The sequence below is a fragment of the Saccopteryx leptura genome, chromosome 3, assembly GCF_036850995.1.
Source record: "Saccopteryx leptura isolate mSacLep1 chromosome 3, mSacLep1_pri_phased_curated, whole genome shotgun sequence".
NCBI lineage: Eukaryota > Metazoa > Chordata > Mammalia > Chiroptera > Emballonuridae > Saccopteryx > Saccopteryx leptura.
This window is the reverse complement of record NC_089505.1, coordinates 303757714-303901892: the sequence shown is the minus strand read 5'-3', so window position 1 is coordinate 303901892 and position 144179 is coordinate 303757714. Positions and strand designations below refer to the sequence as shown.

At 41.1% G+C, this 144179-nt stretch overlaps 1 protein-coding gene across 1 annotated transcript; it reads right to left on the bottom strand.

Annotated features, from left to right (window-relative positions):
* Positions 1-55210: 55210 nt before the first annotated feature.
* TRPA1 (transient receptor potential cation channel subfamily A member 1) lies at positions 55211-119311 on the bottom strand. The gene is made up of 29 exons (XM_066372438.1): positions 119205-119311; positions 110766-110886; positions 107258-107415; positions 97816-97975; positions 94602-94777; positions 90591-90698; positions 87662-87770; positions 87331-87476; positions 85480-85616; positions 82239-82287; positions 81110-81209; positions 80365-80465; positions 79091-79260; positions 78837-79001; positions 77186-77303; positions 76110-76276; positions 74496-74589; positions 70103-70162; positions 69267-69362; positions 68549-68619; positions 67694-67856; positions 66825-66914; positions 65028-65197; positions 63364-63493; positions 62772-62954; positions 58806-58874; positions 58235-58348; positions 56646-56743; positions 55211-56063 (listed from the first exon to the last, which is right to left on the bottom strand). The coding sequence occupies exons 2-29, from the start codon at positions 110785-110787 to the stop codon at positions 55859-55861; spliced, it is 3429 nt and encodes a 1142-aa protein (XP_066228535.1). The 5' UTR covers positions 110788-110886; positions 119205-119311; the 3' UTR covers positions 55211-55858.
* Between the last annotated feature and the right edge of the window lie 24868 nt (positions 119312-144179).

Below are 144179 nucleotides of genomic sequence, written 5' to 3'. Positions count from 1 at the left end.
ATGGCTTTCTGACTGCACATGGCAAGTGTCCGTCTCCTGGACTCCCCACCCTCCATCTCTTTCCATCCCCTCTGCAAACCCCAGTAAGGACTTTGCTGGTTTTATGGGCTACTTTCCAACAAGAGACAACCTCCAACCAGGCATTCTTCAGTCTTGTAGGAAGAGGCTGCAGGAGGCTGAGTCATTTCAGGAGAGACAGTTGATGTTCCACACATCCTAGGTTCCTAATAAGGCCTCCTTCCCTCATCTGAGTCTTCCTCTTATAAGCAGTGTGTGTGGAGAAAGGGTGCTTGTCCTAATTACCCTAAAGCGGTGCCTTGGAGTTCTCTACACCCTGAATGGGAGGCCCTGAGCTGTGTCCTCATTAGTGGGCTGTAGTAGTTTTTCCAGGAAAACAAGCACTTCCTCCATACCTCACACCAGCCTGTTGGAAATATGTAACTCACGCGGGTGTAGCTCACCCACACTGCCTCGTATTTGACCAACCAGACACACAGTTGACCCACCGCCTTGGGCTTTTATTCCTACTGCTGTGGCCACTAATGATAATGTTGTTTATAAAATACCACCAGAGTGCCTCCTCTGTACCATACGCTTTACCTGCTTGTTGTTGTGTAAGTCTCACTACAACACACAGTTATTGTTCATTTGACAGATGAGGAATCTCTGGCTTTGAGCATCTCTCTCCCGTCCAAGGTCAGAGTTCTGATGTTCTGTTCTGACCTTGTGCCCCTCAGAGCCACACCCTGCCCAGGAACCCAGGGCCACCACGGTCATTAGCTGCCTCACTTGCCAGAGAAACGACAGACAGGAAGCGATTTTCCAGAACCAGTTAAACAAAACAGTTCACAACCATGATACCCGGATATATTGTTGACAACAGCTTGCCGACTAGATCTTCAGTGTTGAAGATAAGATTGATTCCCTGCGGTGTGGGCAGGAGGCCTTCCATTCTGGTGCTTTTCACCGCCTGCCTCTTAACCTAGCACCCCTCCGATGAGACCCCTCCTCCGCAGCTTTCTCTGTGCACCTCACTCCCCTCCGGCGGCTCACCTTCCTGGTTGGTCCCCACTTCAGGTGACAATCCGAGAGGCCTTGGAATTGCTAGACAAGATGATATGAAGTAGCCACATTTAGGGGTCAGAAGTCAAATATCAGCTTATTTGTAAGTTTCCACCTAGCACCTCGTACTCAGCAAACCCAAAACCGGTGCAGTGGGGTTTTATGTGGGCAACATACATTTAACCAGAACTGTGTTGGAAGAGTTAATGTTTGAATAAATCTAATGAAAAATTGATTTGTAACTTCAAGTTTCCTTTTATAATACAAGTATGTAGCTGTGGCCCATCCTTGTTTGGCACACTGGGTTCTTTGGAGGGTTTTGTTGTTGTGTTTTTGCTAAAGTCAAGCAGAGCAGTGCCTGTTTCCTAGAGTTAACTCGAAACTCATACAGCACATGAAATACAATTGCCTGTCAAGTTGAAACATCAGTAAAAGAAACAATATTACACTGTCTTAAATAAATGCTAAACTCAAGAAACAAGCCAGGAAAGTACTTGAAGACTTACTCACTTGAAAAAACACTTAAAGCCCTTGTTCAAAAAGAGATACTTTAATTTATTTCAGGTGTCCTCAGTTCTCAGCAATTAATGTTCTAAAGGAGAAAGAATGGAGGTTTGCTTTTTAGGAAAAGTCAGTTTCCTGGAATAGGACAGTTCTTTTTAAAGGTCACTTGGCTTCAGGCTCCAATGCTGCTCGCCTCCCTCCAGTTCTGACCTGAAACATTTAGAAAGGTCCTTTTCCTTGTTGTTCAAGTCACACATCCTAAAATCCTGCAGCTGTTCCCCAAGATTGCCAGCAAGATAACAGCTATAAAACTCAAACCGCAAGATGCAAATTTTTGCACATTTTCTCGGTTCCAGTCTAGCAAAAATATCCTGCCTTCTCCCCTGCTTCCTAAGAGCCGTTGCTCTGTGGGGTTCCATGCCTGTTCACAGGCAGGGAGAAGATTCTGCAGACCACTGGGCTTACCTCGGGCCTCAGTGTCTTTAGGACCTACAGTTTGCCCAAGAGAGCCTTAGTTTAGAAATGCTTTGTTTGTTTCAAAGGACAGCAAGTGCAGGAAGCGCCATCTTTGAAGGGAGTGGACACAGACCACCCTTTTGCTTTTGCCAGTGAACAAAAGGACAAGCTTTCTAGTTCTAACGGTTTGGGCTAATACAGTGTGAAAAACTAAATATAGAATACTTTTGTTAAAATCAGATTAGACTAATTCTATATGAAGTGCTTTAATGAAAAATGTTTAATGGTTGAAATACTATACCTCTGGAGTTAAAATGCAGGTGCAAGAATGATATTCTACACTCCCTGGAGAGCACACTAGAACACACTGTGAAATATCAATTAAAGTTTATAGTTGCCTGCATTGGCTAAATGTCTTTTTCATGGGAAATTTTCATTGTCTTATGCAATGATCATTTTGGGTTAAAATATGTGCTGAATTATGTGGGCATTCCAAGTTATGAAGAAATAGATTTATTTTACAAGCAAGCTGTAAGCATTCTTTGCTGTTTTTATGAGGTCATCGACATGACTTTTAAATGGGGCTCTAGGCCAACTCTGATTCTCACATCAGTTCATTAATTCACACAGCTGTCTCTGAAAACTACAAGCATAATATATACTGCAGACAGGGCCAGGGTGGGGGTGGGGGGTGAGATTTCAAGGCCGTATTTCAGTCCGGAGATCCTGCTGACATCATAAACTATGAGAAGACAGCTTAAGCTGTTTGGGGAACTGCAGTAACCCCCCTGATGGAAATATGGCTGGTTTAATTGATTCTTTTTCATTTCAGAATATACATAGTGGGGACACCCAGTCGTTTCTATCCTGAGCGACGTCAGAACATGAAAGGCAGGCACTGCGGGAATGCATTAGCCGGGAAACCCAAGCAGCAGCCTAAGGTGTGGGGATGGATTTGATTGTGCTCATGATATATGAGCAGCCGCACTGACATGTGAGGGGCACCGGCAGGGTTTACGGCACCGTGGTCTTGTTTTATAGGCGGTTGTGAACTCACCAACTCAATGAAGAGTTTTTCCAAATGAGATGTGACAAGGATGGTATGACTGTGGTGTGAGTGAAGGCCTGGGAGAACGTGGAGGAGGGTTCCTTGCCCACCCTCCACTTCCTGGGTTGTGGCAAACAGTGCATGTGAACGGCTGGAAGCTGTGCTGGAACTCCTGACAGCTCCCCCACTTGACCGGGAAGAGTCATTGCTAATGTCTGGATTAAACCCTTGATTCTGGTACGAGCCCACGTGCAAGAGGGTGCAGGAGGGTACAATACCAAACTAAATGTGGGCAGTGTCAGCAAAATGAATGTTTATGAGAGTGTCCTGGCTTCTGGTGCCTCCTTCAGAATTAACATGATATTTTTGAAAAGGATATCTGCTGTTTTATATCCTTTAAATTCCGAATTTGTTTTGGTTGCCATGGGAAGGTGAGCTAAGCCTCTCTGAGAGTATTTCAGTTTTACGTATAAATCCAGCCAAATTTTTATGTCTGTGGATGGAGGAAAGTTTTGTGAAATGTGACATTTTAAGTGTGCTCTTCAATAACTCTCCATTAAAACATTGACACCTGTGTACATGTGGGTATTGAAATTTGGTTGCCCTTATCTCATTTGTATACACAGATATCTTCTTATACATGTGACCTGAAGCTTTGCATGAGAAACAGATGTATCCTTAAAGAGTGTAAGACGGCTAATGCATAAGAAAGAGAGGAAAAGCTCAAATTTGCTTGAGCTCAGGATTGAGTCTCCTCTGGGCTTTCCCTATGTGCTTTTTACCTCCTATCTATATTTAATTATTCTGTGGATAAATGCTATGGATTGCTCTCTTAGAATCATGAAAATGTGTAAAAGCTTAGCATGTCGAACAGAATTGTCTTAGTCTGTTCAGGCTGCTTATCACAAAATCCCATAGACTGGGCAGCTCATAAACAACAGACATTCATTTCTCACTGCTCTGAGGGCTGGCAAGTCCAAGGTCATGACTCCCACAGATTGTGTGCTTGCTGACAGACCACTTCCCCATCTAAGGCCTTCTTGCCATAACCTCACAAAGGAAGAGAGGCATCTCTCTGGGTCCCTTTTAAAAGGGCACTAATTGTATCCATGAAAGCTCCACCCTCATGACCTAATTACCCTCTAAAGTTCCCTTCCTGATACCATCACCTTGAAGATTAGGATTTCAACAAATGAATTTAAGGGGGACACAAACATTCAATCTATAGATGGAGCCTTGATAAACAGGCAGCAGTCCCCAAGCATTGCCTGAGAGACTTTCAAGCTGGTGGCCACAGCTCTGTACCCACAACCTGGCATCACACCACTCTGGTCTCTGCCACACATTGGGGCAATGACAAGATGTTGGAGCATTTCCTCATCAAAGAAAAGATGGAGATTCCTTATGGAAAATGTGTGAAATCTGAAGAAGACAGGTCCACCCCTTGGTAGACATGTGCTAAGAAACCCAAGTAAATTTAAATGTGTTGTAATTTGTTTCAAAAACATTTTTTGTGTTACATTTGTGTACATAAGGGAAGTGAGAGTATAGCCTATGATGGATTTTCATTTGCTAAAAGAGAATGATGTTCCATTTTGCATGCTAGAGTTGGCAGAAGGATGGAATAAATGATAGGTCTTGTGGATGAAGAAACAATCATTAAGCCAAATCAGACAGTTTTAATTAAGAAGTAATCTTGTGCCTGAGCAGGCAGTGGCACAGTGGATAGAGTGTCAGACTGGGATGTGGAGGACCCAGGTTCGAGACCCTGAGGTTGTCAGCTTGAGCGTGGGCTCATCGGGTTTGAGGAAAGCTCAACAGCTTGAGACCAAGGCTGGCTCAAGCAAGGGGTCACTCGGTCTGCTGTAGCCCCTCCTCCCCCCCATCAAGGCACAAATGAGAAATCAATCAATGAACAACTAAGGAACCACAACAAAGAATTGATGTTTCTCATCTCTCTCCCTTCCTGTCTGTCCCTATCTGTCCCTCTCTCTGACTCTCTCTGTCTCTGCCACAAAAATAATAATAAAATAAAAAAGGACATTTATAAAAAAAAGTAATCTTGTAAATCAGATAAAAGAGCAGGAACTTAGAAAATTTAGTTTGAGTAAAAACTTTTAACTGTTCAGAAACCAACGCTCAGAGAGTTGGTTGAAATCAGTAACTAATCTTGCTAGTTTTTGGAGGGGTATAACTTCTAGAGTTAATAGTTGATAGGTGTTATGGAGTAACTTTGCGTCTTCACAGAATTCATATGTTGAAGCCCCAACACTCAATATGATAGTATTTGGAGTTGAGGCCTTTGGAAGATGATTAGATTTAAATGAAGTAAGATAGGGGAAGGAGAGATACCAAAATGGGATTAGAGAACTTATAAGAAGAGGGAGGAACCCCAGAGCTTTCTCCCTCTATGTCATGTGAGCACACAACAAGAAGGCAGCCATGATCTTGGACTTCCCAGAACTATGAGAGAGAAAAAAATGTCTGTTCTTGAGGCCAGCCAGTCTATGATATTTTGTTATAGGATCCAAACTGATTTGTTCTGGTAAATGAGTCCTTTTATACATAGTTTCTGAATTTTTATTTTAAAAATTTGTTTCTTTTATTTATAGGCTATAGGTAGCCAGGCTATTTTTTTTCATTGCAGCTGAATCTTCTAGGTTACATATTTTCGGTCATTGTTTGTATTGTATTGTTTACACCTGACCAGCAACTCAGAGCAGTGAAACTGGAATGCCTAGGTGACGAAACCATTCATAGAATTCTTATAAAATAGGGGATATTTTAGGACTGTGGATCTTTAATATTTTCACCTAATAAATATAGCTTTTTCCTTGGTGAATAAAAGTTGAAGGTATTAAAAATGTTATTTTCTTGTGAGTACGTAATACTGATTCAATGATGATTGAAGCCTGTTTTTGCCCCTTGGGTATTGATTCTTGTCCTCAAATAAAAAACTGACCTGGAAGAAAAACTGTAAATAGTTCTTTTCTTTCTTTTATATCTTCTGTGTGTGTGTGTGTGTGTGTGTGTGTGTGTGTGTGTGTGTGACAGACAGAGAGAGAGAGAGAAAGGAAAAGATAAGGACAGACAGACAGGAAGGGAGAGAGATGAGAAGCATCAATTTTTGTTGTGGCACCTTAGTTGTTCATTGATTACTTTCTCATATGTGCCTTGACCAGGGGGCTTTAGCAGACCGAGTGACCCCTTGCTCAAGCCAGCGACCTTGGGCTCAAGCTGGTGAGCCTTGCTCAAACCAGATGATCCCACGCTCAGGCCAGCAACCTAGTTTCAAACCTAGGTCCTCTGTGTCCCAGTCCCATGCTCTATTCACTGCACCACTGCCTGATCAGTAGACTAAAAATATTTCCTTTAAAATATTTTTTTACTTGACCTGGGCAGTTGGCTCAGTGCTAGAGCATTGGCCTGGTGTGTAGGAATCCCAGGTTAGATTCCCGGTCAGGGCACACAGGAGAAGTGCCCATCTGCTTCTCCACCCCTCCCCCTCTCCTTCCTCTCTGTCTCTCTCTTCCCCTCCCACAGCCAAGGCTCCACTGGAGCAAAGTTGGCCCGGGCGCTGAGGATGGCTTCATGCCCTCTGCCTCAGGTGCTAGAATGGTTCTGGTTGCAGCAGAGCGGCGCCCCAGATGGGCAGAGCATCGCCCCCTGGTGGGCATGCTGGGTGGATCCCAGTCGGGCGCATGCAGGAGTCTGTCTGATTGCCTCCCCGTTTCTAGCTTTGGAAAAATGCAAGAAAAAAAAAATTTTTTTACTTGATTTTAGAAAGAGAAAGAGAAATATTGATTTGTTTTTCCTACTTTTTTTATGCATTCATTGGTTGATTCTTGTATGTGCCCTGATCAGGAATCAAACCCACAACCATGGTGTTTTGAGATGACACTAACCAACTGAGCTACCCAGCCAGCCATGGCTTCTAAATATTGAATAGATTCATACTGTGAACATTTTCTATTTCATCTATTTCAACTAAAGCAAATCAGTCTAAGTCTGATTTAAACTTTTGCTTGTAAGCCAAAGTCTAAAAACCTCTTTGAGACTAATAATATGTCCTAGTGGCTAGATAGTTCTTATGAGATTAGATTGCATTTCTTCAGTAATACATCCCTCCTCTACTTTCTTAAGAAGAAGACAGGCCACTTTAGATAATCCCATTACTTTTCAAAGGATTTTTATTACTGATTTTATTTATCCCTGGAAGCACCTGGAAACTCTTTAATCATTGAAGGTGGACTGTGCTGGTCTGCTATCTGGACTTGTGGTTCTGTGGCTGGGCCAACAATCCAACCATTGAGAATGACTGGACTTCAGTCTTCTCTCTCTACACAGGTCCCTGCATTCCCTTAGTCATCTGGTGTTCTCATGGCTTCCCCTCACTGTTTCCTGAGCCATGGGAGGAGTGTAGAGTAGTGATTGAAAGTATGGCCTCTGGATTTAGACAGACCTCAGTTTGATTCTTGATTTTAATCTTGCTATTTAAATATCCTATGACATTGGAACAACTCTCTTTCTTCATCTATAAAATGAGTACCCAAATGGGCATATGTCACTTGAAATGGTGTTGAGGATTAACATGAGACAATGCATGTGAAATATCGGGAGTGCCCACACATGATGGGAACTCAGTATAGGTCAGCTCCCTTCTTTTCCATAGCTGGGTTCATTTCTTCTGTTTGCTGTTCCCCAAGTTTTAATCTGAAGCTGACATCAAGTCACTGTCTCATTTGAACAAATATAATATGTATTAATACACAGATATCAATAACTGATAAACCTGAGTTTGAGGGAAATTATGCAACTTTCCTAAGATGGTAGAGTAAATGGCAAAGCAAGATCAAACTCAGAGTGGTCTGATATGAACATCCATGCCCTTGACTGTTGTACCAGACAGCTTCCCAGGAGCTGCTGCCAAGCCTACACACCACGGGCAAATTCATCCCAGGAGACAGAGATGGCAAAAGAGCAGAGTGGACACTGAGCAGCCAAAAATAAGCAAACAACCTCTTTCAAAAGATTTAGAGAATCCTCTCTTCAGAACAGGGAGTGAGCACACCCATTTTTTTTGACACACTAGCTGAATATTATTGATCTTTGTTATTTTTGACTTTCTGATGAATAAAAACTATCACTTTGCTGGCTCTTTGTATTTCTTCTTCAGTAGAATGTTAGATTTGAGTTTGACTGATTTCTATTGTCCATTCATTCAAAGGAATTTTCCAAAGAAGAAGGTTATCTTTTAAGGGAAATGAGAAAACAACTAACTGGGCAGTGTTATTTAGATAGCTTAATAACAGAATTTTGATATACCTATTATTTTTCAGAAGGTAGTGAGCAGCTGTTTTCTAATGAAGTTAAAGTGACAGAATTATATTTAATATGCTTATTGCATGGTCTTTTAATAATATAAAAAATAGAGATATAGCCTGGCCAGGTGGTGGTGTAGTAGATAGAGTGTCATACTGGGATGCAGAGAACCCAGGTTCAAAACCTGAGGTGGCTGGCTTGAGTGTGGGTTCATCTGGCCTAGGTGCGGGCTCACCAGTTTGAGCCCAAAGGTCACTGGCTTGAAGCCCAAGGTCACTAGTTTGAACCCAAGGTCACTGGCTTAAGCAAGGGGTCACCCACTCTGCTGTAGCCCCTAAGTCAAAGCACATATGAGAAAGTAATCAATGAACAACTAAGGTGTCACAATGAAGAACTGATGCACACACACACACAAAATAAACATATAAAGAATCTCTAAACCTTGAAGTACATTCCACCAGATCTCCACTGAATCTTAGATCTCTTGTCACTGTTTGGGGCAGTATTTGTGTCAGTCATACTCCTCTTTTAGGTAACTGTGTTTTCTTCAAGTTATACCATTTTCTACATGCATTACACTCTCCTCATTGAGACCTTAGCATCTAGATAAAAATATATATTTAAGGAATTTTTTTTTCAACAATTGGTGTTTATGGAGCTTGGAGATGACAAATGATGCCCAAGGTTTGAGATCTCATAAAGCCATATGAAAATGTTTTACACACTTATATTAATTTGTATGTATCCGTGTAGATCTCTATTATTAGAATGTCCTCCTGAAACAAAGATAACATTTACAGAAGTACTTCACATAGTAAAGCATAAAGTAAATTTCAAAAAATATCAAAGAATTTTTGTTCATGGAGACAGACTGTATTCTCTGAGTAGAGTGCAATTAAATGAGGATAACTAATTAAAAGATGTTCTCCAAATACTTTGAGACTATTAAAATTATATCTAAGTAATTCATTATCAGTGAAAAGTTTGTAATTGAAGTCTTACTTTGGAATATAAAAGAAATCCCAAATAAAATACTGGCATATTGAATCCACTCTTATGCTAGAAAACTATATCAGATCCAGTTATTGCTTATCATAGGAATGTAAGAATGAATTAGCATTATAAACTCTGTGTAAGTGAATTAGCACATTAACAATTAGTTGGGATATTGCATTATGAAGTGAGAAAAATTGGTGGCCTATTAAGTTAAAATTTGGAGGGAAATTGGTTATGACATGGAAAGAAATTAAGTCCCAGATTCACATGTACATAAAAATAAACTCCAAATTTTCAACATGAAAAGTAAGGTTAAGTTCTTCAAAGAAAATGCAGTTAAATTTATTAATGACATCAGGATAAAGAAAGATATCTTGAACACAAGAAATGAACAAAACATAGATTAATGAAATTTATAAATGAGTATTAAAAAACACATGAAATAAAAATATCCCACTATAAACAAACAAACATAATTTACACATGGTGATAGGAAAGGCAATATATATAATTAGCAAAGAGGAATTTATATAAGAAAAATATTTTGAAAGTCCACAACCTGGCTAGACATCAGGGAAATGGAGCCATGAGGGGTGCTCCCGATATTTCCCCTTGGAATTTCAACAATTTCAACAACTAAAGACAGAGAAAAAAAATCTCAGGAGCACCTAAAATATACACACACCAGAGAAAGGTATAATTGGGCAAAAAGGTGGCTGAATATGTAATCCACTCTGAAGGAAATAAGATGGAGAATGGGGTATTTTGCTTTCCTCACTGATCTGAGTAAGGGGCACTTTCATCTGGAGCTGAGCAAAGCAGAGTGTCTGAGTCAGAGGGAAGAAGCTGAGTTAGTGTGAATGATCAAGCAGAAGAAAGACCACATTAGCTCTGCCTAAGATCATGGATGCGGGGCAAGCATGAGCAGCAGGCGCCAACAAAGTTTACTGGTGCAGGGTGCCCACAAAAGCTGGTGCCAGCACCGGCAGCTTTGTGCACTCCCAGATCCATGATCATGGGCAGTGTGCGAGTGGCTCCACCTGGCTCTTCTGGTGTGGGCCTGCTCATTCGCAGGCTGGAGGGCTTAGCCCGAGATTGTCAGTGATAGACATCTGTGTGAGCTGTTGCCAGCAACTTTGTGCATTCTCACCTCCACAACCACCAGCATGGGAAGTGCGCAAGGGCCAGGATACCTAAACCTGGAACTGCCTGGGCAGAGTGCCTCTGCAGGGCAAATACAGGCTTCAAAGCACATTCCTGCATTCCCAGCTATGACTGAGATCACAGGTGCTTTGTGCCTAAGTGGGCAGGTGCAAGCTTCTGTGTGCACTGCTGAAGTCATGGGGGCTGAGCTTGCACATGGCTTGCTTCAGGCTACCAAATAGTGCACAAGGGAGAAGCCTGTGTAGATCAGACCTGTGGAGCACTGAGGCATGCTAGACATGCCTAGGGGCCCTTAGAAAGGCGCTTGATCTGCAATCAGCTTCTAGCCATGGCATACTGAGACATGCTAGACCTGTCCATCGTCCCATAGAAAGGCATTAGATTTGCAATCAACTCCCAGCCATGCTTGCTCTTGCTGGTGGCTCTGGGTAGCACAGTCTTACCCAGAACTGTGCTTTGAATGGTACTGGAGGAAGGACCTGGCTACTCTTAGAGCGCCTTGCTCTGTAAGCAGTGACTGGGGTAACCTCACAGCTAAGTCCTCAGGCTGCTAGCTCAGGTGGGAGAGGCACCTGGAAAATTGAGACTCCCATTGTCAGAGCCTCTAAGCCCTAACAAGCCTGCCTACCAATGGGACTGAGGCCCAGCCTACATCATTGCCACAGTGACACACAGCAAACCTCTGCTCAAAAGTCCCACAGGGGCAAAACTTGTAGTAAAACTTGTAGCATCACCTACACCCCAAAAAGAAAGAAGCTACCTCTCAAAACCAGAAAAAATATTTTTCTTTGTGGCATTTTGTATATTTATTACTTCATTTTTTTATCTCTTTTGTCATCTTCCCTCAGTTCTTGCTCCTTTTTCAGCAATTTTTGTTCCACTTATCATTATAAAATTTTTATTTTTTCACTGAAACTTTTCAATTTATTTTATTTTTTAAACTATCTCTTATTAGTGTTATTAACAATACCAGTCTCAAATGCAATTAAGGAAAAAGAAATCAAATATCATGGATACAAAAAACAGAGATGTAGCTCAGATAGATGATGAAAAATCTCTAGCAAAAAATTTCAGTTGCTTAGAAACCTTGGAGTTAAATGACAGAGAATTAAAAAAATAAAGTCCTGCCTGACCTGTGGTGGTGCAGTGGATAAAGCGTCGACCTGGAATGCTGAGGTTGCCGGTTCAAAACCGTGGCCTGCCCAGTCAAGGCACATATGGGAGTTGAAGCTTCCTGCTCCTTCCCCCCTTCTCTCTCTCTCTCTTTATCTCCCCCCTCTAAAATGAATAAATAAATAAAATTAATTTTTTTAAAAAAATGAAGTCCTAAAAATACTCAAGGAAATATAAGAAAGCATGGAAAGGCAATTTAGAGAGCTCAAAAAACAATTCAAAGAACAAAAAGAATACATCACCAAAGAAATTGAAACTATAAAAAGGAACCAAACAGAGTTGAAAAACTCAATACATGAACTGAAAAGCAAGGTAACAAGCTTAACTAATAGAATACACCAGATAGAGGAGAGAATTAGTGACATAGAAGACAGATAACTAGAGATACTACAGAGAGAAGAGGAGAGAGACTCATGAATAAAAAAATAAAAAAGCCCTACAGGAATTGTCTGACTCCATCAGAAAGAGCAACATAAGAATAATGGGTGTATCAGAAGGAGAAGAGAGAGAAAATGGAATGGAGAACATATTCAAACAAATAATCGATGAGAACTTCCCAAGCAAGAATTAGAGCCTCGAATCCAAGAAGCAAACAGAACACCAAGTTACCTTAATCCAAACAGACCTACTCCATGGCTATCATAATGAAATTATCATAAACCAATGAGAAAGAAAAAAATCTTCAAGGCAGACAGGGAAAAGAAAAATAGAATATATACATATAAAGGAAGATCCATTAGACTATCATCAGATTTCTCAGTAGAAACTCTACAAGCCAGAAGAGAGTGGACCCCAATATTTAAAATACTGAAAGAAAGGAACTTCCAGCCAAGAATACTATATCTATCAGAGCTATCTTTCAAATATTAAGGGAAAATAAAAACATTCACAGATATAGACAAGATGAGGAAATTTATCACCAGAAAACCCCCACTTCAGTAAATACTAAAGGGGATTATCTGACCAGAGACAAAGAAGAAAACAAAACAAAATCACAAGTAAAAGCTCCAACAAGATCTCAATAAAAACAAGATTAATCTTTGACAACAAAGTAAAAAAGGGGAGAGGACAAAGATTAACAGTAGCAAAGGAGGATGGAGTGCAGAAGCACTCATGAGATAATGTACTACAATGAATATGATATATATCCTTTTTATTACCTAATGGTAACCACCCCTGGAAAAAACCACTACAGAAACACATGGCTTAAAAAAAGAAGAAACAGAGGAAAGAAGTATGGAATACAACCAAACAAAAACAAATGACAAAAGAAAAGAACCAAACAAGATACAGAGCTATCAGAAAGCAATATATAAAATGACAATAGGAAACATCTCTGTCAATAATTACATTAAATGTAAATGGATTGAGCTCACCAATAATAAGACACAGAGTAGCAGAGTGGATCAAAAAAGAAAATCCAACTGTATGCTGCCTTCAAGAACACATTAAGCTACAAGGATAAAAACAAATTCAAAGTGAAAGGTTGGAAAACGATTCTCCAAGTAAATAACATCCAAAGAATAAGAGGTGTAGCCAAACTCATATCTAACAATGCTGACTACAAGACAGCAAAGATAATCAGAGACATAGATGGTCATTTCCTAATGGTAAAAAGTACATGAATCAAGAAGACATAACACTTTCTTAATATACATGCACCAAACTAAGGAGCACCAAAGTATATAGGAGATCTACTAACTGATCTAAAAATAAAAACCAACAAAAATACAGTCATACTTGGAGACCTCAATATACCGTTGATGGCTCTAGATCATTCATCCAAACAGAAAATCAATAAAAAATATTGGCCTTAAAGAAAACACTAGAAAATTGGATATAATAGACATCAATAGGACATTTCATCCCAAAACACTAGAGTATACATTTTTCTCCAGTGTACATGGAGCATTCTCAAGAATTGACTATATGTTAGGACACAAAACTACCATCAACAAACTCAGAAAGATTAAAATTATTACAAGCACATTTTCTGACCATAAAGCTTTGAAACTAGAATTCAACTGCAAAAAAGAAGTACATAAACCCACAAAAATGTGGAAATTTAACAGCATACTTCTAAAAAAATGAGTGGGTCAAAGAAGAAATAAAAGCAAAGATTGAAAGATATATACAGACAAACAAAAATGGCAACATGATATATCAGAATCTATGGAATGCAGCAAAAGCAGTAATTCGAGGGAAGTTCATATCAATATAGGCTTATATGAACAAACAAGAGAGAGCCTAAGTAAACAACTTATCATATCTTAAGGAACTAGAAAAAGAAGGTCAAAGGCAACCCAAAATCAGCCAGAAATAAATGAAATAGAGAACAGAGAAACTATAGGGAAAAAATCAATAAAACAAGGAGATGGTTCTTTGAAAAGATCAACAAAATTGACAAACCCGCCCTGGCCAGTTGGCTCAGTGGTAGAGCGTCGGCCTGGCGTGCAAAAGTCCAGGGTTTGATTCCCAGTCAGGGCACACAGGAGAAGCGCCCATCTGCTTCTCCACCCCTCCCCCTCTCCTTCCTCTCTGTCTCTCTCTTCCCTTCTCGCAGCCGAGGCTCCACTGGAGCAAAGATGGCCCGGGTGCTGGGGATGGCTCCTTGGCCTCTGCCCCAGGTGCTAGAGTGGCTCTGGTCACAACAGACCGATGCCCCGGAGGGACAGAGCATCGCCCCCTGGTGGGCAGAGCGTCGCCCCTGGTGGGCGTGCTGGGTGGATCCCGGTCGGGCGCATGCGGGAGTCTGTCTGACTGTCTCTCCCTGTTTCCAGCTTCAGAAAAATACACACACACAAAAAAATTGACAAACCCTTGGCAAGACTCATGAAGGAAAAAAGAGGACTCATAAACAAAATCCAAAATGAAAGAGGAGAAATCACCACAGATATCATAGATATACAAAGAATTATCATAGAATACTTTGGAAAACTATATACCACCAAATTTAACAATCTAGAAGAAATGCATAAATTCCTAGAACAATACAATCTTCCTAGACTGAGTCATGAACAAGTAGATAGGCTAAATGGACCCATAAGCAGGGAGGAAATAGAAACAACTATCAAAAACCTCCCAAGAAATTAATGTCCAGGGCCAGTTGGCTATACTAGTGAATTCTATCAGACATTCAAAGATTTGGTTCCTATTCTACTCAAGTCTTCCAAAACAAATTGAAGAATAAGCAAGACTTCCAAACACATTTTATGAAGCCAACATAACCCTCATACCAAAACCTGGCAAGGACAACACAAAAAAAGAAAACTACAGACCAATAACTCTAATGAATACAGATGCAAAATCCTGTACAAAATACTAGCAAATTGAATACAACAACACATTAAAAATATAATTCATCATGATCAAGTGGGATTCATCCTGAAATCACAAAAATGGTTCAACATACGTAAAACAGTTAACATAATTAAAGATGATGGAGGACAATTTTACTTTGGGTGATGGGTATACAACAATCGAATATCAAAATGATCTGGAGATGTTTTCTCTGAATTTATGTACTCTAATTGAACAATGTCTCCCCATTAAAATTAATTGTCTAAATAAATTTAAATTAAAAAAAACAAAATAATAAAATTTTAAAAAATTAAAAATAAATTTAAAAAATTAAAATAAAAATAATAAAATAAATATAGTTAAAATGACCATATTACCCAAAGCAATATACAAATTTAATGCAATTCTCATCACAATTCCAATGTCATTTTTTAATGAAATGGAACAAAAAATCATCAGGTTTATATGAAAGTATAAAAAATCCCGAATAGCCAAAGTAATCCTAAGGAAAAAGAACAAAGCTGGAGGCATTACAATACCTGACTTCAAATTATATTATAGAGCCACAATAATCAAACAGCATTGGCAGAAAAATATACACTCAGAACAAATAAATAAAAAGTTTAAAAAAAATTTAAAACAATTAAAAACAAAGAAATTAAAAATATATAAATAAATAAAATAAAAATAAACAAAAGATTTTAAAATAAATAAATAAACAAAAACTAAAAATAAAAACTGACAAAAAATAAATAAAATTAAAAAAAAAGAAAGTCCACAACCCAGTTGGAAAATAGGCAAAGGATCTTAATTTAATGACTAGTAAACATATTAAAATATGCTTATCTTCACTAGTGATAAGAAACATGTAAATTAGAATAGCAATGTCAGAAAGTTTTATACCAACCAGCTTGACAGAAATCTGAAAATAGTAAGTGTTGGTAAAAAGTGGAAATGTTAACTCATATACTGCTAGTAGGAATATAAATTGGTACAATCACTTTGGAGGGCAGTTTAGGGATATTCACTAAAATTGAAGAAGTACATACCTGGGAGACCAGGGTCAGGTATCTTTGTAATAAATCTTGTAGGACTATTTTATTCTCAAAACCACAAAAAAATGCATCTTAATAAAAGTTTAAATTTTAATGAAAAATAAATAGAAAAATAAGGAAAGATGCCTGGAAATGTTGGCTAAAAGCAAACTTAAAAAAAAAAATTTAGTGCCAAATTTGAAACTCCTGAATATCAAACTACACTCTATTTGTAATCGACTCAAGTGTTAATATTAAGTTACTGAATGGTTTTGAAAAATGAAGGCATGAGACCAAAGACTATCTTACTTAGATAAGGAAGATGGTTTTAGAGGCATCAATGACCAATACAGAAGCACTGCTTGCATTATTCCAGGAATAGACTGTAAGAAGCTCAACTGGAAGGTAGGTGCCAGGAATTGAGAAGATAGATATAGATTCTAAAATATCTGTTGAGCCAAACTTCCTGCCTGCTGTTCTGTACTATTGTTAATATCATGCCAGTCCAATAACTCTGCCCCACTAAAGACACCCTCACTCTACTTGCCCTATTATCCCCTCAGCCCCTAGGGCCTTCAGGCCATTTAGGACAAGGTGGCCTTTAAGACCATTGCCTGACTCTGAACCATATCCTCCTGCTTTTCTGAGGTAAGCCTCCATGTCCAATGAGTATCAATTATCTCAAAGAAAATTGGCCTTCAATTTTCTACTTATTTTGATTGTAGGAGCACTCTTTGTGATTTTTGTTCAGAATTCCAACACTTCCATAAGTTAAGCACAATCTCAATAATTGAAAACCATCAGTTTTGCAAGAAGTAGTATCTTATGAACTAGCAAATCTACTTCTAGATATGAGTTTGGAAGTATTCCGTCCTCTTCAATTTTTTTGGAAGATTCTGTGAAAGATTGGCATTCATTCTTTAAATGTTTAGCAAACCTTATTTTTAAAGATATTATCTCCACTTTGCAGCTATTCTATTGAGAAAGTAATAGGAGCTATCTCATAGCTGTTATTATGAGGAAATATATCTAAAGTCTTATCGTGGGATCTTGTATATAAAACAAGTTCAATTGGAAGTAATTTTTCTTCCCCTGTATCTCAGTAGGCATGGAAGAAAAACTTGATAAATGTTCACTAGACATACAGAAGTTATTTATATGTTACTCTAATAATAAAACCTTTTTCATTGGTATCTGAAAGTAAGTAGCACCTGATATAAGCTTACAACATTTTATACAAAAACAATATATTTAGTTCTTATTATATAAAAAAATAACACCAAAACATTTGATTAGTGATTTGTTATAATATTTAAAAAATTAAATTAAGATAAGTTTTTACTTTTTTATTAGTACATTAACATATTTTCCGGGTTAACCTTAAAACCTTTAATAATGTGATTTTGTGAAAGCTTATTGTTGGAAATCCTTCAATAAATTCAGGAAATATCTATTTAAGCATTACAGTCTAAACTGTTACAAAAACTTGTGAAAGCTATTTTTCTGGAAGGCTTCAAATCAAGATGATTCAGATTCCTTCCTAATATATTTTTCTGGAATTATTTATTCTGTCTACTTTTACCTAAATTCTATGAGTAAAATTTTAAAACTTCTGATGGATATATGGAAAGTTTTCATTTTATTTGCATTTTATGCTGGTCACTCAATTCTTCTTCCTTTTCCTTTGTAAGGAAGTAAATTAAGTAGAGTCTGTAGTAATAAAATTTAACTTTTATTCAGACATGACAATTTCCTAAAAGCCAAAGTTGAGTTTCTAATGTTTCTCATCATGTTAGGTTGGAACTTTGTTGGTGTGGTACTTTCCTTTTCAATATATTATACATACGAAAGGACATATTCCATTTCTAAATGTCCGAATGTTCTGACTTTAACTTAGCAGGTTATAATTAAATATTGACCTTATTCTTAAAATTTAGGAACCACCTAACATTACTTTTTATTAATGACTACATAAAATACAGTATAATGAAATGCTTTAATTTACCATTTCTTTCACAATAGAAGAGATTTCGCTATCTCATTATTATAAGGAATTTTAAAATTTTTTAAATTTTTCATAATATTCAAGTTGACATTTTAAATGACAATGTAAAAAAATAGTTTTACTTGTTTTTTTTCACAACTAGAATTTTTTTCTAAATTATATTACCTTTCAATGGGATTAGTTATAGCATAACTCATACAAATAAATATGTTTAGGTTAAATTAGTTTATATAAACACTAATTAAGGTAGTTTTGGTTCATTTATGGTTCTATGTCGTGCTATTACTTTTCTCCTCACTTTTAAAATGAGATGCTTACAATAGAAATGTTACTAAGAGATAACAAAACAGAATCCAATGAAAGTCACTTTATATGAAATTTGCCCCTTGCCTTATAAAATTAGTGACTATAAAGTTTATGATTCTGACGGTATATGAGGTGTTGGCTGTGGAAATGGCTGGGTGGTTTTCACAGGTAGATGAATGCACACATAGAATGGGCGTAACTTGAGCTGGATGGAATTTCACACTTAAAGAAGTAATTTATTGCATATTTGACCTACTAGTTCTGATAAAAAGTATTTCAGAAAAAAAAGTGGTCCCCCCTGTAAAGAATTTCTTGCATGAATGCTCTGTGCTATTGGACTTTGAATGAATTACTTTTTTCTTAGGTCTTGTCAAATAAAATAATTCTCCATCAGACTAAAATGAAATGGCATATTTTCAAGTTTAATCAAGGATGAACTTAGTTCAGGTCAAGCATTGAAGCTTAGTTTGGAAATTTAAATGCAAATTAAATAATCAAATATGAAAAATCATGTATAACTATCTAAAAATTCCCTTTCAAAATTAAGTCAGCTTGTGAAATTAGATACAGATCCTTCTCCATATTGTCGGATTGACCTCTTGAATTGGCACAGTTGTCATTAACTTGAAAGGAGATTTTAAATGGTCTCAGGGAAAACTTTCTGCACCTAATCTGGCTCCCATATAAGCTGCTGCAGCTATTGGTATCTGTCATTATAAATCTTTCCTGTCACTTTAAGCAATGACTTAAGCTGGGCAACTTCCTGCCTAGCCTCCTTGGCTAGAAATTTGTGCATCCGCAGCTCCTCTCTCTCTCACACACACTCTTCACACTCAACTGATCACAAGTACCTCCCAAGTCTATTCTTCTATACTCTTCTAGCCATGTTCTGGAGCCTCTGAGAATCATGTCTACTCAGCTGGTTCAGGTCTGCTCCTAAGCTCTTTCTCCCTCATCTCCTCAGTCACTGATCACATCTTTTGCTTCAGGCACACAAAATTTGTACTTTTCCTGGAACATTTCTGGCCCTTTTACAACTCCATGACTCCCTCTTCCTGGCTGTGCTTTTATTCTGCTTAGCCTAGGAAAAAACAAGACACAAGAGTACTCATTCACCAGTCAATGCTCATCTCAAATGTCACCACCTCTGTGAAGCCTTCCCAGCTGACTCCTCTGTGTTCCTGAAGCACATTTTTTACAGCATGGAACATGTCGGTAATATAATGTCTTTTTAGCTTCCCTCTTCCCCCACTAGACCACAGATGACTGAGAAACAGATGACTTTTTAGCTCATCTGGGTCACTGACACAGCTGCATTATGCATCCCTGTGCCGTAGCACACAGGGTACCTGGCATACAGTAGGTGCTCAAAATACATTCACTGAATAAATGGTAGAACCGAATTACAACATTTGGGAGCAAAGTATCAAGCCATTACCTCCAAATACTGTCTTTTTAAGGTCCATTGCTCTAGCATTGTACAATAGGTACTGTATAGAGACTGGACCTGGAGAGGGTGGGGACACTGAAGGAGCAGAGAGGATAGCAGGGGAGCCACACCTCCCCTCGCTCATAGGGGGCCAGCACCAGGAGGCTTCAAAAGAGCAAAACATGAAACATGTCTGAAAAGAAGGAGGAAGAGAGAGGGGAGGGAGGGAAGAATAGGATATTGCTGGGTACTCTGATCACTTTGATGATTGTGCTGTGGATAAATATGCTTTAAAACAATAAACTATTGAGGTAAAATTCACGTAACATAAAGTAACCATTTTAAAGTGAAAAACTGATAGCATATAGTACATTCACAATGTTGTGCAGCCAGGAGTGATGGAAATGTTTTGGAACTAAATAAATCCACAATTTTCATCCCTCCTCCCTGCCACTGCTTCATACACATCCTGTCAGTAAATGAAGACACGTCATGGCTACCCTCACTCGCAATCTTGAAGCAAATGCACAATCTCTGTGTGAGAAATGCATCAAATGCCTGTATGATTTGAATTCCACCTGAAGTAATTTCAGTGTGGTCGTGTGGTGCGGAGCGAGAAGTTGGAGATGGGACAATACTAGACCCAGACTGAAACCCACATTTCTGCTCTGAAGTTTGGGACAAGATGAGAGATGACACACAAGGAAATTCCCTTAAGAATTGCTTAAGAAGCAGCAATGAGCACACAGCATAAGAATGGTGTAGTATTGTATCAGCTAAACCTCCACCGGACCTAGGTGTGTGTGTGTGTGTGTGTGTGTGTGTGTGTGTGTGTGTGTGTGCGCGCGCTACAACATATAGCAATGTGCTCTTTTCATAAGGCTGGCAGATGTTGTTAAGTCTAGATATTTGTAAATGTTTAACTACGATTCTGTTTTCTTCACGTTCTCTAATTATTAAAATACCTAATACAGTGCCATGCAGAGGCCAATGTTGGCTAAGGTAAATATAAACATACAAAATTGCAGTCTAGAAATCTAAACGCCTGAAATGCAATTAGCACAAAAACCGTATTTCTCTAGACCTGTGACTATGAGTCTGTATTAGTAGATTAATCTCGAATGTAGTGAACAGTGTAAGAGGAGGCATGCTGAAATGGATATCACAACGGGCTGCCTGTGCTGATGTATTTTATTATTTGGAATTTCTTTGTTTTTAGGTTACATTGCTTCAACAAGAAATTTATTTTTTTATTTTTTTCTCCCCGCAGGTATGCATTCTGGCACATGGAAACCTCTCTCAAACTACTATGACCATCCAATTACCAAGGTAAGACTGTTCTCACATTGTTTACAAATGCTTGGCCCAGAATAATTTCAAGTGACAAAAGGGAACAGGCTGCAGTCACCCTCGTAGACAACACTCCACTGCGATGGCACTAATGGACTGTTAGGAGATTTATCCTGATCCTCCATATGTGGTTTCCTTCCAATAACACGGTCCGATGCTTGCTCATTTGAGGGCGTGACTTCAGCAAAGCTATGAAACCGGACCGCGTGCTCTGGCTCCTGTAAGAATTCAGTGCCTCTGAGTATTAGCTTTGTTTTCTTAGTGACTTCAGTTTGTTTTACATTCCCAGCAGGGATTCCATTGTGAGAGGAGACGTAAATTAGGCTTTATCTTGTTGATTCTGAGTTTTTCATGAGCAGAATTTTGATGAAATAATCTTTGAGTATCCAAAAGACCCTACATACTATGGGAGCACAATCCACTTTCCCTCTCACTTTCCTATCTGACATCCTTCTGAAAAAAAAAATACTATTTTAGGCAAGAGACAAGGGAAAGCAGGGGTTTGGGGTGATGCTGGGGACAGACGAGAACCCCAGCACTGTGGTGAAATGTATCTGCTCACTCCGGTGTGCACCAACCCCAGCCTTCCAGCTTCCTCTCTGTTCCCACCCCACTCGCCTCCCCCACTGGCAAGGCCAGCTGCTCCAAGGAGCCATTTGTAAACTTGCAGTTCATATTGTGGTCTCTGTTCCAGGACTGACATGAAATCAAATTAGCCTGGAGTGCTGGAGGATACAAGAGCTACCTTCCGAGTGTACCGAGTCCTCCCCACTCCTAATAAATCTTGGAAAGGTAGCATTCCACAAGCAACTGCCCAGTTTCTCCCTCACAAAAGGCCCCTGGCGTGGAGACAGCGAAGTGTTTCCTCGAGGCCGCATTTCATGGTTGAGAGAGAAAGACTAAGACGCCCAGGGCGGGCACTCTCCTGAGCGCCTCCTCCAGTCTGGGGCGCATGCTCTGAGCCGAGCGGAAGGAGTCCGCAGCTTTTCCTTGCTCCCACGCCAGCCTATGTGGGAGAAAAATAGCCAGAAAAATTGAGTGTACCCCAGAGTGTCTCTGTTGTTTTTTCAAGAGCAGAAGGTAAGTCATTAAAAAGGCAATGAGCCTAGAAACGTGTCTTTACTCCCAGTGTGTCGCCCTCAATTTCCGGTGGATCTTCGGAGCGAATGAGGAGGAGCCGGATGGAGATGCTGTCAGATGGTTAACATTGAATGGTAACCGTCGGTGGCTCAGGTTTTCTACTGTTTTCAAGTTTAATCTTAAATCTTTAGTCAAATCTGCCTAACACTTTGGGACACAGAGTAGGTATTGTGGTCCTGTGCAAAGTGTTCTATAGGCATGAACATTCGATGTTTCCCAAGCCTCTGTGAGTGAGGCATTATTATGGTCTCCTGTGGTGCAGAATTTTATGTGTTACCAGTAACTTGGCAAGGCCATGACACCCAGGGTGCCCAGTGTGGGCCAAACACCGCTCAAGATGATGTCATGAAGGTATGTTTTAGATGACACAAAGATTTAAATCAGTGGACTTGGAGTAAAGCAGATTACCTTCCGTAATGTGGAAGACAAATAGTTTCCTGAGCAAGAGGGAGCCCTGCTTCCAGATTGCTGTGGGACCCCAGCTACACTGTCAGCTCTTCACCTGGGGCTCCAGCCCACAGCTGAGTCCTGCACATGTCAGACTTGCCTGCCCCTGTGATCACATGTACCCGTTCCTTAAAATCAAGCTCTCTCGGCCTGACCTGTGGTGGCGCAGTGGATAAAGCGTCGACCTGGAAATGCTGAGGTCGCCGGTTCGAAACCCTGGGCTTGCCTGGTCAAGGCACATATGGGAGTTGATGCTTCCAGCTCCTCCCCCCTGTCTCTCTCTCCTCTCTCTCCTCTCTCTCTCTCTCTCTCTCTCTGTCTCTCTCCTCTCTAAAATGAATAAATAAAATAAAAATTTTAAAAAAATCAAGCTCTCTGTTGGGCAGATAAAATGTATTATGCTCACTTTGTTAAAGATGGCGCCACTGCCCACGTGGAGGCCGTTGCCCAGGTGATATTAATGTGTGTCTCTGTGGATCATTGTAGGATGGGGCTTGGTTTTGGGATTAAGCCTTTCCCACCCTTTTTGATGTGGGGTGGTACAATCCAATCATGCCTCAGAGAAGTGACTACTAGAGACTTCCCTATTTTGTATATTGGATTAGAGGTTGTGAAGCTACAATATAAAATGGGGACAGAACAGAGTTTGGGCTCTTGGTTCCTGAGGTTAGCATGAGAGAGCGGAGAGAGTAGAGCCAGCAGCTAAAGGAGGCCACATGGAGGAGGCCAGGAGAAGCAGCCAAGATGGCGGAGTGCTGAGTGAGATGCCAGTTTGTGTAGAGTTTGTATCTGAGATAAGGAAGGAGATGGGGAACTGAGGAGAATAAGTCTGGTGAGCTAGAAACCTTTGATTCTAGGAAACTCGGATAAGTCAGTGGCTTTGTGAGCACTGAATGTGACTGGGGTTTGGAGCCCAGTGTGTGTTTTTACTTGCCTGCCGGGTGCAAGCTAGGATTAGAGACTATGGCCCACCAGTTTGTGGCTCCGTTGTTTCTTTACCGACTGTCCGAATCCAATGCGAACCTGCATGGGCCAGGCGGCTGCTGCGATAGTGGCCCTGGCCTTGGATATTGGCTTTACACACTCTCTCTCACTTTCTTTCTTTCTTTCTCTCTCCTTGAAGATTTCTCTGGACATCTCTGACTAATACCTTTCTATTTTATGAATGATGAAACAAAGTCGCAGAGAAAGAAGAAAACTTGCCACAGGCCACGCAGTGGGTTAGTGACAGGGCAGAGTGCAGGATTGCAGGGCTGTCCCCCTCCAAATCAGACTAGAGCCCGGGTTCGCCCCAGCCCGTGGCCAACAATCACATGAGCGGCACGTGAAGAGTGGGTCATGTCTAATCCTGTCATCAGTTTATTGCAGAGCTTTTCACTGCAGCCCTGGTGAGGGAAACTGCTTTGCCGGGATGAATGTGGCCACCAATGTGTTATTTCCCTTAATCTAAACAGAACCTCAGGCACACTTCATTGATCACGCCTGGAAGCTGAAAGGTTGCCTTAATGCTGGCCAGCAAATATTATGTTTCTCAGGCAGCCTTGTGCTGTCAACCACGTTTCCTGATCTACTCTGATTAGATATATAAACAGCTTCAGTAAAACAGAGCCCGAGCTTTGCTGTTAGAAATATAAGATAAGGCTTCCATAAAGATTCATCAACAGCAGAGACACTAAGTGAGCACTGAGCCCCCAAAGCTCACAACTTTTTTCTTTCTTTTTTTTTTCTTTTTTTTTTTTTGGTGTATAAGAAGGGTCAATGGGCAAATAACCATGATTTATAATCATGTTTTAATAATGGCTGGTGCTTCAGCTAGGGAACACCTTGGGGAAGAAAGGATTAAAATAACTGAGCAGGGTCACAAAGTGGTCTTGCCTGAGTGACCCAGCATATGATGACATAAAGGTAACAGTCATTCTGTATCTGCTAAGAAGTATCACTGAGAACAGGGAAGTCCCCTGCTGAGAACAGGGAAGTGAGCTGAGGCCTGCAAGGTGCAAAAGGCTTAGGAAGAAGACAGACTCCCCTTAAACTCAATGAGCATGTCAGTGAAAGAAATAAAGCCATCAAAAGCAAGCTTTCTATACCTGCATCCCGTTAGACCTTCCACATGCCTGTTTCAGATATGTCTGATACTACAAATAAGTACAAGGTGGGAAAGTTTAGGAATTATATTAGATGTTTGCATTTAATTGGTATGCGTTTCAAAATGCTCTTCTAACATTTGTGCCAAGGATGGACTAGAACAGTGGTCCCAAACCTTTTTTGGGCCACGGACCAATTTAATGTCAGAAAATATTTTCACGGACCGGCCTTTAGGGTGGGACGGATAAATGTGTCACGTGACTGAGACAAGCGTCAAGAGTGAGTCTTAGATGGATGTAACAGAGGGAATCTGGTCATTTTTTAAAAATAAAACATCGTTCAGACTTAAATATAAATAAAATGGAAATATTGTAAGTTATTTATTCTTTCTTTGAGGACCAATACCAAATGGCCCACAGACCGGTACCAGTACCGGTCCGTGGCCCGGGGGTTGGGGAACCACTGGACTAGAAGACCTAAAAGATTTTTCCAGCTCTCATTTTTTAAATGAAAACATATGCCTTTTCTAGATAATTTTTGTTATTTTTTTCAGAAGGATAACAAGGGTTATCAGTACAAATTTTAAGGAAGAAAATGTTAGGTGGGAGTAAGAGAACTTTTGGCAATTGCTTGGTGAGAAAATGTAAAATGTTGACATATCAGGTAAAGTTTTAATGTACTTTGATATTTATATGTAATTTCTAAAGATATTTTGCTCAGGTAAAGAGTGGTTTACTCCCCATTTTAATGATCACTTATGAATTTCTTAAATTAACTAATACAATTTCTACTCAATACTAAAGGTAATCACCAACATTTATTGAGCATTTACTGTGTACTCAGCACTATTCTAAGCACTTGATTCAAATTAGCTGAGAAAATTTTTTCACAACCGAAGAACTTGCTGCTTTTTCTTCCCTCTTAATCTTAGTCCATAAAATTATGCATGTGTTGGTCAAATAAGTTTGTAACTATGATATATATGTTTGCTTGCTTAGAGTTTGCAATGGATGTGAGGGACAGGCTGTAAGCAGACAGCATCCTTATAGCCTAAGGCTTAGTTTTTTTTTTGTTTTTGTTTTTTGTTTTTTACAGAGACAGAGAGTAAGTTAGAGAGAGGGATAGACAGGGACAGACAGGAACGGAGAGAGATGAGAAGCATCATTAGTTTTTCTTTGCGACACCTTAGTTGTTCATTGATTGCTTTCTCATATGTACCTTGACCGTGGGCCTTCAGCAGACCGAGTAACCCCTTGCTGGAGCCAGCGACCTTGGGTGCAAGCTGGTGGGATTTTGCTCAAACCAGATGAGCCCGCGCTCAAGCTGGTGACCTCGGGGTCTCGAACCTGGGTCCTCTGCATCCCAGTCCGACGCTCTATCCACTGCGCCACCTCCTGGTCAGGCCCTAAGGCAGGGGTCCCCAAACTTTTTACACAGGGGGCCAGTTCACTGTCCTTCAGACCGTTGGAGGGCCAGACTATAAAAAAAAACTATGAACAAATCCCTATGCACACTGCACATATCTTATTTTAAAGTAAAAAAAAAAAAACAAAACTGGAACAAATACAATATTTAAAATAAAGAACAAGTAAATTTAAATCAACAAACTGACCAGTATTTCAATGGGAACTATGCTCCTCTCACTGACCACCAATGAAAGAGGTACCCCTTCCTGAAGTGCGGCGGGGGCCGGATAAATGGCCTCAGGGGGCCGCATGTGGCCTGCAGGCCGTAGTTTGGGGACCCCTGCCCTAAGGCTTAGTTTTAAGACTAAGCCTTTTCCACCCTTTTTGATGTTGGGTGGTGCACTCTCATGAGGAATCCCATTATGCCTCAGATAAGTGACTTTGTATCAGAGACTTCCTTGTTTGTATATTGGGTTAAAGGTTTTGATTTCTATACTATAAAATGGGGCAGACTGGGAGCTTGCTCTCTCTCAGTTTCTGAGATTAGCATTAGAGAGCAGAGCAGAGAAAGGCCATGTGGAAGAGGCCAGGAGAAGCAGCCAAGATGGCAGAATGCTGAAGAAGAAGCCAATTTGTGCAGAGTTTGTACAGAGAGAAGGAGATGGGGAACAGAAGTGAATAAGGCTAGTGAGCTAGAATCCTTTGATTCTAGGAAACTCAGATAAGTCAGTAGCTTTGTGAGCACTGAATGAGTGGGTTTTGGAGCCCAGTGTGTGTTTTTACTTGCCCACCGGGTGCAAGCTAGGATTAAAGGTAATGGCTGACCAGTTCTTGGCTCCATTGTTTCATTACCGTCTGTCTGAATCTAATGTGAACCTGCATGGGCCAGGCGGCTGTGATGGTGTCCGTGGCTACAGGCTTTACAGCATGCTAAATTTAAAGCCTCTTGAATTAAAATAATATTCTTCCAGGTTGATGCCTGGTTTGGGTTAATATCAAATATAAATGTCTTTTATTCTTCTGAGATGATAGTTTTTATTTTCTTAGAATTATTGTAACCAGTGGTTCCTGTATTGCTGGGCATGAAAATCCGGTGAGAAACTTTCCAAAAGGCAAGTTCCCAGGCCATCTCCCCAACTGCTTACTCTCTAAAGGTAGACTCAGGAGTCTCATTCTAACAAGGAAGGTGCTATTTTTAATTCCATTCTCAGAAAAGGTAAATGAGTCACAGAAAAGTTAAATAACATCTCAATAAAAAATACATAATATTAAAAAAGTGAAAGAAAAAAAGTTAAATAGCCTGAAGTTGCACTGATAGTAAGTGGAATTGCTAAATGCAAACATAGGATGATTGCAATTTTTTAAAAAAAATTGTACTTTAGCCTGACCAGGTGGTGGCGCAGTGGATAGAGCATCGGACTGGGATGCGGAAGACCTAGGTTCGAGACCCCAAGGTTGCCAGCTTGAGCACGGGCTCATCTGGTTTGAGCAAAAGCTCACCAGCTTGAGCCCAAGGTCGCTGGCTCGAGCAAGGGGTTACTCGGTCTGCTGAAGGCCCGCGGTCAAGGCACATATGAGAAAGCAATCAATGAACAACTAAGATCTCTCAACAAAAAACTGATGATTGATGCTTGTCATCTCTCTCTGTTCCTGTCTGTCTGTCCCTATCTGTCCCTCTCTCTGACTCTGTTTCTGTTAAAAAATAAATAAATAAATAAAAATTGATGTTTCTCATCTCTCTCCCTTCCTGTCTGTCTATCCCCATCTGCCCCCCCTACTCTCTCTCACTAAAAAAAATAAAATAAAATTGTACTTTAGTTGGTCTTAGTGTTGTTTGTGCTTCTATGGCAAGCAACATCTTTTCTATGCATGAAGAAGTCAAATACTAAAAGCTGAAGTGATGTTAGGCTGCATTGAAGATACAGGGAGGAACTTGGGCCACCTCTCCAAGGCTTCCAGAAAAATGCATATGTCTGTCTTCCCTTCTTTCCTTTAAATCCAATACCTTTAAGCTTAGTTTATACATGTGAATGTGTTTCTGCTATTAGAATGACTGAGGGATGCCCTCTCACTGATGTGGGTCTGTGTGAGTCCAGGAACATGCTGTATAAAGAAAGGTCAGTGTTCGGGGAGAAACAGTCAAGCCTGAACCTAGAATCAGAAGGCTGAGGTGCTGGTCCTGTCCCAGTCACTGGTCACTTCCTTTATGCACAGCCCTGAACAAATCTCAGGGCCTTTCTGCAATGAGATTGCTTCTAGATGTTGCCTTTGCAATGTCAGGGTCGCCCTGCAGGACAGTGCCTGGGGCACTCTCTAATGAGGAAGTCCACAGCCTCTCCTACTGAAGGCTCCTGCAGAGGTTCCAGACAAGCATTTTATAACCCATTTGTGAATAAAGGCAAATTCTTCAAGAGGTACACAAAGTGAACCTCTGATAAAATCCAGGCGCAGAGAGCCCTAAAAAAGGTCTCACCTTAACTTTAAATTGGCTTGCTTGACAGGATATACCACTGCTCCAAACTTTAGGACAGGGCAGGCTGCAGAACCAACATTCGGTTTCGTATGTCATATTTAGAGTTCCCACAACATAGTTTCCCACATTTTCTAAGGAAAGGAATGTCATATTATAAACATCAGCCTCAAGGCCTTTACTGTAACAGTAAGTTATTTCCTTAATTTTGCCTTAATTCCCAAGTACACAATGCAGAGATAAACAGATCTGGCTTTTGACCATTTAAAGCTCTGAAGTATTTCTTATAAATCCAAGAGCACTGAGGTTCGTAGTGTGCGGGGTGGCACTGATCAGGTTCCTCTGTGTCACAGCATGCTCTCTGGTTATAATTTCCTGTTTATCCAAGGTGAAGAAGGGTCTTGCTACTACAGACTGGAATCACACACAGGCTGCTTGCACCCACAAGACCTGAAGTTACAAGGACCTTCTCTGTTTTTTAAACAAGCTGTGTTTACTCTAACCCCTGTGGCCCATTTCCTCTCTGTGTTTATGCTGTATTGCTCTATTTACATCTTTCTTCCAAACCCCTGATTTCAGCTACACACATTGTAGTTCTTCACCTCTATAAGGTAACACCTCTTCTCTTATATATCACATCCTGCAGTTACTACCTGGGGCATCGCCAAATGCATTTTCTTCTGCTGTTGATTACCTAGTAACATCTGAAATAAATGTGAAGTAGGCAATGATCTTGATTTATAAAAAAAAGAGGACAATTTTCTGCATCCACATCTTTATGAAATATAATTCATTCCACCCTACCTGTTAAGTTTCAACTGAAAGAAATGTCAGTCCCCTCAGCTGAAATGTGAGCAACTAGACTTAGGAGGCTAAACCTTGCCCTTTGTGCCTTCACCATTATTGGCAGAGTGACAGCCCTCTCCCGCATAGTTCAATGATTACCTACAAGTGCCTTTGTGCCCTACTTCTTACTATAACGTTGTTGGTCAAATCAGTTTTTAAATATGATATATATGTTTGCTCGCTTATAGTTTGTATTGGGTGTGGGGGACAGGCTGTAGGCAGGCCAGGTTGTTATAGCCTAAGGTAGGGGTCCTCAAACTACGGCCCGCGGGCCGCATACGGCCCCCTGAGACCATTTATCCAGCCCCCGCTGCACTTCCGGAAGAGGTACCTCTTTCATTGGTGGTCAGTGAGAGGAGCACATTGACCATCTCATTAGCCAAAAGCAGGCCCATAGTTCCCATTGAAATACTGGTCAGTTTGTTGATTTAAATTTACTTGTTCTTTATTTTAAATATTGTATTTGTTCCTGTTTTGTTTTTTTACTTTAAAATAAGATATGTGCAGTGTGCATAGGGATTTGTTCATAGTGTTTTTTATAGTCTGGCCCTCCAATGGTCTGAGGGACAGTGAACTGGCCCCCTGTGTAAAAAGTTTGGGGACCCCTGGCCTAAGGCTTAGTTTTAAGACTAAGCTTTTCCCCACACCCTTGACTGTTGCATGATGTAGGGTGGTGCACTCTCGTGAGGAATCCCATTAAGCCTCAGATAAGTGACTTTGTATCAGAGACTTCCTTGTTTGTATATTGGATTAAAGGTTTTGATTTCTACACTATAAAATGGGCAGACCGATAGCTTGCTCTTTCAGTTCCTGAGATTAGCATTAGAGGAGAGAGCAGGGAAAGGCCACGTAGAGGAGGCCAGGAGAAGCAGCCAAGATGGTGGAATGTAAAGAGAGAAGCCAGTTTGTGCAGAGTTTGTGCAGAGAGAAGGAGATGGGGAACAGAGGTGAATATAGCTGGTGAGGTAGAAAACTTTGATTCTAGGAAACTCGGATAAGTCAGTGGCTTTGGGAACCCTGAATGGAAAGGGAAGTGTTTTCCCACTGTGTGTATTTCTTGCCCGCTGGGTGCAAGCTAGGATTAAAAGTAATGGCTGACCAGTTCTTGGCTCCGGTGTTTCATTACTGTCTGTCCGAATCCAATGCAAACCTGCATGGGCCAGGCGGTTGTGATGGTGGCCTTGGCTACTGGCTTGACAAACGTCTTTCAAATTGCAACTGCAATTGGTGATTAAGCCTTTTGCCCTTAATTCAAGTACCCAAGAAATACTCATTTCTGGTTTCTGACTAATCTTCCTATTTTCAGATGCAGTGCTGACTAATCTTCCTATTTTCAGATGTAATGCTAGGTGGACTTAGAGAAATGCAAAGCAAGGAGGTAGTTTAAGAATTAGTAAAAGTCCCTTAATGAGAAATTGATCTGGCACCGAGGGACAACCATGTGGGTAACTAGAGCACATTTAGTGAAGGTACCTTACGATTTCATGACTAGATGTATGAATGAACCTGTGCACAGTGACAGGAGATAAACAGACCAAATCTTCTGAAAATTCTGGAGAACAGTTAAGCGATGACCCTTCTCAGTTTCTGCTTCTGTTCTGTTTCAGATTTAATTCTCATAGGGTATTATTGATTTTTATAGAGCTCTGAATATTGCTCCTCTAATCCAATGCTTATCCACCCCAGGCTATAATATTTGAGGAGTAAATCTTTGTTGTGGGAATTGTCTTGTGCATTATAAGATGTTAAGTATTGTACTTATTAGATGCTAATAGCATTTCCCCACTCCAGATGTGACAATAAAATTATGTCCCTGTCCCCCATTTAGTATCACTACTTTAACCTTATACTCATCAAGTCTTAGAAGGCAGAGTGGGAGCTGGCTGCATCTCCATCAAGTGGGGATCCTATGGGCCACATTTAGACCCTAGATAAAGGAGTCAGCCACAACTTGTTTTGTACAGGACTGCTTCTTGGAGGACTTCCAGCCAGGGATGAGGAACCCTGGCCAAAAAAGGCTGGATATATGATGTTGCATATAGGTCAGGGGTGGGAGACAAAAGCCACTAGCAGAGGAGACATAACTCACTCCAGGAAACTGTGGTGAGAGGTCCCTAGTAGATGTTCAAGAGCTCACAGTAGCATCCAGTGGTGGGATTCAAATAATTTAACAATTCATTCTCTGCCCTAATGACCATTTAAAATATAAAACAATATACTGAAAGGTAGTTTATTATTTTACGCATTTAGTACTTAAATAAGAATAAAAGAGGTACACAAAACTAGATTGTTATAACAGTTTTAAAATATTAATGAAAAAATATTAAATAATATCTGACAAAAAAAACAATAAAACTAAGATACTTCCAATGACAGCCTGTCACCCTGTTTTGTTTGGCACTTTTTACGTTATATGTTTGTTTCCTAAAGTAACAAATGCAAGGGAATTAAAATGTAGTATTTCATCCAAGGTATAATGAGTTTTATGAAATGAATGAATAAATATTACAAGCATAGTGCCATCAAATTTTTTTTCACCTATGGACAGAATAAACATTACTATGGGCACAATGTTAAAAAAAAGAGTAAGGAATGTCAATTTGTGATTTCCACATTGGGCAGCTGCTCAGGCACCCACCACCTTAGAGGGAACCCTGATTACAAGTGCCATTTTAACAGTTTGCTGAACTAAAAAAATCAGGTATAGGTTCTGCCAAACCTGTGTGAACTGGCTGAATCCCACCACTGGTAGCATCCCAGGAGAGATCCCACTTTAGATGTCTGCCATACCCACAGGGTACTGATGTCAGAACTGCACTAACCAATGAAAACTTCTTCTCCTCCCTGGAGGAGCTAGTAACAGCAGACTGAATGGGTAAGGAGGGGTTGATGACAGAGAGAGGTGGGGCCAAGTAAGACACATCCTCTCCTCACTATGGGTTTCTGAGGCCAGCCAGACTAGAACAGGAGGTCCTGCTACATTGGGTGAGAATCAGAGGTGGATTAAGGTCAGTTGAGGTCCTGGTGCAGAAGAAAATATTAGGCCCATTACATTAGAAAAAACTGTAAAGTTGGAGTTTTGTGTAGCCCTTTAGAAGTTGGGGCCCAGGACAGGTGCCTGGTGTGCCTGCTGTTATATCTGCCTCTAGTGAGAACCATTAGTTTTCAGAGTGAATGGACATTTTATTACCAAAGAGGGAAATAAAACGTATCCTCAGTGAGCACTTGTAGGGTCAGACTCAGAATTAATTATTTTTAGCTTGTCAATTATCCAGTCTTCAATACTATAATGGGCATATTCCCAACTTGGAGATTCTTACACTAAACAAACAAACAAACAAAAAAATACACATCCTGTATTAAATTGCCATTATGAGATGGAACAGACTTTCAGTAGGAAAATAAAATGCCCTAAAGAAGAAACATACTGGCTTCTGTTCACAGATGGCTTGAGGGTTGTCCCAGCTCCACCCTGTGTTAGCTTTCTCGGCTGTAAACCATTGACTTTCCTGGGTATTCCGTTCTTGCTTCTTACACTTCCTGTATTCTCTAGCCCAGTGGTCCCCAACCTTTTTTGGGCCATGGACCAGTTTAATGTCAGAAAATATTTTCACGGACCGGCCTTTAAGGTGGGATGGATAAATGCACAAAATAAAATTATGCAACCGGCGTAAAAACTGTGGGACAGATAAATGCACAAAATAAAATTATGCAACCGGCATAAAAAAATTAAATATAATTGTCGAACTTACAAGACAAGCGTCAAGAGTGAGTCTTAGATGGATGTAACAGAGGGAATCTGGTCATTTTTTAAAAATAAAACATTATTCAGACTTAAATATAAATAAAACAAAAATCATGTAAGGTATTCTTTCTCTGCAGACCAATACCGAATGGCTCACGGACCGATACTGGTCAGCGGCCTGAGGGTTGGGGACCACTATTCTAGCCAATAGTGATGAGACATTACTATTTACTGTTCTTTCTGGATGTGATGGGGAGGGAACAGCCACAGAGCTCCCACATCATCATCATTCCCTGTGATATAACAGGATAATTCTAAGTCATTAGTGTGAGGTCGGCTGGCAATGGGGGAAGGTCACATGAGGAACCAGGTCCGTGGACTTTGGCCAAAACCACTCACACCCATGACAACCAAAAGAAACGGCCCAGGAGCATTTTGAAAAAACAAATGTCCAATGAAATTTTGCCACGACCTATCTCACCATCACCACCCTACCAACGTTATAAATTACCCCCAGCCCACTCCCCTCGGGCGGGAGAAGCTGCACGACTTCCCTGGCCCCTATCTTGCTGACCAGTGAACCTCGCCCAGTTAGCACTCTAAATAAAGCTTTTGCTTGTCCACACTTGGTGGCTACATCCTTCTTTCTTCCTTAGCGGAAAATACCTTACAATTAAATAATGTCAAATCACACACTGATAAAGTTATTTCCTTTTGATTTCAGTTCTTCTGATGACCTCCTGAATGTTGCCAGGTGGTACTGGTATACTTATTGACATTTAATATTTGAGCAGATCTCAAGCTCAGAGCTGAAATCTAATAGCATTATTTTGTTTTCATTGCATTTATTTTTATGATCGCTTTCTGTTTATTACAAACAGTATTGATTTTATTAATGGTAGTGATTAAAGTATGCTTTAGAATAATATTGTTTATGTGCATAAGGTGAGTCAATTTAAAGAAAATGAGGAGCTATGGACAGGACAGATGGTCTATGTAGATGTAGATCAGGCAGACTCCTGATGACAAAAGGCTTATGTCTGAAGTTTGGGAAAGTGCTTTGCGGCATGGTTTATTTGAACTCAGCAAACTTCAATAATCCAAATATTTCTACTCAGGAAAAATGCTCTGCCACATGTGGAATCCCGCCACCACTAGCTAGCCACCTGATTGGCGCAGGTGGCCTGGCAATTAATCGTTCCTGCATGGAATTCCTGATGGAGAGAAGGAAATGACACTCACTGGTAGACCACTCTACTGTCAAATGCCCTGGCTTCCTTGCCAGCTCCTTCAACCCAGCTGGTAGTTGGATGTAGTCAAGTATCCTATTTAGCAGCAAGATGGAGCCCCTGCACAGCAGATGTGAGCCTATCTTTAGTGGTGGTGCACAGGTTAACAGCAGGACTCTAGGGGAAGGGCTAGTTTGTGACATTTGTTGGTTTCAGAGGTCTCCTTAGCTGATTTTGAACTGGCTGTGTTTAAAAAGGAGGCTTAGGATAAACTCCTGAGGATTTAACAATTGCCTCTAGGGAGCCTGTAGCAGCAGGCCCAGGCACCCCACTGCGAGTTATCACCACTGCAATTGATCACGTTACCAGCCCCTCCATTCTGTTTTCGTATACACTGTAAGCTCCAGGAAGGAGGAAACCACATCTGTCTTATTCACCGAGGTAAACGCCCTTGGTCCTGATGCCTAGCAGACTGCGCCACAAATGAATTAACCGCCAATATGGATTGGAAGGGGGTCTGAGATTAAAAGGTCCCAGATCCTTCAAATCTTAAAAGATTTCTTAAATTTCGGAAAGGGAATATGGAGGGATGTTTGTTTTTGTATTCCTTTCCTTTTGTGCAGCAGACCTGCGTGGCTCCGCAGTTTGGGAGAGCTCGCGTGTCTCTTTTTGCGCGCCTGTGGTGGGCGGACCCCAGGGGCTAGAGCAGGGCTGACCAGGTCAGGTCCCTGGTTCAGGCGGTACTGCCCCTGAGTCCGCCCCGCTCGCCAGGAAGAGCAACCCTCACTCGGCCCGCCCTCTTGCTTAGTGTCCTGCAAACTCCTTAACTCTTTTAAGTTGTCCCAGAGTCAGGAGAGCCTGGATTGGCGACCCTGCCTTCTGACAACTAAGGAAAACTCCTGCCTGCACCACCCCGGCACCGGGCTCGGACCAGGCGGGGCGAGGCATCAAGCTCCAGAAAGGAGGGCGTGTGGGCTGCACGCGGGGACCAGGGAGGTGGCGCGCGGCTCAGACGCCAGGGCGCGCCGCGCGGGACGTTGGTCCCTGCCAACCCCACCCCAACATCTCCTGGGTCAGTTGAGCGGTCACTTAAGTGGCCGTTGGTCGCCCCAGACGTTGTCAGTGACAGCGTGAGGTGTGCGGAGCTTCACGAAGAGCCAGCCCTGTACTGCTCTCTCCTTTTAATTAAGGATTGGTGGCACCCTTTCCTTTCCTCTTCAAGCCAACGATTGTGAGGGACTGTTCCTGAAGATGGAGATTTTCATCCAAGCCCTCTTTTATTGATACCTTAAACTGCTTCTCATGCTTCAAACATATTTGTAAGACTCTTCTGTTTGACTGTAAACACTTGAGACTAGATTTTGATAAAAAAAACTTCTAGAATCTGGAGTAAATCCTTCTTACAGTATCGCCCATGGGTCCAGCAGTCAGTTGGTGTGCTGGGCCTTCTCATTCCAGCCTGAAGGACTGATGTCAAATTGTCAGGAATTTTGCAAGCGTCCATCTATCCCCTCCCTGTTTTTTCTCACGCTATTTATTACTGAGTTTATCAGGTTAGGAAAAAAAAAATACTAACTAGCCTTTTTTTGGTTAAGTATATTAATGGCCATTGATCAGCAGCTACTAAAATCAGGGGTGAGCAGGGAGAGTCAGTGATCTCAGTGCTCCCACTAAGCTTTGCACAGGGGAGAAAAAGAGAGAGCTTTGGATGAGAGTGTAGGCAAGGGAGGTGAGGTGCCCTTCTTGAATCTCTCTCCAAACTCCCAATGTTGTCTGTAGGAGAAGTTCTGCTCCCAGGGAATAAGGGGGATGTGGACCACGCAGGATCACATCTGCCATGACAGTGCTTCCTGTTCCCACTACGATACCTGCCTTAGGTGGGCTCTGCTTCATCATTTAAATATTCTGATCTAAGTGTGAGCAAAACCCCTTGACTCAATAACTGGCTCCCTGCCTAAACAGGAATAAAATGTCCAAAAATAAACTACAGAAAATTCTTGGGTAAAAAAAGAAACACAGAGTGCCATAAAACTAAATAATGTGGCTTGCAAAAAAAAAAAAGAAAAAAAGAAATGTTAGCTCACTGGGGGCTTTTAACTGTTATTCCACTGCCCCTGGACCTCCAGAAAGAAAAGGCCTAGCCTGTAATATGTCACTGACTAGTGTCCATTGCACTTCCTTAAGACTGGTTTTCTGTTTAAAACTGGCAGGAAGTGCAGACAGAAGATAGTACCTCAAGTCCTGCCCTCTCTCCCGTGTTCACCATGACTATGACACACTCGGCCCTAGCCAGCCTGTCCTTGTCTTCCTCTATCTCAAAGTTACAAAAACAACTTTATGAAAGAGTCCTTTTGAGTATTCTTGGGAGTTTGAGCAGGCTTCAGCTCATCTAGTACTTTTTGTCTTTCCTAAATATTACCCTGGTGGTGAGGAATATGTGTATTTTCTCTCAATTAGTGATCAATGTGATCCATGCTAATTAAAGAAAAACTTTAAATAAAATTTACTTTTTAAGTAAAATAAGTTATTCATAGTCCTTTCTTTACCCAACCCTGTAAAAATGAGCAAATGGCAAACATTTGTATATTGATTTTTTTTCTATTGATCTACTCATCTGACCATCCATTCACCATCCATCTATCCATCCATCCATTCGTTCATCCATCCATCGCTTAGGTGGGAAAGCAGGCACATGTCGTTTTGGCTGCTTGGTATCCCATTGATTCTGACAGGAGTTAACCAACAGAATCTCATCCTACCCACAGAGGTGAACACATGAACCGAGGCCAATTAGAGTTCTTTACCACCCTGCCCACAATGATTATAGCCAGTTTTATTAAATAAATGTTATTTTCCTATATATTGCATAACAATATTTTACTAAATAAACATTAATTATTTTTGTTTAATACTTTAAAAACTTTTCAATGTATTTACTTAATACATTGGGAATAAAGGGAAACACTTAACATGATTTTAATATTTTTATACTATGCACATTAGAAAAGTTTAAACACGGTATACACAGGAAAAGAAAGATTTTTAAAGGTGCCTCAGGGACCCAAACATTTTCCTATGGTTTACAGCTCTTGTATCATAATTATAAAAGTGGTCCCTGGTCCAAGGTAATGAAAATATTATACTGAGGCTTCATTTTTTATACATGATCTTTGCCCATCAAGAATTTTTCCTCTTAATAAAAGTGCTATTTTTATTAGAACCATAAAAACAGTCTCCTCATGTATTATGTAGTCAGACACAAAAGGCTACGTATTAGGTATGATTCCACATATATGAAAAATCCAGAATAGGTAAATTCAAGGACAGAAAGGTAGCAGGGGTTGCCAGGGGCTGCAAGTGAGGAGAATGAGGAGTGACTGATGAATAGGTATTGGGTTTGTTCTTGGTAATAGTGTTCTGGAACTAGATCTTGTTCTGATATAGTGGTTGTGAATATTAGAAGAAAAATATAGGCAACCTTTATATGTAAGATAAAAATAAACAACATTAAAAATTGCAATTAAGGGGAGGGGAAAGAACTTCCGGCGAGACAGCTCACATAACCTGCAGCTCAAGACCCAGCACTAAAGGCATTGCTACTATGATGCGCGTTGGAGGCTCTAGTTCTTGAGATGATTGATTGGAAGCTCTATCTTCACCTTGTTCTGGTTCCAGAATTGGAGTTGGCAGATGTGTTTTTGTTTTATCTCCTGAACTTGAACAGGAGCTGTGGCTTGAGTCTGTTTTTGTTCTGAAATTAGAGATGGTATAGATGCTTGGTTGACCTCTTCAGCTTGAACAAGAGCTATGGCAGGTGCTCTGGAACCATAGTGGGCACTAGAATTACAGTTGGTGTTAGTTTTTGAGATGGTTCTTGCTTGTGCTCTGGAGATGGTTCTTGCTTGTGCTCTAGAGATGGTTCTTGCTTGTGCTCTGGAGATGGTTCTTGCTTGTGCTCTAGAGATGGTTCTTGCTTGTGCTCTACAGATGGTTCTTGCTTGTGCTCTAGAGATGGTTCTTGCTTGTGCTCTACAGATGGTTCTTGCTTGTGCTCTAGAGATGGTTCTTGCTTGTGCTCTACAGATGGTTCTTGCTTGTGCTCTAGAGATGGTTCTTGCTTGTGCTCTGGAGATGGTTCTTGCTTGTGCTCTACAGATGGTTCTTGCTTGTGCTCTAGAGATGGTTCTTGCTTGTGCTCTACAGATGGTTCTTGCTTGTGCTCTAGAGATGGTTCTTGCTTGTGCTCTGGAGATGGTTCTTGCTTGTGCTCTAGAGATGGTTCTTGCTTGTGCTCTACAGATGGTTCTTGCTTGTGCTCTAGAGATGGTTCTTGCTTGTGCTCTACAGATGGTTCTTGCTTGTGCTCTAGAGATGGTTCTTGCTTGTGCTCTGAAGATGGTTCTTGCTTGTGCTCTGGAGTTGGTTCTGTGGCTCCACGAGGGGAAAATGTTATCAGTATGGCCGCTTTTCATGAGCCTTCTACAGACAGCGACTCTCTCATGCCTGTCAATGAAGGCTCAGTTCAAGAACCTACCCCCAGAAGGTGATCTGAGCCTACTCATTGCTCCTGGCTAAACCCCAGCTTCCGGAAGCTCTTCTCTGTATGGCCTAGTCCCATCCTTTTATACACACCTACCCCAAGTCCTCCATGCCTCTCTTTCTGTCTCAATGGGTTCAAGATACTCCAGAAAGGAGAAGATAGCCCTGATATTCAAGGTCCAATCCCGGTGATTTGAGCTCTATGTAAGCCAACAGCATCAACAGGCAGAAAAATTATGGGGCTAGAAAAAGTTTTCAGGGTCCATCCAAGTCACAGGATGAAGGAGACGGCTGTGGGGAGAGACAGATTGGCAGCAGAGTCGGAGGTCTGGCATTTTTTTTCCCACGCTGCCCCTCACCCCCAGAGCTCCTCTATGGGGACTTGTGGGCTTGTTACTCTTGCTCCTGACTACCCAGAAGCCAGTCCTATTCTTTGTCCATATTTAAGTCAGGCAATCCTGGCAGAGACAAGCCTGGTCACCCAAGAGGGTTTGGCAAAAAGTCTCCTTCAGAGAAGCCTGGAAGATTTCCCCATCAGTCTTGCTGTTCCCTTTCCCTTGGAATGTCAAGTTCATGAAGACAGGGAGGGGTGGTTTCTGCTCTGTTCACTGTACTCACTGGCACACAGTAGGTACTCCATGAATATCTGACCAATGAGGAAACAAACAGCCCCTGTCTCTTGCCCAGACTTCCCAGCCTTTCTGTTGCCTTCACATTTAGCTCCCATGCTCATGCCACCTAATTCACGAGCTACCCTGTGTCAGAATTCTCTTCCAGCTGACACTCATCACCCACAGTGTGGGGTTGGCTGGCCTCTGCACCCTCACGGAGTCTCCTGAGAACCAGCTGAGCACCCACTGTTGAGGTTCTACCAATGCTCCCCACACCTCCTGCTCTGGGTCCCAGGCTGCGGTGGTGGAGGCTGGGGTGGGATGGGGATGGGGATGGATTCTCTTAGGGACTTATCTGTCCACCAACCTCCCCAGTGCTCTCCTCCAGCACCCAAAGCCATATCCACAGCTCCCTTCAACCCTTACACACTTTTCTAGGAGGAGCCCCAATACCTCTGCCCTCTTGCAGAAATCGCATAATGTGTAGGATGCAGGATTCTGCTAGAACCTCCAATCCATAGTCCCCACACTCCATTCATAGTTCTGATTCAAAGCCCACTCACTTTATCAGCCAGTCCAGAGGTCCATTGTCCTCGCCAGAAGGTGGGAAGATGTGCCCACATCTAGAGGAGAAGAGGAGGGCATCATGTCAATTGTCCTGTGGACAGCACCTGCTGTGAAGCCTTGTGTGACTAGAGGGGAGGGTTGTCTGCTCGGTGCACTAGCTTATGGTCAGTGCCTGAAAAGTGCCTGAACCCAGTGGGACTTCCTATATATTTGCTGAATAAATGAGCCCCAACCAACCCCAGTACAGACATCTGTGTGAGCCCGGCACCCCACTGCTAATCTCTGGGATTTCTGCTCTGGCTTCACTCAGGAATGGGACCCATAATGGCATCTCAGATATCCTTTACAAATGAGAAAGGAGGCCAGCCCTAGGATATGAGGACAGGAAAAGGTGGGGCAGAGGCTTCATTATGAGGAAGAGAGAAGGGCCCAATTAGCATGACCACAGTCTCCCCAGCAGACCTCTCTGTGGGGCCACGCACCCAGAGCGGCATTTGCAGGGAGGACTCCACTGCATCCCAACACGAACTCTGTGAGGTTGGTCCTTGGCTCACCCCACCATCCAGATCCAGAAGAGTGAACTGGAGACTTGCTGCAGGTGGCCGAATGACCACTGTGCTCTGGAGGGCCAGGGACTCATCTTGTAACTATTTAGTCCAGTACCTGTTGGGGGTTAGTGGAAACTCTATAAGTACCCAGTCAAGTTGGACAGAAAGATGAGGTCACTGCCCAGAGAGGCGGGCACCAGGTGTTCTGCCAGCTTATGCAGCTGGCATGTCTGGACTGTCTCTGCACCATGCGGTCTCCCTTCTGTTCACAGTTGATGCATCTCCCCCTGGGATGGACAGAGGGACATGCAGTCATGGGCAGCACCGTGACCCATCAGGAGGGTAAGGGGCTGCAGCTCAGTTCGGACCCCACACCGCAGTGATTAGTGGCAAAATGGGAGGCATGAGTGCTCACAGGAGAAAAAGGCTTGGTACTAGGAGTAGAATTTGAGGTGGGAAATGATGCACCGTGTTAGTGTCCTCGCCATTTTGTTACATGAGGGTGGACAGCACCTTCTCTATGGACTGTGTCACGCCCGTGATTTCTGACAAAATATCCCATTCTAAGACAAAAACACAGAGTCTTATTCTTGGGTGGGAGGGGTCAGGCTATTAGGCAATGTGGTCTCTTCAGGACAGGACTATTGAAATGGCAGCAGAAGGGAATCACATCAAGGTCAAGATTGCACAGCAGTCAAAGGTAAAGGCTGAGTCACCATGGTAGCCAGTGCCCTGCAGGATTGTTGTGCCACCCAGGGAGGCCCGAGCTCATGACTTGGAGGCGCCTCGGGGATGTGAACTTCAAGGGGGCAAATGGCAGAGCAACAGACATGGTACCATGAAGCCTATGTCCTTTTGGGGGGAAGCATCCCTGCTAATCACGATGGTGGGGAAGGCTGGGAGAAGGTGTGCCAGGATGGTCAGGCCGCATGGACACCCAGGGATAGCAGTCAAAACAGGAGAGGCTATGGAGAAAGGCACAAATACTCTTGACTAAACACGGGGTAAAATGGTATAAAAGTGTCTTTTCTGAAATTTCTACCAATATGTGGACAGTGACTACATCTGGCCAAAGCATGGGCTGGGCAGTGAGGGTTGGTTGGGGGAGCACATGACGACTTAGGTTCCTTGACGAGAGGGAACACAGGGGGCACGCTTCAGGGACTCGGGTTCCCCTTTGGCTATCTGGGGCCCCGGGGGTCGGGAAGCTCAGCACCTGCACTCATGCTTAGCCAGCGCTGGACTTGGTTGGCAATGTGGGACTCCTGCCCCTCCTGCAGGGAGATGGAGTGGAGAACCCCATCCTCAGTCATATTCCACGTCCTGTCTGGAGCTCCGTCAAGGCGGTGCCTGGCCGCCAAGTGCAAAACCTCAGCACGCCGCTCTCCTGGTTATCAGACCCTGTCCCTCTCCATCCCAGACATACACACACTCTCAGTGGAGACCTCCACCCAGGAGGAAAAAGGAGTGACAGCCTGAGTAGCCTGGTTCCCAAGGGCACAGATGAGAGGCACCTCAGGAAGCCCCTTCGCATCCAGCCAGCCTGGTCCTGAGGTCTGGTCGTGATTGGACCACCTGTCTCTCCACCATCCACTAACCTGTTCCTGATCTCAGGGGCCCTCCCTCCACATCCCTCTTCCCCCCACACGAAGAGGAGGGGGTGGGGGCTTCCCAGAGAGGGCTAACAGAGAAGGACTTTTCCTGGATTGGCCTAACCTAGGCTGCTCTGTGTTACCTCAGGGGGAACTCTGGAAAATGGGCAGCAATGTTGGAGGTCAGCGTCAGACAACAGTATGCAGCGTCTGCTAAGGCTCTCACGGTGGGGTTTTCCGAAGCAACAAGCCAGCTAGTTCGGAAGCAACAAAGGAACATCTTTCTCTCTCAAGTGTCTCCTCCCAAATAAGCTGGCTATGGCGCTGTCACTAAAATGTGGGCACCTGGTTACAGGGTTCCACCTGTGTTGGGGCCTGTTGTCAAGAAGTGACTTCACCTCCTATGTTCCCTTACCCGAGTCTCCTTCTTGAAGCACACCCACCTAGACAGTCCTTTGGGCTGCCAGCTCTGCACCCCCTTCTACATGTAGTACTGTATCTGTATCCAGTGACACCAGCACGCCCAGCCCTCTGGAATGACTGCGTGTAACTAGGGTCCCAGTGTTGAGGAAACAGAGCTGGGTTCATACTTGGCTGTGCGTCCTAACTGGTCTGTGATTCTGGGTGAGGCATGAACATGCCAGGGCCTTCCCTTGCTCCTTTCAGTGTTTCCCTGCAGTCCCCACCTCCTGGTGGACACAGCACCTATAAACCCCCTCCTCTTACACTGGACTTATTAGAGACTGATGGCAAAGTGATCCAAGATCACTTTCAAAATTCGGTTGCAACAGGATTTAACCCCTTGCTTACGCTGAGCTGTGTCCTCTCTGTCTCTCTCTCAGGTCCCACTCTCTGGGGAACAAGCTTCTACGTCATGAGTTGCAATTCCATGTGGCCTAGCACTGAGGGAGACCATAGACAGGAAATCAGGCCTCCAATACACACAAACCCCACCGTCCCCCCGAGTGAGCTCAATCCCGGCTGACGCAGGCACTGCCTCCATTGAGAGTGCAGCCCCAGCGTCCTGAAGGACACTGTCCTGGCTGAAGCACCCAGCTGAGGCCTGCTGGACTCCCAGTTCCCAGAGCGTGGGAGACACTGTGTGTGTCGGTTAAGCCTCGACATTTGGGGTATTGTTGTCACACGGGCATAGGCCACTAACCCAGCTGTCTCTGAACCGGGCCCTGGGCCTGAGCCCCCTCCACTTATCTCTTCTTACAAACCCTTCTGGATATTTGTACCATTTTAAAGACCAGTTTGAGCAAAGTTCTCTCTGCCTTTTAGCTAAGGCTTACCCTCATAGCTACAGCTGGAGATGAACCATTGAACCTTCTATGAAAATTTGGTGTAGCTACATTAAAGTTAGGAGGCAGCCCCTTACTTAGAGTACTTAGAGTACCACCAAGTCTCACAAGTTTATTGCAGGCCTTATCTGAGCCTTTATTGAGCCATTCAGCATGCTTTGTGAAGTTGGGTGGGGGTGTCAGAATACGTAGCATTTCCATATTTGACCACAGGGTTTTATTTAAAGAATATTTTAATTGAATTTATTGGGGTGACATTGATTAAAATAATTATACAGGTTTCAGGTGTATGAGTGTATAATACATCCTGTGTGTATTGTGTTGCGTGTACAACACTCCAACTCAAGGTTGTTGTTTTTTTGTCCCCCCCCCCCCCAGCTCTTCTTCTAATGCTGGACAATCCAGTTCCTCCCTGTAAGTCCTTGTTTCCTTTCAGGTTTCTGGCTCACCTCTTGCTCAGAGGATATGAATCAGAATAATATGTCTGTATGCAGGTCCTTTATAGGAACTGCCTGAGACTCCAGCAGCCCTCCATCTTGCCCAGCCACAATCCCTGCTGGTTTTTACAGCCAGAAGTTATGGGGACTTCTCTTCCTGGCACTGAAACCCTGGGCTGGGTGTCTGGTGTGGGCCTGGGACCCCTTGCTCCTCAGGGAGGACTTTTGCAGCTGAGATATTCCTCCTGCTATTTAGCCTCCACATGTGGTGTGGGACCAGCCACAACCTTCCTGTCTCCACCCCTCCTACCAGTCTCACTGTGACTTCTTCATTTCCCTAGCTGAGAATTACACTCAGACAGATTTCAAGCATTTCTGTAGTTTTGTTGGAATTTTGATGTGGTTGTGGGAGGAAGCTGGTACCACATTTACCTACACCACATCTTGACGAGAAGCCTCTGGCTGGATTTTAAATGACTGCACTTCACAGCAGTGACCTTATTTAAAACCATCAGCAATCTTATCAGACAGGGGACCTTCTTCCTCCATTATAGATGAAGAAAAGGAAGGGGAGTTGGAATCAAAAAGTTTGTCACTTACTAAAGATCCCATACAGCTTGCCCCCTAATCTAGAGCTGCTCTTTTTCCCCTTCACTATCCTGTCTGGACAGACCAAGTCAAGGTTTTTTAAATGATGTATCTGGTGGTGATCCTGTGAAGCTGCCCAGAGAGCAGTGCTGCGCAGTGTAATGTGCATGGGACTCACTTGGCCGTCTCGGTAACACACGGGTTCTGCTTCCATAGGTCTCGCGGTGGGTTCTGGGATTCTGCATTTCTAACAAGCTCTTGGGATGCTCATGCTGCTGGTCTACTTTGCATAGCAAAGCACTAGAGAGTTCTGGAGTCAGGAAGAAATATCTGGCACCCCAGTGAGAGAACAAATGACTCCACTGAAGCATATCCTGTTCCCCATGAGGACCGCTGTTAGAACAAGGGGGCTATTTAGAGGGGACGAGAGAATATTGGCCAAACCCACTTGAATAGCAAGCTTGGAGGGAGCAGAGAGGATGCCATGGGGAGGAAGAGCTCACGGAGGGCAGGCTTCACTCAGCAGGAGTGTAGGTGGCGAAGTTGTTGGGGAAGGACACAGGACGGTTCAATAGCCCCTCATTGGCATATGGACTAATGTGACTTCATTTCTGTCATTAAAACCCGGGTAAGAGGGAAAGAAAGCCAGCCCTAGTACTGGTTTCACAAACTCAAGTTGTATGGGCTATGAGTTTGAACTCTAACTTATTACTCAGAATGCAATATTAAAGTCAGAAATCGGAAGAGGAAAAGTAGCCTGGCGTTATTACAGGCTAATATGACGTAGTGAAATCTCACTGGCTGACGGAGGTGTCGCTTTTTTCCAAAGAGCTCCTGGGAAGAGTTTAAGCTGGGTCAGGTGGAGAGGGAACACTACGAAACAATCAGAAAAAGTTTTCATGAACCCTCCGGTCTCCTACAGTCAGACCCGTCTTTCTGAGTTTCTGAGCAGGCCCTCTCCTTGTCGGGAACCTGAAGTGCACCTGCGTTACTGTAAGCGCTGCTGCCCTCTGCTGGCCGCCTGGGCCTGGGAGGCACTCCTTTCCAGGTTCCTTGGCAACTGGATTTTAATAAACTTTGTGGGCCGCACAATTTGTAAATGCAGAGTGGGGATTAGCCCAACGGAGGAGTGTTAAGCTTCCCTCACATCATTCCCACCAAGGATTCATTTTCCACCAGTTAGAGCTTGACATATTTTGGTAACTTAACTGAAACCAAAAGGTTAATAACTCATGACTTCTTAATAGATCACAACCTTAATCAGTGTAAAGCAATATTATTGCCTAATTTTATAATTTTGCACTTGGGTTCTTTGTGTTAAGTTCATTTTGTCACTCCTGTTGCTTATATTTTTAGGTCTCTCTCTGCTCATTGTAAGGTATTTTTCCCCACTGAGAAGGAAGAAAGGGGCCGGAGCCACAAAGTGTGGAATAATAAAAGGTTCTATTGAGTACAGAGCGCTTCCCATCCTATGAGGTTCCCTGGCCCCGAGGAAATATGGAGGCCAAGGAAGTCGCAAGGTGTGACCCACGTGAGAGATATTTAAAGGGTCCCTAGGGTGGTCGAGCTAATATGACGTAGTGAAATCTCACTGGCTGACGGAGGTGTCACTTTTTTCCAAAGAGCTCCTGGGAAGTTTCTTTTGGCGTGCTAGGTTGTGGGCGGTCCTAGCCAAAGTTTCCAGGAGGGCCTGAGTTCCCCACATGACCCTCCCCCATTATCCACCGACCTTACATTCTGCCCTTTTGTGTTAAATAGAATAGGGGCGCCGTTTATTCGTCTGGCTACTTCCTGCTGATTAGGGGTGTTGTGGGGAGGGGGAGATCAAAAGGTGGTGGTGCCTGACCTGTGGTGGCGCAGTGGATAAAGTGTCGACCTGGAAATGCTGAGGTCACCAGTTCGAAACCCTGGGCTTGCCTGGTCAAGAGACGTATGGGAGTTGATGCTTCCAGCTCCTCCCCACCTTCTCTCTCTCTGTCTCTCTCTCCTCTCTCTCTCCCTCTCTGTCTCTCTCTCTCCCTTTCTCTCTCCTCTCTAAAATGAATAAATAAAATTTAAAAAAAAAGAAGGTGGTGGTTTGAGGAGTGTCAGGAGGAACATCTGTTTGGCTGTGACTGGAGAAACTTCGTGGATGTGGTTCTGTAAGGATTTTTAAAAAAGAGGAGTAATAGGAGGATTTGCAGGGTATAGTCTTTTGGTGAGCTGGAGATGGATGGAGTCCAGTGGTTCCGACTGCCAGTGGTCCTGTAAGGAGGCAAGCTTGAGGCAAAACTGCATGTCAGGAGTGGCGTATAAAGGGGAAAGGAAAGGGTCCCATCCATTCCCATAACCAAGACCCATAAGGGAACTAGAGGTCCAGAGTGTAATGGCAAAACAGAGAAGGCAGCCTGTGTCCACAAGAAATGAGATGGACTTACCCACTAGTTGCAGCATACCCTGGGTTCTCCGAGTCCAGGCCATGTCCTAGGAGTTGAGTGATGCGCCCACCTGGCTGGATTGGCCTTCCCATTCAGGCGGCTTGTTCTCCACATAGAGACGTTGAGGAAAAGCCAGTTGCCCAAAGGGGCAATCGCTCCGTCAGTGACCGGGCTGCTTGCAGTCAGGGCAGTGCTCAGTGGGCAGCCACGGCCAGGGGCCCTGCTAGGACCAGCAACCCTGCTTGCCACACTTAAAGCAAGCTGCTGGTAGGATTTCTATTTGTGGCTTGGACTTGGGTTGGGCACTTCCTGTGCCTTGCCTCTGTTGCTCTGCTGGTCTCAGGGTTGCCACAAGACTTTGGGTTTGTAGTGTTACCTTCTGCTGCATGCAGGCCTGGCAAAGAGCCTTGGCTTGTTTCTACTAGTTGAGACCATTAAAAACTTTAAATGCCATGTTCACAGGTCCCAGATAGAGGTTTAGGGGTTGAGAATAAGAGGACGTGGGCTCCTAGGGAGCCCGGCACCCAGATCCTACCAGAAATGCTGGAGCTAGAGGCAGGACAGGGCCAGAACTTCCTGCAAGAAAATTGAAGTTGGGCCTTGGGGTCCTGCAAACCAGTGTAAGAGCCAAGAGTAGGTGGAGAATGGCCTGACGGAGGAGGGACTTAAGAACATAGTAGAAAAGGGAGGGGCCTCTGGCCAGCAGGGAAGGAGAAAGAGAGAATGGTAGTGGTGAATAAGAAACAGGATTTTGCTAAGGGAGGGGAGGGGGCTCTTGGAAGGAAGAGAACCGAGCGAAGAGGTCCGCAGAGGGACCAGAGAGAAGTCCCAAGAGAAGGGCGCCCCCAGGGGTCAGGCAGGAAAGAAAGAGGTTTGGGAGTCTGCAGAGAAGGAAAGATCAGGAGTGGAGGTTTTAGGTGATGTTTCTCTGGCCAGAAAAAAGGCCTGTGTGGTGGAACAGGTGGCACAGAGATTAAGGATGGGTGCGCAAATAACTAGAAGTCCTGTATGTAAGGGATCTCCAATCAGCTCCTAGCTTTTTGCTGATAGTTAAATTGGTGAGGGTGTTAAAACCAAAATTCTCTTCAGGAGGCTAATTCAGTGGGTTCTTTGGCCTGGCCACAGCGGAGAAGAACAGTTTCTTCTCCTTTATGAAGGGAGATTCCTGTGCCCCCACAGCCGCCCTCAGTCCTTGGAGTGGTCAGAATTGAGAACTAGTGTCCCAAAACTCAAGCTCTGGCCACGAACAGATAAGGTAAAGTGGATTTGATCAGGACATCTTCACGGCCACACACGCACTCGGATGGAAAGACTTCCCTGACGTAGCTATGATTTCAGACAGGGAGTTTCGGAGGAAAGAACTCAAGAGTGGCTGGAAGCAGAGGACTTACCGCACCATGTGCTAAAGTGGGTGGAAGGTCAGAGATCCTGGTTCTTTCTCAGAGGGGAGGGGAAGAGTAGCGGTCCTTGTGGACTTCAACTTCTCCTGGGTTTTCGGCACCAAAATGTAAGGTATTTTTCCCCACTGAGAAGGAAGGAAGGGGCCAGAGCCATGAAGTGTGGAATAATAAAAGGCTTAATTGAGTACAGAGCACTTCCCTCCCAACGAGGTTCCCTGGCCCTGAGGAAATATGGAGGCCAAGGAAGCCGCAAGGTGTGACCTGCGTGAGATATTTAAAGAGATATTCAAGCCAGCAACCCTTGCACTTCAAGCCAGCAACCTTTGGGCTCAAGCCAGCAACCCTGGAGTTGTGTATATGATCCCATGCTTAAGTTGGTGACCCAGTACTCAAGCCAGATGAACCTGTGCTCAAGCCACGAACCTTGGGGTTTTGAACCTGGGTCCTCAGTGTCCCAGGCTCTATTCACTGCACCACTGCCTTGTCAAGCATGAATATTTATTTTAACTTGGGTTATCCAATTCTACTCTATTTTGTTGCTCAAATTACTCCAGTTCTGGGCTTAAGGAACTCTTTCAGTTATCACCCCATGCCCAGCTAATGTTTTTTGATACTTTGTGTGTATGTTCATATAATATTTTTCTATGATATTTTCTCAAAATATTTAAAGGGTCCCTAGGGTGGTCGAGCTAATAGGAGATAGCGAAATCTCACTGGCTGATGGAGGTGTCACTTTTTTCTGAAGAGCTCCTGGGAAGTTTCTTTTGGTGCGCTTGGTTGTGGGTGGTCCTAGCCAAAGTTTCCAGGAGGGCCTGAGTTCCCCACATGACCATCCCCCATTATCCACCGACCTTACACTCATCTTTCTGCAATGCTAGTTTAGATGATTCTCTGGTAATTTCCATTTTTAACCCAGATGGAGAGCATTTTGCCTTCATTGATTCTACATTTGTTGTCAGGATGTATAGGTTTTATTTGTGTAGTCTTGTTTATGTTTTTGGATTTTTGTGGGTCTTGATGTTTCTCTTTTTAAAGCTTTTTTTTTTTTAATATTGCTTGTTTTCAATGTTTAATGTACTGATAAGTATACATATTTATTCTTTTTAAGTTGTTTATAGTTACAATTTTTAAAAGAAATTATCCAACTTATATTTCTAAGTTTCAAACGTCAGATGTGCAGCAGTGTCTTTGATTTGAATAGAATGACTCTCTGCAGAGAAAAACGGGTGATTGAGCAGCTTCCATGTGCCCCACTGGTTGCTGTGAATTGCAAACATTTGGACTTTTTGTGGTTGTCAGAGCGGCCACTGATCAGTGCTGACGGTGTAATCTGAAGTCACACTATGCAAGCTTGGTCTGTGAAATATCCACAGTGGAAACAACAATGAGTGAGTCACCTCCCGCTAAATATGTGTCCTGTGTCACATCTACGCTAGTGTTCCTGGTTTCTTGGTCTTTTGTTGATTAGTGAGAATTTATAGGTGTCTATGCTTCTACAGTTTAGGCTTAGGTATGACCAGTTAAAAATAAGTTTTAAAATATCATAAAACAGACCCTGGAAGGTTAGTTCAGTCGGTTAAGAGAATTTTCCCAAAACAATAAGGTTGCTGGTTTGATTCCCAGTCAGGGCACACACGGGAAGCAACCAAAAAATGCATGACTGAGTGGAACCACAAATGCTTCCTTTCCCCCTGCCCTCTCTCTCCCTTCCACTCTCTGTCTCTCTAAAATCAATAAAAATTAAGCTCTGGCCAAATAGCTCGGTTGGTTGGAGTGTGTCCCGGAGCATGGAGGTGGGGGTTCGATCCCTGGTCAGGGCACATACAGGAGCATCTTGAAGCTTGATGTTCCTGTTTCTCTCTCCCTGCCTCTCTTTAAAAAAAAAGAAAAGAAAAATCTATCTAGTGCTCAACAGGATGTTAGGAAACATTCTTTTCATGTTTCAGCCCTGTGTTTTACTGCTCTTGTCTTATCTAATGGAATTGTCACATATGTCAAATGGTGCTCATTAGTGTGAAAATGAAACAGAAGAAATACATGGGGGCTCCAGAAGGACAGAGTTTGCCTTTTTCTAACTTGTTTGAAAAGTACAGTGCAGGCAGCCCAAATTTAGCCGGGAGCTCTGTGGGTCACAAGTGTGGCAGTGTAGACTCGGAGCTTCTGTCCAGAGCTGGCTTTTTAGAATACTTACATGGTAAAGTTATGTTGGAGGTATATTTTTTATTGTGTTGCCTTAAATCTTTTCTGTTTAAGGTTATGCTAGCTGCTTAGTGACTAAGGGGTTGTTTTCTTTACCTGTGATACATTTCTTCTTTAGTTCAAAAAGTGTCTGATACTGCTTTCCTTATCAAAAATTGCATTACACACAAACCTCCAGATATGAACATGACAGAGCCAAAACGTGCAGCCTAGTTTGGTGTTTACCTATCCAATTTGTGTGACCAATATTAAACAGTCCTTTGAAATCTTATGTCTACATCCTTGTGAACTTAAATTCTGCAGCTAATGTTTTTGATACTTTGTGTGTATGTTCATGTAATATTTTTCTATGATATTTTCTCAAAATATTTAAAGAAAATAGTAAAAATAAATAAAAATATTTTAAATTGTACTTATTTTCTCAGCTTCCTTGCAAAATGTTTTCATCAAAATACCCATCCTGACTTTTTTCCTCTCACCTATTCTGAGCAGAAAGGGACCTGAATCTTGGGGAAAATTCTACTCCAGCAATAAAGCTATGCCCAGCCCAGCCCAAAAGTCCTATTAGCTCTGTAGCATGCTTTTCAAGTTAAACACTAAAAGTAGAACAGAATAACTAAGCAATTCAGCAATGTTGGACCCATTTTATTGTTTTCAAAGTGAATTATGTTAATTGCATTCCAACCTTGGAAAAACTCAAAGCAGCAATTCAGCTTTTACAGATACTCCTGTTGGCTGAGTCTCCTTGTATAAAGCCTGTCTCTGAAGCCCTCGTGGTATTACCTTAACCACAAGGAAAATTGCCACATTTCAGTTCTTATACATGCTAGAACTTAAAATGGCAGTATCACACATATCTCAAAATATTTTTACAGAATTTAGCTTTTTCTCTCACTGGTTGTTCTTTGTACTTATAATAAATATATTAAAACTACTTAAAAAACTTAAAATTTTGAAAATTTGACCTGTCACATAGGCAGAACACTTCCTATTATGAATTTAATGTATTCCACATTTCAAAGTTCTGTGGACTGCCATTCACCAGTTTATAGAAAGTTTCAAAATCCTTGATATAGTTGGTTGTCTCCTGGCAATGTCATTGACCAGCTTGGGGTCAAATTCATTTCAAGACAAGATGTGGAAGAGGAGGAGCAGCAGCCAGAAAAATAGTGGAAGCAGCAGGAGAATGCAGTGTTGGTGTTAAGAGGAGGAGAGAGTCCCTGCCAATTGGCTCAGTAGTAGAGGATCGGCCTGGTGTGTGTGGAAGTCCTGGCTTCGATTCCCAGTCAGGGCACACAAGAGAAGCACCCATCTGCTTTTTCACCCCTCCCCCTCTCGCTTCTCTCTCTCTCTCTCTCTCTCTCTCTCTCCCCTCCTGCAACCATGGCTCCGTTGGAGCGAGTTGGCTCTGCATGCTGCGGATGGCTTCATGGTCTCTGCCTCAAGTGCTAAGAAGAGCTTGGTTGCTGGGCAATGAAGCAATGCCCCATATGAGCAGAATATTGTTCCCTAGTGGGCTTGCCAGTTGGATCCTAGTTGGGGCACATGTGGGAGTCTGTCTCTGCCTCCCTTCCTCTCACTGAATAAAAAAAAGAAAAAGAAAATAAGAGGGGGGGGGGGAGAATGTCAATGCCAGGCCCTGGTTGGGTAGCCCAGTTGGTTAGAATGTTGTCCTGACATGCCAAGGTTGCAAGTTAGATCCTTAGTCAAGGCACATACAAGAATCAACCAATGAATGCATGAATGGGTGAAACAACACATCAGTGTTCTTCTCTCTTTTTCTGTCTCTCTTTCTTCCTCCCTCTCTCTAAAAATCAAATCAATAGAATAATATTTTTAATTGTTAAATGATAGTTCACTAAATTGTAAGATCCTTGAGAGAAGGTAAGATAGCTTATTTATATCAGTATTCCCCACAACAGGTGGTGCGCTATGTTTCACACATTCTTGGTGGTTGAATAAAGGTTTATCTTGTACGATGCCACCCAAGGTGTGAAGAATGTGAAAAGACCATTTGATTTCATTGTCATGACATTCCTGGTTATTGCTCCTCCATTGTAAGTTTCCAGGCTTTCTATTTTGAAGAAATAAAGGACAAAGATCTTCCTAGTATCCAAGATGTAAGGCACATACAACATTGCCTCGAGGCCATATGCTCTGTGGGACCACAGATAAAAAAAAAAGTCTGGTTTTCTTAGGTTGCATGTACTCAACTCAGCAGTCTGCCTGTTTGTGCATGTTTGAGAATGTGTGTGACAGTAGGAGATGGAAGCCACCAAGGTGTCTGTCTTTGGAGAGATGATTCCACAGTGGGGTGTCCACATAATAGTAAGCAGTTGTTGGAAGCTTTGCACTAGATGGGTGCCGCAGTCATATCTTGTAGACCTAATGTCCATTGTAAAATGGTAAGAACAAGAATCGTAGTTTAATAGCAACTACATAAACAAAAACACATGCAAAACAACATTGTTCAACATAACACAAGGATACATACATGGCCAAAGAGATTCATGAGTGTGGTTGTCCTGGAGGTCATGAGGGAACAACATGAGAACTGGGACACAGGGGAAAATAAATCAAGAGAAGCACCTTGAGTGGAATGAATGTAGGACACATCAGTCCCCCCACCCCTTATTCGTGGATCACAGTTCTGCCTGCCTTTTGGCCAAAATCACTTGTTTCATATATCGATAGTTTGTCCAGCTTTGTAGTTGTACAATGGGGGGGCAGGGAGATTAAGTTAGTCCAAAGTTCATTATCATAGCTAGAGAAAGAAATGCCTTTTATCTTTTAAAAATTATTTCAATAAGTTTAACTTTTTTTTCATCTGTTTCTGTTGCAGTGTTTTATAGTTTTATCATTCTGACAGTTGGCTTATAAATGACAGGCAAGGGTCATAATCACAGAGAATGAAAAGGTAAATACCTTTTTCAAACAATTTATAACTTATTTGTCATTTTCTATTGCCTGAATATTTATGTCTTCCTAAAATTCATTGTTAAAATCCTAACAGTTGGCCCTGGCCGGTTGGCTCAGTGGTAGAGCGTCGGCCTGGCATGCAGGAGTCCCAGGTTTGATTCCCGGCCAGGGCACACAGGAAAGGCACCCATCTGCTTCTCCACCCCTCCCCCTCTCCTTCCTCTCTGTCTCTCTCTTCCCCTCTCGCAGCCAAGGCTCCATTGGAGCAAAGTTGGCCCAGGTGCTGAGGATGACTCTATGGCCTCTGCCTCAGGTGCTAGAATGGCTCTGGTCGCAGCACAGCAGCACCCCAGATGGGCAGAGCATTGCCCCCTGGTGGGCATGCCGGGTGGATCCTGGTCAGGCACATGCAGGAGTCTGTCTGACTGCTTCCCTGTTTCCAACTTCAGAAAAATACAACAAAAAAATACTAATGGTTAATAACCCCTAAAGATGACTATATTAAGAGGTGGGGCCTTTGGGAGGTAATTAGACCTTCACGTCTCTAGGGCAGCTGTGTTAGGCTTGCTCGCCGGTTTACCGGCTACAAGCCCTTTGCCTGATTAATGCATGAGTGCGTGGGAGTGCCACTGTGTATGGCCTATATAAGACTATCGGTGCTTGTGCTCAGGGGGGTTGCAGATGTGCAGATTGTCTGCCTGCTACTGTGAGGGACCATTCTTGCTGTTTGTTTGCCTGAGAGGTGGTTTCCCCTGCCTGTGTGCTTGTCTGCCATTGTGAGACTTTATTAGACAGAATGGCCCAACCCTTTCTGGATCCACAGTTGTTCTACCATCTGCTCAAATCCGATGTGAACCTGCCTGGCCTTGGACACTGCATTACAATGTCTAATTAATAGTGAGTGATATTAATTCTCATAAAAGAGGTTCCAGAGAGATTATTCTTTTCACCACCTGAGAATAAAACAAGAAGTCTGTGACCCTGATAAAGGCCCTCACCCACCCATGTTGCCACCATCATTTAGGACTTCTAGCCTCCAGAACTGTGAAAAATAAATTTTTGTTGTTTATTAAGAAAAAGAGAGAAGTGCCTGATCAGTGCTGGCTCAGTGAATAAAGCATCAGTATGGGATGCTGAGGTCCCAAATTCAAAACCTCAAGGTCGTCGGCTTGAGCGTGGGCTCACCAGCTTGAGTGTGGAGCTGCTGGCTTAAGCATGGGATCATCAACAAAATCCCAAGGTCGCTGGCTTGAGCAAGGGGTCACAGGCTCAGTTGGAGCCCTTGCCCCACCCCATCAAGGCATGTATGAGAAGCAATCAATGAACAACTAAAGTGCTGCAAGTACGAGTTCATGCTTCTCATCTCTCTCCCTTCCTGTCTGTCTGTTTCTCTCTCCCTCTCTCTCTTGCAAAATACAATAATAAAAAGTAAAAAAAATGAAAAGAGAGAGAAGTACCTTGAAAAGATGAAGAAGCATGTGACACACTAGTAGGCGATGCAGGCATTTTTGCAAATCTCACAAAACTAAATACAATGAACAACTCTCACAATAATCACTGGACTGTCTATATAGGTTTTACATTTATTATGATCATTGGCAAACAAAAAGATAAAGAAATAGCACATGCTATCAGTAGTAGAAATCATGCATATCATAAGGTCTGTTGATTTGAGCCTCCACTCAAAGTGACATGAGGTGTGCTGGGAGCAGATGGGTGGGGCCACTCACTATGATTGGAACAGAGTACAAAGGTTCTGCCCACAGGATTCCCCAACACGAAAAGCATGCCAAATGGCAGAACCCAATGCAATTCTTTACCCTTCAAGGCATTGCAGATTATATCATTATCGAGCAGGAATCCAGTACTGACTTGGGCATTCTAGCTCAAGTTACATTTACTACTCCTTATCAAAAATGTGTGTTCTGGCAAACTACTTTCTACTCATTCAAATATTGAGAGGTAAAGTCCAACTTGAACATAACAGCAAGGATATTACCGATACAGAGTGGACAGACAATATAACTAGAAAGAGATAGTTTACTTTGACCTAGGATGCAGGAACTATGGTTTCAAATGGAGGGAAACAGAATCAATCAGCTTTCTGCTTTTTCTTTACTCCTGACAAACAGAATTCAGATGCAATGTGCCTGTTTGGGTTTTGAGTGGACTGTACAAGAATACATAGACGAGAAGCCCTGCCACATCTGCCAGCTGCTGCTAAGGGCTCTGTGCTTGGGCCCTGACTGCGCTCAGCACAGAGTTCCACTTGCTGCTCCTTTGTTCTAACTGCTCTCTTTTGTACTTGTCTTGAAAAGAACTGTGGTTATCTTCATCCTCCGTCTCTGAGATGATCTCCATCTTCTGAATGATGAGTTTAATAAGCTCATGCTGTTTTTCCAGAAGAGAAGTCACGTCCTTCAGCCTAAAAGAACACACAGCTTTCATGAATTGATGTCAGCCCTTTGAGTGCACAGAGGCCTCGGCGCTAGAGTTGTCCTGGGTCAGATTACCTGTGCTCAGGTTACAGCCTCACGGCAGTCAGAACACATCTAAGGAGTACAGATTTTTAAAGTTTAAGTGATTTTTCCTATGGCTACAGCATTGGTTCATGGCTTATTTAATTTCTGTTTCCATTTTAAAGATGAAAACACTATTGCACAGAAAAGGTTAAGTGGCTTGAACTCAGGTAATGAACCTTAAAATTCTCACACGCCACCACTGTACACTATATAACTTTTCTGGGGATCCTCAAAATCTTTCAGAACTTGGATGTGTGGATTCAGATGGCTCATGAGGAATGATCTCAAGATACTGATTGCTGAAGCATAACAAATAAATTGGCGAGTCTAGAAACTCACGCTTCTCAATCTACTAGCAACTTCAGTAAGTTAGGGCATGCCTTAGCACAGGAGATAAGCACCAGTATACAGTATAACCTTATACTGTGCATCATTATTTAAGAGTTTTAGGTTTTCCAAATAAAGATAAAAGGAAAAATACATACCGGTATTTCTGCTTCAATATTTCTACTTCTAAAGATGTGTCGACATTTGGTATTTCTTGTCTTGCTTCTTGGGTGCAAAAGACAGAACGGAAAATACACTGTGGGATAAAAGATTAATAGTTAGTTACTCAAGTTAACCTCGATTCAGGAACTGTGTCTTGAAAGTGTGCCACAATTCAGCTACTGAACAGCGGCTGGCTTGCAGAGATGTCTGAGAGAGAGCCAGGCCCTCAATGAGCTCACAGGCTGTCAAGAGACACAGGCCTGCAGAGGGCTATATAATGAAACCATACACATTGTGACAGACGGAAGTACAAGATGTATGCATATACAGAAGGAGGAGGACACTGGAGTGGAGGATTGCTCAGGAAGAGGTTTAAGTGAGTCATTTTGATAAGGAAATTCTCGTGAAAAATGTCCATTGTAAAGTGGTGGTATTTTGTACTGGGTTGGTTGTTATTCCTCTCATGTACTCTGCACTGTTATCTGACACAACTGAATTAATATATTTTTCAAATTTAGAGTCTTTAAACCATTGGTGGACTGGAGAGGATGGAGGGCAGGTGTGAAATGACCAGGAAGGAGGTCATGGTAGGAGTCCAGGCCAGAGGGGAGGCCACTTGCATAGACCACCCAGAAAGTCAGATGGCCTACACAGGTGATGGAGGGGTCTGAGGGGACAGGAGGAGGGAGGGGGCGTGTCAAGGCTGACATCCTGCACAGGTGGATGAAGGGTGGGTACACTGATTGATAAAGGAATTATATAGAAGGATGGGTTTTTCACCCTTTTCCTGTAGGGAATGTCGGGAGGGAGTGACACGGGGGAGGAGTGAAGGTCATGGGCTCTCTTTGCACAAGTTTCTTTTGAACTTTGAACATGACCTTTGAGACAGACCAGGGTATCAAGTAGACAGTTAGATATAGGAGCCCGGAAAGCAAAGGAGAGCTCTAGGCCAGAAAAATCAATTGCTTAACTTCTGTGTTAGGTGGTAACTGCAACTGGATATGAGTGAAATCAAACAGGGAGAGAATAGTCAGAAGAAAGCCTCAGTTGAGACTCAGGTTGGCTTTATCATTGTTACAATATGCAATGGAAAATTAATCTACAAAGAACTCAAAGAATATTCGCAGAGTAGGAGCCCAGAGATAGAACTTCCATTACAATGCAGCGGCCTGGCTTAATCTTCATGTATTTGTGCGTACCTGTGAATATGTACATGTGCATTCTACATATGCACACAGACACACACATCTGCACATATATGTAAGTGACATGGGATTTGGAAAAGCAAAGTGAGCCTACACCATTTAAAAGATGCTTAAATGGTCCACCCACCCGGTGCTCTCACGGGGATATGGCACACATTTAATACCAAAGCTGTGGCTGAGCCACTTGGAAATGGACAGAGGTGCCTCCCTCTGCACTGCCCATCACTTCCTCATCCTGCACATTTTTTTTAAAAAAGCACAATTATTTGTTTATCGCCAACAGAGCCAAAGTGTGTCAAAAGGCAGCCTCAGGGATAAACACTGAATGAACATCAAGCAGGGTCACGTTGTTAATGTCGATGTTTGTTACATATACTTACTAACAGCCCTCTCCTGTATCTGGGCTTGTTGGGGTACACGGTGGTGGATTTCTGATCCACTTTGCGTAGGAACCAGAGTGGCAGCTTCTTCTCTAAGTTGGTGTGAAGTTCCACCTAGAGTGCATTTGGATTTATTGATAGGGATCATTCGTTAGTGCCTGGAATTCTGACACTGCATCGAAGCAATTGTTAGTTCCACCAACTGAAAACTGACGTGTCCTGCCTGACCTACACACGAGCAGCTCGGTGGGCCATGTCCCCTGGGCCCCCAGCAGCCAGTCACCCGCCCCTGTTTTCCACCTCCTCCACTGACAGGACAGGGGCCAGCTACCTGGTTCGACACATGCTGACATAAAAAGAGGCTCAGGCAACTTCTCAATTTCTCTGCTGAAACTGCTGTAAAATATTTTTGTTTTCATTTTTGATTCCTTGACTACCGCAGGTACACCAGGCAGGCACAGGACGGCGTTTCTCAGTACTGAGAAAATTCCAATAGCTGTTCTCAAAACTCAGCTGTTCTCATGTGTGCATAGTTAGGATGGTGCTGATTTCAAATAAATATGACACTTACCTGCATAGCAATCCTCTTCAACAGTGCATGCTTCTGGACCTCGGCAATGTCACCAACCGCCAGGCCAATCTGCAGCACAACACAGTGTCGAGTTACTACCTGCTTACTGGCTCACGTAAAAATGCACATAGCCTCTGGGGACTGTGGGAGTGGGCATGACATTTACTAGTGCCCTTGAAACACTTTGCTTACACACCTTACAGAAAACTGCAAAGCCTATGTAACTCCCTAACAATGATGGCCATGTTTGTGGGTCTGGTGATCTCAAGTGTTACTGTGAGAAATTAAGACAGACAAATTAATCTAAAATAAATTTTAACTTAAAGTAACAACACTATGTTCTTTTTGGAGAGCACAGGAGTGACAGGATCTCAAATGTGGTCCAGCCACCCAGCATGGCTGGAAAGACCAGGAGTAGCTTCTTTTTTTTTTTTTTGTATTTTTCTGAAGCTAGAAATGGGGAAGAGACAGTCAGACAGACTCCCACATGTGCCCGACCAGGATCCACCCGGCACACCCACCAGGGGGCGTCGCTCTGTTGCGACCAGAGCCACTCTAGCGCCTGGGGCAGAGGCCAAGGAGCCATCCCCAGCGCCCGGGCCATCTTTGCTCCAATGGAGCCTCGGCTGCGGGAGGGGAAGAGAGAGACAGAGAGGAAGGAGAGGGGGAGGGGTGGAGAAGCAGATGGGCGCTTCTCCTGTGTGCCCTGGCCGGGAATCGAATCCGGGACCTCTACACACCAGGCCAACGCTCTACCACTGAGCAAACCGGCCAGGGCCCAGGAGTAGCTTCTAAGGTGAACAAGAGTGAGTGGACATAGGAATGTTAAAGCATTGAATTGAGGGAATGAAGGAATTTATCTCATATATGTTTGGCAGATACATGTTAGGAGGTCGCAATGCTCTGGTGAGCAAATAACCATCTAGATTCCATGGCTGGATAGAATTAGGTGAGGAGATGGTGTCGGCTCCCTCCCACCCGGTGCAAATTAATGACTTCCATTCACTCTTTCACTGCTAGACACTCAGTACCTATGCTGAGCCAGCCCCCTGCTTGCTATGGCCAGAGAGGAAAAGCCAGTCCCTGCTCTCATGGGTCTCAACATCAAGGAAACTCCAGAAAAGAAGGGCTCTGTCTGTCCAGGTCCCCACCATATGCCCAGTGCTTAGAATAGTGCAGGGCAGCCCTGGCCAGATAGCTTGGTTGGTTAGAGCACCGTCTGAGGTGCAGAGCTTGCCGGTTTGATCCTCAGGTCAGGGTACATACAGGAACTGATCGATGTTTCTCTCTCTCTCCCTCTCCCCCCCTTCCTCTCTCACTAAAATAATTTTAAAAAATGGTGCAGGGCACATAGTAGGCACACAAAATAGCCACTGAATGAATGAACAGTGGAAATAAACTCCAGAGTGTGTGAGCTAGTATTGAGAATCTAATAGAACCAAATAGAGTCAGCAAGTAGGTTTTATTTGACAAGACAATGTTTTTGTTTTGTTTTGTTTTGTTTTTAAAGGGAAAGTTTTAAAAAATTTTTATTTTTACAGATTTTAGCGAGAGAAGAAGAGTGGGTGGGTGGGAGAATATCGATCTGTTCCTGTATGTGCCCTGACTAGTAATCGAATTGGCAATCTCTGTGCTTCAAGACAATGCTCTAACCAACCGAGCTATCCAGCCAGGGCTGTTTTTTGTTATTTAACTTGCAGATTTTGAGTGGGCATTCTCTCTGGTTTAAATCAGCCCCCATCAAAACCAACTGCCTCATAACTGCTCTTTCCTTAATATTTAATAATAGCTAACATTTACTGAATGAATATCATGTTTTAAATGCTTTGTGTTAGCTCACTTCATCATCACAATAACCTAGGAAGTAGGTTGTTTGTATTTTTATCTTTCACTGAGTTGTGTCCTCAAAACTAGGATAACACAAGGAAGGGGGACCCAATTCAGATTAGAGTTACTGGGTGGGGGAGTTGGTTAAGAAAGTCTGCCCAGGGCTCTGGCTGGGTAGCTCAGTCGGTTAGAGCATCATCCCAGTGTGCCAAGGTTGTGAGTTCAATCCCTGGTCAAGGCACATACAAGAATCAACCAATGAATGCATAAATAAGTGGAACAAAGTGTCAATATTCCTCTCTCTCTTTACAATCAAGAAGGAAGGAAGGAAGAAAGGAAGAAAGAAAGGAGGAAAAGAAGAAAAAAAGGAAGGAAGGAAGAAAGGGAGGGATGGATGGAGGGAGGGAGGGAAGAGGGAGGGAGGGAGGGCGTGGAGGAGGGAGGGAGAGATGGAGTGAAGGGGAGAGGGAGGGAGGGAGGGAAAGTCTGCCCAGGACAGCTGATCTGGAGCTGAATGTTGAAAACTTGGAAAGAGTTAACCCCAGGTGGGAGGCTTTCCAGGAAAAGGAAGAGCCAAGCCCCGAGGCAGGACAGAGAGCCTCTCACATCCACTGAACGTGTGTGTGGTGCAGGTCTGGCTGAAACCAGTGAGCAGAGAAAAGTTGGGTCAGACCTGGGTAGGATCTAGAGCACGAGGACTGTCGCGTGTTATGCTCATGGGTTTAGACTAGATTGAAGCTTTAGAAGAGTCAGAGAAAAAAATCTGACAGGCCCAGCTTTTCATGATCAGAACATCACTGTAGTGATAGATAATTTGAAGGAAGGACTGCACAGAGAAATGAGATAAGACGGAGAAACTTCAGCGTGCTGCAGCAGTGCGGCTGAGGAACCATGAGGGCGCAAGCTGGCAGGAAGTAGGCGCGAGAGGCATACATTTCCTGGAAGAACTGAGGAAAGGGGGTGGGTGGATGAAGACTATCTTCCAGTGATCCAAGTCAGTTTGAAGGGAGGGGAGAGTGTTGGCAATCTCGGCTGTGCTGGGTTCGATTTTGCTCTGGGATGTGTAGGGAGAGAAGTACAGTGGGTGCTGGCACGTGGGTCCTGAGTATGCTCTGGGATGTGTGGGGAGAGAAGTACAGTGGGTGCTGGCACGTGGGTCCTGAGTATGTCTCTGCCGGTGCTGCTGCTAAGCAGTTCCCTTCCAGATAATGACCTTCCTAAACCCAAGGGAGTCCAAGAGAAGAGCGTGGGCTCTATATCCTTCTTTATTATTCTTTTGTCTTTCCAGGTCACCAAAATAAAACTCTGAGTTGTATCAAGTATTTGAATTGAAAACATTGAGTAGTTTGTATTATGATTTTTTCTTTCTAGAAACACTGCCTTGCACAGTCCGTAGTGCAGAGTCAGACTCAAAAAAAAGTGTGTTGAATGTGTGCATACCGGAGTGAATGAATAAGGGAAAAACATATGCTGTCATGTGGCTACAGCTGAACACGGGCCGGGGATATAGTCCTGCCTGCATCGGCCAGAATGCTCGTGGCTGGACAGGTTCTCTGTGCAAGAGCATGGCCATGTCGGCTAGGGGTGGCCAGCCTTTGACTGCTGTAGTCGGGGCACCTGAACACTGCAGATACCCTTCCCACTTAAGTCTCTGATCTGTGAGAGATTCAAGAGATGAGTTCTTCCTCCTTTACTCCATGAAGGTCTCTGCCTAACCTCTGCCCTCCTCCCCGACTACCACAAAGCGGCACCCACCATTCACCTTTACTTCCTTATTCTGCCCTATAGTTCTTCATAGCACTTACCACACCAACAACACATCATGCTGCAGATTTATTTATTTACTAATTTATAATCATGTGGGGACTGGCTATTAACCTGTTTGGTCCACCACTGTTTCCCAGCATGTGGATCAGTGTCTGGCATATAGAAGATTCTTGGTAAGTATTTGCCGAGTGAGTACATCTTTGCAACTCCTGGGCCCTTGCTGTGCTGGGCACACTCCAGGCGCTAAATGAATGTTGAACAAATGAATTTCATATGTGTCTCCTTTTCCCTTCATGGAGGGAGATTAAGGCCAATTATTATTAAATGCCCCAAATGATCAACAAACAAGAAATACAAGGATAGATTACTTACAAGTAAATTCATCAGGACAATTGGGACGAACATCGTGAAGGTAATAAGTTGTAAAAAGGACAGAAGTGGATATGCCAGTTCATTTCTCAAGAACGGCTCCAGGAAGGCATCGTGGTAATTAATGTCTCCTAGCATCATGCTGAAGGTCTGGACTATGGACAGCAGGGGCGAGCTGAAAGCATCCTGAGGAGAGACGGGCGGGTAAAAATGAAATGCAAAACTTATGCAGTGAAAAACTGTTTCCTGGAGAGTAAAGTGATACAAATCATATTTAAAATATTTTTAAAGTTAGAAGACTACAGCTACTAAAATACAGTGATAAACACTACTAATAAAGTGGTGATAACATCATCAAAATGATCTTTTCTGAACATTTACAAATCATCAGGCATTACACAGAGAGTGTTTGGCAATAGAAGAAGGCATTGAATAAAACTATACTTTTTCTTGCAATGAAGATCATCTGAATGCCAGTACATCAGATCAAATGAAAGTATCCCAATATTGATTTTATGTACCATTAAGACTTAAGTATAAATATACACTCCCAATATTTACAGCAACAGAACAAATCACAGACACAGCCCCTCACCTGCACACTCAGGAGAACATAAAAGCTGAGTCCAAAGGCCAGAAGCAGGAAGATAAACACGACTGTGGACCGCAACAGAGTCTTCATAATGACCTCCAGCATGACAATGAAAATGCCACAGTTTTCAAATCTAGAAAATTTGAAGAATTATTCACTTTTCCGGTCCAATGTATTCTGCACACTGTCAGTTCTTATCATGCATTGGCACTAGTTTTCACAGATGAGATAATGAGGTCAGTTTCAACAAGGAGACAGAATTCATGAACAAGCCCTGGCCGGTTGGCTCAGCGGTAGAGCGTCGGCCTGGCGTGCAGAGTCCCGGGTTCGATTCCCGGCCAGGGCACACAGGAGAAGTGCCCATCTGCTTCTCCACCCCTCCCCCTCTCCTTCCTCTCTGTCTCTCTCTTCCCCTCCCGCAGCAGAGGCTCCATTGGAGCAGAGTTGGCCCGGGCGCTGGGAATGGCTCTGTGGCCTCTGCCTCAGGGGCTAGAATGGCTCTGGATGCAACAGAGCAATGCCCCAGAGGGGCAGAGCATCGCCCTCTGGTGGGCATGCCGGGTGGATCCCGGTCGGGCGCATGTGGGAGTTTGTCTGACTGCCTCCCCGTTTCCAGCTTCGGGGAAAAAAAAAAATTCATGAACAGTCAAGTCTTATTTTCAAGCTATTCATTCAACCTCCTTTGTTTCTTCTTTTTTTCCTTATTGTTAATGTTTATCTTTCATTGTTTTACCACCTGATCAGAATAGGAGAGAGTAATCATAGTTACTCAGTATCAAAGGTAGTGCTAGCAGACAATAAGGGGATTAAGAGGTGGGAGCCTGGTGCATCAGTGGGGAGAGTTGAAATGAGCTCACGCCTCTGAAGGCCCCATCACAGGGCACGTGCACGTGCTGCACATGGCCACCTTTCAGCTCCCTGAGCTGTCCTGTGGCTCCCCCAGCAACTTTCACTGTGAAATGTTTGCATAGATAAAGAGCATCATCTGGCCACTAACTTGTATGTTCCATTTGGCAAAGACACCTGTTAAAAGGGGAGTCACAAGATTTTTAAAGCTGAAAGGGACCTCAGAGATCTTAGAAACTTCAGTTCCCAGAGACATCCAATAACCTGCTAAGGTTACTGATTTTGACAAAGCCAAAGGAGAGGCACTGCCTGGACCTGTCTTGAAGCCTCCTGCCTTCTAGGCCATGGTTCTTCTCACCTGATCATGTTCCTTGCAGGGGGCGGGGCTCAGCCCTATGGTAGGCACTGTAGTCCTGACAACAATGCAGACTATGTGGTGGGGAAAGCCTGTCCCCAAGGGTGGAAAGCCTTTGGTAAAATGCTGACATCTGACTTACCAGCTGAGGTCTTTGGCAAGTTACTAACTCATGCCTCAGTTTCTTCTTTTATAAACTGTGAGTAATAATATTTACCTGTTATTATCAGAAGATTATGAGAAATGACATATTTAACTCAATGTTAGCAATTGTGAGAAGTAGCAAAGCTTAGCCCTGAACTCCAAACCTCCCTCCCCCTTTCCTTAATAAGTATATAAAAGACATCTTCACAGTCTACAATAACTGGAAAAGGAATAAGCCAGTTACACATTTATGGGACTGATAATAGTTCTTTTGATATTAAACACACCTAAAAGATGTAGAAATCATTCAAGCCAGTTTTACCTCTGAAGATACATTAAGAAGTTCATCCAAGAGAAGTAAATAGCAATTGCTCCACATTGCCACTGCACATGAGCTGGTATACCAACAAACAAAGGCAACACAAAAATGATGCTTGTTGTATAGATAACCCATTCAATTGCATTGCTGTTATCCAAAAAGTAATTTCTTTTCTGGGGTTGAAAAAAAAATGAAGAATTACAACATGTAGAGATCAAGACCTGACATTTTACAGATGGTTACATATGTGTCACCAGTCACAACACTTTTCTGGCTGCGGCTGGGGAGTTCAGGACCAAGGAGCCAGCTCCTGCCACGCTGGATTGAACTCAGAGTCCTGGGTACACATCATTGTTTGAGGTGGCCCAGCCTTTTCTGTTGACCTGGCACTTAGGGAGTCAGACATGTAAGGAGAGGCTACAAGTTTCTGGACTTCCCCCAAAGAGTCCATTCCATCTTAAGGAAAAATGCAGGGGGACTGTGGGTTGGTTTAGTAATTCCTTTTTGCCTGTATCTGAACAAGCATGTGGAGCTCTCAGGATGCAAAGCAACTAACACTACTTCTGAGGAGGTTTGAGATTGGTGTTGACTCAATCACCATAACTATATATTTGGTGTATTTTCTTAATGATGTCATGGAGAGTAAACCACTTAAATATCAAGAAGAAAATGTGGAGACCACATCTTTCATTCTCTCGTTTCAACAATGAAAATGACAAGAGATCGCATTTCCACAATGAAAATGATATAAAGATACTAAATAATATGCCCTAAATCATTTAACATACAATGGAACAATACAGTCTTAACTTTCAGAATTGTGACAATTTACTGAAAGTATATACATAGAAAAGTACTTGCCATGTATATTGTAAGACAAATGCAAAGCACTATTATCATCATGCAAATACCCAAAGCTTACATTATGTAACAAGGTAAAGTATTACAGACAATGAGGTATTGTGGATAAGGCATATAACATAAAAAATAACATTGACAAAAAGTATACCCCAAACATGAGTAATAGAAGACTTAGAAATTAAAGATTGATGCCATTTATCAACCAAAGCAAGGATCTGCAGATAATTTATATCATTCCTGCATCTGATTTGAACTTGGTTCATCCATTTTAAAAAGGAAAGTAGTAAGTAACAGTTACGCTTTAAAAAGTTCACAAATGTTATTATAACTTGAAATATTATCCAATAAAAAATATTTGTTTTAGGAAAGGAATTCAAAGAAAAACACATTTGAAATGGTGTCTTGGCCCAATTAAGTTCTTTATAAACATGTTCAAAAATATCAAATTCAAAATCTAACTTTTTTGCCTTTTTATTGAATTTGTTGGGGTGACACTGGTTAGCAAAATTATACAGGTTTCAGGCACACAGTTGTACAACAGATCTCTGTACACTGTACTGTGCGTCCACGCCCCCCTCCCAAGTCAGGTCTCTGCTCACCACTATCTATCCCCCCTACACCTACCTCCACCTTCCCTCGCCTCTTTCCCCCTTACAATGGCAAGTTCTTTGTAGCCAGACAGACCCACATGAACTTTGTCAGTCTGGAACATTTCTGCTTCAGGTGTGCCAGATAAGCCCATCCAGTGCAGGGAGTGTATCTAAAACCATATGATTTCTATAGTTTGAAAAGTTTAAGCTTGGTATTTCCCATCTATACATTTGTCAAGGTATGTGATTTTATTCTGACATACCCTGTTTCCATAATAGTTTAGCAGTTCATTTATGTTCTAGATATTAAAATATTTTCAACTTTAGAGATATAAAATGCATTGTTTACCTGTTGGCAAATTTGGCCCACTTCTTTGCAATATCCAAATAAACTTGATAAAAAAACTAAAATCATACAAACTTTTATAGCATATGAATTCTGAAACAAAAAATAATGTGAGACAAGCACTTATAAGGATATACATTAAAACAACACTAATTTCTCAATAATTCCCACAATTAAGTATTTTCTTTTGCTCCACTTCTATATACTGTCCATATTTGTTTCAAACAGAATATTGTGATGCCAATGTAAAGATGGCATATGTAAATTTCATAATGTCCTAATTAAGAGAGGTTCAAAAATTGCCAATTGAAAACTAAAGGCATATGAACCTAAAGACCTATATAAAAAATTATTATACTCTGGTAAAATACACATGCTATGAAATTTACCATTTTAAGAGTTTTACATTTTATATGTATATTATATTTACATTTTAAAGTGTACAACTCTGTGGGTTGAGTACGTTCACAGGGTTACACACCATCACTGCCATCTAGTTCCATAACTTTTCATCACCCCAGATGGAAACCCTGTAACCACTAAGCAGCACTCCCCACAGTCCCTGGCGGCTACAAATCTGCTTTTTTGTACACCAAATTTAAAGTTTTGTACTTCAGCATTTAAGCTAGCATACATGTCAATCCCTTTAATTTCCAAACTCATTTACTGACCTATTTATTTTTATTTGCTATCAGTCCACAAAGGATTTTAGGAGAAATTGCTACCCTATATGAATTTTATAGGCTATTTATAATCATCAAACTCCAGGTATTTCAAACTTATTATGGGGTTAGTATTTCTAAGGAATAAAACACACTTTTTATAATCTTTTATTTTAAAAAGTTGAAATATGAAAAGCAGTGGGAAAATACCTTGGTGTCTAATATTTCTAAATGATCACTGGTTTCATTGATGATTCCGGTTGAGTTGAAAGCTGTGCCTGGCTTTATATTGATGACAAGAAAGGTCATAGGCAGGAGACCGAGGCAGTAAGATCCTAGGTTCAAAATATGGGCTCTGAACCCATAAGCCATCCTACAAAAAAATAGGTAAACCATAATTGAGATATTTCAACAAAAAATATTTCCTTAAGATACCTGTGGACAAGTAGTTATGATCCCTATCAGAAGTCTACTTGATAAATCCACTGAACTTTGGAACCAAGAAGATCTTTGAATTCATCTTTATTATTTCTAAAAAAAATGAATGTTAACTACTCAGTAAATAATGACTTACTTAAAATCTCCCCAATTAATGGAAAAGCGGAGGCATTAGCTCATCTCTCTGACTATACGCTGATGACTCTTCCAGGGACACACCTCTCACTTCATTCATGTCTTCTGAACCGAAGGGCCCAGGAACACCTCTCATTGTCTCATAAAATATATCATTTCATGTCAAAAATAAACAATATCATCATTAAAATTTTTTCCATTGATGTGAGAGAGAGGTACAGGTAGAGAGAGAGAGAGAGAGAAACATCAACTCATTGTTCCACTTAGTTCCAAACCTGCCACCTCAGCACGCTGTGATGACATTCTATCCAGTGAGCCACTCAGCCAGAGCCAATATCATTTTAATACCAAAATATGCCTTCAACACATCTTCTTCAAAGTACAAAATATTAAAAATATGTAACATTAATATACCAGTAAAACATTTATTTAGAAGACTTTTAATAAATTTAATGGGCATATCATTAAAAAGAAATACTACCTAATACCCACCATTTCATAAGTAAATATTCTTTACACACAGGATGGTTGAGCAGCTCTATGCGGTTATGTTGTACCATTACCTGAGAAATAAGAAAAGATCAATAAAAATGCAATCATATTAAGCTATCAAGTATAAACTAAGATTTTTGTTGGCTAGCTTTACAACTTTTTTTGATATTATACAAGTAACAATGGTTTGTTTTAGAAAAATTTGAGCCTGAAGTGTGGTGGTACTCTGGATAAAGTGTTGACCTGGAATGCTGAGATCTCTGGTTCAAAATCCCGGACTTGCCCTGTCAAGGCACATATGAGAAGCAACTACCATGAGATAATGCTTTCTGTTCCCCCTTCTCCTATCTCTAAAATCAATAAATAAAATATTTTTTAAAAAGAAAAGGAAATAAATTTAAAAAACCAAAAATTATATCAAGAATGTATTTAAAATAAAAAACAACACAAGCTAGAGAGAACCATTTTATAGTGATGCAAGTATTTGATCCAGTTTGTCTCCTTCAATTTCTCACTAGTTGAACTACCATAAGATTTTCAATCTTACACAAATTATAACAAGAAAGGGAATTAAAGATAAATATGCAAGAGCTACACCCTTGGTCTTTTCTTGAAGAAACTCAGGTTAACTTTCTAGAAGGATTTTAAAGTACACATAATAGTGGGGGCACCCAGAGCCCTTGTAGAAATTAGCTGATAAGGAAAACACTGGACTTACATTGATGGTTGTGAGAGGCTCATATGTGACATCCTGCGTAGGGGACTTTTTTGTGAACTCTAGTGGACACTGAAGATATCTGAAATTATACTCGATCTGTAGATGATATATTTTTTAAAATTGCAGTTTAGTATAGACCCCCAAACTGTTCTTGACAAATCACATACTCAAGCCTATAATTCTGCTGAAAATTTAGTGATTCAGGTAAAGTTGAATCATTTTATGCAAACAAAAGTAAATTAAGTTCGTGCATATTAGCTTGGCCTGTGTTGGTACAATGTATAGAATTTCGACCTGAACACTGAGGTTGCGGGTTCAAAACTCTGGGCACGCCCATTCAAAGCACATATAAGCAAGTGATCCATGAACAACTAAAGTGAAGCAACTATGAGTTGATTCTTTTCATTCCCCGCCTCTCTCCCACTTCTCTCTGTAAAATTAATAAATAAAATCTCTTTAAAAAGTTTCTGCATATTAGTTTAAAAATATCAATATTCTAGAAAGCTGTTATTCGATTGATTTTTAACTCATAGTCATGGAAAAAGATGAAATCTCAAAAGATCACTTAGACCTTTTAGAACTTCATTCTTCAGCAATACTATGTAAGAAAATAAAGACTAGAAGTAACCCTAAATAATGCTATTAGAAACAATTAAAACATGGAGGGGCCGAATATCTAACTAAGGGAGACATTGTCTCATAAATAGGTAATATAGTAATATGACAAAGGAAGACAAGAAGTACCATTGTTTGAGACTGTGGAACTTTACTAACATTTTTTAATATTCTTTAAAGAATTATAATAAAATAAATTTATTATGATAAAATAAGCTTACGTGGTAGTCTAGGCGGGACTTGTCTTCCGTTGAGGGTGTCATGCAGCAATCTAAAAGTACCTTTGAGAGGAAAGACGGCTAAGACATTAGGCCGGAGAGGAGACGGGGGACAGGATTTGATCCCATTTCTAAGAACACCTGAGACATTCCCTTTCATTCCTCTACTTCCTGCACCTCCAAGATATGTTATTCAGAAACAAGTTTAGAAAATAAAATGTTGCATCTGCCACTGCAATGCCTCAGAAATACAAGAGGTTCAGAAAAATAACCATCTACTTGAGAAGCAAATCGCATTACTAAGATTTGAGTAAGAAATATTCCATTAGCTTTGCCTAAGATTTTATGTCTTTCTGGGCTTCTAGAGAATATATAGAGACCATTTAAGGATTCCTTTGCTCAACATCTTGTAGAGATAATTTATTGTCCCCAGTCAGCTTTCAACTGAGCCCTGGGGTCTTTCTTTGGCCAGTGTCCCATCTGCATTGCTCGAGCCTAAAGTACCTGTTGGCTTCCGAACCTCACTGCTGCACAGCACTGGCCAAGTACCAGCCTAGAGCAGCACAAACAGGCTAGTGGGGGATAGAAATTATGGGGAGAAATACTGCAGGTCCTCCAGATGCTTTATAGAGGAAGAGACAATGTTTAAGGGGTCATTAGAGTCTCTCCTAGGGTGTGTCAGAATAAATTTTTTTGTGGGGTCCTTGGCTATATAAACTATTTAAGGCACTCCAAATCTGTTTGCTGATACATTTCTGGTGCCCTAAGTTCACATCTCAAGAAAGAAATACTACCCAGTCAGGCTGCCCTCCTGATCTCATATTTGGACACAGGACCCCAGGTAACCCCACCTGAAGGACACAAGGGTGAAGGATTGGACAGCAGCCTGCAGGGGAGAGTCAGGGAGCCAGGCCCACTGGGCCTTATGTAATTGCAAGGACATCTCCATTGGTGACGAAGTAGTGGTACTAGAGGTCATAACAGGCATCATAAAAAATAACGACAAAACTAGTCAACAGTTCTGTGTAAGCCAGACTCAGAGAGGCAGGTCCGGCTGTTATGGTTTGAGAGCTCTGGGGTAATCAGCACAGGCACAGTAAAGGTGGGGCAACCTGGGGAGGGGGGAGAGCACAGGGAGAGGTTGTGTAAGTTACTCAAATGTGTGCTGTGAGGCCAAACTAAAACACCTGGAAGTTTTCCTATTTAAAAAAAAAAATTAGCCCTGGCCAGTTGGCTCAGTAGTAGAGCATCAGGCTGGCATCTGGATGTCCTGGGTTTGATTCCCAATCAGGGAACACAGAAGAATCACCCATCTGCTTCTCCACCCCTCCCCCTCCCCCTCTCGCTTCTCTCTCTCTCTCTCTCTCTCTCTCTCTCTCTCCCTCTCCCCTCCTGCAGCCATGGTTCCATTGGAGCAAATTGGCTCTGTGTACTGAGGATGGCTCCATGGCCTCCACCTCAGGCACTAAGAAGAGCTCAGTTGCAGAGCAATGGAACAATGCCCCAGTAGGCAGAGCATTGCCCTCTAGTGAACTTGCCAGGTGGATCTAGTTTGGGGTGCATGTGGGAGTCTGTCTCTCTGCCTCCCCTTCTCTCACTGAATAAAAAAAATTTACAATTCTAAAATACTACAAAGTCATTATAGAAAACTAACTAAAAAATATGGTAGTATAAAGAAGAGAAAAAAGCCAATAACCCCCAATCTGTAATAATTTTAAATATTTTAATATATTTTTTCAATTCTTTTCTATGTTTTCTATATGTGAATATTTCTAATACTTTATTATTATTAACACTGCAGAAAACATCATTATATATAAAACTGTCTGTCCCTCTTATTATTCATTGGGACAGATTCCAACAACTGGAATTACTGAGCAAGAAAGTCTGAGATAATTTTTAATCCCAAATATTTATATGCTATGCCCTTTGATGAAATTTATAAAACTAAAATGCTAATCTATGAACTGGACCTGCTCTCATATCCATTGTATATTATGAAGAAAAAATGCACATGAGACACTCAGCAAATACTAAGAGCATACTGAATAAACAAACACAGTGTTAGTAGTGAGAGTACTAATAACCACATAAGCAGTGTAAGAATAATAGAATGTGTAATATAGACTAAGCACTATCCCAAATACCTATTTTACCTCTAACTTCTGTAATCACTTTGCAAGATCAGTGTCAGCACCATTGCTTTAGAGCAGGGGTCCCCAAACTACGGCCCCGCGGGCCACATGCGGCCCCCTGAGGCCATTTATCCGGTCCCCGCCGCACTTCCCGAAGGGGCACCTCTTTCATTGGTAGTCAGCGAGAGGAGCATAGTTCCCATTGAAATACTGGTCAGTTTGCTGATTTAAATTTACTTGTTTTTTATTTTAAATATTGTATTTGTTCCCGTTTTGTTTTTTTTACTTTAATATAAGATATGTGCAGTGTGCATAGGGATTTGTTCATAGTTTTTTTTTTTATAGTCCGGCCCTCCAACGGTCTGATGGACAGTGAACTGGCCCCCTGTGTAAAAAGTTTGGGGACCCTTGCTTTAGAGCTAACAAAAATAAAATCAAAACGAAGCTCAAAGAGGTGAAATGTCTTGCCTAGAGCAGCACAGCAAGAGGCAGAGTCAGGACTAAACTCTAGGGCCACCAGGCTCTAAATCTACTTTGCTGACTCCTCTAGTATTTGAATTTATTTTCCCCCAATGGGTGACATTCAAAGTCGCTCCTCTTTTCTCAATTATTATCTGTCTGTTCCAGTTCTCAAGTCTCAACTTTGTCAGGAGGTCTTATATATCTGCATCCTTTAACAGTCAGTGCTCAGCATTTGCAGGTGTTGCTCTCATAGTGGGCACCCAGCCGTGTGCTGGGCCGAACCCAGCACCGCAGTCCCACATTCCCGGGCCCGTAGAGGCCAGGCAAGCAGTGTAAACAAAGGACTATGCCAGCCTCAGTGCTCTTTCCTATTGTTCTTGAAATGTTGGCTCTCCTTGGGCTGGCTTTTATCTTCATGGTTTGGGGTTTTTTGTAATTTTATTTTTTTACTGAATGTACTGGGGTTATATTGATTATAAAATTATATAGGTTTCAGGTGTGCAGTTCTATAACACATCTGCATATTGTATTGTGTGTTCACCACCCCAAGCCAAGTCTCCTTCCATCACCATCTATCCCCCTGGACCCTCTCCGACCTCCCATCTCTCAGACCCCCCTTTCCCTCTGGTAATCACCATACTGTTGTCTCTGGGTATAAGGTGGTATTTTTTTATTTTGCTTAATCTCTTCATCTTTTTTTCTTTCAAGTTTTGTTTTTTTATTTTTTTAGATTTTATTTATTCATTTCTTAGAGAGAGGAGACAGAGAGAGAAAGCGAGAGAGAGAGAGAGAGAAAAGGGGGGGGGAGGAGCAGAAAGCATCAACTCCCATATGTGCCTTGACCAGGCAAGCCCAGGGTTTCGAACTGGCGACCTCAGCGTTCCAGGTCGACGCTCTTACCCACTGCACCACCATAGGTCAGGCCCCCTTCACCTTTTTTACCCAGCCTTCCAACTCCCAAACCCTCTAACAGCTGTGAGCCTGTTCTCTGTATTTATGAATCTGTTTCTATTTCATTTGTTAGTTTTGTTCATTAGATTCCGCATATAAGTGAAATCATATGGTACTTGTCTTTCTCTGACTGGCTTATTTCACTTAGCATAATACTCTCCAAGTTCATCTGTGCTGTTGCCAAAGGTAAGATTTCCTTCTTTTTCACTCTCCACAGCTTGGGTTGAGGCACATATAGAGAAATATCACTCTATTGCAAGGAAAGCAATTGCAGAAGAAAGACAATAATGGCAACCAACACCTGGCATTAGAGCTGCAATACAAAAGGAGGAAGCGGGGTGTGAGCGATGGGAGGGTGCTTGACCATCTGAAGGAAGCAGCTGCTACTCACTGCCCAGCAGTTCGTGCTGTGCACAGATAGGCAAAGTCACCAGATGTTCTGATTTGTACAGGATGCCAGATATCTGGATCCTTAAGGGAAGCCTCCTAGTTTTAAAGGTTAGCAACTGATGCAAATTTGAAACAATAACATGCATTTCATTAAAAACACATCTAGAAGATCTGTGCAGCTAGCAACCACCATTTGTAGCCTCTGCTCTGACTTGGATTATTTCAGTAAAAAAATTGTTGCTTATACTTTCCATATTCCACATAACAACTAACAGGATTCTTTATTCCAAGTTGATTCTTAAATACTTGTTGGCTAACTTCTTTTATAGTGTATGGAAAACTAGAAACTAAAGATGGAAACTACTATTATTTAGGTTGTGATTACAACAATAAATCCTCACATTATATTCTATGCCAAGATATACCCAGAAGTTTTGTTTATTGTTTAGAGAGCTTACTTTCATGCATTCAGGGAGGTATTCTACCATTTCCATGACTGGACATTTATAACTTGGAGAATTATGACTAAAAACTGCAAGACAGTCTTCCCATCTGGAAAAAAATAAAATAACACAAATATTTATTCTTCTGTTCTTCACAACTACAAAGCTACCAGTTAATATATTCAAGAGCCTATCTTTATGAGAAACCTAAGTTGGTTCCAGTGGAACCAATATTTGAAGCAAGATGAATCCATGAATAAGGTCCTTGTCCATTAATGGAAATTAGAAATGTGGGCAAAATTCCCAGGATGGCTGTTATCATTGCTGTTCTCTTTCTCTAAATGCCTTCTAAAGGAAGTAGACTTTTGTCTTCTTTTCCTTCAGAGCTCATAAGCTGGTCATGTTGGGTAGAGATATTCACACACATACGATAGGAACACAATACTGGGCATAGAATATTTTACTTTTAATCCATGTATACATCATGTATTGAACTGAACTACAAAATAAAGTGTCAAGTGTATGAACAAGCGTGGGTTCTGCCAGAATACTGCAATCTGCCCCTTTCTTCATTTCTGTCTTATCATAAAGATAACAAGATACTTGTAATAGCAAGGAGGAAACAGATCTACAACAGGAAGTAAAGAAGAGCCTATTTTCCTCCAAGAGCCTATCTCTGTCATAGGAGACTATTTCTAAAAACTACTGAAATTTTCTGTTAACCCTATCAGTACAATCCATCTAGAATATCTGCGTAATCAGTAGAAAACTTCTGACTGCACATGTGCACCAATGATGCTTCAGAAGAACGATCAGCAGGGAATCTGGAGCCTGTCTGATGCTCAAATGCTAAAAAGGCCTTGTGTGCCTTGAGCATGAGATCAGTCACCTCTGTGTCCACGACTGGGTGACATTGCACCCTTGCATATATCTGTCTGTGATTTACATAGAAAAACTTATGACCAAGAAGTGGGACAGACTTCATCGTTACAACTTCTGGGAATCTGGTTCAAAAACCCACAACTGCAAATGATCACCCGTTAATGGAAATTTCCTTAAATGACACTGGTAACAACAACCATCTTGGAAAGTATTTTCACCAGCATCCAGGTTGGGTGTTTCTGTTGGCAAGAGAGTGTTGGGGAAGTTCAGATAGGGCAGGGCACTGCCATTTGCTTGACCATGACCATGGTGCCAGACCCTACACATGCCTGAACCCCCGAGTCTCCCAACGCAGCATGAGGGCAGTCAAGCTCCCATGACTTAGAAATGGAAATTGGCGACCAGAAAGGTCAAGTAAAATGTCTGCTGTCACCCAAAGAGTTCATTACAAATTTTATGTAAACAACTGATATTTAAAAAATGTTGAGCCCTAGTCAGATAGCTCTGCTGGTTAGTGTCATCCCAAAATGCATCATTTATGAGTTCGATTCTCGGTCAGGGCACATACATGAACAGATTGATGTTTCTGTCTCTCCCTTCCTCTCCCTAAAATCAATAAATACATTTTTTTTTAATGTTGATTAACAGCTGAAATATATTCTCTTTCTCCTTCTGTTTCTTCTCAGGTTGGGAACCATCCCTCATAAGAGCAGACACTTAATGACAGTGGACAGGAGGACAGCATACCTTTTGTTTCTGATGGTCGTAAGAACCACGTCCTTCCTCTTGTTGTGAATGGCAACGTGCAGAAAGGAGGCGTGCTGCTTGTTCAGGACAATGTCAGCATCGTAGCTCAGAAGGAGGGCGACAGCTTTCGCGTGGCCTTCCCTCGCAGCAAAGTGAAGTGCTGTGTTCTTTTAGAGAAAACAGAACAGGGAAACCAGTACCAATGGTGAGTCATCCCTTGGCTATTTTAGTGCCAGGTTTCAACATTTAACTGCTTAAAAGAAATTACTAACAAAACTAACCATTCAGTATCAAAATACATAAAAATTAAAACTGGTGTTCAGAGTCAAGTTTCAAAATACAGTAAGGATTTTATAGTTCAGATACAGCGCTGTTTGTGAGCTGGGGGTGGAGTCTGTGTGTGGAGGTGAATTCCAGGTGGTGGTTTTGCTTTGTTTTTGCAGTGGGATGAGTCTATGAGGTCAAAGGACAAGCTGTCAGGGTGAGGGTGCTGGGATGAACGCAGGAGAGAACACTTCCAGGAAATCTATCATTTTGTAGAGCAGCGGTTCCCAGATTTTACGTTTTTACAGATTTTTTTTTAAAATCAGAGCTTCTATAAGGTTGCCAATCTTTTGTTTTGCTATAATTTTAAAAAGCAATGACAGTTTTCTATCTCCAACATTTTGTGAAAGAATTTACATTTCACTACTTGCCCTCCAAAAAAAGGAGGAAGACCCTCACAGCATAAAGGACAATCCTTCAAGTCAAATACACTGTGTTTTTTGAAGACTTTCCCTGCCCTCTTCATTTTTCTCAGTTCACCAGAGTGGTGGAAATTGCATCATCAATCTATACTGGCCTGTGAACCAGTGTCTGCGAGACTTAAGAGGTGTCCTCAACATGCCCCCACCCCTTCCTGTTCTCTGCATTCTGTTCCCCTGTCACACCTTCCGCTCTGCATAGTAAGAACCCAATAAGAGCCTATGAACTGGGCAAAGAAGAAAAAAGGGTGGCAAAGAAAACGGTTTTCTTGCAATTTTAAAAGTTTTTTATATGCCAAGATTTGGGGTAGGTATTAGAAACAAAGTACGTACCCCTTCTTCATCTAGGTGATCTGTTGTGCACCTCAAATTAGTGTCAAGAATGACCTTCATGGTCTGAGTGTACCCGCCCAAGGAAGCGTGATGCAAAGCAGTCCAGCCATTGTGGTCACTGTTAAAGAGTTAGGAAAAGATGCTGCAGATGAAACAAGGGATGGTGTGCCATCCATTTGAAAGGTAGGTTTTAGGACCAAAAAAAAAATGCAATCTAAGTTCTACCAACTAAATATTTATTTTGTATTTATAACAAATAAGCTAATTTCAAATCTAATGGTTAAATGATCTACCTATAATGTATTTCACACATTTTTTAATTTAGCAGATTAAAATATAAAAGTATATAAATACAATACCACAAACTTGGGGACGAATGAAACTAAAGTTAGCATGCCTATGTCATGCATCTTTTTCCCACGCTATAAAGTACTTAACGCACACTTTTCTAGTCTTGTTTTGTTTTTTCATTGAGCGTTGTATCAAAAATTTCTATGATGGTGGTATTAGTGTTCATGTCCACTAGTTATTACTAATAATAGTGATGATAATAATATCATCATCTTATAATATATGCATGACTATAGGCTACTTAGCTTAGTGCCACTTCGTCTTCTACAAGTGCAGGTCCAAAGAGATCTTTCCTCTGTGCTGTCAAAGACACTTATTTAATCCCTTTGGAATATGTTTGTCTTTTCTCAGAAAAATTTAGTATTAAATACAAGGAAGCCTTGACATTTTCCCAAATTATATATAGAAAAAAAAGTGTGAGATCCTAACACAATTTAATTTCAATGTTGGTGAGCAACTGTGTTAGGGTGCAAGAGTCACCTCGCTATTTCAGTTACAATGTAATTAAGTAAGAACTCTCTGGCTTAGGTCCACTGGGATCCCTCTGCAGGTGGCTGCCTGGTGTCCTCATGGGAGCAGGAAGGAAATGAACTGAGCATGCTGGGACTGGCGGCCTGATAAAGAAACGTGGTTTTGAACATACGTCTAATGAGCTCTGCTCATTCACCCGGGTGACATTAGAACATAGCTCATTGTACATCTATAAAATTTTTCTGGGTTTTTATTTTCCTTTTACAAAGATATCACTTAATATTATTTATCACTCTTTATAATGCATAATTATTTTAATTGGGTTTACTCCTTGTGTTAAGAGTTAAGTACAGTGAATTTCAGGAATATTTTATATTTCATGTTGTGGTTTAAAGGGCACTTTTTGTGTCTACTTTTCGTGAGATGGAATGGAAAGTGGAGTCTTTGCCTGTGTGTGGAGTATGTGTACACAGGCACACATAGTTCTGCACCTGCATTAAAAGATGGTAGTATGACGAGGTAAAATGTAAGGAGCTGTACAAGCTATATTTCAAAGCTCCTGGGAGTTACACTGAACAAAACCATTTATCTGACCCTGAGCAAGGCCTTCAGTTTTCTAGACCTCCATGTCTTCATTCGTCAGTTGGAAATAACACTGACTTCTCTTTCAATATTTCAGAAGTCACATATGTTTCAAGGAGTAAATTAGATCAAAGTGCTAAGGGAGATAGAAAGTGAGATACCATAATTGAAACAACATAGAAAATCAGCCTGGAAATGGCTACCTAGTTAAAAAGGTCATATAAATATTTTCATCACATACCCTCACCTGAGAACTAAGGCGCCTTTTTTCAGAAGAAGTTGAACTACTTTATCATGGCCATTTTGTGCAGCCAGGTGGAGTGGAGTCATTCCGTGCAGGTCACCTTCATTCAAAAGCCTCGTGTCGCTCATGTCTTGCAGGAGCCTCTGACAGGTATTGATACGCCCATAACTTGAAAAAAATAATTCGGTTCCATATGTTCAAAGCAAATATCAAACAGAAAGGTGATATGCTCATATGTTACATGAACTGACCCTTACCTGGCTGCAAAATGTAGGGGTGATTTTTTATCTTTGCTTTTGGAATGAATGGACACATTATAGCCGAGTAGATTATTTACAGAGACAGGGACACCCTGTCTACATGCATAATGTAGAGGAGTACACCCATCATTGTCCTCATCCATTACCAGCTCTTTAATATTTTGCACCTATGGGAAAAATTAGTATTGTAATCATAACTGCTATCATGTTAATTATAGTGTTTTTCAAACTATCCTATAGGTTAGTATTTTCCAACTGTGGTCTTTATGTATACCTTGAGGAGAAAAATATAAATAAGCTGAAGGGTGGTAAAGTAAATATCGACGAGGGTGTGTGCTGCCTCCCTAATGCCCATCGTGTACCATGGCTCTGGGGAATCCGATGGGGAGGAAACATACTTAACACTTTTAGCCTAGCATTTCCCAAACATATTTGACCACGGACCACTCTCCAAACCACTCTCTTCACTTTTTTGCCATCTAATAACAATTAAGAACTTAATGCTAATGTATTCTGTTAGAAGAAATGGACAAAATATAAAAATTAGGTTCACTTTATCTTTCATATGATTAAATTTAAAACAAGCAGATTAATCCAATCAACAAACAAGCACAGGAAGTTTGATCCAATTAACAAACAAACATATACAAGGTGGGCCAAATTAGGTTTACAGTTGTGAGTAACACTGAGTTAATATAGCTATTGTAATAATAATCATAACCTGCATGTTTTTATGATATATGCACAACTGTAAACCTACTTTGGCCCACCCTTGTACATTTTCAATTCTTTATTAAAGATAGTGGCAATATTGAAATCTATTATAAAAATATGATGTACTTCAGATACAACTAGTAGTCACTCAATAAATATTACTCAGTGAATATAAATATGGAGGTAATGTTTTTACATGTCAACAAGTAGAGTATGATGAGCAGTTTTTCTCAACTGATGATGGCATACTGCTAACCCCTACCTGTGCTCGGCCTTTTCACTGATACCCAATCTGTAATGGTCAAAGAATGAAGCAAAGCTGAGTCAATGTAGATGGGGATATACAGGAACCCTCTATAACTTGGAAAATTCAATCCCACTGTGATCTATCATCATCATAATCATCACCACTATGTTGTAAATTAATATTCAAATATGGCATCTTTATTTCTAAATAATTTTAAAATTCCAGGTCAGCCTTCATAATAATGAAAATGATAATAATCTGTTGAGCTCAACTCAGTTTCTGGGAATCCATACATATACATATACATTACCTGCATAAACTCGGGTTGCAAATTTTTTAATCCATAAGGCTGCTGTACAGTCAAGTGCAAAAAATTACGCCCAAAATGATCTTTTATGTCTACACGGGCACCTAAAAGAGCACAAAATAATTATAACTTCTGTTCATTTCTTTAAAGGATGCCTATGGTAGAGTTTTAATTTAAGAAAACAAAAAATGTTTTACTTAAATGTCTCCTAACTTTTAACTTACAGAAAACTTTATTCAGATTAGAAAACTAAATATAGTTTAAAACTGTTTACTTTACTGTATATATTCTGTATGTGTGTGTATATAAAGAAAGGGAGAGAACAGATAACATTACATTAATAAGTGAGCTCTTACCTTTGAAGTTATAAACTATAGGGATGGAAAGATTAGAGATCAGAAAGGAAGAGCGGATGATACCTCCTTTGTTACTACATCCAGTTAGTATCTACCATGGGGACAGTTATAGTACTTACCTTGCATAAAATTAACCATTGAGAGAATGTAGATAAAATGTTCAGTCAAATGCCTGGTATGTGATCATTGCTTTATAAGTAATATTGTTCTGAAATTAATTATCTTTTTAAGTACTGATTTTACTGGACTGAATATTATTTTAGACATGGGAAAGCTCTATCTTTGTATTTAAGCCCCTGACCTAATGTCTTGGCACATAATAAATGGTTAATAAATTGGGTTAACCCAATTGAGTAGTAGTTCTAAAGGTTTGGCTTGGTCCCTTGGGATACCTTTAGAGAGTAGCAAATTAACAATATTCCACGATGCAGAAGCAGTTGCTAGTAAAAGTGGAGAGCGTCCTTCAGAATCAGTGTGATTAATATCTGCTCCCTAAAATAAAACAAGTATTAAGCAAAACGTTTATAAACAGACAAATCAGTAAGTACATTACAATCTGTAAGTAATATTAATTCATTGGAATAGAGTGCCCACAATATAGCTAGCGCCCACGCGTATGACTAAAGAACTGCTTGCAATTTCCCTATAATTCATATGTTGTAATATCAGAAATCAAGGCATTCTTTCATAATTTCAACAACAAAAATTATCCTCCCATGTTCATCTTTTGACAGACATCTGGAAGTAGATATGTGTTACTATTTAAACCACAAAAATAAAATTCTTTGACCTTTAGCAATAGTTGAGATCCCACTTTAAGATTTTTAAATGTCTGTAATAAAAATAAATCTTCCAAATTTATTGCATACATGACTTTACTGTAAAACATTCACAAGAAATTGTTTACTTTTTAAAAAAATCTACTTCATCTGAAATTGATGTAACTATTCACCGTATCAAGAGTTGCTATTGACAGCAAACACATGTTAAATACTACAAACAAAACTATACTTGTTGCTGATATGGTAGGATTTAAATAAATACATCATTGATTCCACTGTATACATGACTTGTTAAAATTTAACTCAGACTTAATTCCGCAGTTTTTCATTACTTGAAAGAAAGCCCAGACGCAGCTGGTAGAAGCTTAGTGAGTGGTGACGTGACAGGTGTCCCGCCCCTACCTCCAAGCTTCTTGCATTGAAGAAGGGTCAGCAGAGTCACCAAGCCTAGCACCACAGAGCTCTTTCTGCCATGTGCCCACCCACTCCCCACACTAAACACAGTGACACAGGCATCAAAGTTTCCCATGCATGTCTTACTTCATGGTAATGGAGTTTGGATGTTATCCATGCAAAATATACTCTATTTGCTAATAATGTTGTCAGTCATCTTTTTGTAAACTCTTCTAGCTGATAAGCAAGAAATTAAAATTTAGCTTATTTTTGGAAAATTCATATCATGTAACTGTATGATTCTCAACTGTAAATAGTAACAAAAAACTGTCAATGGGATAGTTACCACTGAAATTAAGTAGTCCGCTAGTTCATGGTGATCAAATAACGAAGCCCTGCAAAAAAAAGAGACTTATAAGCGTATAAAGCTACTATTGATATAAATAAAGCTACTACCCTGGCCGGTTGGCTCAGTGGTAGAGCATCAGCCTGGCGTGCAGGAGTTCAGGGTTTGATTCCCGGCCAGGGTACACAGGAAAGGCGCCCATCTCTGCTTCTCCATCCCTCCCCCTCTCCTTCCTCTCTGCCTCTCTCTTCCCCTCCCACAGCCAAGGCTCCACTGGAGCAAAGTTGTCCTGGGCACTGTGGATGGCTCCATGGCCTCTGCCTCAGGTGCTAGAATGGCTCTGGTTGCAACAGAGCAACGCCCCGGATGGGCAAAGCATCCCCCCCTGGTGGGCATGCAGGCTGGTGGGCATGCCGGGTGGATCCCGGTTGGGCGCATGCGGGAGTCTGTCTGACTGCCTCCCCATTTCCAACTTTAGAAAAAAAAAGTAATAAAATAAAGGTACTATATTCAGAAAGTCAATTTAAATGATCATTTAATAACATTATAAAATGCTAGAGAATCAAGAACCTTTCAAAATCTATAATTGGTTCTGATCAGGCTAATATTTTCAAAGTAACAGTAATAGAGAAACATCAAACACATCTCAAGATTTTCTTCCTCATCTTTTAGAAAACCTGTTTCCTCCATATAAAATCATCACGTAGATGTTCTGAAGTGAGTAATGATATCTGTCCTAAGAGCTTAAAGTAAAAGATAACAGAACTGATTGTTACCACTGTTGACCCCAGAGAATAACAACAGTTCATGCACCGAAAAATCATCTGCAGGGTTTAGCATGCCCCCTCTTTGGCAAAAGTTAATAAGACAGAGTTAACTTTCCCAAGGTTTTAAGAAACCAAAAAATTACGGTGAGAATTGAAGTCAATTTGGTTATTATCTCACAGCTAGTTGTAAGGATAATGTTAATAAAGCAAATAGAAGTTTTTAATCTATTTCAAAGTACCACCATAACAAATGTTAACGATTTAAAACTTTGTTTCCTGTGGCAAATCTTATTTCCTTGTTCCTTATCAAGATTATTTTAGCTCTTCTTGGCTGTTTGTATATTAATCTCAGAATCAGATGGCTAATTTTGACCCCGAATTTACAACAGGTTATATTTCTTTTAAATTATATTAAATGCATTTAGTGATTTTAAGAAATAAATAATGACATGAAGGCCCCATTGGATTCCTTCTTCTAGCTCCCCAGTCTGGAGGACTGCTAGTCAGCGTGGGCTGCAGATCGGCAATATCGGCACCACCCGGGAGTCCATTAGAAATGAACATTCTCAGTAGAGCGGAATGCTGAAGCTTGGACAGGGCAAACAAATCGCCAAAGGTTACATAGCAGGTAGGGATAGGATCCATTCCTGACCCCAGAGTTCATGTTTCAGCCAGATCAATGGACTGAGGTCTTTGCACTGCAAAAGCTAGAAAAGGAATTCCAGCCCAGAGAGCAAATTTTCCTTTGAAGTTCAATATAAACTCCAAATGTCACCACTGGCTATTAGTTCATGACAGGATCCTAGATCAATATTTGGTTAATCAGATTTGGACTGAACTGGTCCAAGAAATCTTGAATCAGTCCAAGTTGAGTATGACCAGCTAGTTTAAGAATATTTAAGGTCCTATTTTGATAAAATAATTCTTTATGCATGTTTACTTATGTATTAATTTTATATAGTAAAGCTATGTTCTAAATGGACACTTTGTAACTATACCCAGATTATTGCATTTCTAAATTGACTAAACACTGGAATCACTTAAGGAGTTTTAAAAATTCCTGATGCCCAATCCAAAGATTCCAATGTAATCTAGAATATGAATTGACATTGGGATTTTATATAAGCTCCTAGCTCCTATGGTTCTAATGCTCAGCAGTTTGAGAATCTCCAGGCTAGAGGTTAGTCTATCTATTATTTTAGTTCAAAGGCTTTATTTTTCATTTCTAGGGTTTCTAACTGGAGCTTTTTCATATATCAATCTTTGATTCATACGTTCCTATTTGTTTCTTATAATCTGTTATCTTAATCTATTTTTATATAACCGATAATTCTTTTCTTTAAATTTCTGAGACTTAAATAACGTTATTTCAAAATTATTTTCAGGTGACCATATTATTTACATTTCCTTAGAAGGAAAGTAATCTCTCGTTGATTCTGTTGTCTTTTATAAGTTTTCCTTTATGCTAGGAAATTTTAGTTAGCAAACACCCACCCCGAGTGCAAGTTCTTTGGAGCTGCTCTCAACCCAGGCAGATCCCACCGTGCCTGGTGCCTTCGCTAGCATGCTCTCTTCTCCGCCTCCCCAGCTTCGACCAGATCTTATATCGGGAGCTAAAGTTTCTTTTTCCCTGAAGGATACTGTAGATTTACAACATGTGTATGTCCCCTCTCTTCTGCATTCCAGGCTTCCAGCATGCTCACAGGTCTGTTATGTTTTTGTTTTTTATTTTGTGCATGTGTGTGTGAAAGAGAGAGAGAGAGGCAGAGGCAGACAGAGAGACAAAGAGATGGACAAGGCTCACCTCAGCACCTCACTCACCCCCATGGGAAGCATTAAGTCTTGTCTCCTTGAACTCCCAGTCTGCAGAGCCTGTCCCCTGTCCTAACATCTAGTATGCCTACAAGTTTCAGAGGCTGTGTTCTCTGATGTGCATTTCTGTTAAAATACACAGAAATAATTTTTTTGTTTGGAGCTTGGCTATCATTTCCTAAAACAATATTATGAAAACTTTTATCTATAATTTGGGGAGGGGGGTGTGGAAGGGGGAATAGAGTAGAAAAACTGGAACATCCGTACATATCTGCTAAATTATCTTCACTAAAAAATGAGGTTAACACACAGGAGGAACTGCAACAGATTAGAAAGGCTGTGGAAAGCCATGTTTGTTGACCTTCTGAGCATATAGGAAATTAACCTTGAGCCTATATCCGCTGGACTAAGAACTGGCCCAGAATATGCCACTGGTGATTTTATTCCTTCAAAATCTATTGAAGGTTCTACTTTTATTCCAGAGTAGCGTGTAGTCGTGTAGTTTCCAGTCAGACCCCAGGATTATTGTTATCTCTGTTCTTTTAGTTTGTTTTTGAACTGTAGAATCCCTGGTGTGGAAGTGCTAACTTCTTGCCTGCGTACAATGAGTTATCACCTGATGACTAAAACTCTGTACACAGAATGGTGAATAGGAAACTTGCCTGTGAAGCAGTGTCTCCTGATTTCCGTCCATGATGTTAACAATGTCGCCACTGCCTGAGTAGGAACTTATCATCAGCTTTACGATCTCAGTGGCTCCCTGAGTGGCCGCAAAGTGAAGGGCTGTGCACTTCCCATTCTGGAATGAGTTGTGATATGAGAATCAATGGCTAAGTCCCAATTGAAGGATATAATCTAAATTCAGCTGTGAGTTTCTTTCTTCCCAGGTCAGCAAAATCAAGGAATATGGAATTTAAGATGGTGAATAATCATCAGCTTCATCTTTTGAAAAGCATCAGTATAAAAATCAAAGCTTGCAATTTTGCTTCCTTGTAATCGGACCACTTTTTTTTTCTAATTGAATTACTGTATTGGGGTAACATTGGTCTGCAAAACCATACAGATTTCAAGCATTCAACTGAACAAAACATCATCTGCACACTATCTCCTGCACCCATGGGTCCAAGAAAAAATCTCTTTCCATCCCTATTTGCCCACCTCCCCCTCCCCCCAGCCCTCTTTCCCTCTGGCTATCGCCACACTGTTGTCTGTGACTATATGTTATATATATTTGTTTTTTGGTTAATCCCTTTACCTTCCTTCCTCCAGGCCCCCTCCTGCTCCCTTCTGACAGCTGTCCATCTATTCCATGTATCCATGCCTCTGTTTCTACTTTGTTCATCAGTTTATTTTGTTTACTGGATTCTACATATAAGTGAGATCATATGGTATTTGTCTCTGCCCGGCTTATTTAATTTAGTATAATAATCTCTAGGTCTGCCCATGCTGTTGCAAAAAGTAAGATTTCCTTCTTTTTTATGGCTGAGTAGTATTCTATTGTATAATGTACCACAGATTTTTTTAATTCAATCATATACTTATAAGTACTTGGGCTGTATCTGCATCTTAGCTACTGTATGATGCTAAGCTCCAATAAAATATTATTACTACTATAAATAATACTGCAATGAGCATAGGGATGCATATATTTTTTTAAATAGTGTTTCGAGATTCTTATGATAGATTCCCAAAAGTAAGACCACTTGGTCAAAAGGCAATTCTACTTTCACTTTTTTTAAGTACTGTAATTCATACTGTTTTCTATAGTGGTTGCACCAATCTGAATTCCCAACAACAGTATAAGAGGGTTCCCTTTTCTCCACATCCTCATGAGCACTTCTTGTTTGCTGATTTATTGATGATAGTCATTCTGGCAGGTGTGAGGTGATAGCTCATTGCAGTTTTAATTTGCATTTCTCTGATCATTAGAAACATTGAGTATTTTTTCATATGCCTATTGGCCATTTGTATGTCCTCTTAGAAGAAGTGTCTATTCAAGTCCTTTGCCCATTTTTAATTGGACTGTTTGTCTTCCTGGTGTTGAGTTGTAACAAGTTCTTACTATATTTTGGAAATTAACCTCTTATCAGATGTATTGGTAAAAATACTCTCCCATTCAGTGTGTTGTCTTTTCATTTTGTTAATGGTATCTTTTGCTGTGCAAAAGCTTTTTAGTTTGATGAAGTCCCATTTGTTTATTTTTCCTTTGTTTCCCTTACCCAAGGAGATCTAGCAACCTGACAGCACCTGATAGCTCTGACAGTACCCCCATCATTAACAGTATCATCATCTTTACTGGAGCTGTCTTTGTATTTGCACTTTTTTTTTTTTGCTAGCTGTCAAAATTCTTTACTCAGATTGAAATTTGAGTGATTCTCTTGTTCTGCTTCTACAAAAACAGCAGGAAATATTTGTTTCAATCTAATTAATTGTAAAAGCTATAAAACATTTTGGAAAATAACTTATGACAGTTCTAAAAAGAAAAAAGTCTCATGTAGGATATAAACAGTTACCTCCATCAGTTCCAACTGTGCTCCATTGTCCAGGCACATTTTAATCATTTCCAAGTCACCACTTTGAACTGCCATGTGGAGAGGGCTCGAATTCCCATTATTCACAAAGTTAACATGAGACTGTCTCTTATATCCATGTTCTTCACCTTTAGAAGAAAATAAAATTCAAGATAACAAATACTATAAATAAGTAAAAGAATATGTTTTTTTAAAAGAACATTTTGACTTACTTAAAAGCCCATATATAAATTCTATTAAATACTTTTCAAAGTATTAGCACACACCAGCGTAGATTTCTTTATAGTAATCATGTGGGAAAGCCTGTACTCACCGAACTTTAATATTATTTCCATGCATTTTTTGGCACCTGAAAAGGCAGCCTGGTGAATTGGAAAACATCCCCATTTATTTGATTTACAAGGCTTAGCTCCATTGTTCAACTGGAGGAAAAGAAAGAACAGCAACAAGAATAAAGTCAAAGGACACACTTGAACCTCACAAGGCAAGGATGGGCAGGATTTATATGCCTCTCCCAGATCATTTCATTGTTCTAATTATCTAAAACCACATAGAAAAGCTTCAAATAATATGAGACCTAGGTAAGAAGTTAACTTTGAAACTAAGCTAAAATTCTGAAACAGAGACACTCTATATGTTCCAAAGATGAGGTAACAAAATAGACACAAACCATCTGTCTTGATAGCCCAGAAAACAAAAGTGAACACATTTTTTCAATGAGATTAAATGAGATATTTTTAAGCATTAACATGAGTCATTGCATACCCATTCTCAATTCTTTATACAAATGAAGTGATATGATAATATTTCCCAGATTCTTTTGCTGTTATCTAGGTAAATTTAAGAAATGATTAGATCAGCATTCTTGTTAACTATGAAAATCAGATATTTTCACTAACAGAAATTCTCCACTAAAAAAGATATTAAAACTGAATCATGCCTGACCAGGCGGTGGCACAGAGGATAGAGCGTCGACGTGGGACTCTGAGAACCCTGTTTTAAAACCCCTCGGGTCACTGGCTTAAGCACAGGCTCATCCTGCTTGAACATGGGCTCACCAGCTTGAGCCTAGGGTCACAGACCAAGGCAGATTTTAAGGGTGGGTGCACTGGGCATGCACCCTAGGCCCTGACTTCTGAATGACCCCACAAAACCCCAACTTTACACTTTTTTCTAAAGATACCAAGTTTGGTTTCATATGTGCGATTTTAACATTAATAGTACATAATATTTTTATTTATTTAAAAATATGGTTAAAATGTATTTTTATTTTCCCTGTCTCTTTTTTTTAAGGGGCCTCAATTGACCTTAATCAGCCTCTGGTCACAGGCTTGTGACCACAGCCTGGGATCATAAACATGATCCCATGGTTGCTGGCTTGAAGCTCAAGGTCACCACCTTGTACCCAAGGACTCTGGCTTGAGCATGGGGTCACTGGCTCAACTGGAGCCCCCGTTCCCCCGGTCAAGGCACATATGAGAAGCAATCAGTGAATAACTAAAATGCCACAATTATGAGTTGATGCTTCTCATCTTTCTTCCTTTTTGTCTGTCTCTGTCTGTCTGTCTGTCTGTCTCTCTCTCTCTCTCTCTCACACACACACACACACATATACACACATACACAAAAATAACTTTTGATTTATCAAACAATTTCAAAATTGTTATTTGTTTTCAACTATACAATTTATTTAGTCTAATTTTTTTTTTGGTTTATATGAGGCTCTTCTAAATTCTTGATTTGAGTGTTAATTTATTTTTATTCACTTTTTAGTTTAATCATGACAGATTATAAGAATATGCATTTTTCTCTAAGACATCCAGTAATTATGTTAGAACATGTTTGTAGACTGAAATATTAGAAAGATATTTTAAAATTACTTTATTTCATCTTGCTACTCTCTGGGAAGGCAGAAAGGGAAATCTAGTGGTAAAAATATAGAGCGTGGATTGAATAACTTACACGTGATTTAGGACTATTGGGAAGAAAGCTATTCACTGGAATTCTAGCACCGCACTGGAAGGAGCACTAGGTGGAGCAGGAGTCTGTCACTTCCATGGGCATGCCCAGTTTCTGTGGACTACCCCCAAGAGAAGGCAGCTCTCCTTCAGTGTGGTGGTCAAGGACCTTAGTCATTATTGTCGCACAGGGCTCCCTGTTTAGAACCCATGGCAGTAATTCTTCTCGTCTTGGTAACATGAATTGTTACATTTCTCTTGGCTTTTATTTCAAGAGCTCATCACCAGTTTCATCTTAATTCTTAATTTCTTTCTCTCTCTCTCTCATTTAAGTGAGAGGAGAGGAGATAGAGACAGACTCCCACAGGTGCTACAACCGGAATCCACCCAGCAACCCCTGTCTGGGGCCGAAGCTCAGACCAGCTGAGCTATCCTCCATGCCTGGGGCTGACACTTGAACTAATCAAGCCACTGGGTGCATGAGAGGAAGATTGAGAGAAGGGGGAGAGAGAGGGACAGAGAAGCAAATGACTACTTTTCATGTGTGCCCTGATTGGGATCAAACCTGGGATGTTCATATGCTGGGCCAATGTTCTATCCACTTAGCAAACCAGCCAGGGCCTATATTTTCTTTTCACTTTGATCTTCTCACATTTTCTTAAATGCTTTCCTATTAGTCTTCTGTAAGCAATATCAGATCCACACCAGGTGGTGTGGTACAGTGGATAAAGCATCGGATTGGGATGCAAAGGACCCAGGTTCGAAATCCCAAGGTCGCTGGCTTGAGCATGGGCTCACCAGCTTGAGCACAGGGTTGCTGGCTTGAGCATGAGATCATAGACATGACCCCATGGTCGCTGGCTTGAGCCCAAGGTCACTGGCTTGAAGCCCAAGGTCACTGGCTTGAGCCCAAGGTTGCTGGCTTGAGCAAGGGGTTACTCATTCTGCTGGAGCCCCCCAGTCAAGGCACATATGAGAAGGCAATCAATGAACAACTAAGGAGCTGCAATAAAAAATTGATGTTTCTCATCTCTCTCCCTTCCTGACTGCCTTTCCCTATCTGTCCCTCTCTCTGTCTCTCTGTCTCCATCACAAAAAAAAAAAAAAAAAAAAAAATTAAGGTGTGTGCATGCACATAAAAAGGCAAAGAACTATTTTTATGACATTTTTTGTATTTCATATTTTGCTAACAAGAGAAACTAAGAATCATTGCATAGAATAATAATTCATGTTGCACTAAAGAAAAGGAAAGACAACAGAAAAAAGTAAGAGGAAAGTACAAACCAACAGCTGGAGTGCTTCACTGTTGTCTTTGGAGCACGCAATCATCACAGCCGTGTTCCCATTTTCTCCTTCCAAATTAACATCAGTACGGCTGTGCTCAAGCAAGACCTGCACGAAAGAGGGGAGCGACTGTCAAAAGTTGACCTGCAGGTTTCCCAACAGGGTGTGAGAGTCTGAACTCTCGATGCCAGGGACCCCATCCTCATTCATCGTTTCCACCCCTCTCCCATGGAATCTTGCACAAAACCTCGCACACAGTGGGTACCAAATGCATTTCTCAAACCGATGAATAGTGGCGACTTCTATATCACATCGACCGAGGCGAAGTGCAATTGTGGAGCTGGACAGAGAGGAAGAATTGTGGAGACGAGTTAACACAGCTCTCTTAATGGTTCTCACTCATATGAAGTAAACTACATTAATGAAAATCTTCAAGAAAATAAATCTGTTGGAATGTGTGGGTTGGCAACGAGAAAAGAGAAAAAGGGAAAGAAGAAGGGAGATGGAAGGAAGAAGAGAAAAAAGGAGGAAGAGATGTGTTTTTTTTCTTCTAGTCATTTTTATTTTACCTAGATTGCAAATATTCTGGGAAATGTCAATTAAAACTGCATTTTCTTCAGTAGAGAAAAGAGAGTTTCATGGAACAATGGTTCCATGAGAGTTAGTTAGTCTGGAACAGAAAATTTTCTACGATGTAAGAGATTAGCATTCCTGACAAAATGGCTAAGCAATTTTTCTAATGGAATTTGAAAAAAGACCTGTTACCCCCTCACCTGGTTGACTTCCAGCTGGTCATTAGCCAAGATCTTCAGATCTTTAACCAGTCTTAATTTTATATTAAATCTAACAACAGTACTTATCTCATATAAATGTCTCTCCCAAGAGAGAAATCTTGGGATTGGCCTACAAGAGACCTTTCTCTTGCAGCAAGCCTAAGATAAAATTATAATGTGCTTATAATTAAATTTTTTTAAAGAATCTATTAAAACGAGCTTTTTCCTAAAAACCTTGATTTTTTTTTTTAAAGCACACAACCTCCTACCAGAGTCCCCTGTTAATGGAATGTGTGCTGATATGTAAGGAAATACATTAAGCTTACCAAAGTGCTTCTAAAAGACAAGTACACTGAGATTTTAGTTCATAAAAACATAGAAATTGTTGATGAATGAAAGACAGTGAGACATGAGTTCATTCAATGGACTTCAGGCACTTTCACATTCTGTTCTTAACAAATGGTAGGTTCACATGCAAAGTAACCTATAAGAGGAGACTTATAGTCTATGAAGAGATTTTTCTCTCTTTACACTCTTAGAACCATAGATGATAGATTTGCAGCATGTATTAGGGTGTTATTGTGCCATTACCATAGCACACTTTTTCATAAAGCTGTGTTTAATTGCATGTGGCAGGGGGTCCCGGGGACAGCAACTAAACTGAGCATGCCCTTCAGATTCACTCATGACCAGGCAAGTCTGCAGGTCCTCAGGTGAGGCCTCCAGGTGTCCCTTTGGTGAGAATCCAGGAAGCCTCATGGGAGGGTGAAGCCACTGGATATTTCGAGGTGAAGCCTCAAGGATTAAAGCCTTCAGACAAGTGAGAAAAAAAGCCCCCTCCTAACCAGCAGGCCAGTGTGCCCCAGGGAACACTGTGTGTGCCAGCAGAGTCTGTAAGAACTAGAGGTGACCCTGGGTAAAAAATGTTTAGTTTGCAACTACATGGGCCACAGTGGAAGGTCTAGGCAAGGCTGGCAGACCAGATAATGGAGAAGCATTCCAAATTGGCAAGACTGGTGGGCACAAGCCTGACCCATGGGAGTAACCAGGAGATGAGAAGAAAACCATTTACAAGTACACGAGACCCTCCAATTCCTCCTTCTTCTATGCTCATCTTGAGTGAAGCAGAAGCGTCTGAAAACATTTTTTAGAGGCCGTGACGCCTGGTAAGACCAAGTGAAGGAAAGATGATGTCACTCTCTGTTCCCCTGTTTCTCTTCTTATTCGGTAACACCCAGGAAAATCTGTTATAGCCACCATTCTAATGTACAAATCACTTACAGGCTTATTTCTAAACTTTCTTTTCTATTTCTGTGTGATACCTACCTTTCTGTATTTGTTGGCCTGAAGAGTTTTGATTTCTAATTAACAATAGCCTTTCACCTGTTACCTGCCTTTGAATTCCCCATTCACACTTTCAGAACCAAGATCATTTAAGTCAATGGGTGTTAGTTCTGAAAAGGGGCTTCAGAGGAAGCCCAAGGCTTCCTTAGGGAAATTACTGTGTGGAATCTCTGTGGTTCAGGATGGGGTCTCTGTCACTAGTGGCCTACTCAAATGCTATCGAAGCATGATCTGGTCCATGAATGATGCAGACATTTAAGAACAAAAAGGCAAAAGCCTTTCCAAAGCCTCCTTAAGGGGCTGCCCTGACTCCTCTTCTTAGGTACGGATACCTAAGCTCTCCCTGTCAGCTTCAGCCAGAACCCCTATTTACTCATTTGAATGAATCAATTTATTCAAGTCATTTATCAGCAGTGCTGAGGACCCGAGGTATTGAGATGAGTCACACACAGTTCCTCCTTCAAGAATAACCAGCCAGAGAGGGAGAGAAGCACATGCACATGTGATTACAACACCCTGTGCTAAGAATCAGGACAGACCTCTACACGAGGAACAAGGGGAAAGTGGAAAGGAGGCTCCTCACACCCACTATGCCTGGAGTAAAGGGACCAATGACTCAGGGGCCGAGAGGACAGTTTTTGGGCTAAAGGGAGCATAGAGTTCATGGACAACCTGAGATCTCTTTGGTGATCTATAGACAAAGTAGGTTCTGGTGTGGTGTGATTAAACCAAACGTTTTGTCCCTCAAAATTGAAATCCTAATCCCTAAGGTAATGGTCTAAGGAGGCGAGGCCTTTGGTAGCTGATTAAGTGTTGAGAGCAGGGCCTTCATGAGGGAGATCTGTGTCCTTATAAAGAGACCCAGAGAACTGTCTTGCCCCCTCTGACATGTGGTACTAATGACCCAGGAAGCAGGTCTGGCCAGACGTGAAATCTGCCTGTGCCTTGCTCTTGGGCTTCCAGTCTCCAGACTGTGAGAGGTAAGTGTTCGTTGTTTCAGCTGCTCAGCCTGTGGTATTGTGTCACGGCAGCTCAAAATGACAAAGATGTGTGCCTTAGCACAACAGCCAATCACTTTCTATATTGTTTCTACAGAAAAATTTATTCTAAGTTCCAAATTGCCTACCTTAGAAATGCATTTCTGGAACATGTTCCATTTGTAAACTGCATTTCTTTTTAAGTAAGCATGTGTGTCTCCTAGTGTGTCTGTAAAACTCAGAGCTGTAGTCTGAAAGCCAGGGCCTAACCCTTACCATTTAGGCATTTGCCAGGGTTTCCTCTGGTCGACTTAACTTACTCTCTTAAAAAGGGGGGGGGGAGAGAAAGAAAACTTTGAAAAAAAGTGAGAAATTTCCCAATAGTATTGTAACGTCTCTGCTAAGATTATCAAATGCCATCTACTTGAACCAAAACAGTAAATTATAATTCTGTTTTCTGTCTTCAGTGAGGCACCATCACCTTCTTCCATTTAATCATTAAATCAGACAGGCCAAAGCACCAAACGTTAACTTGCCAACATAACGGGAAGAACAGCAGTCCCAATTCTTGCTTGCACCTGTTATCTGACATTAGGCAAGTGATTTCATTCTCTTTGTCCCAGTTTCCTCAGCGATGACATGGGAATAATAACAGTCTTACTTCATAGTTTTTGTTTTTATAATGAGGAGTTAAAAAATTAAACATATAAAAAAACCTTAGAAAAATGATTAGTAAATAAGAACTATTTGATAAAAAGAAGACCATATCATCATCATCACCACCACTAGCATGATCATCCGTTGGTCAAAAGTAAAGCCACCAGTATAATCATTATGTTCTATTTGCCCTGGCAGCTGAGGTCGGCCATTCAGGCCCAGGCAGAGACGGCTGGCCGAGGGTCCCAGCCCAGGCTTACCTTCACCACATTGTTGTGCATGCGCTGCACGGCCAGGTGGAGAGGGGCCATCATGTTGCTGTTTCGGAGGTTTGGGTTGGCTCCTTTGCTAAGTAGCAACTTAACACTTTCAACTTGGTTTCTTTCTGCAGCCCAATGCATAGGGGTATTTCCATAATTATCCATCACATTCAGCACTAGATCAAGGTACCAAAATATGGGTTAGGTTTTGCTTGGACATGATTGAATACCTACTGCATCCCTATTCACTTCAAAGCTCAGTGCTGGGTGCTACTGTGACAGACTTCACCTTCAATCGGAAAAACAAAAGGACAGCTTCAGATCTTGGCTACTGTAAATAACGAGCAATGAACATTGCCCAATTTCTCTCAAAAAATGAGTGCATAAAAAGCTGTGGTACATTTACACGATGGACTACTACACAGCCATAAAAAAGGAAATCTTACCTTTTGTGACAACATGGATGGACCTGGAGAGCATTATGCTAAGTGAAATAAGCCAGGCAGAGAAAGACAAGTACCAAGTAACTTTACCCATATGTGGAATCTAGTGAACAAAATAAACTAACCAACAAAATAGAAACAGATTCTTAGATATAGAAAATAGACTGACAGCTGTCCACGGGTGGTCATTGGTGGGTGAGGGAGGTAGCAAAATAAAAAAGGACTCTGTACAAAAAAACATCTCATAGACACAGACAACAGTGTGGTTATGGCTGAGGAAGTGAGGGAGGTGGAGGAGGATAAGGGGGAATAAATTGTGATGGACGAAGACTTGACGTCAGTGTGTGAACACACGTTATGGTATACAGAGATGTTTTGTAGAATTGGGTATCTGAAACCTGGGTAATTATGTTAAAAAATGTCACCCCAATAAATTCAGTTAAAAAATACAGCTTCAGTTCTCAAGAAACATCTAATGGACACCTGGACAGGATGCATAGAATTACGCTACTGACTTTGTCAAATGAGTTGGATGTCCATCTATGGCATTGATAAGAAACTGACCCTCCTACTGCTACATTATCTTTATCTGTGCTATGAATTTGGGGATTGTTATAATATATTGCGCCAATAAAAGCAATAATTATATGCCAGGTGCTCTACTAGGCTCCATATAACCATTGTTTTGTTGTACTCTCCAATAGCCCACAAGGAACCTTGACCATCTTCTATAAAGATGAGGATGCTGAGGCCTGGAGAGGTTCCAAGTCTTACCAACATTACATCACTAATAAGGAGTTTGGTAAGTTGCCCTATTTCTTTGAACTTCATTTTTCTCATATTCAAAGTTGGTTACAAGAAAAGAAATACACACATAGACTTGCAATGTTTTGGGGAGAATATGAAATCATGTCTTGATGCAGAGTGCTTAGCCCAAAGCAATGCTTCAAAAAATCTTAATGAGAAAAAAGACACATGACTGATAAACCATAAAACTGGAATTAGCCTGACCGGGCGGTGGCGCAGTGGATAGATGGCGTCAGAATGGGATGCGAGGACCCAGGTTTGAGACCCTGAGGTCGCCAGCTTGAGTGTGGGCTCATCTGGTTTGAGCAAAGCTCACCAGCTTGGACCCAAGGTCGCTGGCTCGAGCAAGGGGTTACTCGGTCTGCTGCAGCCCCACGGTCAAGGCACATGTGAGAAAGCAATCAATGAACAACTAAGGTGTCGCAACAAAAAACTGATGATTGATGCTTCTCATCTCTCTCCGTTCCCGTCTGTCCGTCCCTGCCTGTCCCTCTCTCTGACTCTCTGTCACTGTAAAAACAAAACAAAACAAAACAAAAAACTGGAATTAGAGCTTGAGCCTCTGATGCCACATGTGACTTCCATGTGTTTCTACAGAATGACATATTGTACTGTTTACCCTGTGAGCCCAGCATAGGAATGGGCAGCATCTTATATCTATTCTAAACCAGACATGACCATTTTCTTTATCAGTGTTTTTAATTAATGACAGTATACTTTTTATGTTTGAGGAGGGGAAAAAGTATTCAGGAAAGTAATTTGGAGACCATCTGCAATACACAGAACCATGCTGTAGCCACATATATTCTTTTAAAATTTATCTCTGCTCTATTTCCTTTCATTCATCCAAAAGTCCCATTCACCAAACAAACAAACAAACAAACATACACATACACTCACAGACTCACATAACCCAAGTCTCTCATCCTCTCTCTGTCTCTCTGTCTCTCTCTCTCTCACATACACCTCTTGATCATTTCATCTGATCAAGACTGAGCACTTCAGTCAGCACCAAACTTGGTTAAACAGAATCCTAAACTTACACATGTCCATGCATTAACTAAATAAACTGAATTTGGCTTTTATCTCCACACTCCTCAGAAATTATTTTGACAAAGATCCCGAGGCTTTCTAATGTAAAGGTGACTGTGTGTGTGATCTTTTTACTTCATGTCTTTGTGGCAAAGGTCTTGTCACTCATCCCTCCGTCCCTTCCCTCCTGGTGTGTGCATCATCAGTCTCTTACCCCCGTTTTCAGCATCCTGCTTCTGGCTTCTCCCCTGCCATCTGACCCTTAACATTAGTGCTCTCCCAGTAGCTACCTTTATGAGCAATTTTATTGTCTCCTAAAGGATTTCCATGCATTTACACAGTCTCAGCTACTGTTTATACAGTAGTGGCTTTGTATGGCTGGCTCCATTCCTTCTATATTTCTAGTTGTCTATAGGATATTTCCAAGTGGATATCCCTGAGCCTTTCAAACTCAGTATGGCCATATCATACCACCTCACTGCTTACATCTCTGGGGCATCCACTGTCCTTGTTTGACTACAGCTGAGTTTCTCAAACAAGGCTGGGTATTTGGGGCTGAGGTTGTGGGAATATGTTACATTTTCGAGTGTCACTTTTATTCCATGATAAGCAATGTAAATGTAGAATAACCTCAACGGAAATAGTGTAGAAGGATGCATACAATGTACATGAATTTTTATGACCTATCTATCAGAAAAATCTGAGGAAAGTTGGGGCTTTCTATGCAGTGTCCCAGATCTCTGCACTATCTTTGGCAGTGTTCCAGCGGGAAACATTGAGGAACAATGACCTACAGAAAAATCACACTCCGAATGAGCTATTCAGGCCCTTATAATCTGGAACTAATCTACCAGCAGAGTACCTTCAAAGCACTTTTTCAATGACTCTAATAGGATAATGGATAGGCAGTGATCATTGAAACACCCTGTTACCTTCACAAGAGGAGTCCTTAATGATCATCTCCATCAGTTCCAGCTGCCCTTCCTCGGCAGCATAATGCAGAGAGGAGGCACACACATAGTCGTACTTGAGTAACTTCTTTTGTTTCTTCACACAGCTTTGTAATTCACGTGGGCTTCCTTCAAAAACCACCTAGAAATATATTTTTTTAAATGTTACCTTAAACAAACTATGTAAAAATTATTAATATAAGTTTAATCCTTAAAAGTTATCATCCAAAACTATTTATCATGGTTACAATAAGGTAATATTTTTTGAAGAACACTAAATGCTCACAGACATAAAGAAAGTGTGAGCAAATGCCTAAACATGGATATGCACATTAAATAAATGATTTGATTTCTGCATTATAAATGTGTATATACTGAGAAATAAAGGCCCTGAGAGAAGTTTTGAAGCAAGTAAAGGATATTATCTGAGAAATAAGAAGTACAGTGATGCCTGACCAGGTGGTGGTGCAGTGGATAGAGCATCAGACTGGCATGCAGAGGACCCAGGGTTGAAAACCCGAGTTCGTCAGCTTGAGTGTGGGCTCATCTGGTTTGAGCAAAGCTCATCAGCTTGAGCCCAAGGTCGCTGCCTTGAGCAAGGGGTCACTCGGTTTGCTATAGCCCCCCGGTCAAGGCACATATCAGAAAGCAATCAATGAACAACTAAGGTGTCACAGAATTGATACTTCTCATCTCTTTCCCTTCGTGTCTGTCTGTCCCTATCTGTCTCTCTGTTTCTCCCTCTGTCTCTGTCACACACACACACACACACACACACACACACACACACGCACACAAAGTATAGTGAAACTATAGAGAAATTATCTTTGCTAGGTGACTATGTAAATTACAGCATGAGGAGTTTTGGTGAGATAGAAAGGTCTTCATGAATGCAAGAATTAAGTCTAGGAATCTAAACTGCTGTCCTCTCTTTGGCCTTCCTACCTACAGTCAATTCTCATTCAATGTTTCCTTTCTTATACACCAGAGCTGGAATCATTGAGCATTGTCAAGGCATTCACTTGGTCAGTAGTCTGCAATGGCTTCCTGCTCACCCCGGGGAATGAATATTCCTATCACTGGGTCCCGTAGCAGCCAAGTCGGGTCAGGTTCACCTCCTTGTTCTCTGCACACAGGAAGAGCTAGTATTATTTGCGTTTCTTTAGGGACATAAATCAGGGCATTAAGAGATTATGTCATTTGCACAAAGGTACAATAAGTGGCATGGTCAGAATTTGAACAGGACATGCATGAAATATATATTCTGGCTGAATGATGAATGCTAAAAATCAACACACACTGGAAGCTGAGGTCAAAACCACCATCATACAATGAACGGTGTGATACAGAAGATGGTAGAAAGCTGAGGAAAGGATTCTGTAGAGCAGGCTCAGTAAGTTTGGCATCATTGGCTACTGTAACTGGTTTGTAAATGTGTAATTGCAAACAAATGCTAATGTCTAGTGATGTCAGGGGAAAAGCAAGAGCTTTTTTGAATATCTCACTTTTCTCTAACACTTCCTTCACACTTTTTATTGTCTTTAATATGACTGGACTGAAGATGATTTATGACAGATGTTATTATATATTTCTTCCTTGTTCAATTTTAAGGTAACAGTATTGACATTCTGATTTTGATTCATTCTCACAAAATATTAAGAAAAATTCCCAGATATGTCTTCTTTTTAAAGCTCATGACATATATAGAATTAACTTATTAAAAATTTACAAAAGCCTCCATGTCATAAACTTGCTTCTATGATCCTGCCTTGCATTATAATTTAAAATTTTATAAGTATTTTGGATTAAAAAATTATTAGGCCCTGGTCAGTTTGCTCAGTAGATAGAGCATTGTCCTGGCACACCAAGGTCGCAGACTCAATCCCTGGTCAGGGCATATATGAGAAGCACAGGGCATCAATGAGTACACAACTAAATGGAACTAAGTGAACGAGTTGATGCTTCTCTCTTTCTTTCAAATTAATGGGGGGAAATGTTATCTTCCTAAAATTAATGCATCATTTCTTAATATCTATATTAACTGACCATCTATTTCCCTATTCAACTACTTGAAAATTCTTAATGTCTGTGTGATATAGAAAATTAAGAATTTTCAAAGTCTTTAACTGTAATCATATTTAAGTATATTTCAGTTGATAAGATTTTAATTCCAAGTTGCTTCTGAATTCCTGCCTATGTTTAAAAGTAAATAATATAAGGTGACAGAAAATGATTTGACTTTGGGTGATGAATATACAACATAATCAATAGTTCAAATGCTACAGAAATGTTTACCTGAAACCTATGTAGTCTTATTGATCAATGTCACTGTTAAAAGTTCATTTTGTAGATAAAATTTAAAAATTAAAAATAAACAAATAAAAGTGAATCAATATGGATGGCATGCCTTATTCTGTTGCAAGCATTTTTACATTGTGTAGATATGATAGTATCATTGATTACATACCAGTTCAGACACATCAGAAAAGACATTGAACTAGGTATTCTGATATTTGGTGCCAAAGGTAAGGCCAATGCAAAAATTAAATTGCAGATTTTGACTCCAATTTAAGGCTGAAAGAGCCCATCTCAAACATAACTCTGCACTGCATGCAGTGGTCCGACCCAGAAGCCAGGTTTGTCCAGCACCATGTTGTGCTGCCCTGTGCATGCTGGCTTGACCTTGACCAGGCTTTCCACCTGGATGGTACACCCTCCTCTCTGTCCTTGCTTCCAATCCACCCATCAGAGCCCTACTAACTCTTCCTTCTCCAGGCCTCCAAGAGAGCTCTAGGATCCTGCCTCCAGCCTCTCTCTCAGTCTCCTGCATGCTCAGGGAGTTTTCCAGAGGCCACAGATGTGTGGTCACATCACCGAACTGACAGTTACTGGAATACTACAGTGTATCCTCATGTTCTAAATTTGGCAAATTTGGTAGCTATAACCTCACTGTGAATCCTCATATTGTTTAAGCGTAAAAGTGTTCTGAGACACACACACACAAAAATAGTTTGAAAAACTCTAGTTCTTTCCTAACACTGTCTCTGCTAAATGTATACTACATATTTGTATGCTTGTTTTCCATGATACTTTAGTATGTAAATAATTTTTCTAGAAAGAGGGAAGGAAGAAAAACCCAAAGCTCTCACAGAGCAGCAGGTGAACCGTGTGGACCATTAGACACACTAGAACTTCCCTTTCAACTCCCTAGAGCAGGGGTCGGGAACCTATGGCTTGCGAGCCAGATGTGGCTCTTTTGATGGCTGCATTTGGCTCACAGACAAATCTTTAATAAAAAAATAATAACGTTAAAAATATAAAACATTATCATGTATTACAATCCATTCATTTCCTACCACTCATGTTCATGGTTGCAGGTGGCTGAAGCCAATCACAGCTGTCCTCTGGGACAACACCAAATTTTTATTGGATAATGCATAACGTACATGGGTCATTGTGAGGTCAGGAAGTAAACTTCCCTCCTTTTAATCAAGTAGTCAGCTAGCTAATTGCAGAAACCTTTTTGACGAAAAAGATGGATAAAAGAAAAAAAGATGAGGAGTATCGTACTTTTCAGCAGGAATGGACAGAGGAATTTGCCTTTGTGGAGAGAGCAGGTTCTGCAGTATGTCTAATATGCAATGATAAAATTGCATCAATGAAACAGTCAAATATAAAGCGGCACTTCGACACACGCCATACTACATTTGCATTGAAATATCCAGCCGGGGACAGCAGGAAGAAAGCATGTCAAGAGCTACTGTGCAGAGTGCAAGCTAGTCAGCAGCAACTCCGTGTTTGGACCCAACAAGGTGACTGGAATTTGGCTAGCTTTGCCGGTGCTTTAGCAATTGTGAGAAATGGAAAGCCATTCACAGATGGGGAGTATGCCAAAACATTCATGCTTGATGTTGCCAATGAACTTTTTGACGACTTTTCCGATAAAGACAAGATAATCAAACGAATAAAAGACATGCCTCTGTCAGCAAGAACTGTTCACGATCGTACCATCATGATGGCAAATCAAACTGAGGCAATACAAGTGAAGGACATAAATGCATAAATGCAGCACCATTCTTTTCTCTCGCTTTGAATGAGTCAACAGACATAAGCAATTTATCCCAGTTCAGTGTGATTGCAAGGTATGCTGTCGGTGACACACTACATGAGGAAAGTCTTGCTGTTTTTCCTATGAAAGAGACAACAAGGGGAGGATTTATTCAAGTCTTTCACTGAGCTTGCTAAAGAAAAAAATCTACCAATGGATAAACTTATTTCAGTGTGTCTAGTGATGGTGCTCCGTGCATTGTGGGGGAAAACAGAGGATTCATAGCGCTTCTTTTTGAACATGAAAAGAGACCCATCCTAAGTTTTCACTGCATCCTACATCAGGAGGCGCTTTGTGATCAGATGTGTGGCGAGCAGCTTGGTGAGGTGATGTCACTGGTCATTCGGGTGGTCAACTTTATTGTTGCCCAAGCTTTAAATGATCGCCAGTTTAAAACACTGCTGGATGAAGTTGGGAATAATTATCCTGGTCTGCTTCTACACAGCAATGTGCATTGGTTGTCAAGAGAGAAGGTGCTCAGCCATTTCGCGGCTTGTCTGAGCGAAATCCGGACTTTTCTTGAAATGAAAAACGTCGAGCATCCTGAGTTAACTAACACTGAGTGGCTCCTGAAGTTCTACTATCTCATGGACATGACTGAACATCTGAACCAGTTCAATGTGAAAATGCAAGGCGTTGGAAATACAGTCTTATCCCTTCAACAAGCAGTGTTTGCATTTGAAAACAAGCTGGAACTCTTCATCACCAACATTGAAAAAGGTCATTTACTACACTTTGAAAAACTGGGAAAGTTTAAAGATGCATGCACAGCAAGTGACCCTGCTCAACATCTTGATCTCCGGCAGCTAGCAGGCTTCACATCTAATGTCCTGCAGTCATTCAAAGCACGCTTTGGAGAATTTTGTGAGCACACTCATCTTTTTAAGTTCATCACCCATCCACACGAGTGTGCAGTGGACAGTGCCGACCTGAGTTACATCACTGGTGTCTCTGTCAGAGATTTTGAACTACAAGCTGCTGACCTGAAGGCCTCAGATATGTGGGTGAATAAGTTCAAGTCACTGAATGAAGATTTGGAAAGACTTGCACGACAGCAAGTGGAGTTGGCAAGCAAACACAAGTGGGGAGAAATGAAAAAACTTTAACCCGTAGACCACCTGATTGTCAAAACTTGGAACAAGCTTCCTGTCTCATACCACACACTGCAGCATGTGATTATTGCTGTACTGACAATGTTTGGCTCTACGTATGCATGTGAGCAGTCTTTCTCACATCTAAAGAACGTTAAGACCAACCTACAGTCACGTTTAAGGGATAGAAGTCTCAATGCCTGCATGAAGCTTAACCTCACCATGTATCAACCAGACTACAGAGCCACCAGCAAAACCATGCAGCACCAGAAGTCACATTAATGGTAAGAAGTACTTTATTCATCATTGGTTAGCAACAGTATAACAACATTATTAAAAAGAATTCAGAGACTTACTGTACTTTAAAAGTGTTGGTCTTACGGCCCTGACGGTTGGCTCAGCGGTAGAGCGTCGGCCTGGCGTGCGGAGGACCCGGGTTTGATTTCCGGCCAGGGCACATAGGAGAAGCGCCCATTTGCTTCTCCACACCCCCCTCCTTCCTCTCTGTCTCTCTCTCTTCCCCTCCCGCAGCCAAGGCTCCATTGGAGCAAAGATGGCCCGGGCGCTGGGGATGGCTCCTTGGCCTCTGCCCCAGGCTCTAGAGTGGCTCTGGTCGCGGCAGAGCGGCGCCCGGGAGGGGAAGAGCATCGCCCCCTGGTGGGCAGAGTGTGGCCCCTGGTGGGCGTGCCGGGTGGATCCCAGTCAGGCACATGAGGGAGTCTGTCTGACTGTCTCTCCCCGTTTCCAGCTTCAGAAAGATACAAAAAAAAAAAAAAAGTGTTGGTCTTACATAAAATGCACACATTTACTTGTATTATGTTAAACATATTGTATGGCTCTCATGGAATTACATTTTAAAATATGTGGCGTTCATGGCTCTCTCAACCAAAAAGATTCCCGACCCTGCCCTAGAGGCTCAAAAATCAATGAGAAAAATTAATGGAACTTCATTCTAGTCCTTTGACAATGTAAAAACTAAAATTTTTTCAATGTTCCTTTAAGCTTGCAAATATGTGACCAAACAATACATTTGTCTGAAATTTTTCCAAAGCTGTTTCTTAGCAAATATTACATCACATGAACCAAAAGCAAAATGTTCTACAAGACAGTTGCTTTTTATGAAACCCACCATAAAATGACTATTTTCTGAAAATACAGTAACCTCCCTAAACAAATGATCCAGGCACTTGCTTTTAGTTTTGACTGTGACTGGTCACATTTGACACATAATAATATGTGTCAAACCCATGATTTGTTATCTTAAAGATAACCAGACTATTTCTTACTATTAAAATGAAAAACTATTATGAGAGGCCCTGGCTGGTTGACTCAGTGGTAGAGTGTCGGCCCAGCATGTGGAAGTCCTGGGTTCGATTCCCAGCCAGGGCACACAGAAGAAGCGCCCATCTGCTTCTTTACTTCTCCCCATCTCATTTTTCTCTCTCTCTTTCTCTCTGTCTCTCCCTCTCTTCTCCTCCCTTCTTGCAGTTATGGTTCAATTAGAGCAAGTTGGCTCCGGGCACTGAGGATGGCTCCAGGGCCTCCACCTCAGGCACTGAAATAAAAATAGCTCTGGTTGCAATGGAGCAAGGGCCCCGGATGGGCAACGCACTTGCCTCCTAGTGGGTTTGCTGAGTGGATCCTGGTCTGGGTGCATGCCGGAGTCTATCTTTGCCTCCCCTCCTCTCACTAAACAATAAAAAAAATAATTAAAAAATAAAAGTTGCTGGAAGTTGAAAAGAAAAATTAAAACCTATCATGAAATCAAATTGTCTTAAAGTACTTAATGTATTTTAATATAGTTAATAAAGAATCGAACATTTCAGATTCATATAATAAATGTCAGATTGAAATAAAATCTCTTAAAATTTTAATCTTTGATTTTTTGCTCTGTTAACACAGACTAGTACCTAAAGACTCACTCTTCCATTGTAGCCCCTTAAATAGAGATGTCACTTCTCAGTTACAAAATTCTACATAAGCCACATATACCTTTAGTGAATACATATGACAATGGGTATCCAACCATTTTCAAATTCACATATATTCAACAATAAATTTAAAAATGAGCTTCTTACAGAAATAGGCTATTTCTTACTGTCTTCTCTATCAAAAAGTATTTACTTAAGACCATTTGGAAGCATCTGAATTTGATATGTTCTTCTAGTGATAATAAATGGCTTATATTGATCACCCACTCTACAGAGCCAAAAAGAGCAATTTATAGGTCTGTTCAGCTATGTGCTATCAACACAATCCCAGTTATACACTGGTGATACTGGTTAATAGGATCAGATAGGGTTCAAGTATACATTGCTATGATACATGATTTGTATATTGCATTGTGTACCCACTATAAGTCAAACCATCTTCCATCTTTTTAATCAGGAAATCCTTAGAATTCAGAACTATTGAGGTTGTTATATGTATTGATTTCTAACTCATCTCACCATTGACAATTGTACAGAATAATCTGGAATCACCGCAGGTGGTAATAAAACAAAATATATAAATCCCTCCATCTATAAGCTCCACTGTGGCTTCTAAAACAACATAAATGGCTGTACTTGACTTAGGTAAGCAAAGGAAATATTTCTGGTGTGATATTCAAAATGTTATCATTTCTTCCTGTCCCATAATATATATTTATTCCACAGGCACTCTCCTAATGCCTGAAATCCACTCATGGCCTCAGCAGTAGGGATTAAGTCAAAAGACCTTGGTTAACATGTTAATATTGAGGAAGAGGAAAAGAGTCAGTGTTCAGTCTGGGTGTGCAAATAGACTCAGCCTGAGAAGCCTGGTTTGTGGCGTTATGTGTTTTACATACATGATTGGCAAGTGTTAATTCATGCAACCTGTTTAGAGGGCAATTTGGCAATGTCTACCAAAATTAAAGTTATGCATAGCTCTCGATCCTTCTACGACTTTAATATATAGTCATTCCCAATAAGGTACCATTGGACAGACAGATAAAGCCACATCTCCGCTCACAGATACATACAATGAATAAAATAACAAAACAAAACCAGACACAAGTGAAGTGTCTGGGGATGCAGAACTGGTTAAACAAATCATGACACATTCGGATGAGGGAGTACTGCAAAGCTGTTAAAAAGAGTGGGGTATATCTCCAGGTGCTGATTTGAAAAGCATTCTGAAATACGTTTCTTGAGGAAATCAAAGTGCAAACCTCTGTGACATCTACTTTTGTAAATAAAAAAACCTATATGCTATTAACGTGTGTATTTGAATAAGCATCCCCCCCCCCCCCCCAAACACACACACCTGGAGAATACATAGGAATTGTTAATATTCCATTGTGGAAAGGGATTTGTGATGGGGGTTGGAGAGACATTTGTAAAGAGTATTAACATCTAAAAAGAGACCCTTCCTCCTGCTTACAATTTGAGGAAGCCCAGTGGTGGGTTTCTGAGGACAAACCGCCTGGGCCCTCAGACTGCACCATCAAGGAGTAGTTGTAGCTAATGCAGCCTTCAGAGCAGATGTCCAGGGAACTGCTAGAGAAACAGTAGCCCCAGACTAGGAACCCCCCGGAACCACCTACTTTTCACAAAGCCTACCTTCTCTTCCTCTTCCCTCGCCACACACACACACACACACACACACACACACACACACACACACCCCACGAGGATTCTCCAGTCCTGCCACTCTTGTAACGCTTCCCTTGCAGGCGCTGGTTTCTCTGCTTGACTCTGTGGGACAAGAACGCTTCTCACAGCCAATGCAATTCTGTAAATCTGACTTTCAGGTACAGCCATTTAGCTTTGTGGTTTAAAATAAAATCTACAAAAAGTTCTAGCGAAACAGCATACGCTCTAAAACTGTCCCGATTTTAGTCAGTTGCCTGATTTTGCCAAATGCAAAGCGAGTCGGTCTCCTCAGACTGCCGTTGGCCATCCACCCGCAAGAAGAGGTTGAACGAGCATGCAGCCGGGACGGAGCAGCCACGAAGTGGCCGCCTGAGGAACGCGGCCCTCCGGGACCCCGCAGCCCCAGAAGGTCCCCGCAGGCACTGTCCGCGCCCCAAGCCGGCAGCCCACACCCGCCGCGCTCCCCGCGCTCCCCGCGCTCCCCGCGCTCCCGTCCCGGGGCTGCCCGCTAGGAAACTTCGAACCCAGGAGGGCAGAGCCGAGAGCCGAGAGCCGAGAGCCGACGCCCGCCCGGACCGCGCCGTCCCGACCGCCGATCGCCGGGGTACCTTAAATGAGTCCTTGCCGTCGTCCATGTCGTCCTCCACGCCCTGGTAGCACACGCCCTGGGGCTCCTTCTTCCCCTCAGTGCGCAGCATCCTCCTCAGGCTGCGCCTCATGGACCCCACCCCGGATGCCACCTGCTGCGGCTGCTCTGCGTGGGCACCTATGGGGCGACAGATCGCGGTGAGCCGAACAGGGCAGTGGCCCGGGTCCGCGGGGCAGGCCCACGACTGCGGAGAACTTGCTCCGTGCGAGGCCGGGAAGTCCTGCGAGAAGTTCTCGGGCCTCGGCTACTTGTAGCGCAGGAGGAAGGGGCGCGGACCTTGTGGTCCCGCGCGCGGAGTGGGCGGCCTCGCGGAGTGTCTCACTGGCTCACTGTGTTAGGCAGAAAGCACGAATTTTCTGTCCCTCCCACCGCATCTCCACCACCACCACCACCACCCTAGTCTGGATGTCAGATCAGGGTGGATCCAGCTTATAAAATCACTAACACTAAAAGCCCCCAGTCCCATCCCCGTCCTGCCCCACAACCCTGGTGGGGGTGGGGGGCGCTATGAGGGTTATAACTGGGTACGTTGGGAAGATTTTTATATTTTTGATTTTTTTTTCCCTAAAAGCCATTAGGCCTAGTTTTTCCCTGTCCATTTCATTTTGGAAGCCTCTTTGATTTAAAGATAGGTTTTTAGAAAGACTTCTCTTTTCTAATAGAAGTTCCCATTTCCTCCGGGTGACAGGTTCGCAGGTCCCATTTCCTGTGGATAACAATACTAATCCATTTAGGGTTTGGTTTTTCAGAATGGCTAATAAAATGATTGTTAGGTTAATGTAAGTCAACTTGATTTTTTGTTTACCGAAGTTCTAAATAAAAGAAAAGAAAAAAAGGAAGGTTTGTCTTCAGGGGCCTTCACTGCCTCTGTTTATCAACAGCACAGGTGTCAAGTGCAGAGTAGAAAGAGTGTCTGAGACTCTCAGTTGGAGGGGCTAGTTCTTCATTTAGGGCAGACAGTGGAACCTCCGAAACTGTTGCCACTGTGTTTACATCACAAGTTAGAGAGCAACAAACTTCCTTCCAAAGCCGATTACACTGTGCAAAGGAGAAAACATGGCCAATTTTTTATGTGAACACTCTGTGTGCTCCTTTGAGACCTTGCATTGTCATATTCACGTGGTGACCTCCAGCACTTGAACACAAGCCCCCATGGATCCAGGATTCAGCACAGAGCCTCCACTTGTGATAACCTTGGGCTGAATCAAGGATAATGGTCATGATGATATTGAGGCACTTTGGGAAGGTTTCCCCAAAGCTTCCAATAAAGATGACAGGTTGTCACCAATTCCACCCCTGGACTGGAATTCCTTAGAAGTCAATGTCGAAGTTATCACTAGTCACCAACCCATGTGACCTGCTGAAGACTGGTGAAGGATACAGCATTCAGCTCGAATGCCTGCAGTTTTCCCATCAGTACCTATGTTCAGGAAGTACAGACCAGGGATCAGCTGTATTCCTGGCTGTTACTAGGTTGAAGTGGGTAATAAATGTATTTGGAGGAAAATTATTTTAAAGATTCAGAGTTATAGGGAAAGAATAACTTAAAGTCACTTCTCTCTGCTGGCATTTTATACCTAGTAGGTCTTCCTCATTTTAAAAAGGAAACACCTCCAAGGAGTATTAAGCCTTTTTATTTGTTAGTGTCCATTTACTTCGTTCGATCAATTGCTTTTTTCCTAACACTTAGCTGAAAAGGGTCATTATGACAAAAAGAGAATAGAGTCTGAAAGGGGTCATTCTTGAAGCCTGGCAGAGGGCAGGTCATGGTAGTAAGCAGAAGTTAAACTTGAGAGAGGATTGTGGGGGCCAGAGAACTCTAGCTTTAGACGGGTGCTGGGAGGAGGGTCCCAGGACGCCAACACCCTCCTTCCTCCTTTTTAATTTGCTGGCTTCAGCTGCCAGCATAGAATCCCTACATAATGATTCCGGCTACATTCTTGCTTCTGAATAAAACACATACAGGGAGGGTGGTGCTTCCTAGCCTCTCTCTGATGCGGTTCCCCAGTTAGTACTTGCAGACCATCCCTGTATACCTGTGGTCACTGGTTCCCCATCATTTTTCCCATCGCATTGTGCATTTGCCCTTGTTTAACTTGAGTCCTTCATTTTTGGTTTTTTGGTTTTGGGGTTTTTGTTTGTTTGTTTGTTTGTTTGGTATCCCTGTAGAGCTGGTCCTGTCTGCCTTCCTTTTTCCAGAAATCTTTAACATTTCCAGACTAGGGATGGCATTGTTTTTTGTTTTTCTGCTTTGGTTTGGATTTACTCTTTATTACAAAAGCTTTTTTTTTGGCCATTTCATAGGATCTCAAATAGGAAAGTAGGTGTGTATACTCAGACAACTGTCTTAATCAGATCTCTTTCTCTTATTTTCTAGGTAATATTAACAAAAATTCTACCTTGTTTCTGCCAAAATGTATGAAAAGGAAAATATTTTTTATACAGCATGTTTTGAAATATTTAAGTTATATATATTAGAAAATATTTTGAGTGTGGAAGAAGGGAGGAAACTAATAATGTTCCCTAGGCCATGTTGTTTGTTTGCTGAGAACTGAATCCCAGATGGAAAATTCTTATCAATATGGATAAATCAGAAGATAAATCACACACACGCACATTTCTTTTTTCCTACCAGGGAACCAGAGGTACTCAGTGCACTTGGCTGCGAGAAGCCTGAAGTAGTTTCTGTCCTGTCTGCTTCCCACAAGACCAGCTGATAACTATATAGCACCACCCGCCCAGTCCTTGGCAACCATGGTCTAGAGAGACTATGGAAATAATTAATAAAAATCCAAATCTGATAAGATTATTTAAAATGTCAAATATTTAAAGAGCTAATTAAGCTGGCACATAGGTAAAGAAAACTTGCTAAGAGTTCATTGTGTCATGGCCAATAATATTTCAAAATTTAGAAAAAATGAGGCTTATAAATTTATTTTATTCATATTAAATTCTTATAAATTAGCACTTATTTTATTCCTCAACTTAATCAGGTGATGGAATTAATATTTAGGTTGTAAATTTCTAACTATTTAACCTGAAGCAACAGCCAGAATTGTATGATGGAATTAATCTTTACCTTGTGAATTTTTTTATTTCTAGATTATTTAACTAGAAGCAGTAGCCAAATTTTAATATTTGGTTCTAAACTATCTGCCAAGCCTCTCCATGAATTCTGAACAATCACAGCTCAAACAATTCAAATAGAATTAGATATAAAATAAAGTTGTAATTCATCCAATTCATAATGGGAATGTGGTCAGGCTGCAACTAGACAACATCAAATATAAAAAGAGAATCTACATTCCTTACCGTTGTAATCCAAACTGGCATTTCAGATATATAATCAATATTACAATTAAACTATTTCTTACATCAGAAAACTTGACTCATCTAAAATCTGAAATATATTTATTATTCCTTAAAAATGTGAAAGTTATAAGATATTGAATAAAAATTATGCTTACCTTTATTCCTGGAAATTGACATCTTGTTCCTGAAGTTACACAGGCAAAACTACCCTGAGTCTCACAGCAAATGAGGCTGCTTCTTTCTCACAGTCAGTAGGTGGCTCCCACTTTTATAGTCCTATATAATTATACAAGGGGTGGTACATTCTAAGAGTCAATATTATGCCTTTTTATTTGACTGCCTAATATAAATGATGAGCGAACATTAAGTTTTCATAACGAGCTCTAAAATTTGATTACTGGCTGCTGAAAAGGAATCATCTAATTTAATTATTGTTTGTAAGCTTATCTCACATTTGTGCCCCTTTATAATGCAATACCATAAATCAAAATTGTTAATAGGTAGCCTTAGAAAAATTTTCTAGCTTTTACAGAAAACCAAATAAAATTCAGATTACCAAGAAAAATAAATGAAGGATTACAACATTGCCATTTATGTGTTTAAATCTGTTACATACTAGTAAATTGGAGACAAAATTGACTGACCCAACATAAAATTATCATGACCAATGTCTTGTACCATAAGCATGTATCTGTGTCTACAGCACAGACAAAATTTGAAGGAAAATAAATTTCTCAAAAGAGGAGTTAACAAAGTGCCTTGTGAAAGCTGGAATGTTTTAAAAATTAATCTAACTTTGGACGTCAAATATGATAGCTTGATTGAAGATGCCTCATCTAATGCTTCCTGTTTCCTGTCCTAAAGCATTTTTATTCACTCGTTCAGTTATTAATTCAGAAACATGTATTGAGCAGTGACTACATAGTAGGCAGGCTAATTACTGTAATAAGAATTGGTACTCTTAACATGAAAAGTCCAAAACAGGTATTCATGATCATCCAGGAACTTTTCTTCAAGTGGTAGCTTGGAGGCCAAGGGCCCTATCACACAGTGACTCTGTCTTCATTACACACTTCCCGTGTTGCCATGTTCATTTGTGCTGAGCCGTGAAAGAGGAAGATCTGGGAGTAACTGGAAGGGTATTGTTTGGGCTAACAAGGGGAGCTGGGAAGTGTAGGGCTCCAGAGGAAGAGGAGATGTGTTTGTTGATAGTCCCTTCTGTGGGTGTTGTGGGACCACAGCTATGGATGGGAGGTTGGTCAGGGAAGGCTCCTTGAAGGAAGCAAAGCTCATCTTACTTGATGAGTAGCAGTTAACCAGGAGACAACTGAGGTGGTGAAGAAAGCTGCATGGCACCACTGAGGACGGAAGGAAGAGTGAGGGCAACCGTGGACAAGTGAGGACAGTGAAATGAAGGAATTACAACATGGGTTCTCCTGAGGAGCAGCAGGAAAAGACTGTGGATGCTGTTCGTAATTGGGTTTGTGTTAAAGGGTTTTAAACTCCTTTTTTTTCCCTTCTTATTTTGAACTCCCTCCAACAGCACTGTAGGGGATAAAGCAAAGCAGGCCAACAGTGGGGTCAGTAAATCAATACAGATGGCAACATAGTCATAAAGTCAGGCAGGATCAAGTCCTGAACCATGGCAGTGGAAATAAGAAGGAGGAAGGTTTCACTGGACCTCTGGCACAGAGACACAGAGAACATTAGGACTGTTGCCAGATGAAACAAGGGTTTGAGGGACTGGGCGAAAAAGGTGAGGGGACTAAGAAGTACAAATTTGTTGTTACAGAACTGTCATGGGGATGGAAACTACAGTGTAGAGAATATAGTCAATAATATTCTAATAAGTATGTATGATATCATATGGGTGTGAGATTTATTGGGATGATCACTTAGTAACTTATGTATGCAATATCTAATCACTGGGGCTTGCACCTGATACTAATAGTAATGTATGTCAGCTATAATGGAAATTTTTTTTAATTAATTTTAATTTATTGTGTTAACAAGGATTCAAGTGTCCCACTCAATATAACTCCCTCACCCCCACCCTCTTGTCCCCCATTACCACCCCTTTCCGCATCTCCCCCTAATTTCTTACCCCCTTCGCTTTGGAATTTGTTGTCCTGTTATCTGTATCTATATGTTATGTATATATAATTTCACTAGTCTTTTCACCTTCTCTGATCCCATTCCCTCATCCCCCTTCCCTCTGACAGCTGTCCTTCTGCTCCCTGTGACCCCATCTCTGTCTCTATTCCATTCCTCAGTTCATTTTGTTCATTAGATTCCACATATAAATGAGATCATATGATACTTGTCTTTCTCTGCCTGGCTTATTTCACTTAGTAGAATAATCTCCGGGTCCATCCATGCCATCGCAAAAGGTAAGATTTTCTTTTTCATGACTGTGTAGTAGTCCATTGTGTATATGTACCACCGCTTTTTAATCCACTCATCTACTGACAGACACTTGGGCTGTTTCCAGATCTTGGCTATTGTAAACAATGCTGCAATAAACATGGGGGTGCATATCTTCTTTTGAATCAGTGATTTGGTATTCTTAGGATATATTCCTAAAAGTGGGATAGCTGGGTCAAAAGGCAGTTCCATTTTTAATTTTTTGAGGAAACTTCATACTATTTTCCACAATGGCTGCACAAGTCTGCATTCCCATCAGCAGTGAAGGAGGGTTCTCTTCCTCCATACCGTTGCCAACACCTATTGTGTCTTGATTTGTTAATGAGCACCATTCCAACAGTTGTGAGGTGGTATCTCATTGTGGTTTTAATTTACATTTCTCTGATGATTGATTATGTTGAACATTTTTTCATATGCCTATTGACCATCTTGGAGAAATGTCTATTCAGTTCTTTTGCCTATTTTTTAATTGGATTGTTTATCTTCCTAGCATTGAGTTTTAGAAGTTCTTTATAAATTTTGGTTATTAACCCCTTATCAGATTTATTGGCAAATATGTCTCCTATTGTGTGGATTGTCTTTTTATTTTGTTCATGGTGTCTTTTGCTGTGCAAAAACTTTTTAGTTTGATATAGACCCATTTGTTTATTTTGTCCTTTATTTCACTTACCCTTGGTGATAAATTGGCAAAAATATTGCTACGAGAGATATTGAAGAGTTTACTGCCTATGTTTTCTTCCAAGATGTTTATGGTTTCACAACTTACATTTTAAGTCTTTTAACCATTTTGAGTTTATTTTTGTGAATGGTGTAAGTTGGTGGTCTAGTTTCATTTTTTTGCATGTACCTGTCCAGTTTTCTCAACACTATTTATTAAAGACACTGTCTTTACTCCATTGTATGCTCTTATCTCCTTTGTCAAATATCAATTGACCATAAAGGCATGGGTTTATTTCTGGGTTCACTATTCTGTTCCATTGATCTGTATCAATGTATGCCTGTTCTTATGCCAGTACCAAGCTGTTTTGATTACTATGGCCCTGTAGTATAACTTGGTATCAGGAAGTCTGATACCTCCAACTTTATTCTTCATTTTCAAGATTGCTTTGGCTATTCATATTCTTTTTTGGTTCCATATAAATTTTTGGAATATTTGTTCTATACTTTTGAAGTATGCCTTTGGTATTTGAATAGAGATTGCATTGAATCTATAGATTGCTTTGGGTAATATAGACATTTTAATGATGTATATTCTTCCTATCCATGAACATGATATATGCTTCCACTTGTTTGTATCTTCCTTGGTTTATTTCAATGTCTTATAATTTTCTGAGTACAAGTCTTTAATTTCCTTGATTAAATTTACTCCTAGGTACTTTATTCTTTTTGTTGCAGTAGTGAAGGGAATTGTTACCTTAATTTCTTTTTCAGATAGTTTATTGTTGTATATAAAAATACCAATGATTTCTGAATATTAATTTTATATTTTGCCACCTTGCTGAATTCATTTATCAGGTCTAGTAGTTTTTTGACTGAGACTTTAGGGTTTTCTATGTACAGTATCATGTCATCAGCAAATAATGATAGTTTCACTTCTTCTTTTCCAATTTGAATGTCTTTTATTTTTTCTTGTCTGATTGCTGTGGCTAGGACTTCCAGAACTATGTTGAATAAAAGTGGTTTGTTCCTGATCTCAAGGGGATTGCTTTTAATTTTTGCCCATTGAGTATATTGTTGGCTTTGGGTTTGTCATACATGGCCTTTATCATGTTGAGGTATGTTCCTTGTATTCCCACTTTGCTGAGAGTTTTTATCATAAATGGGTGCTAAATTTTATCAAATGCTTTTTTCTGCATCTATTGATAGAATCATGGGATTTTTATCCTTTGTTTGCTTTATGTTGTGAATCACATTGATTGATTTGCAAATATTGTACCAGCCTTGCCACCCCAGAATAAATTCCACTTAATCATAATGTATGACTTTTTTAAATGTATTGCTGGATCCAGTTTGCTAATATTTTGTTGAAAATTTCAGCGTCTATGTTCATCAGGGATATAGTAGTGTCTTTATCTGGTTTTGGAATGAGAATAACGTTTGCCTCATAAAAGAGCTTGGAAGTGTTTCTTTCTCTTGAATTTTTTGAATTAGCTTGAGAAGGATAGGAGTTAGTTCTTCTTTGAATATTTGGTAAAATTCACCTGTGAAGCCATCTGGTCCAGGACTTTTGTGTGTTGGGAATTTTTTGATAACTGTTTTAATTTCATTTGTTGTAATCAGTCTGTTTAGTTTTTCTGATTCTTCTAGATTGAGTCTTGAAAGATTGGATGTTTCTAAGAATTTACTCATTTCACTTAGGTTGTCCAATTTTTTGGCATATAGATCTTCATAGTATTTTCTTACAACCCTTTGTATTTCCACAGTGTCAGTTGTTACTTCTCCATTTTTATTTCTAATTTTATTTATTTGAGTCCTCTCTTTTTTTTTCTTGATGAGTCTAGTTAAAGGTTTGTCAATCTTGTTTACCTTTTCAAAGAACCAGCTGTTGGTTTCATTAATCTTTTGGGGTTTTGGGGTGTTTTTTTTAGCCTCTATGTCATTTATTTTCACTCTAATCTTTATTATTTCCTTCCTTATACTTCCTCTGTGTTTACTTGTTGTTCTTTTTCTAGTTCTTTTATATGCAAGGTTCAGTTGTTTATTTGAGATTTTTCTTGCTTCTTAAGGAATGCCTGTAATGCTATGAACTTCCCTCTTAGGACTGCTTTTGCTGTGTCCCATAACTTTTGAGTTATTGTATGTTCATTTTCTTTTGTTTCAAGTAAATTTTTTATTTCTTCCTTGATCTCATTGTTAACCCAACATTATTTAGTAACATACTATTTAGCCTCCAAGTGTTTGAATGTTTTTCAGTTTTTCTATTATAGTTGATTTCTAGTTTTATGCCATGTGATCAAAGAAGATGCCTGATATGATTTTAGTCTTATTAAATTTATTAAGACTTGTTTTATGTCCTAACATGTGGTCTATCCTAGAGAACATACCATGAGCACTTGAAAAGAATGTATATTCTACCACTTTGGGGTGAATGTTCTGAAGATATATATTAAATCCAGTTGATCTAGTGTGTCTTTTAAGGTCACTGTTTCTTTGTTAATTTTCTGTCTGGAGGGGCTATCCATTGATATTTTGGGGGTATTAAAATCCCCTGCTATTATAATATTGCTGTTGATCTCGCCCTTTATGTCCATCAAAATCTGCTTTATATATTTAAGAGCTCCTGTATTAGGCACATAAATATTTACAATGGTTATATCTTCCTGTTGGATTGCTCCCTTTATCATTATGTAGTGACCTTGTTTATCTCTTACTATAGCCTTTGTTTTAAAGTCTATTTTGTCAGATATAAGTATTGCTACCCCAGCCTTTTTAAATTGTAATTTGTGTGAAATACTTTTTTCCATCCCTTCACTTTCAATATATCTATGTGTACCTTTTGTTCTGAGATGGGTCCCTTGTAGGCAACATATGTACAGATCCAGTTTTCTTATCCATGAATTTACCTTATATCTTCTGATTGGAACATTTAATCCATTTACATTTGAGATTATTATTGATATGTATTTATTTATTGCCATTTTATTCTTTATATCTACAATCCTCTTTTCCTAGATTTTTTTTCCCTTTGCTCTTTTTATAGCAGGCCCCTTAACATTTCTTGCCATACTGGTTTGATTGTAATAAATTTCTTGAGGTTTTTGTGTGTGTGTGTGTGTATGTGTGTGTGTGTGTGTGTGTGTCTGGGAAGCTTTTTATTTCTCCTTCAATTTTAAATGATAGTCTTTGCTGGATAAAGAAGTCTTGTTTGTAGGTTCTTGTTTTGCATCATGTTAAATATTTCTTGCCAATTCCTTCTGGCCTCAAGTGTTTCTGTTGAAAGGTCAGATATCATCCTTATGTGTGTACAAGACCCTCAGGGGGGTGAGGATGATGGAGATGCAGAGACCTGATTCTGGGGACCAGGTCCAGTGATGCAGATCCACTTTATTTAGGAAGCAAGCTAGCTTATATACACAAGTTCAGCCTATAAGGTGTTACAGTGTGTTCTTCAAAGCCAATGGCTTGAAAGATCAGGGATCTTCCTGGTTGGTGCTAAGTCACTTCCTTATAGCAGGCAAACTCCCTCCTGGGTGTGCCTAGGAGGGTTTCAGGTGCTGGAGTGTTCTCACAGCATTGCATCAGCCACAGCTGCTAGGAATGTGCTCTGTACTCTACCCACACTATGGGGCTCCCCTGTAGGTAATTAACTGCTTTTCTCTTGCAGCTTTTAGTATTCTTTCTTTGTTAACTTTTTGCAGGTTAATTATGATGTGTCTTGATGTAGGCCTCCTTGGGTTCCTCTTTAATGGGACTCTCTGTGCTTCTTGAACTTGTATGACTTTTTCCTTCATCAATTTAGGGAAGTTTTCAGCTATGACTTCTTTAAACAGGTTCTCTATCCCTTGCTCTTTCTCTTCTCCTTCAGGAAACTCTATGATACAGATGTTATTTCTCTTCATGTTGTCACAGAGCTCTCTTAGAGTTTCCTCAGTCTTTTTGAGCCTGTTTTCTTTTTGCTGCTCTGTTTCATTGCTTTTGATTTTCTTGTCCTCTAAATTGCTGATTTGATCCTCTCCTTCATACAGCCTGCTATCTTCATTTCTGATATTGTATCTGTCATTTCTGACTGGTTCTTTTTTATGATTTCAATGTCATTTTTTTAATGTTTACCATCTCTTTATTTAGGTGTCATTATGTCTATCTATTATTTCTCTAAGATCCTTGAGCATCCTAAAAATTATTATTTGAAACTCTGCATCTGATAGTTTGATTACTTCCATCTCATTCAGTTCTTTCTCTGGGGATTTCTCTTGTTTATTCATTTGGGTTGCATTTCTCTGTCTGCCAATTTGTCTGTGCATTAGGTAGCGCTACCTGACTTTGAAATTTTTGTGGTGTCTTTATGAAGAAGATGGGTTCAGTGTTACTGTCCTCCAGGCCACTTGTTTCTTTTGTTTTAGGAATGTTTCTTGAAAGTACTATTTTCCCTCTTGTTGTATGTATTAGATGCAGTTGGTCCTTTTGTGGGTATGGGTATCCCTTCAGGCTGGCTGGCTCTAAGGGTCAACCTTGATCATGTGTATTACACACTGTGCAATGTTTGTCCTGTTGGGCATATTTATTCTCCACAGTGTCCAGTGCCTGCTAGATTCCACTTTTAGGCATGCTGCTTGTGTCAGCAGCTGAGTCTAGGGTTGGTGCTGTCTGCCACACACTAGCAGTTATATTGGCTCTAGTTCTTATTGGGTTCGTGTCAGCTGTTGTTTGTAACCTGCTGTGGGCTACCTGTCTGTAGCTACTGCACTTTTTGCTGTTTGTGTCTGCATTTTCTGTGCCTGGGTAGTATGGGAGGGGCCAACCTTTGTATAAGGATCAGCTTCCTCCTGCTTAGAGATGACAGCAGCTCCATAAAAGTCCCAAGCTCTATAAGATTTGTTTCCACTTTTCAACTGCTCCTCCTCCTCTTGCAGCTGCCTAGTCTTCCCATGGAGTCTTCTGTAGCAAAATTGTAGTGTGGGCTCAGATTGGCTGCACTCAACTAACCCCTTTACAGGTTGCACACTTGGTGAGTTAGGGCAACTGAGGTTGTGAGTACAATGTTAGTGAGACCCCCTACTTCAGAGGTCTCTTGGTCAAGAGCTCAGTATGAGGAATGTGGCCCCTAATCAAGAGTTGAATCCCTCAACCATGGCTGGATATTCAAATTTTATTTCTCCCCAATAAGGTGAGCAGCAGATTCAGACCTAGTGTGGCTGAGAGTCCCTTCTGCAGAAGTTCTTTCAGCTGGTGAGACCCTGGTCTCAAGGAGAAAGACTGAGAGAGTCCTCTCCTGGGGCTCACTGTGCCCTCTTCACTCGAAGGTGGCTAAGCCCCTCAACCAGATCCAACAATAGACTTACAGGAATCCACACATTAAATGTCCATGCTCCAAGTCTCTCCCTTTTCACCCTGAGGAATCTAGCCCTGCATAGCATGATATACAGTGCCCAGGCTGGCTGACTGTGAAGCTCCACCCTATCAAATGCACATAAACCGCTGTGCCAGTGCTGATCACAGAGAGTGGAACTTACCTCAGCGGGGCCAGGTGTGAGGAGCTTTTCCTTAGGATATGACTTTAGCAAGACTTGTTCAGTCCTAAACTAATGTTTCTGCAGCTGGCCCTTGGATGTGCCAGCCCTGGGCCTCCCTAGAAGGAACCTGGTACAGACCAGTAGGAAACACTGCCCGTGACTGGCCCTCAGCAACCTTTTTGGAGCTACAAGCAATCCAAAGTTAGTGACTGCCTCTGCTGGGCCCAGGTATGTGGACATACCAAGCTTCACTCCTAGGCTGGCTTTTACACACAGTGGGCCTGGGGGGAAATCTGCTTAAAAGGCCAAGGTTCCCTGAGTCCCACCTCCTGCAGCCTTTGTCTGCTGGATGCTTATTGGGTTCAGCTGCTGAAAAAAAAACGTCTGCTGGAGTCTAACACCTGCAGCAGGTGAAGGGTAATGAGTATGGCTCTGACCTTTGGCCCCAGCTGTCAGTCTTTCCAGACTTATTTCACAGACCTCATTAGGGTATGGCCCCAGGAGTCCAGTAGGTATGGCCTCTGAGACCCAAAGGTGTGGTCTGCCTGCTCTCTGGACAGTTTCCACTGAGTCTCCTATGGGGCAGAAGCACCAGTCATAGATGGGAGAGTACAGGGGGCAGCTCCAGGTTCAACACCAGAAAACTGAGCGTCATTGATGTGCTCCTCATGCTTCCTGGCCTCTCAGAATGACCCAGTCTCCATGACTAGAGTAAGAGAGACTCCCGAGGGCTGAGTAGTTGCTTTGCCCCAGGTTGATGCAGCACAAAGGGGATGCTCTTCCCAAAATGATGGCGACTGCAGTACTGGAGAATGACTCAGCACAGGGCTTCTGGTGGCCGTCCCCCACAGTGTCTCTCCCTGGGCCTCCAACTTTAAACTCTCCTCACATAACTTCAGTCCTCTCAGCTCTCCCTTCACCGGAGTCCTGAGTATGGAATGAGATTTTCTGCATGGGCCCTTTAAGACAGAGCCTGCATCTCTGAGAGCTCTGTCTCTTTCTTGCAGACAGAAATCCTGCTCTTTTCACCATCAAATGCTGTCTGGACACCTCTTTTAGGCTCTGGGGCTGTAGGCTGGGGTTCCAGACCTGGGGCTGAGCACCCACATCTCTCAGGGAGACCTTCCTTATAGTGAGAGTTCCTTCAGACCCTCAGCTGCCCCTCGCTCCTAGGAGGAGGGTAGCCCTTTCTGTGTCTTTGCCCTTCCTACTAGTCTCAGTGTGGTTTCTTTTGTAATCCTTGGTTATAGACTCTTCTTTGTTTAGTCCAAAGTTGGTTTTTCAAGATGATTGTTCTTAAATTAAGTTGTAATCCAATTTGGTCCTGCTAGGTAGCAATTAAAATGTCTGCCTACTTCATCATCATCTTGGGATCTCTGGAAAAAAGAATATAAATGATTACAATTTTTTTTAAGTGGAGTATGTTCATAGAGGAAAGAGGAAGAAAAGATTCCATCACTCAGAGAGCCATGAAATGAGTTTCAAGAAGGGTAGAAAATATAAACTTTTCTACAAAATCTGTGAAAAGGTAAAGAAAATGAGAACCAAAAAGTATCCTTTTAATATGGAAACTAGAATCTCACTGGTGACCTGGCTAAGAGCAGTATGAGAATTTGAATTTATAAATTAATAAGCATTTTAATAATATTGAAAATAATATAACATCATGTTTGTTATGATAAATAATAGTACAGTTTACTTCAGTGTTTAAGCAATTCAGTTATAGATAGAAGGGGCTTTGATGGTTATCACAACGATATTAGGCAGTTTAAAATGAATCTAACTACTTCTGTATATAAAAAATTATCTCTAGTTTATAACCAGATATTTCTCTATGTGAAGACTTTCATTTCTGCCTAAATTTGTTCAGAAATTTGGTGATAATGCACATGATCATTATTACTAAAACATTATAATGAGTGTTGCAGTTTGCCATGTGTTCAACAATTCAATATCAGAATGATAGAAAATGATGGTTTAAGCGAGAGCAATGATTTGTGGAGTTTATAACAACAAAATTTCAAAGTATGCTGAATATGAAAGGATTTTTCAAACCTTCATACTGAATAATAATATGCTTAGTTATTATTTAGTTGTCAAAAATAAACATTTTAATAACATTTCATGTGCAATACAAAATCTCTGAAGGAGAAAGAACAACTTATAGAAAATTAGTAAAACTGGAATTGGAAGAAAGAAAATTGTGGTTTTACCAAGAAAATACCTCTCAAAAGTTAAAGTGAAATACTACATTAACTGCAATAACAAAATCTCAAGGAAATAAAAGTAATGCAGAAATTCAACTATTAAGTATATTTGGTCATGCAGTTATTGATACATTTAAAAATTGAAATAGTGTTCTTTTTTCACTATCTATTCTATGAAAAGTTCAAAAGCTTAAGTGAGAAATGAGCTGCATTTATTTTAAATGTATAACATAGTGGGTTATTACAAAGAAGAAGAAAGGAAGCAACCTTTCTTTTATATTTGGTTGTTTTTTTGTTTTGTTTTGTTGGCTCAATCAGGATGAAATAAATACAATAGGCCTGTATTACAAAGTAAAACAATGATAGACCAAGATAGAGAGCATCACAAAAGCTGATTTATCACTCCAGTAAGAAATAAAAATCAGCAAACCCACTTCAAAATTACCATCTATCCACAAAGATTTCACAAATGCTCTACTGAGTCAGACTTTTTCCAACTAAGAGACCAACAGGTCAGACAAGGACATAGAATATAAAATAAGGAGACCAAGGTTTGAGTCCCTACCTGTCATCTGGTAGTAACCTTAGGTTGGTCATTTAATTATTCCAAATTTCTGATCTCTTATACACAAAATAGAAATAATAAAACCAGCATCACCCTGGCCGGTTGGCTCAGTGGTAGAGCGTCGGCCTGGAGTGCAGAAGTCCCGGGTTCGATTCCCGGCCAGGGCACACAGGAGAAGCGCCCATCTGCTTCTCCACCCCTCCCCCTCTCCTTCCTCTCTGTCTCTCTCTTCCCCTCCCGCAGCGAGGCTCCATTGGAGCAAGGATGGCCCAGGCGCTGGGGATGGCTCCTTGGCCTCTGCCTCAGGCGCTAGAGTGGCTCTGGTCACAACAGAGCGACTCCCGGAGGGGCAGAGCATCGCCCCCTGGTGGGCAGAGCATTGCCCCTGATGGGCGTGCCGGGTGGATCCCAGTCGGGTGCATGTGGGAGTCTGTCTGTCTCTCCCTGTTTCCGGCTTCAGAAAAATACAAAAAAAAAACCAAAACAAAACAAAAAAAATAAAATAAAAACCAGCATCATTAGGGTGACATTAGAACAAATTAAATAATGTAAGAGAAAACTTTATTAAACTATAAAGTGCTGTACAGCATAGCCATCTGGGTTTTACCAGCAGCATTACAAAATGCTTATTTATTATGCGATGACCATTAGTAATACGAGAAACCATCAAGAGCATAATACAAGACAGAGCATTTATGGATCTTTCAGGTGGAGAAGCATTAAATCTTGAACTCCCCTAAAGTCAAAGGTGCTTCATTATGGTTCTCAGGAATAAGATAAACCTCTAGGATAACTATGGGGTAATGTTTTAATTGAGTCACTGTAATAAAAGGGAAATAATGCTTTAGGCTTCTTCTTCGTTCCAGAGTCACCAAGATACTTACAGTAATTACTGAACACTGTTTACTATATTGATGGCTAACATTTATTGATACTCACAGTGAGCCAGGTTTCATACCTACTATCTCATTTAAGTGCTTTACATTTATTATCTCATTGAATTGTCATGGCAGCATATGAGGTAGATCTTTTCTTTTTCCTTATCTGTAGAAATGAGGAGATTGAGGCATACAATGGCAGTGTGTGGAAGTCCCTCCTTATTTGAGGTTTTGTTTTTTGTGGTTTCAGTTACTTGCAGTTACCTGCAGTCTAAAAATATGAAATGGAAAATTCCAGAAACAAACAATCTGTACGTTTTTAATTGCATGCCCTTCTGAGTAGTGCGATGAACTCTCACATTATCTTGCTCCCTCCCACCCTGGACGCAACGCCCCGTTACCCAGCATCTTCACACCGCGTGTGCTCCCTGCCCTCCCGGTTACAGCAGGGACTGTCAGTTAATGGGTAAGGCAGCGCATGTGCTCAGGTCGCCCCCATGGCACCCGGATGCTACATCACAATGTTTGCATCATCCACCTAACTTTAACTCAGCTCATCATTTTATCATCTTGTGTCGTCATGAAAAAGGTGGGTACAGTATAATGCTTTTGAGAGAGAGAGATGGCATTCTCATAACTACACTGCTCACAAAAATTAAGGGATATTTTATCACTTCATATTCATTTTGAAATATCCCCTAATTTTTGTAAGCAGTATTTATTACAGTATATTGTTATAATTATTATATTGTTTTGTTAGTTATTGTCATTAATAGCTCAGTGTGCCTAATTTATAAATTAAACTTTACAATAGGCATGTGTGTGTAGGAAAACACATAGTATAACGGGGTTTGGTACTATCTATGGTTTCAGGCATCTACTAGGGGTCTTGGAACACGTTCTGGTAGGATAAGGGATGACTACTGTGTGTGGCTTTCAAGAACTGTTAAGGATAGAGATTCTGTAACATCTTGGTTGTCAATTCTAATATTTAATCATCTTTGTGCATCAACAAGTTGTTCACTTACTCCCTTCACTACTCTACTCGTGTAATATTTATTTTCATATGTAAACACTGAGACTTGATAGTATAATTCATTCTGATTGTGCTTACTAGATGCTTCCAGACAAACTGCCTGCCAGAGAAGAATCTTTCCAGATATAAATTTCCTGTGTTGTGGATAAAGAAAGCAAAAACAAATTAGAATTACTTGATTGCTCAATAAGGTACAAAATTAATCCAAACTCGTGTTAATATTGGACAGATTGTTTATCATCCCCATTGGGAGCTAATCCAAGCACAGAACCAAGGGAGACAACCAGTTAATCTTTAATAAAGGCCAAATTGAGAGCCTGGGTGAACATAATCTTTCTTTAAAATTTGTTTCACTACTATTGAAAATACCAGCCTGACCTGTGGTGGCGCAGTGGATAAAGCGTCGACCTGGAAATGCTGAGGTCGCCGGTTCGAAACCCTGGGCTTGCCTGGTCAAGGCACATATGGGAGTTGATGCTTCCAGCTCCTCCCCCCTTCTCTCTCTGTCTCTCCTCTCTGTCTCTCTCTCTCTCCCTCTCTCTCTCCTCTCTAAAAATGAATAAATAAAAATAAAAAAATAAAATAAAAAAGAGTTGAAAAGTAAAAAGAAATCATTTTTTTAAAAAAAGAAAATACCAAGGAAAATACCAGGTTTCCTTTATAATCAACATTTAAAATACATCTCAGTGCGCATGTTGAAATAAAATAGTCCAGTGAATACATGGCCAAACATTAATCTCCTATTTTAAATGATACCTTCATCCAGGTAACATTTGCTGAAGACCATCGGGGCTAAGTGCTGGAGATATTAAAAGAAAGATGTGGTTTTTGACCTGAAGACCTTCTTTGAGAGGGAGAAGCACTTAAGTGTGATTATAGGAGTCAAGAGAAATGGAGAAGGCATTTAAGAGAGTAGAAACCGTAGAAAAGACTGAAGGACCTGAGTCTGATGTACCTTTTGCAATGCTCTTGGAGCATAAAACTGATTAGGTGAGTGGTTGCATAGGTAGGTAGAAGTGAAATCATTAAATGGGTTTTATCGTTCATCTTGTAGGTTGTGTGAGGCACCAGAAGAGTAGAGCAACATTTGATTTGCTGCTGAGAAAAATTAGTCTGGTGTTGGTGGGAGGAATGGATTGAAAGCACAAAATACTAACAGTAGGGAGACGTTGAGAAGGTCCTACTCAGTTTGGGACACTAAAGTTTGGGACGCACTAGTCTAAAGTTATAATTGTTTTTCTGCTGTAGGTAATTGTTTTGATGTAAGAATATAAATATTATCAAGTCTTCCAATTTTTCAAGAGAGTGGTTTCTAATTTTGGGAATCTATTGTGATCAACAGATTATCAGATGCTGTCTGGTTTTCTGTAAATTTGCCTCGTCACTATTTTAGTGTTGTGTCCTAGTCACAAGGGTGTGTAGCTGCATGAGAATTTTAAAACATCAGAACTGTCTTCACAAATGCAATAAATATTTGGGGAGAAGATAAACTCAGATGTGTTTGTTCTGAATAGTAACCACTGTATAATCTCTATGTTTCTCCGTTGATTTTTTTGTTCTTTTGGTGGACTTTTGTGCTATCCTTTGGAATGCTTTGATGCACATTCGCAGTGTTATTTTAACTTAAGGAAAATAACTTGATGATCTGGTACACAAAGGTGAAATAGCATCAGAAGTACATATGCTTTTAATGATTTTTGTGTGGTGGTGATGAACCTGCATTCAACTATTCATACTCCTTTCTAGTGATTTCTTATAGAGTTATTGCAGGACTGAAAATGTCTTCTCAAATATTATTCTCATTTTCATTTATTAATTTAGCTAGAGCAAGTTTACTCCAGTGATCTGACTTATGAGCCTTCTGTTAAAAATACATATATAATATATGCATATATATGTATATAGAACATTGTTATGGCTTTGCACCAGAAGTATTAAAAAATAAGTTATTTTTCATGTTCATATCTGTTGGCCTACATCTGGCTAGCCCTGTATAATACATCAGAGAATGCAATGTTGGAAAATTTGTGTGAGGACTTTTGTTGACAATGATGCTTGGCAGGCAACCACTGTGCATCCATTTCATTGTTTTCTTTGATAACAGCTGAGAATTGTTGGCTGAGCCTCAGTAACTAATCCATACCAGGTCTAAACTGATCATGGTAACCCCGTTCCACTTTGTCAGGGATTGGTTTGATTGTAAACATCTAAAACTTGAGACATGAGAGTTTGTCTGGGAAGCAATGGGCTTCTGAGAATAATTTTTTTCCTTGATTGAAGGAGAGGACCATTTGATGAAAGGCCCCTTTCTACCTGCCTACCTCCTTTTTTTGTATCTTTGGACATTGCCAAGTGAAGATTTCATGTCTGGATCTGCAGCAACTATTTTGTGACATGAGGCAAACAACGTGAGAATGGGAGCGCATATGCTAAGAGTGGTACAGGAGGATGAACAGAATCTATGTCTGTGACACTGCCATTGAGCTTTTGAACAAACTCTGAAACTGCTTTACTCTGTACTTTTTGTTAATAACGTATTAAGGCTTCTCACCTCCTTAAAACATTCCTTCTCTTTATGTTCTAGGACCCAAGAGTAATGTGTGTGTTGGGGGGAATTTTCACCAAACCAACAAACAATTCTCTGGACACCATCTGGTTGTCCTATAATTCTGCTCCATTCTGACACTAGAGATAGCATCAGATTCCACAAGATTAAGGGTTTAGTCTCACAAGATGGCCCTCTCCCTCTTCAGACACCAGTAGAAAGTTCCAGCTGTTACCCACACTTCAGACTGGTTGGCTATAAATCAGAGGTTTCCACTACCTCCTCCTTGGGTTTGATTAATTTGCTAGAATGATTCAGAAGTCCAGGAAACATTTGCTTTACTAGATTACCAGTTTATTATAAAAGGACAGAACTCAGGAACATCCAGATGAAAGAGATGCATAGGGCAAGGTATGGAGAGAGGTCACAGAGCTTCCATACACAGACCCGTCAATCTCCCCAAATCTCTGTGGGTTTACCAACCCAGAAGCTCTCAGAACCCAATCCTGTAGGGTTTTATGGAGGCCAGTTATGGTGCAGGAAGGACTAGTATGGATAACTTTGCCGCCTGACCAAGCCGTGGCGCAGTGGATAGAGCGTCGGACTGGGATGTAGAAGACCCAGGTTCGAGACCCCAAGGTCGCTAGCTTGAGCGCGGGCTCATCTGGCTTGAGCAAAAAGCTCACCAGCTTGGACCCAAGGTTGCTGGCTCAAGCATGGGGTTGCTCGGTCTTCTGAAGGCCTGCGGTCAAGGCACATATGAGAGAGCAATCAATGAACAACTTCGCAACGAGAAACTGATGATTGATGCTTCTCATCTCTCTCTGTTCCTGCCTGTCCCTATCTATCCCTCTCTCTGACTCTCTCTCTCTCTGTCCCTGTAAAAAAAAAAAAAAAAAAAAAAGTGGATAACTTTGCCAATGTGTGCATGTTTATATCACCATAAATATTTATTTATTGAAAAGTTTTTTCCAGAAAAACACCTTCATATTTCAAGGGCTTAGGCTAACTTCCGCAGTGATGACTCAAGGTTCCTAACATTAAGCCATGTTGAGTAAATATAGGTCACGGTGATGGAAATTCCTTTTGCCATCATAAAAGAGTGTATCATCAGTTTAAACATCCTGTGCTCAAGAAGCACCATAATTTCTTTATGTAAATATCCAAAGCACAGCGATAACATGGCCAGTGTATTATTATAGGTCACGGAAACCACAAAGCTATAATTATAATCATTGCAGAAAGCTAAATTTTCTTTTTCTTCCACTTGAATAATCTCATGAGCCTTCTCATAATTGTAAATAAAAATATCAAAATTTTTAAAAGCAATTTTATCAAATGTATTTGCTCATTCGGAAAACAGAATATAGTAAAATACATTTAATAAAACTATAAAACTTTATCATATAGATCTATAAGAAAGGGGGGCATTTTAAAGATAGAGTTTAAGAGTGTGGCTCTGGGCCCTGGCCGGTTGGTTCAGTGGTAGAGCGTCGGCCTGGCATGCGGGGGACCCGGGTTCGATTCCCGGCCAGGGCACATAGGAGAAGTGCCCATTTGCTTCTCCACCCCCCCCCCTCCTTCCTCTCTGTCTCTCTCTTCCCCTCCTGCAGCCAAGGCTCCATTGGAGCAAAGATGGCCCGGGCGCTGGGGATAGCTCCTTGGCCTCTGCCCCAGGCGCTAGAGTGGCTCTGGTCGCGGCAGAGCGACGCCCCGGAGGGGCAGAGCATCCCCCCGTGGTGGGCAGAGGGTCGCCCCTGGTGGGCGTGCCGGGTGGATCCCGGTTGGGCGCATGCGGGAGTCTGTCTGACTGTCTCTCCCCGTTTCCAGCTTCAGAAAAATACAAAAAAAAAAAAAAAAAAGAGTGTGGCTCTGTGTGTGTGTGTGTGTACCATTTAAGGAATATTGTTATTTATTCATTAAAGAAACCATTAATAACTAAGTAAAGTTGCTTATATCTATATAGATGCTTATAGGGTTAAACTACCAGATGAAAAAAATAAATCAGGAAAACAATAAAAACAATACAGGAATTAAATTCCTTACTGGGTGAACATCAACTAGAGTGAGCTTCTCTTGCATTAAAAAACTACACGTGTATATGTTCTGTTTGGAAACTTGAATACTAACTGTATTTTTTATAATATTAGGGGATTATTATCCATTTTTAGGATAATATTATTGTGGCTATGTTTTTAAAAGAGTTCTTATAATTTAATGATACTGACTAATATATTTACAGATAAAATGAATGATGTGGTGTCTGGAATTTGCCTCTAAGTAGTAAGGGTAGTGGGAGTATATTGAAAATAGTATTAGTCATAAACTGATCATTGTAGTTGAGTGTTGTTACATGAATATGTGATGGTTCATGGTACTATTTTGTCTACATTTTAAAGAGCTTTGTAAGAAAAATCTCAACTAGTTTTCACAAATTGAACACACCTGTATAAATGGCACCCAAATAAAAAAATTATTACCAGAACCTCAGAAGACCCCACTTGTGCTTCTTGTCAAAGTACCCCCACTTTCCCAAGGGTGATCACCATCTTGGCCTCTCACATTTCATCTTTGCCTATTTATGTAATCTTTACAAATACAACATGGCTTTGTAGCTTGGGTTTTCATTCAACATTGGGGTGACATATTTTGGAATTGTTTTATATAGTTATAAATCATTCATTCTCACTGATGCATATATTCCTGAGTGTGAACCTACCGCCATTCACATTTGGAATTCTCAGCTTTTTTGCTTTATAAACAGTGCTGCTATGAAAATTCTATTTCGTGTCCTTTGGCAAGTGAATATTCATGGGGTTTTTGTTGTTGTTGTTTAGTATATACCTAGAATTATTGGATCACAGGGTATGTATATGTGCAGTTACAATAGATGCTACTAAACTACTTTCCAAAGGGGTTATACCAATTTGTATTCTCACCTGCTTTGTATAAGTATTCCCATTTATCCGTTATCTTTGCCAACACTTGGTATTTTTCACCTTTTTCATTTTTTATTTCTGGCAGGAGAATTGGGGTATCATGCTGTGGTTTAAATATACAATTCCCTGAAAACAATAAAGTTGAGCATCTCATTGCAGGTTTACTGACTATTTGGATATCTTCTTTGGTGATGTATATGTAAAAATATTTTATCAATATATTTGAGCTGTCTGTGTTTTTTGCTTGGTTGGTAAAAGTTCTTGATATGTCCTAGCAGAGAGTCTCTCTCTGTATATGAAGAGAATGTCTTTTACTCTGAGTTGTCTTTATTTTCTTAATTTTAACATACTGTTGTTCATCTAGTCCTTTTATCTGTAGTGCATCCTGAGTTAAGTATTTTAAAGTCTTTGCCTACTTCATGTCACAAAGATGACTTCCTGCATTTTTTTCTAAAAGCTCTGATATCTTATCAGTCATCTATAGATTTACAGTCTATTTGGAATTGATTTTTTTTTTTTTTACAGGGACAGAGAGAGAATCAGAGAGAGGGATAGATAGGGACAGACAGGCAGGAACGAGAGAGATGAGAAACATCAATCATCAGTTTTTCATTGCAACACCTTAGTTGTTCATTGATTGCTTTCTCACATGTGCCTTGACCGTGGCCCTTCAGCAGACTGAGTAACCCCTCACTCGAGCCAGCGACCTTGGGCCCAAGCTGGTGAGTTTTGCTCAAACCAGATGAGCCCACACTCAAGCTGGCATCCTCGGGGTCTTGATCTGGGTCCTCGGCATCCCAGTCTGACGCTCTATCCACTGCGCCACCACCTGATCAGGCTGGAATTGATTTTTATATGTCGTGTGAAATGAGGAGTCAAAGTACACTTGTCCCTTATGTGAACATCTCAAAAGCCCAGCACCAGTACTGAAAAGCTGTTTTTGTCTAGTCAGTTAGACTCTCTAGTTCAGCTTTGGCATAAAGCAGATGTCTAGATATCTAGGTTTGTTTCTGCAGTGTCTATTCTGTCCTTATGTTTAGTTTGCCTATTGTTGCTCTGGTGAAACACTGTCTTAATGCTAAAAAAATAGATTTTCCCCCCATTGATTTAAGAGAGAGAAAGAGAGGCGTCAACTTCTTGTTCTACTTAGCTGTTCCAATTAATAATGTATTCATTGGTTACTTCTGTATGTGCCCTAACCAGGGATCAAACCCACAACCTTGGCACACTGGGATGAAGCTGTATCCATTGAACCATATGGCCAGGGCACATAGATTTTTTTAATGTTTTTATCGGTAAACCCCAATATCTAGGTCATTCATGAGTCAGTTCTTGGTCTAGTAATTGTTGATTATATGTGAGACATAAAATACTGTAGAGAACCATTTGGACTCTAGTTAAAAGGCTATAGTTGCCTGACCTGTGGTGGCGCAGTGGATAAAGCATCGACCTGGAAATGCTGAGGTCGCTGGTTCGAAACCCCGGGCTTGCCTGGTCAAGGCACATATGGGAGTTGATGCTTCCAGCTCCTCCCCCTTTCTCTCTCTCCCTCTCTCTCTCCTCTCTAAAAATTAATAAATAAAATTTAAAAAAAAGGCTATAGTCAATGTAATTTCCCACCAGAGAGGTTTTCATATTTCCTTTCTTAGAAAGGGAAAAAAAATGAACACTTCAATTCAGTCAAGGATTGTGATGAGTCAGGGCTGGGTTGCAGTTTTAATAAGACTCATTCTAAGTCTCATTTATGTATATTTTTAAAGGCATGTCCTTTTGGAAATTTTAATTGAGATGTTTTTGGTGCTTGCCTCCTTAGTCTTGAAACATTGTAGGAGATTGTTTTGCGTTTGGAGGTTCTCAGGAGATCTTTTTAGATTCTTACCCCACCACATACATAACTTTACATTCTGCCAAGGATCTTGAGGCATGCTGGCTGTGTTTTTAGGTAGTGAAACTACCCAAGATCCCACTCTGCCTCTTAGAGGTGTTTTATATTCTGCCTCAGCTTCCTCGACAGACCTGGAACTCAGAAAATGTCCCGTGGGGACATTTACTATGCATTCAAACCCCTGAAGCCTCAAATTTATTACTCTAGTCCCATATAATCACTAAAAGCTTTTCTGGTTTCCTTTCTCCTGTAAAATCCTTCTATGTGTTCTAAAGTCAACCTTCAGTCCGGGCTCAGAATTTTTAAATTCTGCCGGAGGAAAAACGTCTGACTATCATCAGTTTACTTTGGAAGGGTATCATCTTTCTATAACTTCAGTTCATTTCATCCTTGTTGCTTCCATCATTATACAATTTGAGGAGTCATTGCCTCATGGATTCACGGGACCAAAAAGGATTTCAGGGAGTCTGGAAATCACCAAAAATAGTATTATTTTATTCATGTATTTATGTATAATTTTTAACCTAGGGAAATATAAGTTTTATCAGGTTCTCAGGGGAGTCCGTGACTATAATTGAAAAATAAAGTCTATACAGCAGAAGTTGAATTGCAGAATCCTTGATTAAGAATCTTCCCTACCTAGCCTGAACAGGCAGTGGTGGTGCAGTGGATAGAGCATTGAACTGGGATGCCGAGGAACCAGGTTCGAGACCCCGAGGTCGCCAGCTTGAGCGCGCGAGCTCATCTGGTTTGAGCAAAAGCTCACCAGCTTGGACCCAAGATAAGTTCAAAATAACCGCTTTAGCCATTGTTCAGTTACACTTTTTTTATACATATTTTGAGTTGGACATTTGTGATTGGCATTTCAACCATTCACCTTTCCCCATGTCGGGAATAGCCACAATTTTTTTGAATGTTTATTTTATTGATTTGAGAGAGAGAGGAAGGGAGATATAAAGAGAGGAACACTGATCTATTTCTATATGTGCCCTGACTGGGGATCAAACCAGCAAGCTCTGTGCTTTGGTACAATGCTCTAACCAACTTAGCTATCTAGTCAGGGCTGAGGAATAGCCACAATTTTTATTTGAGGATTCATCCTCCACTATTCTTCACCCATACTTAAAACAGTTTCCCCTTTGATAACAGCCTGTATAGTTTCTTTTTCCTGAAGAGAATTTATGTTGGAGTTTCAGCAACCTGCAAGAAAAACCTTCCAATGACTCCTTAAATCATACATTCTTTGCCCCCCATTACTTGTCTTTGTTTTTTTTCAGACAAGACCAACTATTGGCTGAAGACTAAACCCAGCTTGGGCTATAGAAGTTGCTGTCATTTGCCGGGACAGACTGTAAGGGGAAACTCCCACACTGGGCTAGTTTGGAGTCTCCATCAGTTGATTTTGTTATCATCGGCATTTAGCCTTTTTTGCTGCTCTCGTAACTGTTACCTTCCCTGCTGCTGTTTCCTGCCACTGCTTCCTGCCCTCAGTGGCCACGCTGACTTTCACTGCAGACTTAAGTGTCCCTTCCTGGAGATTAGGAGATGTCATTCTTTGCCTTCCTTTTTAGTACATTCTTCTAGATACCATCATTGTTTTATCTTCTGGCTTCTTGCGCTAGGTAGGGAAGATTCTTTTTTTCTTTTTTTTTTTCAGAGACAGAGAGAGTCAGAGAGAGGGATAGACAGGGACAGACAGAGAGGAACAGAGAGATGAAAAGCATCAATATTAGTTTTTCGTTGAGCACTGCAACACCTTAGTTGTTCATTGATTGCTTTCTCATATGTGCCTTGACTGCAGGCCTTCAGCAGACCGAGTAACCCCTTGCTTGAGCCAGCGACCTTGGGTCCAAGCTGGTGAGCTTTTGCTCAAACTAGATGAGCCCGCGCTCAAGCTGGCAACTTCGGGGTCTCGAACCTAGGTCCTTGGTATCCCAGTCCGATGCTCTATCCACTGCGCCACCGCCTGTTCAGGCTAGGTAGAGAAGATTCTTAAACAAGGATTCTGCAATTCAACTTCTGCTCTATAGACTTTATTTTTCAATTACAGTTAACATACAATATTATATTTTTTTCAGGTGTACAACATAATAATTAGACATTTATATACACCTTATGGAGCAGACTGGTTTTTCATTAATGCTTCTTGGGAGATCTAGAAGTCATTCCCAAAAACTATATACTAAAGCACTGGATATTCACCCATCAACCACATTATTTAAACTTTATGAGAATACCGTATTTCCCCATGTATAAGACATATCCTTTTACAAAAAATTTAGGATCTAAAAACTGGGTGTGTCTTATACAGTGGTTGTAGATTTTTTTACTTGCATTTCCTGCTTTTTTGTCCAGATGAGGAGTTGTATGCATTTTATAATGAATAAAACTTGAGCTTAATAACATTATGTAATACATTATTTTTCAAATTTCAGGCCCCGAACTTAAGGTACATTTTACACATGAGATTGTCTTATACATGGGGAAACATGGTACTCCTAACCTAGTTGAAGTCAGCCTAACCCTTCTGTAGACACATTTTTTTTTCTCTTTATACTTTATTAAGGGAAATTATACACACCAAAATGTAGATGTACTAGGCAAGTAGTTACTATATTGTAACCACAGACAGACCTTCCTACTGAAAAACCAGAAAAATCAAATGGATTATGCAAAACAGATTTTTAAAGGTAGCAACAAGGATGTTTCTTTAAACTTTTTCAATGTGGTTCTCCTATTTCTGTTAGGCATTGTTGGATTCGAGTTACAGATTGATAGATAAACATAGCTACAATGAAGTTTTCCAATTTTCTTGAACTAGTTATTTAACCTCTTTAGAACTACAGATGAAGGTAGAATGAAAGGCTGTTACAAACAGATTGAAGCCAGCTTGGTGTTGCATGAATGTCAGGTCTTTTTTGATAGATAACAGTGGTTACAAATATATTGATATATATACTTTTTTTTTTTTTTTTTGTATTTTTTTTTTTCCTGAAGCTGGAAACGGGGAGAGACAGTCAGACTCCCGCATGCGCCCGACCGGGATCCACCCGGCACACCCACCAGGGGCGATGCTCTGCCCACCAGGGGGTGATGCTCTGCCCCTCTGGGGGGTCGCTCTGCCTCGACCAGAGCCACTCTAGCGCCTGGGGCAGAGGCCAAGGAGCCGTCCCCAGTGTCCGGGCCATCTTTGCTCCAATGGAGCCTTGGCTGCGGGAGGGGAAGAGAGAGACAGAGAGGAAGGAGGGGGGGGGGTGGAGAAGCAAATGGGCACTTCTCCTATGTGCCCTGGCCGAGAATCGAACCCGGGTCCCCCACATGCCAGGCCGACGCTCTACTACTGAGCCAACCGGCCAGGGCCGATATATATACTTTTAACCAAGTATAATGCAGGTAAGTCTCAGACCAAATTCTGCCTACAGACATTCATTAACAAATCCTTGAAGCTCTATAAAATCCAGATCTGTCTACCATTTCCATATCAGCATCCTTGAGACAGACACAAGACATTGCATAGGCAAGGTTCAGTGAACACTAAGAAGACAGAAATCCTCCTAGTGAATGGTTAGTCACAGGGCACTCTGCTAAAGATCTCCATTCAGTCTATGTATGTGCTTTCACTGGGTCATGCCACAAATCAGTTCCTCGTGCACTTACAGAATAAAATGTACACATTGATCTCGTGTCTTGGAGACACCACAGTGTGGGGAAAGAGGATTAACACCCGTGAACTGTCACAGAGTTCTCAGGGTGTGCCTTGAGTTGGTGATGGACTGGCTCATTTCCTGGGGCTCCAGGGTGTCAACCTTGATGTCCTGTAAGTGGACACAGGTAGGAATCTGGAACTGGGGGCCAGGGGCTTGGGGAGGAGGGGTCTTAGAAGTTTGAAACAAGAGAGTTTGATTATTTTGTTTGATTAGATTTAAGTTCTAAATGGGGATTTTTAATGTTTTCCAAGGGAAGGACACACAAAATCCGACTAACCATCAAAATAATGACACAAATAAGAGCTGGCCCGGGAGTCAGGAATCCAAATGAAGAATCTATGTTAGTTATGCTTGCCTTGGTCTTGCGTTGAAATAGCTCACATAAGATATGTATTCTTAAAAATGCCTTTTTACCGAGCCACTTTTCCATATTATTCTTTGTGAAAAGGTTGAACTCCTTTATGGGCTTTGGGAAAACAAGAGAAAGGATTTGGTGTTCTGGGGCTAGTACTTTAAAGGAGAGACAGGAAATTTTGAGGAGCCAGGCCTAGAAGGCAGTGTGGGAATAACAAGACAATCTCTTCGGCTGGGAATAAAAAAGCCAGAGGCCGGAAGTTTCAGAATATCACAATGAAGGAAGCCAGGTCTGCAGTTGTGACTGCCACCTTCCATCCAAGGACTCTCTCCAGTACCCTGGCCTCGTCAAACTACAAGAATCATTGTACTTCGCCTGGATGAGAAATGTCCTTGTCTAACACCATTGAAGGATACCTCCTGTAGGAGTGCTTTTTTATGAAAGTAAATACACTTTCTTCTACAGCAGTGGTAGTCAACCTGGTCCCTACCGCCCACTAGTGGGCGTTCCAGCTTTCATTGTGGGCGGTAGTGGAGCAACCAAAATATAAATAAAAAGATAGATTTAACTATAGTAAGTTGTTTTATAAAGATTTATTCTGCCAAACTTAGCAAAAATCTGACATAAAGTACTTGGTAAGTAATTATTATTATATGCTTTAACTTGCTGTAACTCTGCTTTATAAATTTTATAAAGTAAAGTTACTTCCCTACTTTATAAATTATCATTACTGTGGAACGGTGGGCAGTTAGAAAATTTTACTGCTAACAGAGATACAAAAGTGGGCAGTAGGTATAAAAAGATTGACTACCCTTGTAAAGCATTGGAAGTTAATTTAATATATCGAGAAGGTACTTTTGATTCTAGTGTCTTACAAGACCTGATTTGCTTCTAAGGACAAAACGTACCAATAGCAGCTCACAGTGGCTTAATTACTACTGTTATAGGCATCAGTCAAACAACTTTTGAGAATTCTGTTCTCATCTGAACTGACTTTTTAAAATCTCTTCTAGATCATTATTGTTGGACTCTGTAAGGTGAATCCTTTCCTATGTTTCTGCTGCATCAGCTTCTGATTTGGGCTGCTGTCCCCCTCTGCAACCCCTCTCCCCTGGCCATTTGGTTTTGACATTATTATAACTCAGCAGGGCTGAGGTTTCTTCTCTGAACATGAAACTCCGAGTCACTATGAGAAGCTTAATAATATTAAAACTGTACTCTCGGATAGCACTTTCCCTCTTCCAGATGCTTAATGCTGCCCATCAGGGTACTCACTCAAGGAAGATGACGCGGCTTTTAAAACCCATTAGCTTTCCCGGAGCATCCATCCCCTTCCTTCCTTGGGTCCAGATCAGTTTCATGCCGCTTTCTCCCGGGAAAAACACCAGTAACAGTTAAGCCCATTAGAAATTGTGTTCTCTAAGTCCACCTTGACCTCAGGTCCAACTCTTTACAGAAATCTCAATTTAAGATTTTCTCAGATACAATTTCTATCACATTTTAGCTAGAAAGACACCTTATTCAGACGTTCAGTCACATAAATTAGATTATTTTACAAAAGGTTGAGACTAAAAGGGTTTTCCTCCCTTTTTGCAGAAGTTAAAGCTGTGTTTTTAGGACAGAGTTTCAGAATATCACAATAAAGGAAATAGATTATTTTTAAAGATTATAACTAAAAATCTTTATAAAATATGAATTAAGGATTTTGTTGTACTTCCAGATATCTTTCACATTCATACTTTATGCTACTACTGTGTAGAGAGGTAATGCTGTCATGCTAAATGGCTGAGGGATGAATTATATTAAACAGACTGGGAAGGTGCCCCATTGCTCTAGAAAAATGCACACTACTCCTAACTCAGGTGATTCTAACATATGTAAAGAATTCTAAGATTTTTTTTAAGATTTCCAATGTTTTATTTTAATGCCCAAGTAAGAGTTAATTGGAATAACTATCCTCTAATAACATCTCTTCATAAAACAATTTTTAGCATCAAAATTAATATTAGTAAATAATAGAATGGAATATATTTTATTATTTATTTTAAACCCTGATCACAGTGTCCTTTTCTTGTTTTGCAGAAGATGGGTGAAAACTTCATCACACTTCAGCAAGGCTGTTGTTTAGAAACCCCAGGAGACCTGTTCTGTAAGGTCCCTCTGTTTCTGACATTCTAGGATTAAAACAGGGAATTTCTAGGGCCTACTTTCCATCTCAGCGCAATACTCTGCCAAACATCCCACTATTGGGGCCTCAAGAACAGCTCTTCTTGGGCACTGTGAGCACCAGTGTTGGTCTCCTACTAGGGCAGCTCTTGGATTTTTCCAAATTTGTCTTTCCTTCTCACCCTGCCTCCCAGTTTTCCACATCATCCTACTCCAAAAACACACATTTACAATTTGCCAGAATCACACAAAAAAATCAAGGAATTCTTTTTATTAATTTTATGCTAGACCTTTATTTGCTTAATGAGTTGTATCTTGAGTTGCAAATTTAGAACTCATGAAAACATTCTTGTCAAAGAATTGCATCTTTAGTGGTCATTTCCCACAGAGTCAGAAAATCTAATATTTTTAAGTTCAGTAGAAGAGTGCTAATGACTTAGAACTCTAGTCTTTTTCAGAGTGAAAATGAAGCTAGTTGCTATAATGATGTCCATTCCCCCTGATCCTTTGGACTCTACCCTTAAAATCCACTTGAATAAAGAAACACTAGGCCCTGGCCAGTTGGATCAGTGGTAGAGCATCGGCCTGGCATACAGAAGTCCTGGGTTCGATTTCTGGCCAGGGCACACAGGAAAAGCATCCATCTGCTTCTCCACCCTTCCCCCTCTCTTTTCTCTCTGTCTCTCTCTTCCTCTCCTGCAGCCAGGCTCCATTGGAGCAAAGTTAGTCTGGGTGCTGAGGATTGCTCCATGGCCTCTGTCTCAGGTGCTAGAATGGCTCCAGTTGCAATGGAGCATCACCCCCTAGTGGGCATGCTGGGTGGATCCCGGTGGAGCACATGTGAGAGTCTGTTTCTCTGCCTCCCCGCTTCTCACTTCAGGGGAAAAAAAGAAAAGAAACACTAAACTCTAGGTTAGGACATTGAGGAGATGCAATGCAGGAGGGGAACTAGAGGCAGAGAACCTCAGGGAGTGGGTGGGGCGAGGAAAAAATCAGATGCCAAACTGGCCCCTCCCCTTGCACTAACCTCTGTGCAGCTTGAGTCTTAGCCACTGCTTGTTGTCAATGGTTAACAGTAGAATGTCAGAGTTGGTGCATTTTGCGGCTCCCACTAAGAGTGACAAACACTTGTTGTTGTGGGAGCTGAGCCTTGGACCCACTCCAAAGCCTTGCACATGAGCCAGGCCAGGGTGGAGGGAGGGATAGAGGAAGCTGCCTCCCCAATGATTGGTAGGCTCCAAGTCCATCCTTAGCACCTCAATGACCTTGTCTCTTATCAGAGGGATCTTAGTTCTACAGAATCTTAGGGAATCTCAGCAGCCAATAAGCGCAATGCTAAGAAGACAAGTTTTCCACTGATCCCTCTTCCATTCCAGTTTTACAAGCACCAGTTTTTCTTTTAATTTATCAGGCATATACCTAATTTAGAATTATTTTTCCTAAGGGAGACAATAGTAGCTTCTTGATTTCACTTAGAGCTCTTAAAGCACCAGTTTTTATTTTTATATTTTAAAGGCTTCCCATTATTTCCAGAGGTACAGTATTGTCTTTGTTATAACTGAGCATGCAAATAAACAAGCTTTGAGGTTGCCAAAGGACCCCATCTTGGCCAGCAAAGTTTGAGACCATTTTCTGTGATTTTCTTCCACAGTTCTAGCCAATTGTAATTTTCAGGGCTAGAATTTTGGCACATGCAATCAGCCAAAGTCCCAAACAGTGGCTGATTAGCATGTGAAAATTTAGAGCATGAGTTTACCATTTTGCACTCCTCCTTATGGGTGGTGACCCTGCCCCACCAAGGGCCTGGTATAGTGAATGTCCTCACAAAATTATGGACAAGGTCTAGTCCCAACTAGAGGGCACCCTCCCTGGGTACCAAACTGATGGAAGAAAACCCTCCCTGGAGGGTACCTCCCTGGTACTAAATGTGATCGAGTGTTCCCCCTTCTAGGTGCCAAACCTGAATAGTATGGAGAGGCACTCTCAGTCCAAACATCCAAACATATGAACCAAGATCACTAGATGAGGATCCCATTCTTAAACCAAATAAAGTCTCCTAGACCTCAGCCTCAACCACAGGAGGTCTTGGATCTGAGTGGACTTACCAGAGACTCTTAGGTGCCCCAGAAAGACAACTCAAGCACAAGGGAAAGTTGTTCTAACACCAGATGAGCTGGTCCCAGGATAGTGTCAGGAGATTGGGTCCTTGCTTTAGAGCTCCATGTTGAGCACTGTGGAATAGCAACCAAAGGTCACTGATGCCAATTCAGTGCCAACAGGAATCTCTAATATTTGGGGTGTGGTTAAGAAGGAAACTTTAACAGTCCAAACAGCTCAGTGATAACACAGCAGCTGTGAAAACAGCACAGCCATGAGGTGTCCTGGGGCCTGGTAGCCCTGGAGCCTGGGGCTTTATAAACTGGGAAGCTCTACCCCTCCCCCAGCTCTGTCTGCTTTGCCCAACAAGACGTCTTCGGGTCTTAGCTCCAGCCAGGGCATCGCAGTCTTCTGTCTTTGGTAGAAGATGTGCTCTGAGATTCATTCTGAAATGGATATTTAAAAAATATTAGTTGATGGAATCAAAGGTTAAAATGAAAAGTTTATGAAGGGGCTTCCTCCCCATCCCATAATCCAGTGTTTTTCTTGCCTTTTGGTGCATTCTGCTTCTGTACCGGAGCGGTCATAATACCAACATGAGAATCACACAATTATGACTCTCAAGAGAGTGTGTATGTGATTTTGGTAGGTTATGTAATCTTTCTGAGTCTAGGTCTTCCCATCAGAGGAATCAGAGTGATCACACTCACCTCATAGTTTCATTGACATAGCAAAATATTTAGTGCATGTATTAATACATAATTGCATTTATTATATTCAGTGCCTAAAATATTTTACTTATTTAAAAGTGTTCAGAAACTTGAAGTGTAGACCTGAAGATAGAATTCAATTCATTTTATGTCCATATAATTTTGTTACTCTATAGCAAACACTATCTAGAATGTTTTGTTTCTACAGTGTCACTAATATACAGATTACTTATAGATTGCATCTATACATTCACACAGAAATTTAATACAAGTTATGGTTAAGTTTCTAGGATAGGCTATATAAAACTATCTCCCATAAAATAGCTGAAATCATATCAATTTATTTATATGGACCAAATCCCTTAATCTTGGCAGCCATAGGTAATCCTGAACATGAGTTACTATGAGGCTTAGCTAAACCCTACTGACTGCAGAGCTTTCGTGGACTTTATTTATTGTTCTTTTAAAACAGAGTGCCATAAAAGCTACCAAGAAATTTTGAGAAGAGAATGGGAAAGAAAGAAAATTTTAATAATGCACTGACAGGAAAATATTCGGAGACCTTAGAGGAAGGTCCAGAGCAAACACAGTATTAATTAAAAAGGCTAATATTGTCCACCCATGTTTGTGTTCATAGCAGCATTATTCACAATAGTCAAAAAGTATTCATTGGTAGATGAATGCATAATGAAAATGTGGTGCATACATACAATGAAATATCATTAAACCTTCAAAAACAAGGACATGCTCACATATCTATACTATTGATTAACCTTGCAGACGTAATATTAAGTGAAATAAATCAGTCACATAAAGGTAAATATTGAACAATTCCACTTACGTGAGGTACCTAGAGTAATCGAATTCATGGAGATAGAAAGTAGAATGAGGTGGGCTGAAGGAAGAGAGATTGGGGTGTTGTTTTTTCATGGGAGCAGAGTCTCAGTTTTGCAAGATAAAAAGAGTTCAGAAGATTAGTTGCACCATAATGTGAATGCACTTAACACCGCTGAACTGTAAACACAAAAGTGGTTAAGATGATACATTTTATGTCATGTGTATTTTACCATGCTGTTTTTTTTTGTTGTTGTTTCTTTTTTTCATTTTTCCGAAGCTGGAAACAGGGAGGCAGTCAGACAGACTCCTGCATGCACCCGACTGGGATCCACCCGGCATGCTCACCAGGGGGCGATGCTTTGCTCCTCTGAGGCGTTGCTCTGTTGCATCCAGAGCCATTCTAGCGCCTGAGGCAGAGGCCACAGAGCCATCCCCAGCACCCGGGCCATCTTTGCTCCAATAGAGCCTCGCTGCAGGAGGGGAAGAGAGAGACAGAGAGGAAGGAGAGGGAGAGGGGTGGAGAAGCAAATGGGCGCCTCTCCTGTGTGCCCTGGCCGGGAATCAAACCCGGGACTCCTGCACGCCGGGCCGATGCTCTACCGCTGAGCCAACCAGCCAGGGCCCATGCTGTTTTTGAAGTATAAGAAATAGAGTATACTATTAAGAAAACCTAAGGTGATGGAACATTTTTATTTTTTAATTAATATTAGCTCCTCTAGAGTGCTAAAGAAACATGTAATGCCATAGGGAAAGGCAAGAGCCAGATGACTTGACACTTCTGCTAAGAAGTGTCCTGAGGGATTATATAAACAGGTTGTTTATTTTGGTTGTTAGCATGCTTTGAGGCCCCTGGGAAATATTAAATGTTCCCTTGGCCCCATCATGGGATTTACTCTTTAAGGCTTTCTAGTGAGTAATTGTATTACTCAACAAGCCTTCCGGCATGCACTCAGCTTCAGTCAGCTGTTTAGTGAGCTACTTTTCAATATCAGTGGATGGCTAAGAACTACCAAACTATTAAGAGTATATTGTATATTCTAAATTGAAAAGAGGAAAATGAACAAATAGGAAAAAAAAGTGAGGCACAGAGATATAGAGGGAAGATCTTTTAAAAATGAAAGAAGGCTAACATTAATATTATAAAGGGAAAAGAAAAGCTATCACATCCTTGAAAAAAGACTATTCAGAGAAAAAAATCTTAGAATAATATATAAAAGATAATTTCAGAAATTTTAAAAGTTCAACAAAAATTTAGAAAATAAGGTTGAAAAATGTTTACAGAAAGTAAGTGAAGCAGAGAAATAGATGGAAAATAGAAAAAAAAATAGGGTAACTAGAGGACATCCACATATTTGAACTTCCAGAAAAAAAGAAAAGAGAGAAAATGTAAGAGAGAAAGTATTTCAAGAAAATTTCTGAGAACAGAAGATAAAAGGATCCACCAAGTGCCCAAGATAATATGTAAAAGTGAACAAAACTGCAAAAATAACAAACTTCCAGAAGAGATAAAAGTCAAAGTGATTTTTATAGAAAGAAAAATAATTTTTAAAAATTAAGAAGGACTTCTAGCACCACTAGAAGACAGAAGATAATGGACTAACATCTTCAAAATTCTGAAAGTTACCACCAAACTAAAATTTTATACCCAGAACAACTATCTATGAATTGTTCAGATGGAATAGCAAGCTCTCAAAAGGTTACCCCCACCCTGTGTTTTCTATTTAAAGAAGCTAAAAGAGGATATGCTGCATCACATCAAGGGATTACAGAGAAAAGGAAGACAGGGAACCCAGGATGCAAGAGATTCGTGACAAGAAGGGAGATAAAGGTAACCACCACGATGATGGTGAAAGGAGATTTTAAAACAATACTTTACTGTAGGACTAAGAAAAACCCATTCAGACTGAAGAAGGTCAGAAAGCTGTGAGAGAGACTTATTCAAGAAGATCAATGTGATAGAATTTCTGAAGTGTTTGAATATACTGAGAAGAGATTTATGTATTACCCTGAAGGAGGGTAAATAAGTAATCCAAACACAGAAAAATTAGCAAACAAAAATTGAACAGTTGTTAATTTCAGTGAAAATAAAGCATACAGAACTGTATATTAAATACTCAGTTTTCAAGAGCATTTGTCATCACACTAACATAAATTATGATAAATTGAAGTTTTAGGAAGCATATTTGTGTGAGTGTGATAGTGAGAAAGTGAAAAAGAGCTTATGCCTATTTTCTATTTTCAACAGAGGACTAAAACTGAAAAATTAAGAAATACAATCAAGAAGAATATTATTTTGAGATTTGGAGATAAACACCAAAATAATTAGATTAAAAAATTAAAAGTCTTCTTTGTGGAGTGCAAAATGTATGTATGACTATTTTTAAGGCACTTAAAACTATTTGAGCCCTGGCCGGTTGGCTCAGTGGTAGAGCATCGGCCTGGCGTGCAGAGGTCCCGGGTTCGATTCCTGGCCAGGGCACACAGGAGAGGCGCCCATCTGCCTCTCCACTCCTCCCCCTCTCCTTCCTCTCTGTCTCTCTCTTCCCCTCCTGCAGCCAGGGCTCCATGGGAGCAAAGATGGCCTGGGCGCTGGGGATGGCTCCTTGGCCTCTGCCCCAGGTGCTCAAGTGGCTCTGGTCGCGGCAGAGCGACGCCCCGGAGGGGCAGAGCATCGCCCCCTGGAGGGAGTGACGGGTGGATCCCTGTCGGGCGCATGTGGGAGTCTGTCTGACTGTCTCTCCCTGTTTCCAGCTTCGGAAAAATACAAAAACAACAACAACAAAAAAAACCTATTTGATTGTTTAAAGCATGTACAGCTTTGATAAAAATTAATGATAGAATTTAAAAAATATTAGAATACACTGTTGAACTCTGCCAAAATGACAGCCCTCTTACAATAATTAACATGGTCCTTCCTTTCCATTGTGGAAAACAGACATCTCCACCAGCTTCTGGAGCCAGTGGTGGTTGCCACCCAACTGGCTTCTAAATCCTCTGTCTCTCCTCATAGCAAATTTTCTTTATGTAAGAAGACAGGAAACAGTAAAC

What these genes read in the sequence shown, in the direction of transcription:
- TRPA1 (XM_066372438.1), bottom strand. Translation starts at nt 110,787, where the DNA reads ATGTCAATTTCCAGGAATAAAG. An exon ending in TGCAACCCGAGTTTATGCAG is followed by an intron (nt 79,261 to 80,364) that starts GTAATGTATATG and finishes TTTTTCCCATAG; the next exon opens with GTGCAAAATATTAAAGAGCT. An exon ending in AGCCTCTCACAACCATCAAT is followed by an intron (nt 68,620 to 69,266) that starts GTAAGTCCAGTG and finishes CTTATTTCTCAG; the next exon opens with GTAATGGTACAACATAACCG.